Source organism: Notothenia rossii (assembly GCF_949606895.1).
Source record: "Notothenia rossii genome assembly, chromosome: 9".
In the NCBI taxonomy this organism is placed as follows: Eukaryota; Metazoa; Chordata; class Actinopteri; order Perciformes; family Nototheniidae; genus Notothenia; species Notothenia rossii.
This window is the reverse complement of record NC_136907.1, coordinates 81,704,297-81,814,296: the sequence shown is the minus strand read 5'-3', so window position 1 is coordinate 81,814,296 and position 110,000 is coordinate 81,704,297. Positions and strand designations below refer to the sequence as shown.

General features: G+C 43.3%; 3 protein-coding genes across 5 annotated transcripts in view; 1 reads left to right on the top strand and 2 right to left on the bottom strand.

Moving 5' to 3' along the window:
- Positions 1-9,495: 9,495 nt before the first annotated feature.
- On the bottom strand, positions 9,496-41,010 carry pex5lb (peroxisomal biogenesis factor 5-like b). Of its 2 annotated transcripts, none has more exons than XM_079648563.1 (13): positions 40,644-41,010; positions 33,564-33,669; positions 32,069-32,257; positions 30,856-30,958; positions 30,530-30,614; positions 29,910-30,008; positions 27,620-27,733; positions 25,817-25,960; positions 23,742-23,812; positions 16,885-17,070; positions 16,406-16,565; positions 14,835-14,992; positions 9,496-11,449 (listed from the first exon to the last, which is right to left on the bottom strand). In XM_079648563.1, exons 1-13 carry the CDS (start codon positions 40,644-40,646, stop codon positions 11,257-11,259), a joined length of 1,611 nt encoding a protein of 536 aa, XP_079504689.1. In that variant the 5' UTR covers positions 40,647-41,010; the 3' UTR covers positions 9,496-11,256. The 2 variants fall into 2 exon arrangements, with proteins under 2 accessions (XP_079504689.1, XP_079504688.1); XM_079648562.1 differs by having other exon boundaries at positions 25,817-25,963; positions 40,644-41,009.
- Positions 41,011-53,771: 12,761 nt separating this feature from the next.
- On the bottom strand, positions 53,772-94,152 carry mfn1a (mitofusin 1a). Its single transcript, XM_079648993.1, has 16 exons — positions 94,056-94,152; positions 91,524-91,686; positions 83,462-83,586; positions 82,986-83,094; positions 82,586-82,693; positions 77,752-77,905; positions 73,238-73,305; positions 73,000-73,121; positions 72,748-72,874; positions 71,077-71,181; positions 64,433-64,532; positions 63,795-63,991; positions 62,698-62,799; positions 61,223-61,419; positions 60,380-60,514; positions 53,772-54,365 (listed from the first exon to the last, which is right to left on the bottom strand). Exons 1-16 carry the CDS (start codon positions 94,133-94,135, stop codon positions 54,308-54,310), a joined length of 1,950 nt encoding a protein of 649 aa, XP_079505119.1. The 5' UTR covers positions 94,136-94,152; the 3' UTR covers positions 53,772-54,307.
- A 5,105-nt stretch (positions 94,153-99,257) lies between these two features.
- LOC307018667 (erythroferrone) overlaps positions 99,258-110,000 on the top strand; it is a 19,509-nt gene continuing 8,766 nt past the window's right edge. Inside the window, exons 1-4 of one of the 2 annotated variants that reach the window (XM_079649017.1) lie at positions 99,258-99,588; positions 99,744-100,036; positions 103,758-103,868; positions 104,842-104,956. In XM_079649017.1, coding sequence (XP_079505143.1) covers positions 99,881-100,036; positions 103,758-103,868; positions 104,842-104,956 — 382 coding nt within the window. In that variant the 5' untranslated portion in view covers positions 99,258-99,588; positions 99,744-99,880. Of the gene's footprint in view, positions 100,037-103,757; positions 103,869-104,841; positions 104,957-110,000 lie in introns of both variants that reach the window. The other variant, XM_079649016.1, reaches the window with a different exon arrangement.

Here is a 110,000-nt window from a genome sequence, read left to right as displayed (position 1 = left end):
GGAAATCAAAAGGAAGTCACCTTGTGGTAAACCTGAGCGAGAGAAAGAGTTTGAGCTCCGCCCTGTTTCAGAGAGAATCCTTGATGTATTTTGGAACATGATGTGGAGGTTAATGTTAAAGACCAGAATAATCTCTTTAGTAACAGCTGGAAGAAAGGGGGGGGGGGGGGGGGCTACAAGGATCTGTTTGGTGTTTGGAGCAGGACACTTCAGAGACATGTCTTTATATCTGAGACCTATAATATCTGCCTCTAAAGAACGTAACAGGAGAGCTTTGAATCCAATAGCTCCGAGTAGACTTCCGCTCCTGCATTAGTTTGAAAGGAGACACAGCTTCAAGTCCTGCCGTTTAATGTCTAAAATATGACTTCAGATCATTTCTGCACATTCAGAAGTCACAGTCACAGTCTGCAGAGGAAACATTTACACTATCATTTATATCATTACAGGATTTATATTGATACCGTGTCACCGCTCAGGAACTCTTTAAAAAGGTCCTCACAATAAAAGCATAGGTTCCCTTTAAACCCAACATGAGTCAGAGAAGCTTCCGGAGACATCCAGGACTGTGAGCTGTGGAATAAAACATCACATCATATTCAAAGGAACGCTTAGGGGGAGTATTGAGAGAGAGACTCAGATTATACTGTTAGAAACACTCTGATAGTCTGTGTCATCCCTGCTGACTAAATACCACTATTTCTCTCTCTCTCTCTCTCTCTCTCTCTCTCTCTCTCTCGATCACCCTCTCTCTCCTCTCTTGATCGCCCTCTCACTCTTATATTGCCCTCTCACTCTTCTATCACCCTCTCTCTCTTCTCTTGATCGCCCCCTCTCTTTTCTCTTGATCGCCTCCTCTCTCTTCTCTTGATCGCCCCCTCTCTCTTCTCTTGATCGCCCCCTCTCTTTTCTTTTGATCGCCCCCTCTCTCTTCTCTTGATCGCCACCTCTCTCTTCTCTTGATCACCCTCTCTCTCTTCTCTTGATTGCCCCATCTCTCTTCTCTTGATCGCCCCCTCTCTCTTCTCTTGATCGCCCTCTCTCTCTTCTCTTGATCGCCCCCTCTCTCTTCTCTTGATCGCCCCCTCTCTCTTCTCTTGATCACCCTCTCTCTCTTCTCTTGATCGCCCCCTCTCTCTTCTCTTGATCACCCCCTCTCTCTTGATCACCCTCTCTCTCTTCTCTTGATTGCCCCATCTCTCTTCTCTTGATCACCCCCTCTCTCTTCTCTTGATCACCCTCTCTCTCTTCTCTTGATCGCCCCCCTCTCTCTTCCCTTGATCACCCCCTCTCTCTTCATCACCCTCTCTCTCTTCTCTTGATCGCCCCCTCTCTCTTCCCTTGATCGCCCCCTCTCTCTTCTCTTGATCACCCTCTCTCTTCTCTTGATCGCCCCCTCTCTCTTCTCTTGATCGCCCCCTCTCTCTTCTTTTGATCGCCCCCTCTCTCTTCTCTTGATCGCCCCCTCTCTCTTCTCTTGATCACCCTCTCTCTCTTCTCTTGATTGCCCCATCTCTCTTCTCTTGATCGCCCCCTCTCTCTTCTCTTGATCGCCCTCTCTCTCTTCTCTTGATCGCCCCCTCTCTCTTCTCTTGATCGCCCCCTCTCTCTTCTCTTGATCACCCTCTCTCTCTTCTCTTGATCGCCCCCTCTCTCTTCTCTTGATCACCCCCTCTCTCTTGATCACCCTCTCTCTCTTCTCTTGATTGCCCCATCTCTCTTCTCTTGATCACCCCCTCTCTCTTCTCTTGATCACCCTCTCTCTCTTCTCTTGATCGCCCCCCTCTCTCTTCCCTTGATCACCCCCTCTCTCTTCTCTTGATCACCCTCTCTCTCTTCTCTTGATCGCCCCCTCTCTCTTCCCTTGATCGCCCCCTCTCTCTTCTCTTGATCACCCTCTCTCTTCTCTTGATTGCCCCCTCTCTCTTCTCTTGATCGCCCCCTCTCTCTTCTCTTGATCGCTCCCTCTCTCTTCTCTTGATCGCCCCCTCTCTCTTCTCTTGATCGCCCCCTCATCGCTCCCCTCTCTCTTCTCTTGATCGCCCCCTCTCTCTTTTCTTGATCGCCCCCTCTCTCTTCTCTTGATCGCCCCCTCATCGCTCCCCTCTCTCTTCTCTTGATCGCCCCCTCTTGATCTTCCATGGAAACGGCATATGATGACACCCCATAATTGACGTAGAGCTGTTGAGGGCAGGACCGTTACCCTCTATCTGGAGTCTGCTGCTCTGAGCATGTCAGGTGGAGTGATGACATCATCGTGTTCCATTACACAGGTGTTTATATTTGAGCTAACGAGCTCTGTAGAGATCAAAGGCTTCATTGTTCTGAATGAGAGATAAACCTCTTACATGTGAACGTTTTGTGGAAGAACCGTAACAGATATCTGTGATATTTCAAAACGTGAAGCATGTCAAGGACCTTGAGTATCTTAAGTGTGCTTTTTGTGTACTTTCGGGTTAATAATGTGGCCTTTTTGGCAGTTTAACTAAAGGTGTGCGGCTGCTGCCGTGAGGAAATATCTGCCTGAAATTACAATGGGCTTTAATGGAGACATGTTGACTGTTTTTGTCACTTCATGCCCTCAAAAAGCATTTTGTCTCATTATTTTTGCTTAATTATTTGTCATTTTTCAAGCTACGAGATGTTTTCCTACGTTTGTCATGAAAAATTATGTCTCAGGAATGTAGGGTTTGGGAATTATGGCAGTTTAAAAAAAATATGAAGGCAAATTTCAAGATTTCCTACCCTCTAGCTGTGACATCACGCACTCTAGTTAATGTTAAAATCTGAAGAAGGACTCTGTCCCAAGGTCTGAACAATGTTTAATATCTCTAAAAGTAAGAATCAGATTTAGAAGTTGTTTTACACGAATGATGTCAGAAAGCTGTGTAACATTTTAAAGTTGGAATGAGGTTTCTGAGTGAAAGTATGAATGAACAGTTAGCAGTTGAAGTCGCATGAAGATTTGTTGAAGTCTGAAGAATTTCTTCATTGACTTCCATGGTTAAAAATGTGATGAATTATGGGATGTATCTCTGGAATTATGAAAGTTATGAATGAGAAAAGTAATAGCACTCGATTCCCAACCGAGCTGAACGTTTTGATGTTTGAACGGAGTTTCTGCGATGTTCAATGCGGGAGGAGAAGAGCAGCAAAATAACAGGCGGAATAAAATTAAAGAATTTCGTGCGTAGAAGAACAGATAGTTGGAATGGTGTTAACAGCATTCCCACTAAACTATTAAAAACACTCCAATAGAGAACCGCAGTGACGCGTCCTAAAACCCGGAAGTAAACTCCTTCTGGGTCCTTCGACAAAAACGCAATGCAATTTCTCCATAGGGTTTTGGAAAATAGCTGGAAATAAGGTCTGTGGTTGAAACACATTTAAGAGACGGGTCACGTTTTGTTCAGCCGGATGTCTACCCTAATTTTATAATTTTTGAATCATAAATCTAATGTCCAGAAGCTAAATGCTAACGTGATGCTATAAAGGAACTACAGCCGACTCCAGCAGCACGACTTCAACGTCACGCCAACTTCAGATCCATATTCAAACACACAGATTCTAGATGGAAGGAGTTGAAGCGTTTGTTTGAACAGTCTGCAGGAGGCAGGGACTTGCTCTCAAGCTGAACAGAAACTAACTTAGAGGAGTGTTTACATGTTCGGTGTAATGACGTACAACGACCTCCACGACTTCTGTAGTCCTATTCAGCCACTTGGTAACAACCATCGTTTCTCAGACACGTCCACTCTTCAGAAATCACCAGTGGGGTCACTGCTGATGATTTAATGTAGAACAAAACGTGATCCGTCTCTTCAATGTGTCTCAACCACAGACCTTAGATCAGATAGTTTCCTAAACCTTATGGAGAAATTGCATTGCTTTTTGTCGAAGGAACCGGAAGTGGTAAAAATGCTAACTTACTTCCGGGTTTTAGGACGCGTCACTGCGGTTCTCTATAGTCTCTGGGTGTTTCTCAATGTCGAGTAGAGCTGCTGCAGAGCCACTACTTCAAGCACACTACGTCATCGAGTGGCGCCGAAGGACTGTTTAAATGCCCAGCATACATGTGCTACCAAGCAAGCCTCCTCGACATTGAGAAACGGCCTCTGTGTGAATCCCTGCAAACTAAATAACACTATTTTCTAAAAAACTCAGTAAATATTGAGTCTTTTTCACGTGAATGAACAACTTGAGTACATTCTGAGTGTTCCCCCCCATACCCCCTGGCCCCCTGCTGCAGAGAGGCAAGAGACTCAATGGTTCAGTAAGTGAGCTTCAGACCTGAAACAAGCAGAGAGAATATTCATTACAGCAGGAACACCAGACTGGATATCTATCAGGTTTACATGTGATCTTTAATATGTTCAGCTTTCAGTGCAGACGAATCACCTGAGAGCAACGCCAGGAAGGAAGCACGCCAAGAGAGACCTTCACAATAAAACTGAGAGGCGATACAACTAAACAGTTTCTAACCAACTAAACAGTTTCTAACCTTTACAGAAGAAAAGATTTGGTGTCATTGTGACGAGGAAACAAGAGGAAACACAACAAGATGATAAAGGGAACATATTTTACCTTTGTGATGAAGAGAAAACACTTTGTGTCTCTACTTTAAAGAGTCCTCTCCAGCTGATGTTCAGGTGTATATCAGTATGTAGTGTCTCAACTTTAAAGAGTCCTCTCCTGCTGATGTTCAGGTGTATATCAGTATGTAGTGTCTCTACTTTAAAGAGTCCTCTCCTGCTGATGTTCAGGTGTATATCAGTATGTAGTGTCTCTACTTTAAAGAGTCCTCTCCTGCTGATGTTCAGGTGTATATCAGTATGTAGTGTCTCTACTTTAAAGAGTCCTCTCCTGCTGATGTTCAGGTGTATATCAGTATGTAGTGTCTCTACTTTAAAGAGTCCTCTCCTGCTGATGTTCAGGTGTATATCAGTATGTAGTGTCTCTACTTTAAAGAGTCCTCTCCTGCTGATGTTCAGGTGTATATCAGTATGTAGTGTCTCTACTTTAAAGAGTCCTCTCCTGCTGATGTTCAGGTGTATATCAGTATGTAGTGTCTCAACTTTAAAGAGTGCTCTCCTGCTGATGTTCAGGTGTATATCAGTATGTAGTGTCTCAACTTTAAAGAGTGCTCTCCTGCTGGTGTTCAGGTGTATATCAGTATGTAGTGTCTCTACTTTAAAGAGTCCTCTCCTGCTGATGTTCAGGTGTATATCAGTCTGTAGTGTCTCTACTTTAAAGAGTCCTCTCCTGCTGATGTTCAGGTGTATATCAGTATGTAGTGTCTCTACTTTAAAGAGTCCTCTCCTGCTGATGTTCAGGTGTATATCAGTATGTAGTGTCTCTACTTTAAAGAGTCCTCTCCTACTGATGTTCAGGTGTATATCAGTATGTAGTGTCTCTACTTTAAAGAGTCCTCTCCAGCTGATGTTCAGGTGTATATCAGTATGTAGTGTCTCTACTTTAAAGAGTCCTCTCCTGCTGATGTTCAGGTGTATATCAGTATGTAGTGTCTCTACTTTAAAGAGTCCTCTCCTGCTGATGTTCAGGTGTATATCAGTATGTAGTGTCTCTACTTCAAAGAGTCCTCTCCTGCTGATGTTCAGGTGTATATCAGTATGTAGTGTCTCCACTTAAAAGAGTCCTCTCCTGCTGATGTTCAGGTGTATATCAGTATGTAGTGTCTCTACTTTAAAGAGTCCTCTCCTGCTGATGTTCAGGTGTATATCAGTATGTAGTGTCTCAACTTTAAAGAGTGCTCTCCTGCTGATGCTCAGGTGTATATCAGTATGTAGTGTCTCTACTTTAAAGAGTCCTCTCCTGCTGATGTTCAGGTGTATATCAGTATGTAGTGTCTCTACTTTAAAGAGTCCTCTCCTGCTGATGTTCAGGTGTATATCAGTATGTAGTGTCTCTACTTTAAAGAGTCCTCTCAGGTGTATATCAGTATGTAGTGTCTCTACTTTAAAGAGTCCTCTCCTGCTGATGTTCAGGTGTATATCAGTATGTAGTGTCTCTACTTTAAAGAGTCCTCTCCTGCTGATGTTCAGGTGTATATCAGTATGTAGTGTCTCTACTTTAAAGAGTCCTCTCCTGCTGATGTTCAGGTGTATATCAGTATGTAGTGTCTCTACTTTAAAGAATACTCTCCTGCTGATGTTCAGGTGTATATCAGTATGTAGTGTCTCTACTTTAAAGAGTCCTCTCCTGCTGATGTTCAGGTGTATATCAGTATGTAGTGTCTCTACTTTAAAGAGTCCTCTCCTGCTGATGTTCAGGTGTATATCAGTATGTAGTGTCTCAACTTTAAAGAGTGCTCTCCTGCTGATGTTCAGGTGTATATCAGTATGTAGTGTCTCTACTTTAAAGAGTCCTCTCCTGCTGATGTTCAGGTGTATATCAGTATGTAGTGTCTCTACTTTAAAGAGTCCTCTCCTGCTGATGTTCAGGTGTATATCAGTATGTAGTGTCTCTACTTTAAAGAGTCCTCTCCTACTGATGTTCAGGTGTATATCAGTATGTAGTGTCTCTACTTTAAAGAGTCCTCTCCAGCTGATGTTCAGGTGTATATCAGTATGTAGTGTCTCTACTTTAAAGAGTCCTCTCCTGCTGATGTTCAGGTGTATATCAGTATGTAGTGTCTCCACTTAAAAGAGTCCTCTCCTGCTGAGGTTCAGGTGTATATCAGTATGTAGTGTCTCTACTTTAAAGAGTCCTCTCCTGCTGATGTTCAGGTGTATATCAGTATGTAGTGTCTCCACTTAAAAGAGTCCTCTCCTGCTGAGGTTCAGGTGTATATCAGTATGGAGTGTCTCTACTTTAAAGAGTCCTCTCCTGCTGATGTTCAGGTGTATATCAGTATGTAGTGTCTCAACTTTAAAGAGTGCTCTCCTGCTGATGCTCAGGTGTATATCAGTATGTAGTGTCTCTACTTTAAAGAGTCCTCTCCTGCTGATGTTCAGGTGTATATCAGTATGTAGTGTCTCTACTTTAAAGAGTCCTCTCCTGCTGATGTTCAGGTGTATATCAGTATGTAGTGTCTCTACTTTAAAGAGTCCTCTCAGGTGTATATCAGTATGTAGTGTCTCTACTTTAAAGAGTCCTCTCCTGCTGATGTTCAGGTGTATATCAGTATGTAGTGTCTCTACTTTAAAGAGTCCTCTCCTGCTGATGTTCAGGTGTATATCAGTATGTAGTGTCTCTACTTTAAAGAGTACTCTCCTGCTGATGTTCAGGTGTATATCAGTATGTAGTGTCTCTACTTTAAAGAGTCCTCTCCTGCTGATGTTCAGGTGTATATCAGTATGTAGTGTCTCTACTTTAAAGAGTCCTCTCCTGCTGATGTTCAGATGTATATCAGTATGTAGTGTCTGTACTTTAAAGAGTCCTCTCCTGCTGATGTTCAGGTGTATATCAGTATGTAGTGTCTCTACTTTAAAGAGTCCTCTCCTGCTGATGTTCAGGTGTATATCAGTATGTAGTATCTCTACTTTAAAGAGTCCTCTCCTGCTGATGTTCAGGTGTATATCAGTATGTAGTATCTCTACTTTAAAGAGTCCTCTCCTGCTGATGTTCAGGTGTATATCAGTATGTAGTATCTCTTCTTTAAAGAGTCCTCTCCTGCTGATGTTCAGGTGTATATCAGTATGTAGTGTCTCTACTTTAAAGAGTCCTCTCCTGCTGATGTTCAGGTGTATATCAGTATGTAGTGTATCTACTTTAAAGAGTCCTCTCCTGCTGATGTTCAGGTGTATATCAGTATGTAGTGTCTCTACTTTAAAGAGTCTTCTCCTGCTGATGTTCAGGTGTATATCAGTATGTAGTATCTCTTCTTTAAAGAGTCCTCTCCTGCTGATGTTCAGGTGTATATCAGTATGTAGTGTCTCTACTTTAAAGAGTCCTCTCCTGCTAACACCTATAGAACTACAGGAGAGGGGAATAGGAACTCTTTAAAGTCCTACATTCAGTGAGTGCTGATGATCTCTATCATCGATCATCAGCATCTTCATTCACAAAATCAAAAACATTTCATATTCAGAAAATAAAGATTTCGTCCATAGAAACAACAGATTAATAACAATAACAATACATTCGAGCAGTTATTAAAAGTGTGAGACTTTCGGAAACATTCGTCTAACTTTAAAGGGAGGATATTTGAGTGTTGTCGACGAAACAGATATGTTTGGTGTTTTGAGATATTGAAGACGTTTGGCAGCAAAAAGCAGGAAATGTGAAAAACAGACGCGACAAAAACATTGTGCAAACATTTCAAGATAAAAAAACTATTCAATTCAGTTTTGTTTTTGTTATCTAAGAGAAAATATATCTTCGGTTTTTAACAATTAGCTTTGCATAGTAGTTCAAACCTCATTCTTTAAATAAAATATGGAAAAGATAAGAGTGGAGTTTTGTCGAGAAATAACGAAAACTTCTCAATACGTTAAAAATGAAAATCGTATGAAGTGTTTCCATCTCCGGTCCAAACTGTGTGCTATGGTAGTAATCAGGTGATACCACGATATGTCCTGCCTCCTCACGTATTGCAGAGATTGATCCCAGACGCAGGATCCAATAATAACCCAAACTGGTTTATTTCAGCACAATAAAGCAAATTAAACTTCCCACGTATTCAAAAAGTCTCTTTCTCTAAATGCAGGCAGCTTAACTACGTAACTGTTGAGTATTAGCAAAGTGATATTATATTATTCAATATGTTTAAATAACTCATGCTCATTCCCACGGAAATATGTCCAACATCTGCTGACAACAAACCTCAACACTTCCTGCAGATGTTTCACAATAAGAGCCCAAACTAAGAGTGAGGCCAGTGCTGAGTGAGTGCGTTCAAATGAAGATTTCATGACCGATAGTATGCACGGTTTAATACCTGACCTGTAGAACTGGATCTAAAAACAGTTCAGGACTTTAAGGACGAGCGAGAGAGATACAAACAGGAAGCTAAAGGGTTGTGCTGTTTTCAGAGTCCTAAACCCTGACATCACTTCCTGTCCCCTGGTCTGGAGGTCAATGGTTTCTGAATGTGTTTTTGGTTGTTATCCTGAAATAAGGTCTGTGGTTAACACAGGCTGCAGAGACTTTAACATTTTGTTCTACGACATAAAATACGCCAGTAAAAACCCCACTGGAGGATTTAGAGGTTGCTAACAAGTGTCTAAATGAGACGACTAAACGTCATCACGCCCAACATTAGCCGCCTTTAGCTTAGCGGTGGTGACGTGAAGTCATGTGACCGTGCTGTAGTTCCTTTATAGCCCAACATTAGCCTCCTTTAGCTTAGCGGTGGTGACGTGAAGTCATGTGACCGTGCTGTAGTTCCTTTATAGCCCAACATTAGCCTCCTTTAGCTTAGCGGTGGTGACGTGAAGTCATGTGACCGTGCTGTAGTTCCTTTATAGCCCAACATTAGCCTCCTTTAGCTTAGCGGTGGTGACGTGAAGTCATGTGACCGTGCTGTAGTTCCTTTATAGCCCAACATTAGCCTCCTTTAGCTTAGCGGTGGTGACGTGAAGTCATGTGACCGTGCTGTAGTTCCTTTATAGCCCAACATTAGCCTCCTTTAGCTTAGCGGTGGTGACGTGAAGTCATGTGACCGTGCTGTAGTTCCTTTATAGCCCAACATTAGCCTCCTCTAGCTTAGCGGTGGTGACGTGAGGTCATGTGACCGTGCTGTAGTTCCTTTATAGCCCAACATTAGCCTCCTTTAGCTTAGCGGTGGTGACGTGAAGTCATGTGACCGTGCTGTAGTTCCTTTATAGCCCAACATTAGCCTCCTTTAGCTTAGCTGTGGTGACGTGAAGTCATGTGACCGTGCTGTAGTTCCTTTATAGCCCAACATTAGCCTCCTTTAGCTTAGCGGTGGTGACGTGAAGTCATGTGACCGTGCTGTAGTTCCTTTATAGCCCAACATTAGCCTCCTTTAGCTTAGCGGTGGTGAAGTCATGTGACCGTGCTGTAGTTCCTTTATAGCCCAACATTAGCCACCTTTAGCTTAGCGGTGCTGACGTGAAGTCATGTGACCGTGCTGTAGTTCCTCTCTAGCCCAACATTAGCTTCTAACTTCAGAAATCATAAAGTGGTGTTAATATGTGGAGATTATTCTGCCGAACTAAAACATTCCACATCCAGCATGTCTACAGTGCCTCCATCCGTCAGCACGTCAGCGTGGAAACGTCAGCGTGTTTTATTTCCCTTGTAATGTTCATGAAGTCGTGCTGAACCAGGACCTCTGCGTCTCCGTTTCATTTCTGTAATCTGCAGCTCGGCCTGTGGGGCGTTCAGTTGAGCAGGAAGAAATGTCTGTGAATACGTTGATTGAGTTGATCCTAATAAAACACTCACTGCGTATAGTCACTTAACTTTGTTCAGAAGTGTTGGGGAAATGATATTCCTGTGTTATCTCATGTACTGTATGTTCATTGTTATACCTTTAGAAAAAGATGCTCCAAACACTGATGGAAGATCATTTGTTATGATTGTGATTGACTGTTTCAATCTGAAATATGTTTGTTTGCTAAATGAGTAGAATGCCTACACCCTTTCTGAAGAATCTCATTTCTTAGTGATTTGAACAAATGTATTATTGGGGTGCGTTTTGTTTATCAAAATTGGCAAAAAGGGAGGAACTGTTGGGGAGATCCTGACCCTCTGACCCAGTGCATCAGTGTGTCCTCACTGAGCAGCTTGAGCTGCTCTCAGTGTCTCTCTCCTGCCTGTTGGGTCAGCTGATAGAGGCTATAGTGATGTATCTTGGTCTGCAGCATGTTGGTTATTATCTCAGAGCTAAATGCATGGTCTGGGGTAGAGATCTTCAGAAACACAGATCACATGTCTTTTTCTCCGGCCGAAGCTCCAAATAAACCATTAGTGTTTCCATCAGAGTTCCTGCTCTCTTGTGTCTCTCTGAGTCTCCATTGATCCAGAAGTTTGCATCACAGTCATGTCCTTGGTCCCCATCAGACCAGGTGGAAGGCCCCCATCAGGCCAGGTGGAAGTCCCCATCAGACCAGGTGGAAGGCCCCCATCAGACCAGGTGGAAGGCCCCCATCAGACCAGGTGGAAGGCCCCCATCAGACCAGGTGGAAGTCCCCATTAGACCAGGTCGAAGGTCCCATCAGACCAGGTCGAAGGTCCCATCAGACCAGGTGGAAGGTCCAATCAGACCAGGTGGAGGGCCCCCATCAGACCAGGTTGAAGGCCCCCATCAGACCAGGTGGAAGGCCCCCATCAGACCAGGTGGAAGGCCCCCATCAAGAGGTCCAGGTCCCGGGCCTCGGCGGCCTCACTCAGGTCGGGCCGGTCCATGGTGGTGACGGCGATCCTCAGGGCGTCCCAGATGTTGGCGGACATCTGCTGCTGACTGCAGCGCTGATCCGTCCTCTGCTGGCTCAGAGCCAACAGGAAGTTACTGACTGCCTCCCTGCAGGACAGGAAACACACGTCATCAGATGTGGCCGAGTTCAAGGTTCAAGATTCAAGGCTTTTGTGTACAGAGCTACAGTGTAGATATGTCAATGAAAAAAAACACAATAAAACAGATAGAAGAGAATAGAAATATTATAGGAGAGTCTATGTACAAGTAATTGGAATATGATATATTAGATTTGCACTGCGCAGCGTGAGTTGTTCCTCCTATTGGACCGCTACGTACGGCAACCCAAGAGGGACATTTGACACAAAGTATTGTTTGAAGCAACACATTAAGTTGAGGAAACACTCGAGTCAAATGTAATGAAAGTCAGATGGTGTCTTAGACGGGGCAGTGATATCATAAACCTGTTCATGTACGCATTCAAACACTTGTTCTGTTACCAGCTGTATTCACCTTGCAGGTGCAGCTATGTGGCTTTGATCCTGGATCAAGTGTTTAAGTCATGGATGTTTAAAGTTTAACTTCTTCATATGTCTAATATTATAGTTGACTTTTCATTCAGGAAGTATGACGCTGTGCTGTCAGTACGCTTCTCCATGCTTGTGATTGGTCGAATGCTCCAGATACCACCCCTTTCATGTGAACGCTCCTAACTAGATAGGACACGGCTGGCTTGAGCGATCCACTTGATAACCCGCGTCGTAGGACCGTTTAGCGAGAGCGCGTATGTTTTGGATTAGGCCAACCGGCTAACTCAAACATATCCAGGTGAGGTTGAACCAGCTTCGTAGTACAGGCCTCAGATCTGACCATTGAAGTATTATCCTATGGTGCGGTGCGGTGCGGTATGGTGCGGTGCGGTATGGTACGGTACAGTATGGTATGGTACGGTGCAGTATGGTATGGTACGGTACAGTATGGTATGTACAGTATGGTATGGTACGGTACAGTATGGTACGGTATGGTACAGTATGGTATGGTACAGTATGGTATGGTACGGTACAGTATGGTATGGTACAGTTTGGTACGGTACAGTATGGTATGGCATGGTACAGTATGATCTGGTACAGTATGGTACGGTACAGTATGGTGCGGTATGGTACAGTATGGTATGGTACGGTGCAGTATGGTATGGTACGGCACAGTATGGTATGGTACGGTACAGTATGGTATTGTACAGTATGGTACGGTACAGTATGGTATGGTACGGTACAGTATGGTACAGTACGGTATGGTACAGTATGGTATGGTACGGTATGGTACAGTATGGTATGGTACGGTACAGTATGGTACAGTACGGTATGGTACGGTACCGTATGGTATGGTACGGTACAGTATGGTACAGTACGGTATGGTACGGTACAGTATGGTACGGTATGGTACAGTACGGTACAGTATGGTACAGTACGGTATGGTACGGTACCGTATGGTATGGTACGGTACAGTATGGTACAGTACGGTACAGTACGGTACAGTATGGTACAGTACGGTATGGTACGGTACAGTATGGTACGGTATGGTACAGTATGGTACAGTACGGTATGGTACAGTATGGTATGGTACGGTACAGTATGGTACAGTACGGTATGGTACGGTACCGTATGGTATGGTACGGTACAGTATGGTACAGTATGGTATGGTACGGTACAGTATGGTACGGTACGGTACAGTATGGTAAGGTACAGTATGGTACGGCACGGTACAGTATGGTACGGTGCGGTACAGTATGGTGCGGTATGGTACGGTACAGTATGGTACGGCATGGTACGGTACAGTATGGTATGGTACGGTACAGTACGGTATGGTATGGTATGGTATGGTACGGTACAGTACGGTATGGTATGGTACGGTACAGTACGGTACGGTATGGTATGGTACAGTACGGTACAGTATGGTATGGTACGGTACGGTACAGTACGGTAGAGTATGGTATGGTATGGTACGGTATGGTACGGTACAGTATGGTATGGTACAGTATGGTTAAGTACGGTATGGTACGGTACAGTATGGTATGGTACAGTATGGTATGGTACAGTACGGTATGGTACGGTACAGTGTGGTACGGTACAGTACGGTATGGTACGGTACAGTATGGTATGGTACAGTATGGTATGGTACGGTACAGTATGGTACGGTACGGTACAGTGTGGTACGGTACAGTACAGTATGGTATGGTACAGTATGGTATGGTACAGTATGGTATGGTACGGTACAGTATGGTACGGTATGGTACAGTATGGTATGGTACAGTATGGTATGGTACGGTACAGTATGGTATGGTACAGTTTGGTACGGTACAGTATGGTATGGCATGGTACAGTATGATCTGGTACAGTATGGTACGGTACAGTATGGTGCGGTATGGTACAGTATGGTATGGTACGGTGCAGTATGGTATGGTACGGCACAGTATGGTATGGTACGGTACAGTATGGTATTGTACAGTATGGTACGGTACAGTATGGTATGGTACGGTACAGTATGGTACAGTACGGTATGGTACAGTATGGTATGGTACGGTATGGTACAGTATGGTATGGTACGGTACAGTATGGTACAGTACGGTATGGTACGGTACCGTATGGTATGGTACGGTACAGTATGGTACAGTACGGTATGGTACGGTACAGTATGGTACGGTATGGTACAGTACGGTACAGTATGGTACAGTACGGTATGGTACGGTACCGTATGGTATGGTACGGTACAGTATGGTACAGTACGGTACAGTACGGTACAGTATGGTACAGTACGGTATGGTACGGTACAGTACGGTATGGTACAGTATGGTACAGTACGGTATGGTACAGTATGGTATGGTACGGTACAGTATGGTACAGTACGGTATGGTACGGTACCGTATGGTATGGTACGGTACAGTATGGTACAGTATGGTATGGTACGGTACAGTATGGTACGGTACGGTACAGTATGGTAAGGTACAGTATGGTACGGCACGGTACAGTATGGTACGGTGCGGTACAGTATGGTGCGGTATGGTACGGTACAGTATGGTACGGCATGGTACGGTACAGTATGGTATGGTACGGTACAGTACGGTATGGTATGGTATGGTACGGTACAGTACGGTATGGTATGGTACGGTACAGTACGGTACGGTATGGTATGGTACAGTACGGTACAGTATGGTATGGTACGGTACGGTACAGTACGGTAGAGTATGGTATGGTATGGTACGGTATGGTACGGTACAGTATGGTATGGTACAGTATGGTTAAGTACGGTATGGTACGGTACAGTATGGTATGGTACAGTATGGTATGGTACAGTACGGTATGGTACGGTACAGTGTGGTACGGTACAGTACGGTATGGTACGGTACAGTATGGTATGGTACAGTATGGTATGGTACGGTACAGTATGGTACGGTATGATACGGTATGGTACGGTACAGTATGGTATGGTACGGTACCTGTGGGCCCCCAGGTTGATGCAGCTGATCCCCAGGTTGTATCTGGAGCGGATGAATCCAGGCTGCAGCTCCAGGGCGCGGCTGTAGGCCTCCACCGCCTCCTCGCTGCGGTCCCCGTTCGCTAACGTGGCCCCGAGACGGTTCCACAGCAGGTAGTCCTGGGGGGAGGTTCTTCTTTTACACTCAGTGCAGGAACATACATAACCTTAAAGCTCCCCTATCATGCAAAGTGCACTCTTTGATGTCTTCTCTACATCACCATGTGTCCCTGGTGTGTCCCTGGTGTGTCCCCGGTGTGTCAGAAGACTCTCAAAGTGATGTCTTCTCTACATCACCATGTGTCCCCGGGGTGTCCCCGGTGTGTCAGGAGACTCTCAAAGTGATGTCTTCTCTACATCACCATGTGTCCCCGGTGTGTCCCCGGTGTGTCAGGAGACTCTCAAAGTGATGTCTTCTCTACATCACCATGTGTCCCCGGTGTGTCCCTGGTGTGTCAGGAGACTCTCAAAGTGATGTCTTCTCTACATCACCATGTGTCCCCGGTGCGTCCCCGGTGTGTCAGGAGACTCTCAAAGTGATGTCTTCTCTAAATCACCATGTCCCCCCCGTGTGTCCCCGGTGTGTCAGGAGACTCTCAAAGTGATGTCTTCTCTACATCACCATGTGTCCCCGGTGTGTCCCCGGTGTGTCAGGAGACTCTCAAAGTGATGTCTTCTCTACATCACCATGTCCCCCCCGTGTGTCCCCGGTGTGTCAGGAGACTCTCAAAGTGATGTCTTCTCTACATCACCATGTGTCCCCGATGTGTCCCCGGTGTGTCAGGAGACTCTCAAAGTGATGTCTTCTCTACATCACCATGTCCCCCCCGTGTGTCCCCGGTGTGTCAGGAGACTCTCAAAGTGTCAGGAAATATTTGAGAGAGAGAAAGAGTTTGAGCTCCATACTGTTTCAGAAATAGAATTCTCCTGAATAAGCTCCGCCCCCTCTCTTTTTATTATTATAGTAATTTTGTTTAAAGCTTTAGAGCCAGAATCATCTCTTTAGTAACAGCTGGAAGAGAGGGGGGGGGGGCTACAAGGATCTGTTTGGGGTTTGGAGCAGGACACTTCAGAGACATGTCCTTAGTAACAGCTGGAAGAGAGGGGGGGGGCTACAAGGATCTGTTTGGGGTTTGGAGCAGGACACTTCAGAGACATGTCCTTAGTAACAGCTGGAAGAGAAGGGGGTGGCTACAAGGATCTGTTTGGGGTTTGGAGCAGGACACTTCAGAGACATGTCCTTAGTAACAGCTGGAAGAGAGGGGGGGGGCTACAAGGATCTGTTTGGGGTTTGGAGCAGGACACTTCAGAGAGATGTCCTTATATCTGAGACCTGTAATATATGCACCTTTAATGACTACACTATGAACTGTGAGTGTGTGTGGGTGTGTGTGTGTGTGTGTGTGTGTGTGTGTGTGTGTGTGTGTGTGTGTGTGTGTGTGTGTGTGTGTGTGTGTGTGTGTGTGTGTGTGTGTGTGTGTGTGTGTGTGTGTGTGTGTGTGTGTGTGTGTGTGTGTGTGTGTGTATGTGTACCTGGGGTCTGGAGCTCAGAGCTGCTCTGAATGCTAGCTCTGCTCTCTGGAAGTCAGAGCTCAGGTTGTAGAGGACGCCGAGGCCGGTCTGCAGGTCGGGGTCCACGGAGTCAGGGTTCATCAGAGAAGCCTCCTGGAAGAGGAGCAGCACCTCCTGCAGACTGCACACACACACACACACACACACACACACACACACACACACACACACACACACACACACACACACACACACACACACACACACACACACACACACACACACACACACACACACACACACACACACACACACACACACACACACACACACACACACACACACACACACACACACACACACACACACACACACGTTACATCATGTATCTGTATATCCTTTACTTACAGACTCATCTTGCACTATTTGATCTGTTTTACAAGTTTTATGTCCTATATATATTCATGTTGGTCTGTTGGAGGAGCCTCAGGTGTGCGTACCTGGCGGGTGGGGGGGGACCCCTGCGCGGCGTGCCCCCCCCCCGCTGCAGCAGCTGGTGGTATCGGGGGTGGTGAGAGAGCCAGCGCTGCAGGGTGTCGCACGCCCCCCCCCCGACCCCAAGGTTAGTGAAGCTCACCGCCAGAGACATGAGCGCCGGCAGGTTGTTTGGGCGCAGCTCCAGACACCTGGGGGGGGGGGGGTACAAATACATATCCTCCTGTCAACAATGTGTTTATACTGCGGTTATACTCAGTTAGTACTGCAATTTACGTGTGTTTGTACTGTGTTCGTTTCTACTGTGTGTGTTTCTACTGTGTTTCTACTGTGTTTCTACTGTGTTCGTTTCTACTGTGTTTCTACTGTGTTCGTTTCTACTGTGTGTGTTTCTACTGTGTTTGTTTCTACTGTGTGTGTTTCTACTGTGTTTGTTTCTACTGTGTTCGTCTCTACTGTGTTCGTCTCTACTGTGTTCGTCTCTACTGTGTTCGTCTCTACTGTGTTTGTTTCTACTGTGTTCGTCTCTACTGTGTTCGTCTCTACTGTGTTCGTCTCTACTGTGTTTGTTTCTACTGTGTTCGTCTCTACTGTGTTCGTCTCTACTGTGTTCGTCTCTACTGTGTTCGTCTCTACTGTGTTTGTTTCTACTGTGTTCGTCTCTACTGTGTGTGTTTCTACTGTGTGTGTTTCTACTGTGTTCGTCTCTACTGTGTGTGTTTCTACTGTGTGTGTTTCTACTGTGTTCGTCTCTACTGTGTGTGTTTCTACTGTGTGTGTTTCTACTGTGTTCGTCTCTACTGTGTGTGTTTCTACTGTGTGTGTTTCTACTGTGTGTGTTTCTACTGTGTTTGTTTCTACTGTGTTTGTTTCTACTGTGTTTCTACTGTGTTCGTCTCTACTGTGTGTGTTTCTACTGTGTTTGTTTCTACTGTGTTTCTACTGTGTGTGTTTCTACTGTGTGTGTTTATACTGTGTTTGTTTCTACTGTGTGTGTTTCTACTGTGTTTGTTTCTACTGTGTGTGTTTCTACTGTGTTTGTTTCTACTGTGTTTCTACTGTGTGTGTTTCTACTGTGTTTCTACTGTGTTTCTACTGTGTGTGTTTCTACTGTGTGTGTTTCTACTGTGTTTCTACTGTGTTTCTACTGTGTGTGTTTCTACTGTGTTTGTTTCTACTGTGTTTCTACTGTGTTTCTACTGTGTTTGTTTCTACTGTGTTCGTTTCTACTGTGTTTGTTTCTACTGTGTGTGTTTCTACTGTGTTTGCTTCTACTGTGTGTGTTTCTACTGTGTTTGTTTCTACTGTGTTTCTACTGTGTTTCTACTGTGTGTGTTTCTACTCTGTTTGTTTCTACTGTGTTTGTTTCTACTGTGTTTGTTTCTACTGTGTGTGTTTCTACTGTGTTTGTTTCTACTGTGTGTGTTTCTACTGTGTTTGTTTCTACTGTGTTTGTTTCTACTGTGTTTCTACTGTGTTTCTACTGTGTTTATACTGTGTTCGTTTCTACTGTGTTTGTTTCTACTGTGTTTCTACTGTGTTTCTACTGTGTTTGTTTCTACTGTGTGTGTTTCTACTGTGTTTCTACTGTGTTCGTTTCTACTGTGTGTGTTTCTACTGTGTTTCTACTGTGTTTCTACTGTGTTTCTACTGTGTTCGTTTCTACTGTGTTCGTTTCTACTGTGTTTGTTTCTACTGTGTTTCTACTGTGTTTCTACTGTGTTTCTACTGTGTTCGTTTCTACTGTGTGTGTTTCTACTGTGTTTCTACTGTGTTTGTTTCTACTGTGTGTGTTTCTACTGTGTTTGTTTCTACTGTGTTTCTACTGTGTTTCTACTGTGTTCGTCTCTACTGTGTGTGTTTCTACTGTGTTCGTTTTCTACTGTGTGTGTTTCTACTGTGTTCGTTTCTACTGTGTTTGTTTCTACTGTGTGTGTTTCTACTGTGTTTGTTTCTACTGTGTTCGTCTCTACTGTGTGTGTTTCTACTGTGTTCGTCTCTACTGTGTGTGTTTCTACTGTGTTCGTTTTCTACTGTGTGTGTTTCTACTGTGTTCGTTTCTACTGTGTGTGTTTCTACTGTGTTTGTTTCTACTGTGTTTCTACTGTGTTTCTACTGTGTTCGTTTCTACTGTGTTTGTTTCTACTGTGTTCGTTTCTACTGTGTTTCTACTGTGTTTGTACTGTGTTCGTTTCTACTGTGTTTGTTTCTACTGTGTTCGTTTCTACTGTGTTTCTACTGTGTGTGTTTCTACTGTGTTTGTACTGTGTTCGTCTCTACTGTGTTTCTACTGTGTTTGTACTGTGTTCGTTTCTACTGTGTTTGTTTCTACTGTGTTCGTTTCTACTGTGTTTCTACTGTGTTTGTACTGTGTTCGTTTCTACTGTGTTTGTTTCTACTGTGTTCGTTTCTACTGTGTTTCTACTGTGTGTGTTTCTACTGTGTTTATTTCTACTGTGTGTGTTTCTACTGTGTTTTTTTCTACTGTGTTTGTTTCTACTGTGTTTCTACTGTGTTTCTACTGTGTTTGTTTCTACTGTGTTCGCTTCTACTGTGTTTCTATTGTGTTCGTTTCTACTGTGTTTCTACTGTGTTTGTTTCTACTGTGTTTCTACTGTGTTTCTACTGTGTTCATTTCTACTGTGTTTGTTTCTACTGTGTTTGTTTCTACTGTGTTCGTTTCTACTGTGTGTGTTTCTACTGTGTTTCTACTGTGTTTCTACTGTGTTTCTACTGTGTTTCTACTGTGTTCGTTTCTACTGTGTTTGTACTGTGTGTGTTTCTACTGTGTTCATTTCTACTGTGTTTCTACTGTGTTCGTTTCTACTGTGTTTCTACTGTGTTCATTTCTACTGTGTTTCTACTGTTTTCATTTCTACTGTGTTTCTACTGTGTTCATTTCTACTGTGTTTCTACTGTGTTCATTTCTACTGTGTTTCTACTGTGTTCGTTTCTACTGTGTTTCTACTGTGTTCGTTTCTACTGTGTTTCTACTGTGTTTGTTTCTACTGTGTTCGTTTCTACTGTGTTTCTACTGTGTTTGTTTCTACTGTGTTCATTTCTACTGTGTTTCTACTGTGTTCATTTCTACTGTGTTTCTACTGTGTTCATTTCTACTGTGTTTCTACTGTGTTCGTTTCTACTGTGTTTCTACTGTGTTCGTTTCTACTGTGTTTCTACTGTGTTTCTACTGTGTTCATTTCTACTGTGTTTCTACTGTGTTCATTTCTACTGTGTTTCTACTGTGTTCATTTCTACTGTGTTTCTACTGTGTTCATTTCTACTGTGTTTCTACTGTGTTCGTTTCTACTGTGTTTCTACTGTGTTCGTTTCTACTGTGTGTGTTTCTACTGTGTTTGTTTCTACTGTGTGTGTTTCTACTGTGTTTGTTTCTACTGTGTTCGTCTCTACTGTGTTCGTCTCTACTGTGTTCGTCTCTACTGTGTTCGTCTCTACTGTGTTTGTTTCTACTGTGTTCGTCTCTACTGTGTTCGTCTCTACTGTGTTCGTCTCTACTGTGTTTGTTTCTACTGTGTTCGTCTCTACTGTGTTCGTCTCTACTGTGTTCGTCTCTACTGTGTTCGTCTCTACTGTGTTTGTTTCTACTGTGTTCGTCTCTACTGTGTGTGTTTCTACTGTGTGTGTTTCTACTGTGTTCGTCTCTACTGTGTGTGTTTCTACTGTGTGTGTTTCTACTGTGTTCGTCTCTACTGTGTGTGTTTCTACTGTGTGTGTTTCTACTGTGTTCGTCTCTACTGTGTGTGTTTCTACTGTGTGTGTTTCTACTGTGTGTGTTTCTACTGTGTGTGTTTCTACTGTGTTTGTTTCTACTGTGTTTCTACTGTGTTCGTCTCTACTGTGTGTGTTTCTACTGTGTTTGTTTCTACTGTGTTTCTACTGTGTGTGTTTCTACTGTGTTTGTTTCTACTGTGTGTGTTTCTACTGTGTTTGTTTCTACTGTGTTTCTACTGTGTGTGTTTCTACTGTGTTTGTTTCTACTGTGTGTGTTTCTACTGTGTTTGTTTCTACTGTGTTTCTACTGTGTGTGTTTCTACTGTGTTTCTACTGTGTTTCTACTGTGTGTGTTTCTACTGTGTTTGTTTCTACTGTGTTTCTACTGTGTTTCTACTGTGTTTGTTTCTACTGTGTTTGTTTCTACTGTGTTTCTACTGTGTTTATACTGTGTTCGTTTCTACTGTGTTTGTTTCTACTGTGTGTGTTTCTACTGTGTTTGCTTCTACTGTGTGTGTTTCTACTGTGTGTGTTTCTACTGTGTTTCTACTGTGTTTCTACTGTGTGTGTTTCTACTGTGTTTGTTTCTACTGTGTTTGTTTCTACTGTGTTTGTTTCTACTGTGTGTGTTTCTACTGTGTTTGTTTCTACTGTGTGTGTTTCTACTGTGTTTGTTTCTACTGTGTTTGTTTCTACTGTGTTTCTACTGTGTTTCTACTGTGTTTATACTGTGTGTGTTTCTACTGTGTGTGTTTCTACTGTGTTTCTACTGTGTTTCTAATGTGTGTGTTTCTACTGTGTTTGTTTCTACTGTGTTTGTTTCTACTGTGTTTGTTTCTACTGTGTGTGTTTCTACTGTGTTTGTTTCTACTGTGTGTGTTTCTACTGTGTTTGTTTCTACTGTGTTTGTTTCTACTGTGTTTCTACTGTGTTTCTACTGTGTTTATACTGTGTTCGTTTCTACTGTGTTTGTTTCTACTGTGTTTCTACTGTGTTTCTACTGTGTTTCTACTGTGTTTGTTTCTACTGTGTGTGTTTCTACTGTGTTTGTTTCTACTGTGTTTCTACTGTGTTTCTACTGTGTTCGTCTCTACTGTGTGTGTTTCTACTGTGTTCGTTTTCTACTGTGTGTGTTTCTACTGTGTTCGTTTCTACTGTGTTTGTTTCTACTGTGTGTGTTTCTACTGTGTTTGTTTCTACTGTGTTCGTCTCTACTGTGTGTGTTTCTACTGTGTTCGTCTCTACTGTGTGTGTTTCTACTGTGTTCGTTTTCTACTGTGTGTGTTTCTACTGTGTTCGTTTCTACTGTGTGTGTTTCTACTGTGTTTGTTTCTACTGTGTTTCTACTGTGTTTCTACTGTGTTCGTTTCTACTGTGTTCGTTTCTACTGTGTTTCTACTGTGTTTGTACTGTGTTCGTTTCTACTGTGTTTGTTTCTACTGTGTTCGTTTCTACTGTGTTTCTACTGTGTGTGTTTCTACTGTGTTTGTTTCTACTGTGTTCGTTTCTACTGTGTTTCTACTGTGTTCGTTTCTACTGTGTTTGTTTCTACTGTGTTCGTTTCTACTGTGTTTCTACTGTGTGTGTTTCTACTGTGTTTCTACTGTGTTTGTTTCTACTGTGTTCGTTTCTACTGTGTTTCTACTGTGTGTGTTTCTACTGTGTTTGTACTGTGTTCGTCTCTACTGTGTTTCTACTGTGTTTGTACTGTGTTCGTTTCTACTGTGTTTGTTTCTACTGTGTTCGTTTCTACTGTGTTTCTACTGTGTTTGTACTGTGTTCGTTTCTACTGTGTTTGTTTCTACTGTGTTCGTTTCTACTGTGTTTCTACTGTGTTTCTACTGTGTTTGTTTCTACTGTGTTCGATTCTACTGTGTTTATTTCTACTGTGTGTGTTTCTACTGTGTTTTTTTCTACTGTGTTTGTTTCTACTGTGTTTCTACTGTGTTTCTACTGTGTTTATTTCTACTGTGTTCGCTTCTACTGTGTTTCTATTGTGTTCGTTTCTACTGTGTTTCTACTGTGTTTGTTTCTACTGTGTTTCTACTGTGTTTCTACTGTGTTCATTTCTACTGTGTTTGTTTCTACTGTGTTTGTTTCTACTGTGTTCGTTTCTACTGTGTTTCTACTGTGTTTCTACTGTGTTCGTTTCTACTGTGTTTGTACTGTGTGTGTTTCTACTGTGTTCATTTCTACTGTGTTTCTACTGTGTTCGTTTCTACTGTGTTTCTACTGTGTTCATTTCTACTGTGTTTCTACTGTTTTCATTTCTACTGTGTTTCTACTGTGTTCGTTTCTACTGTGTTTCTACTGTGTTTGTTTCTACTGTGTTCATTTCTACTGTGTTTCTACTGTGTTCATTTCTACTGTGTTTCTACTGTGTTCATTTCTACTGTGTTTCTACTGTGTTCATTTCTACTGTGTTTCTACTGTGTTCGTTTCTACTGTGTTTCTACTGTGTTCGTTTCTACTGTGTTTCTACTGTGTTTCTACTGTGTTCATTTCTACTGTGTTTCTACTGTGTTCATTTCTACTGTGTTTCTACTGTGTTCATTTCTACTGTGTTTCTACTGTGTTCATTTCTACTGTGTTTCTACTGTGTTCATTTCTACTGTGTTTCTACTGTGTTCGTTTCTACTGTGTTTCTACTGTGTTTGCTTCTACTGTGTTTGTTTCTACTGTGTTTCTACTGTGTTTCTACTGTGTTCATTTCTACTGTGTTCATTTCTACTGTGTTTCTACTGTGTTTGTTTCTACTGTGTTTCTACTGTGTTCGTTTCTACTGTGTTTCTACTGTTTTTGCTTCTACTGTGTTTGTACTGTGTTTCTACTGTGTTTGTTTCTACAGTGTTCGTACTGTGTTCGTTTCGAGTGTTCGTATCTACTGTATTTCTACTGTGTTTGTACTGCACTCATTTAGCTTTGTACTGCGTGTTCACTGTTTGAGCCTCTCCCACGTTTCGCTCCGTATTTACTCCAGGCTCCGTTCAGGTCTCTTTGCGTTTGTTTTGGAGTGGAAGAGTGTTAAAGAGGAAGCTGAACACAGGAGCATGAGTCTGCTGTGTGACCTGCAGGGGGCGCTGGAGATGCTCAGTGATGTACATGTGAATATAACAACAGGAAGTAGGACCTCTGCAGGGATGCGATGGCCGCCTGCTCGTTCTCGTTTTCAGCCTGAGTCATTCCCAGAACCTGCCAGGCCTGAGGACACAGGAAGGAGAGGACGTTAACTTCCTGTTCATCAACGTAGTCTGATTCCAGATCACAGAGTCCTGCTGTGACCCTGGAGGCGATGAGACCCCCAAGTCTGGAGATAGGAGGGTCTCCAACTCATACAAACTGCTGGATGATAACCTGCAGATGTTGGGGCATTTGTACAGTTAGCAGTTCTGTTGTGGTTTTGGGGTTATTGAGGATGCCGAATCCACTTCTCACATTTTCAGGATCAAAAATAGCAGAATGAAAGCAACCTGTACTCTCAGTGGACTGACTCTGACTTCCATGAGGAGAGTTGCAACCATTGGATATAGAGGGCACAGGACGAACATAATTATCTCTACTGTGGACAATTGACTATCATATGGCCTTTTTCTGGTTAAAACTGATTTTTGATCCTGTAAATGTCGGAAATGTATTCAGCATCCTCAATAACCCCAAAACTGCCCAAATCGACCAAACCATTTTGTAACTATTGCCCCCAGAGGCTATGACGCTAATTAACCCATCTTATGGTAATAGTGTGAATGTCCCGACATCTGCAGGTTAGCATCCAACAGTCTCTGTGAGCTGGAGACCCTCCTCTACACCTCTATCAGAACACTCTGGGGTCTCATCACCTCCAGGGTCCCATCAGGTCTCTGTGAGCTGGAGACCCTCTTCTACACCTCTATCAGAACACTCTGGGGTCTCATCACCTCCAGGGTCCCATCAGGTCTCTGTGAGCTGGAGACCCTCCTCTACACCTCTATCAGAACACTGTGGGGTCTCATCACCTCCAGGGTCCCATCAGGTCTCTGTGAGCTGGAGACCCTCCTCTACACCTCTATCAGAACACTGTGGGGTCTCATCACCTCCAGGGTCCCATCAGGACTCTGTGAGCTGGAGACCCTCCTCTACACCTCTATCAGAACACTGTGGGGTCTCATCACCTCCAGGGTCCCATCAGGACTCTGTGAGCTGGAGAACCTCCTCTACAGCTCTATCAGAACACTGTGGGGTCTCATCACCTTCAGGGTCCCATCAGGACTCTGTGAGCTGGAGACCCTCCTCTACACCTCTATCAGAACACTCTGGGGTCTCATCACCTCCAGGGTCCCATCAGGACTCTGTGAGCTGGAGACCCTCCTCTACACCTCTATCAGAACACTGTGGGGTCTCATCACCTCCAGGGTCCCATCAGGACTCTGTGAGCTGGAGACCCTCCTCTACAGCTCTATCAGAACACTGTGGGGTCTCATCACCTTCAGGGTCCCATCAGGACTCTGTGAGCTGGAGACCCTCCTCTACACCTCTATCAGAACACTGTGGGGTCTCATCACCTCCAGGGTCCCATCAGGACTCTGTGAGCTGGAGACCCTCCTCTACACCTCTATCAGAACACTCTGGGGTCTCATCACCTCCAGGGTCCCATCAGGACTCTGTGAGCTGGAGACCCTCCTCTACACCTCTATCAGAACACTGTGGGGTCTCATCACCTCCAGGGTCCCATCAGGACTCTGTGAGCTGGAGAGCCTCCTCTACACCTCTATCAGAACACTGTGGGGTCTCATCACCTCCAGGGTCCCATCAGGACTCTGTGAGCTGCAAACAGGAAGACAGCTTTCACAAAAACAGAAACAGGAACGCATTCCTGCCGACTGCAATAACTCTGATAGCACATCTCCTCTGGAGGACTCTCTGTACATTTTACATTTACGTTCAATCTAATGTTTAATAATCCATTCCTTGCACAATGAATGTATATATAATATCCTGCTTGTATTTTCTTACAGTAAATGTGTGTTTCCACATGTATATTTTTTACTTTTTTAATGCTATTTTATTTTTATTTGAGACGTTTACATTTTGGATTGTTCATTTCTACTCTTAATTTCTCTAATGTGCCTTCTCTTTTTGTGCTGCTCTAATGCAAACCTTTCCCTCATTGGGATCAATAAGTACTCCTGATCTTATCTCATGAGAAAGCAGCGATGCGTTCAGGTTCACCTCGGAGTCCTGGGGGTCCTGCTGGATGGCCGCCTCCAACAGCAGCACGGCGGCGTTCAGGTCGCCCCCCCGAGCTTTGTCCTGGCCCTCGGTGAAGGCGCTGGGCGTCTCTCTGTACGGGTTGTTGGCCTGGAACACGTACACCTGCTGCAGAGAAACACCTGTGAGGAACAGGTACACCTGCTGTAGAGAAACACCTGTGAGGAACAGGTACACCTGCTGCAGAGAAACACCTGTGAGGAACAGGTACACCTGCTGCAGAGAAACACCTGTGAGGAACAGGTACACCTGCTGCAGAGAAACACCTGTGAGGAACAGGTACACCTGCTGCAGAGGAACACCTGGTGAGGAACAGGTACACCTGCTGCAGAGAAACACCTGTGAGGAACAGGTACACCTGCTGCAGAGAAACACCTGTGAAGAACAGGTAGACCTGCTGCAGAGAAACACCTGTGAGGAACAGGTACACCTGCTGCAGAGGAACACCTGGTGAGGAACAGGTACACCTGCTGCAGAGAAACACCTGTGAGGAACAGGTACACCTGCTGCAGAGAAACACCTGTGAAGAACAGGTACACCTGCTGCAGAGAAACACCTGTGAGGAACAGGTACACCTGCTGCAGAGGAACACCTGGTGAGGAACAGGTACACCTGCTGCAGAGAAACACCTGGTGAGGAACAGGTACACCTGCTGCAGAGAAACACCTGTGAGGAACAGGTACACCTGCTGCAGAGAAACACCTGTGAGGAGCAGGTACACCTGCTGCAGAGAAACACCTGTGAGGAACAGGTACACCTGCTGCAGAGGAACACCTGTGAGGAACAGGTACACCTGCTGCAGAGAAACACCTGGTGAGGAACACGTACACCTGCTGCAGAGAAACACCTGGTGAGGAACACGTACACCTGCTGCAGAGAAACACCTGTGAGGAACAGGTAGACCTGCTGCAGAGAAACACCTGTGAGGAACAGGTACACCTGCTGCAGAGGAACACCTGTGAGGAACAGGTACACCTGCTGCAGAGGAACACCTGTGAGGCACAGCTGCTGCAGAGAAACACCTGTGAGGAACAGGTACACCTGCTGCAGAGAAACACCTGTGAGGAACAGCTGCTGCAGAGAAACACCTGTGAGGAACAGGTACACCTGCTGCAGAGAAACACCTATAAGGAACAGGTACACCTGCTGCAGAGAAACACCTATAAGGAACAGGTACACCTGCTGCAGAGAAACACCTATAAGGAACAGGTACACCTGCTGCAGAGAAACACCTATAAGGAACAGGTACACCTGCTGCAGAGGAACACCTGTGAGGAACAGCTGCTGCAGAGAAACACCTGTGAGGAACACCTGTGAGGAACACCTGTGAGGAACACCTGGTGAGGAACACCTGTGAGGAACACCTGTGAGGAACACCTGTGAGGAACAGCTGCTGCAGAGAAACACCTGGTGAGGAACACCTGGTGAGGAACACCTGGAGAGGAACACCTGGTGAGGAACACCTGTGAGGAACACCTGTGAGGAACACCTGGTGAGAAACAACGAAATCCTCACAGAGAACACTCTGAAGGTCACGATGGTTTATCACTTCATTCGTCCCACAACGGGAAATTTACAACGTTACAGCAAGAAGTGGAAAGCAGGTCAAAGGACTCAATGATTAAGAGTTAGCTAACTTCCACCTGTGATATAAAACACACATTAGAATAGAATGAAAATAAAGACCAACACGTAAAGTAAAATGGTGAGGTGTGGAGACAGCAAAGTGTTGGGACCTCTAGTTTATAGAGTGTTTGAACGTACCCTCTCCACGGGTGGGGCGGTGGGGGGGGGCGGGGCCTCAGACTCCTCCAGCCAGTTCCTGCGAGCGAGCTCCTCCCACTCCGCCTGCATCTTATCCCAGAACTCTGTGTCCGACTGGGGCAGAAGTGCTGCGTTAGTTAGTGCTGCGTTAGTTAATACTGCGTTAGTTAGTGCTGCAATAGTTAGTACTACGTTAGTTAGTACTACGTTAGTTAGTGCTGCGTTAGTTAGTACTGCGTTAGTTAGTGCTGCAATAGTTAGTACTACGTTAGTTAGTACTACGTTAGTTAGTGCTGCGTTAGTTAGTACTGCGTTAGTTAGTGCTGCAATAGTTAGTACTACGTTAGTTAGTACTACGTTAGTTAGTACTGCGTTAGTTAGTACTGCGTTAGTTAGTGCTGCGTTAGTTAATACTGCGTTAGTTAGTGCTGCAATAGTTAGTACTACGTTAGTTAGTACTACGTTAGTTAGTGCTGCGTTAGTTAGTACTGCGTTAGTTAGTGCTGCAATAGTTAGTACTACGTTAGTTAGTACTACGTTAGTTAGTGCTGCGTTAGTTAGTACTGCGTTAGTTAGTGCTGCAATAGTTAGTACTACGTTAGTTAGTACTACGTTAGTTAGTACTGCGTTAGTTAGTACTGCGTTAGTACTGCGTTAGTTAGTACTGCGTTAGTTAGTGCTGCGTTAGTTAGTGCTGCGTTAGTTAGTGCTGCGATAGTTAGTGCTGCGATAGTTAGTACTACGTTAGTTAGTACTACGTTAGTTAGTACTGCGTTAGTTAGTGCTGCGATAGTTAGTACTGTGTTAGTGCTGCGTTAGTTAGTACTGCGTTAGTTAGTACTGCGTTAGTACTGCGTTAGTACTGCGTTAGTTAGTACTGCGTTAGTTAGTGCTGCGTTAGTTAGTGCTGCGTTAGTTAGTGCTGCGTTAGTTAGTGCTGCGATAGTTAGTGCTGCGATAGTTAGTACTACGTTAGTTAGTACTACGTTAGTTAGTACTGCGTTAGTTAGTGCTGCGATAGTTAGTACTACGTTAGTTAGTGCTGCGTTAGTTAGTGCTGCGTTAGTTAGTGCTGCGTTAGTTAGTACTACGTTAGTTAGTACTGCGTTAGTTAGTGCTGCGATAGTTAGTGCTGCGATAGTTAGTACTACGTTAGTTAGTGCTGCGTTAGTTAGTGCTGCGTTAGTTAGTGCTGTGTTAGTTAGTACTACGTTAGTTAGTACTGCGTTAGTTAGTGCTGCGATAGTTAGTGCTGCGATAGTTAGTGCTACGTTAGTTAGTGCTACGTTAGTTAGTGCTGCGTTAGTTAGTGCTGCGTTAGTTAGTACTGCGTTAGTTAGTACTGCGTTAGTTAGTACTGCGTTAGTACTGCGTTAGTACTGCGTTAGTTAGTACTGCGTTAGTACCACGTTAGTTAGTACTGCGTTAGTTAGTATTGTGTTAGTTAGTACTACGATAGTTAGTACTGCGATAGTTAGTACTGCGATAGTTAGTACTGCGTTAGTTAGTACTGCGATAGTTAGTGCTGCGTTAGTTAGTGCTGCGTTAGTTAGTGCTGCATTAGTTAGTGCTGCGTTAGTTAGTACTGCGTTAGTTAGTACTGCGTTAGTACTGCGTTAGTACTGCGTTAGTACTGCGTTAGTTAGTACTGCGTTAGTTAGTGCTGCGTTAGTTAGTGCTGCGTTAGTACTGCGTTAGTTAGTACTGCATTAGTTAGTACTGCGTTAGTGCTGCGTTAGTTAGTACTGCGTTAGTTAGTACTGCGTTAGTACTGCGTTAGTTAGTACTGCATTAGTACTGCGTTAGTTAGTACTGCGTTAGTTAGTACTGCGTTAGTACTGCGTTAGTACTGCGTTAGTTAGTACTGCGTTAGTACTGCGTTAGTTAGTACTGTGTTCATACTGCATTTAAAACTGCAAGAAAATCAAAATGTATTCTGCCTTTTCTCAAGCAGGAAACTGCGTCTTTGAAGTCCACAGGAATGATAATGTTAGATCAACAGATCATGACGCTCACTGATTGGCTGCTTGTTAGTGAAATGCACCCTGGGATTTGTAGTTGATTTCCAGTTTTTTATGTTATATTTTAATAAATGTGTGTTTTAGCTTTTAGTTAAAATATATAATTAACACCATCTGAGGACAGAGAACCGTCACATAGATGTTAAAGCAAAGGGCTTCCATAGAAAGAGGACCTATTGTCACTGTGTGTGTGTGTGTGTGTGTGTGTGTGTGTGTGTGTGTGTGTGTGTGTGTGTGTGTGTGTGTGTGTGTGTGTGTGTGTGTTTTACCTCCACAGCAGCCTTCGCTCTGACAAACTCGTCCTCCAGAGACTCGTCTCCGGTCATCAGGGACCGAGTCCGTCTGTGCTGCCTGGACCCTGCACAGTCCTGCACACACACACACACACACACACACACACACACACACACACACACACACACACACACACACACACACACACACACACACACACACACACACACACACACACACACACACACACACACACACACACACACACACACACACACACACACACACACACACACACACACACACACACACACACACACACACTTCAGTGTGACAGTAGAGACTAACAACAGAAGTTTAAAGGTCTTAGGGTTAGCTGTGTAGCGTCTGTCTGTAGCTGTCAACGAAACGTGAAACGGATAACAAAGACAACATACAAGACTGTGTTCTCTTTATGGATACACACCACACACATTTTAAGTGAGTACACTGCAGTATAAGTACACTGCTGTATAAGTACACTCTTGTATAAGTACACTGCAGTATACGTACACAGTATAAGTACACTGCTGTATAAGTACACTGCAGTATAAGTACACTGCAGTATAAGTACACAGTATAAGTACACTGCAGTATAAGTACACAGTATAAGTACCTGTGTGGCGCTGAAGTCCAGGCCGTCCAGGCTGTGCACGTCAAAGCAGTTTTTTGTCAGCGGGTCAGTTTTAAACTCTGCAGACCTGAAGGACACAGAGAGACAGGGACCAGTCAGAGAGGCACAGCGCCCCCTACAGGCTGCAGTTTGTGTGTGTGTATGTGTGAGTGTGAGTGTGAGTGTGAGTGTGAGTGTGAGTGTGTGTGTATGTGTGTGTGTGTGTGTGTGTGTGTGTGTGTGTGTGTGTGTGTGTGTGTGTGTGTGTGTGTGTGTGTGTGTGTGTGTGTGTGTGTGTGTGTGTGTGTGTGTGTGTGTGTGACACTGACCACAGCAGCTCTCTGGAGGAATGGACTGAGGTGCATCTGTTTCTGCTCCCTCCATCGTCTCCGTCCAGATTCACCTCGTCCCACCCGTTCACAGGAGGAGACACTGCAACAACACATCAACATATCAACACAACATAAACAGAACAACATATCAACACAACAACACAACATCACAACACAACAACATATCAACGCAACAACACCTTGATATTTAATATAATCAGAACTATGAACCCTGACTGAAACACTTTGAGGAAGACATGAAGACATGAAGACATGCAGCTGGAATGACCCAGAGCAGAAGCTCTCTGAGCCAGACGAGAGGAAGGTCTCTGGACAGGAAGTGGGTCCTCATCACACCCCCAGCTCAGAGTACAGCCTTCCTCTCACAGCTGACTGAGTGCAGCTTTTAACTCAATTCATTGAAGACAAACTGAAGCGCTACACTGACGTCATGCGAGTTTGATTTCTTTAAGCTAAAGGCGGTTAATGGGCGTGATGGCGTTCAGTCGTCTCATTTAGACTCTTGTTAGCACAGTGTCTAAAGGCCTCCTGTCCTGCCAAGTGCACTTTCTGATGTCTTCTCACCATGTGTCCCCGGTGTCCCCCCGGTGTCCCCGGTGTGTCCCCCCGGTGTGTCCCCCCGGTGTGTCCCCGGTGTGTCAGGAGACTCACAAAGTGATGTCTCTATATCTGAGACCCATAATATAGCGCTAATAGGAGACCTATAAATCCTCCAGCGGGTATACGAACATCTCTTCAGCTCGTGCTCACCACAGACCTTTCAGCCAGAAACAAATGAATCAATTCTGATTCTATGTCGGGTCACTGACACCCCCCCCCCCCCTGTGTGTCGAGTCAGTTTTTCTCAGACCCCTCCCTCTCTGGTTCCTGCCCCCCCCCTGTGTGTCGGGTCAGTGTTTCTCAGACCCCTCCCTCTCTGGTCCCTGCCCCCCCCCCTGTGTGTCGGGTCAGTGTTTCTCAGACCCCTGCCTCTCTGGTCCCTGCCCCCCCCCCCCTGTGTGTCTGGTCAGTGTTTCTCAGACCCCTCCCTCTCTGGTCCCTGCCCCCCCCCCCCTATGTGTCGGGTCAGTGTTTCTCAGACCCCTCCCTCTCTGGTCCCTGCCCCCCCCCCCCCCCCTATGTGTCGGGTCAGTGTTTCTCAGACCCCTCCCTCTCTGGTCCCTGCCCCCCCTGCGTTTCGGGTCAGTACCTGGATCCAGGGCGACCCTCTCCGGGGTTCTGGGCTCCACCTGGATCAGCTCCGTCTCCTCGGGGTCCGCTCGGCGCCGGGGGCTCCTGGAGACGGCCTTCCTCCTCAGAGGGCTCCTGCGGGGGGGCCGGACCACCACAGGGCCCCCTGGCTCACTGAGGTCCACCAGGTCCAGAGCTGTGGACAGGACTGAGCAGAACCAGCGGGTCAGAATTACTTTATTTATACTGCACTCTTCAAAACAAAGTTATAAAGTGCTTTACATGGATTCAAGGTGTGTGTGTGTGTGTGTGTGTGTGTGTGTGTGTGTGTGTGTGTGTGTGTGTGTGTAGGTGTGTGTAGGTGTGTGTCTGTGTGTGTGTGTGTGTGTGTGTGTGTGTGTGTGTGTGTGTGTAGGTGTGTGTGTGTGTGTGTGTGTAGGTGTGTGTGTGTGTGTGTGTGTAGGTGTGTGTGTGTGTGTGTGTGTGTGTGTGTGTGTGTGTGTGTGTGTGTGTGTGTGTGTGTGTGTGTGTGCGTGTGTGTGTGTGTGTGTGTGTGTGTGTGTGTGTGTGTGTGTGTGTGTGTGTGTTATATAAGGAGAGCTGTAATCAATAGAGTATCATCACAGGTGTATTTAGGTGATGTGTTCCCGGTGTCACAGTGACCTCCAAAACTCCTGCTCCATCTCTCAGATTGAATTTGAAACTCAGAAAAAGCAGCGTGAGGAGGGGGGGGGGGGGGGGGGGGGGGGGGGGGGTGTTAATGAGAGGGAGGAGGTCCTGCTGAGTCAGGCTGACAGATGGGAGGAAGAGAAGGAGGAAGAGGAGGAGGAAGAGGAGGAGGTCACACACCGACAAGGACACCGGAAAAGTTTGGAGGCAAAGACGAAGAAGGAGTTGATCCAGTTGCTCCTATGGTCTGTACACAAGTCCTCTGAGCCTGAAGCCGTCAGCAGCTAAACACTGACACCTGTGGTGGTGACCGGGACTGCTGAAACATTAAGACTGACCTGCACTGTGTCACAAGACTACAGGTGTTTGGGTTCAACATGTAAGAAGTAGAAAGTACAGGTATTTGAGTTCAACATGTAAGAAGTAGAAAGTACAGGTATTTGAGTTCAACATGTGAGAAGTAGAAAGTACAGGTATTTGAGTTCAACATGTAAGAAGTAGAAAGTACAGGTATTTGAGTTCAACATGTAAGAAGTAGAAAGTACAGGTATTTGAGTTCAACATGTAAGAAGTAGAAAGTACAGGTATTTGAGTTCAACATGTAAGAAGTAGAAAGTACAGGTATTTGAGTTCAACATGTAAGAAGTAGAAAGTTCAGGTATTTGAGTTCAAAGTGTAAGAAGTCAAAGTAAAAAGTAGTCAGAAAAATAAGTAGTGGAGTAAAGTACTGATACCAGAAACATGTACTTGAGTACAGTAAGGAAGTATTTGTACTTCCCACCTCTGAATATCATACTCTTCTGAATACATGTACTTTCTACTGAGTATAAGTATGTTGCCCCTACCTGCTGTGTTGGAGGTGGGGGGGCCGTGCTGGGGGGCGTCGCTCCGGGTCTCCGACAGGAAGTCATCGATGGAGGGACTGAGCAGAGGCCGACTCTCCTGCTGCATCTGCACACAAACACTCACTGTACTGTGAAATATACTCGCTGTACTGCAAAGAGGAGATGCAGGTTTGAATCAGGAAAACAGGAAGTGATTCCAACCAATCAACATCCTTTACTGCTTCTTTCCACCATCATGTGACCAACACCTGCAGCGGTTTGAGGCCCAGTTCCAAACCGCCCCCTACACCCTCCCCCCGTCTGTCACACAGAAGTGATCCCCTGCTGAGGGTCCCATCCCGTGGGAACAGCAAACGTGTGAATGAGATTATAACGCGTTATTAAAAACCAGGCAGTTTATAAACAAGAGGTTTTAAAATCAAAAGAGTTTTATTTCAGTCATCTTCTTTCTGTATGTTCCTCATCCCATGTGTGTGAGAGGCTGTTGCTGCAAGGCATTGTGGGAACGCAGGGCAAAGTGACAGTTCGATGTCCGGTCTGAGTGAGGCAGCAGTCGTGTCCTAATCCTAATCCACATGTCACTGGAACATGTTGGGGTTTACCCCGGAGCACGAGACGTTCCAGAAGGAACAGACGTCAAAAGCAGCAGGTCGTCACTGTCAGCTTTTACCTCATTACATATTATTATTTATTTATATATATATAAATACATATATATATTTCATAAAATATTATTTATATTTGTAGTTTTTTGGTTTGCGTTATTCTGTGAGGTGTGTCTCTTTGTTTTGTTTCATTTATATTCTGTAACAAACGGTTCTCCGGTGGGTTAGTGCTGTTTAATGCATTTCCTCGTGTGGACACGTCCAGCAGTTTACTCCACTAGGGGAGAGAGCGGCCCCTCCCACCCTGGACACAAACTGTTCACCCCCTCCCCTCTGGCAGGAGGCTGCGCTCCATCAGGACCAGAACCTCTGTCCACCTGAACAGTTTCTTCCCCTCCGCTACCGGCCTCTTAAACAAGGCCCCCCCCCCACTGACACAACGTAGTCTCTATATGCATCACATTAATGCACACATTTCTTGTTTCATATTTCATAGTTGATATCCAATCATTCATTCATAGCATTCGATTTCACTGTAAATTACTGCTTTATCTTATTGATCTTTAACTATATTTCATTACGGTGTCCTTCAAGATTTTTTGTTTTAAATGAGATTTCTTGTTTTATATTTGATGTCTGCTCTTGCTGTTGCTGCAAGGCGTTGTGGGAACGCAGGGCAAAGTGACAGTTCGATGTCTGCTCCTGCATTTCTACTGCGTTTCCTGCTGCGCCTCGACCACATGTTGTTCCTGCGGTCTCCACTGTCTGCTAGGGCTGTTCCACTTTGGCAACAATCATAATCTCCATTATTTGGGTTAACAATTGATATCACCATTATAAAAAACAATTATTATTATACGCGGGAAGTTACAACGGCTGGGCTGCCATCCACTCGTCCTGCTTCTGCTGCTGTGGAGGCCCGCTTTCACCTATCGTGTGCTGAGGTGCGGAGGAGGATTCGCCGCGGAGGAGCTCCCACGGCTGAAGGCCCGCCATCCACCTGTCTTGGTTCCGCTGTATGAGGCCTGCTCCCACCTGTCGCTGCTGTACGGGGGAGGATCTGCCACGGCTGTTTCTGCTTCTGCTGGTGCGGAGGCCTGATCTGGGGATGCCGAGGAGAAACCGGAGCGCTGTCACACTGCTGCCTCGCCTGCTCCTGTCCCCAGGAACATCGCGGATACTGTGTGCTGGACCGGGGAAATGGCCCATATCGTGATTCTGCTGTACTTATTGAATGTGTTGGACAATGAGAAGATCGCTACTCATCCTGAGAAGTCTACTGGATCCAGGTCTGTTCTACCGCCCGCAGTGGACATCCCCTGTACGGGTTCGGATGGGTTACACAAACCATTACTGGTTGCCTTGTCGCGGACATTCAGTTCAACAAATGTTTGTCTTTCTCACTTGCCTGCTATGATGGTTCTTCAGAACTGTTTTTTTAACTCTAATCTCACTTTTGCGGAGTTTGCTGGTGACTCTAAAACAGTTGACAATGTATGTGTGTTGGTTAAGAGGAAAAGGTGCTTGGTATTTGTATTGTTGTTACTATCAGGGAATGTTCAGCCAAACCCTGGACCGCCCAGTAGCAGCAGTAGTCAGATAGCTACTCCTGCTGGTTTTATTTCTAGGTCTGGGTTGGGATTCATTCACTTAAATGTGCGCAGTCTGTAACCTAAGTTAGATTTTATCTGCATTTGGGCGAGCTCGACTGACGCTGATGTCATTGTCTTATCAGAAACGTGTCTAGATGAATCCATGTTGGCCTCTGACGTCTACTTAATGGTTATAGTGTACATCGCACCGACCGTCCTAAAAAAGGTGGTGGCGTTGCCATTTATGTGAAAAATAAGTTTTGTGTAACCAAGATGGTTTCCAAATCTATTAGTAAACAACTAGAATTTTTTTGTCGTGAATATCGAAGTAGCAAAGGGTCAACAGGTCATGGTGGTGGGCTGCTACAGACCCCCCTCAGCTGGCAAGGACTCTTTATCTTCATTGGCCAAACTTTTATCTCAACTTGACTACAATGAAATAGTGCTGCTTGGAGATTTGAACTGGGACTGGTTAACTGCAGTGTCAGAGGATTTTAAAAACCTGTGTGTCTCTCTGAATGTTACTCAGATTATAGACAGTCCTACTCGCCCTAACATTAAGTCCCTTAATAAATCCTCCCTAATTGATCTCATTCTAACTAATGCTCCCTATAAATACTGATCTGTGGGAGTATTAGTGAATGATCTGAGTGATCACTGTGTTGTATCCACAATTAGGGACACTAAGGTCCAAAAGGTTAAACCTCGTATTATCATTAAGAGAGACATAAAACATTTTGTGGAGCAGGGTTTTGTTCATGACCTGTTTGGGTTTGATTGGGGAAATGGATCTGTGTGCTGACGTAGAAACTGCATGGTCTTATTGTTATCTTGGTTTTATGGAGATCATTGATAGACATGCACCCCTGCGTACATTTAGAGTGAAGGGACGAGACAATCCTTGGTTTTCTGCTGAGCTGTCCAGTCTCCTTCATGAGAGAAACAAGGCCTGGGCAAAGGCTAGGAAATCAGGCTCAGAGGTAGAATGGCTGCGTTTTAGGCAGCTAAGGAATAGCTTCACTTCACATCAAAAGAGCTAAATCAAAGTACTATCTGTCAGTTTCCACAAAGAATCTAAATAATCCTGGAACATTTTGGAAAGCCATTAAATCGTTATCCACCGGTGAGATCCGTAATGAGCTACCTCCGTGCCTCACCACAGCATCTGGCTCTATATCAGACAGGGCCACCATGTTACATTGCTTTAATGAGCATGTTGTGTCCTGTGTCTCTCTGTTTGATTCTGTTTCTAACTCTGCTTCTGTGAACACCCCAATCCGTGACTCTGAACAATGTGGTCTGGAAAACCCTTTCAGTTTTACTCCTTTTACTGTTAATTTTGTTCGTGAAGCTTTAACCAAGTTAGATCCTAAGAAACCGGCTGGCCCGGACAACGTAGAACCTTTCTTTTTAAAGATAGCTGCAGATTTTATTGCTCTTCCTCCCACTACTCTTTTTAACCTCTCCCTCAGCACAAACACAATTCCTAAAGTATGGAAGTCAGCTTATGTCCTGCCTTTGCTAAAAGGAGGGGAGGCAACTATTTTAAATAACTATAGGCCAATCTCTAAATGATCAGTTCTGGCGAAGGTGCTTGAACGCCTAGTGAGTGAACAGGTGAAGGAGTTTTTATGTAAACATGACATCCTGTCTAAACATCAGTCAGGCTTCAGAAAGCAACACAGCACCATCACTGCCACAGTGAAAGAGGTGAATGACATTAAGAGTATCTTAGATAATAAGCAGAGTTGTGCAGCTCTATTTATTGACCTGTCCAAAGCGTTTGATACCGTTGATCATCACATCTTAAAGCAGAGGCTACTCAGTATTGGCATATCCAGCCATGCAGTGGGTGGTTTGTGAACTACCTCTCTGAAAGGTCCCAATGTGTTCACTTTGATGGGCTGTCTTCTGAGTGGTTAAACATTACTAATGGTGTTCCTCAAGGTTCTGTTTTAGGTCCACTTTTATTCTCCATATATATCAACAGCTTAGGTGAAAATGTGGATGAAGCTACTTTACATTTGTATGTGGATGATACCGTGATGTACTGTGCAGGTCCCTCCATTCAGGAGGCTGGTGTTAAATTACAGGCTGTTTTTAACATTATTCAGACTCAGCTCTCTGAACTCAAGCTTCTTTTAAATGTTGATCAAACCAAGGTAATGCTCTTTTCTAAAGCTAAAAAGACACCAGAGCCTGTTTTAGATATTGTTACTACGCAAGGAATAAAACTTGAAGTGGTTACCTGTTACAGATACCTTGGTATCTGGCTTGATGATTGTCTCTCTTTTAAACTTCATGTCAATAACCTGCTTAGAAAGCTGAGGGTTATGCTAGGTTTCTTCTACAGGAACAAGTCCTGTTTCTCTCTTGAGGCCAGGAAAAGGCTCTGTGACCTTTTGACCTGTGCTGGACTATGGTGATCTGATCTATATGAATGCACCTGCCCATTGCCTGGTCAAGTTAGATGCTGCGTATCACAGCGCTCTGAGATGTGTGACAAACTGTAAAGCATTAACCCATCACTGTACCCTGTGTGCAAGGGCTGGTTTGCCTTCACTAACTGTACGGAGGCTCAGTCACTGATACATGTTCATATATAAAGCCATGTTAGGGAAACTTCCATCTTACATCTGCTCCCTGATCTCACGGTGAATTGTAAGTGGCTACTGCCTGAGATCGAATGCTGTGGTTGTATTAAATGTGCCAACTGCTAGGACTGTCTTAGGGAATACAGCTTTTAGATGCGCAGCTCCTCTAACTTGGAACAGTTTGCAAAAGGAATGGAAGTTGAGCAGTTTGGTTCCATTACATGTTTTTAAAGCAAGGATAGATGCTATCCAATCGGAAACTGTTGGTATCTGTAAATGCTACTCGCTATACAAACTGTAGTCAATGTAAATATGCCGTATGATGTCCTCTTTGTTTTTCTGTCATGTTTGTATTCATGTTGGAACCTACTTGCAGCAGGTCATCATTGAAAAAGAGGTCAATGATCTCAACGGGTTTTCACCTGAATAAATAAAGGTTTTGAATTGAATTGAATTCATTTACTTTGAAAACATCCATTATTGGAAAAAAAATGGAACGGTTTGTTTGTAGCAGTTGATTACCCTGAAAGTAAATTCAACTGAAAAATACATTAAAAAAAAATAATAATCCTTTATTTCGATGTTGTTTTCATAATCGTTGCAAGCCAACATCGTAATTGCGATTACATTACGATGAATTGAGCAGCCCGACTGTCTGCACCACAGACCAGTGACAACGCCATCAGGAGGAGCAGAGAGGAACTTCACCTCTCCTGTTGGATGGTCACAGCTGTTCAGAGGAAGGTCTGATGTTTTCTGTGTGTGTGTGTGTGTGTGTGTGTGTGTGTGTGCGCGCGCGTGTGTGTGTGTGTGTGTGTGTGTGTGTGTGTGTGTGTGTGTGTGTGTGTGTGTGTGTGTGTGTGTGTGTGTGTGTGTGTGTGTGTGTGTGTGTGTGTGTGTGTGTGTGTGTGTGTGTGTGCTCTAAAAATAACCTGCTGTTATGCTGAGTACACACTCTTCCATCAGAGTCCCAGCAGAGAAACCAACACTGTCATCATCCTCACACATCCGGCTGCTTGAGCAAGTATACAGTATATATTTATATAAATACATATATCAGTGAAATCAAGAATCTATTGAATCAGTTCTTCTACATCGACAGGCAGAGACGTGCAAAGTGTGTCCTATCATATCTATATCTATATATATATATATCTATATCTATATATATATATAGATATATCTATATCTATATATATATATATATATACAAAAACAGTTTTACAATTTCTAATCATGCACATTTGTTTACCATTTCCATCCCTTCAAAGACATGTTATATTCAGTATAAAATACATATTGTATATTCATTTTATACTGTTTGAATTGCTGCTGTAATTAACAATTCGTTCAAATGTGATGCCGTGTGATGCGTTCATGTGCACTCAGTAAAACGGAGCGCTGGTGAAAACTGTGCCAAGGTTAGCGTGGTGCTGACGGAGGAATATTTCAGATATTTATATCCTCCCAGGATCCTGCAGCTCCACGGCTAATCAATCTTTTATGAGACGCACACGCTCACGCACGCGCACCCGCACGCACGCGCGCACACACACACACACACACACACACACACACACTCAGTTGAGCTGCCTCTCATTATGGATTAATCTGCAGATTATTTGATAGATTAATGGTTTGGTGTTTAAAATGTCAGAGAATATTTTACAAGTTGTTCGCAGTTTGTCAGATCACAGGGTGATGAGTTCAAAGGTCCAAAGATACTAACTTTAATGTTATTTTATTAAGAATATTATATGTATTACATCCTATGATTACATCTCTGTACTACCAGCTGTCAACAGAAATCTAAATAATACCAGGAAATTAAATAAAATAAAACCTGGTTGGGCTGATTTTACTTAACGTTGTTGTCTTAGTTTCTAAAAAGTGACAATTTTTGAATATTATTATAGTTTTCTATCTGTGTTTGTGTTTGTGTTTGTTTCACTTTTAAATCTGCACCACGACACCAAGTCCAACTCCTCGTACATGTCAACCTACCTGGTGATAAACCTGGTTCTGATTCTGGTTCTGATCAATATATCCTTTACGTCTTGTAAACATGTGTTGGTTCTGATCATTATATCCTGACACACTGACTGAACCCCAGCAGACATGTGGATGGGTTTCTAAATTATATAAATGCTGAGCCTGCAGGACCAGGACCCTCTCCGTCCCACAGACAGCAGGACCAGGACCCTCTCCGTCCCACAGACAGCCAATCAGAGCCCAGTATTAATCAAGAAGCATGCAACAATAAAGATAAACGCATATGACTCGACTCACCATGTACTAAGCGCTCCTCCGGAGGCAGACAGAGGAGGACAGAAGCACCGGGTGCATGTCTCGTTGCTCCGCCGCCAGCAGCGCACCTCAGCCCGGCTGCAGAGATCAGCTCTCCCCCATGGACGGCCGGGGGTCTCTCTCACGGTGCCTCACAGCCGGGGAATGAAGCCGATATCCGGACAGCCTCCGGACCGCAGCACGCCGAAGATCCGCAGCTACACCGGGAATCGGTTCTGCTGTGGGCGAGGGGGAGGGGCGGGGCTAAAACACATTCGAGGAGAGCCGAGTAAAGCCGAGGAGAGAGAGGAGAGAGGGGAGGAGAGAGGAGAGAGGAGGAGGAGTCATCCACCGGGGGAAAGCGTTGTTTATCCTTTCCTAAATGTGAATGTTTCCTTTGTTTGAAAGTGTTTCTGAAACAAAGACACACCTTCACTTTCTGACCTTCTCATTTCTTTTTTCTCCTCGTGCGGGATCCATAAAGAATCGACTCTGACCCAACGACTGATACAGACTGACGGACATTAAACAATAAACGCCCTGTTTTGAATAGTGAAATTAAATCATTCAAGTCATGTGATCAATCATTTAATGCAGGGGTGGGGAACCTCCGTCCCCCGGGCCGCATACGGCCCGCGAGACAATTTGATACGGCCCTCGAGGTAACACACGCAAAAAAGAAAACAAATTAAGAAATCTAGAAAGAATTAAACAAGCGAATGCCTGTTTTTCCTGGCCAAGGTCAGGGTCCTTGAACACAACACGAGCCTAACGTGTCATCACGTGGTATATGTCTCGTCCAAGCGGCAAAACTCTGGGGAAGAGCCGGGACGCCAATGCGGAAGTGCCTCAAACTGCAGTTCATCTAGTGGCCAGTAGGAGCAGTCAGCAGAAGGGAGCAATTTCCATAGACCCCAATGTTAAAATGCCCAACTTTAGAGCAGAATTAAACATGTTTACATCATGGTTCAAAAAACCATATTCTCTGTATAGTTAGATCCCCCCTTCATGAATATGGATTGGGGGGGCTCAATTTTTTTCTCAACTCACCCGTTTAATTAATATTAAGCCTTAAAGCTTTTGCATAAATTAGGGCGTGGTCACTTTGATGGACATGTACATGCCTCACGGCTCGTCCACACTACAGCTTCAAAAAAAGCTCGCCGGCGGGCGCGTCTGAAGCTCGACCAACAACCAATCACATGACTCTCCCGCCCCTGACACAGAAGCAGCGGTTTGATTGGCTAGAGCTTATACTGGCATATGATTTGATTGGCTGACGCTTCCACCGAAAGCTTCAGAAGCTTCAAAAGTTGAACATTGCTCAACTTTTGCTGAAACGCCAGGAAAGCTCCGCTCTGCTACCCACAATTCAGTTCGGCGAAAAGCGAGGCAACGTGACGTCACCCCATTCAAAGTGAATGGGCAGACGCGTTGGAAAGCGTTTTTGAAGCTGTCGAAGCTCTAGTGTGGACGGGCCGTCACTGTCACAGCCACTTGTCCACTCTGCTAGGCTAGCTTCGGTTCATGTTCATTTACAAACTCTTCAACTACAACAGTAGTTATATTTAAAAACATGTTAGAAGGCCTCACAAAATACTTTAATGTAAATTAAAATCGAAATGTGAAGGAATGTGTGTACAACAAAATACATCCTTACGAAATACGAAACCGGAAACAGACGTAGGCAAGATCCTCAGCTCGATTTAGCCGCAAAGCACGCTGGGATTTGGTGTTTATGCGATGTGAAATCCGAAAACATATTTTAAAAATAAAATAATACATTATTCCCAGTGTGCTTGCTTTTCTCTTTGGAGGTCATCACATAGCAACATTGTAATACACGGTTCGGCTGCATTACATATTACATATCTGCCATAGTTCTCTATTTATAGAGTCCTGATGAGAAGACCTTTGGACAAACAGGAAGAACTGCCGCCAACACTGAAAACGTGACGTGGATCATAAATATATCAGCAATGAAACAACATCTTACATTTCTTTTCACACAATACGTCTCTTTGCAGGATCAAAAGGGCGACTGTGGCTGTGAGGTAGTGTGGTCGTCTTTCAACCAGAAGGTTGTGGGTTCGATCCCAGCCCATGCAGTCAACATGTCGATGTATCCTTGGGCAAGATACTTAACCCTGAGTTGCTCCCGATGGCATGGCCAACGGTGTGTGAATGTTAGGTCCTAGAGTAAGGTACACTGCTCTGTATGAATGGGTTCGAATGGGTGAATGACATGTAGTATGTAAAGCGCTTTGAGTTTGATTTTGTCTTAAAGACTGGATAAAGCGCTATATAAGTACAGTCCATTTACCATTTACCATCAACACTAATTCGGCTGACTTTTATAATTTATCCAATTGGTAGATAGGCTGTATTTACACCATAAACGTGCACAGCTGATAGAAAGGGACACCTGGTGGTTAAAGCGCGTTATTGCATTTTTATTATTTGTATTATTAGATATTAATAGGATCCCTATAAAGTATATTCATGACTCGTTATTCTCTACTAATAGTTAAATAAAGACTGTATATAATGACTATTTTGAACATCCCTTTCAAGATTTCAAGATTTTCTAAGGTTTATTGACATATCATAGACACAACTACGGTGTATTTGTATTTGTATTTATTTATAGAAGGACCATGCATACAACAACATTAATCTCAGCAAAGAGAAGAGATGCACTATGCCAGATTATAGCTAATAGCTCATTTCCATCTGTGGTCCTCAGGCAGGTTCATAACAATCAATAAACACTTAATAACATTACATGATTTCTATCAATCAAACCATTTCAAACCTGATTTAAGCACAGCTCAATACATTAATACATACTTGAAATACACTTACATGATCTGCTTAAACCAGTGCTTAAACAGAGCAATGTTAACTATGTTGAAGCACTTATTTTAACTGATATTATACATATGTATTATACTCTTATAAGATGTATGTAGATAGTATAAGAAATGTGCACAATATGACAGTTTAATGGTGGAGGTATTCACACATATTGATACAGTAGATGTCTTGTAATGCACTGTTGAGGAACCTGCGACCCAAGTTTTTCATTCATTGCATAACTACACCAGTTGTGTATAAACGGATGCTGTGGTTCCACAGCAACGTTACATTCATAATCAAACGAGACAATCTGCAAGAGAATTAGCTATTTTTTATTATTCTTAATGCTTGTCATTTACACGTTAATAAAATAAAAATAAGTAGGCTACCGATACATTGTGAACAATCAGAATCAGAATCAGAATACCTTTATTAGTCCCACAGAGGGGACATTTGCATCGTTACAGCATTAAAGAGCCACAGACAGCTTAATGTTACATATGTTAAAAAAGTAATAAGTTATGATATAATAAAAAATATAATAAAAAAAAAAAACTTTTCAAAATACAAATCCTGTAAAAGTTCTTAGGATTTAGCAGCCAGGTATATATTACACAGTTATTAATGGCATATGTATATAATGTATATATTGCACATATAGCACATATTGCACATAGTTTGATGGTATTTAACAGCAGCAAGTTACACAATTTACAAAATGCAAAACAAATAAAATAAAATTGTGGCGATGTTCAGCTTAATAAGCCTTGTTCAACATAATTTCTTTAGCTAATACTACAGTGGGCTGCAGGTGAACCAAGTCCGCGTTTCGCTGCATTCCTTGATCTCCAGTTATAACGCCGGCTGGAGCTAGCCCCCTGCGGCTCCGTTAGCTCCGGCGGCCACCACTGGGATAATTTGGTCCCCTTTTAACATTTGCTCCTGTTTAGCATTATGGGCGTCATAGCCATAGACTATACAATTCTTACCCAAGGCTGTTACATAAACTAAACTGTGTATATATATATCAAGTACAGTAACTACAACTAGCTAACGTTGTAGCCTAGCAGAGTGGACAAGTTGCTGTTAGCTGACGGTCAGGCACGTACCTGTCCATCAAAGTGACCACGCCCTAATTTATGCAAAAACGTTAAGACCTGATATAAATAAAAGGGCCGCGTTATAAAACAATTCACTCGAGAATTCATGAGGATGAAGGTGGAGTCTAACTATATCCCGAATAATTTGTATTGCATCCAGGGGTAGAAACATGTTTATTTCTGCTGTAAAGTTGGCCATTTTAACATGGGGGTCTATGGAAATTGATCCTTTCTGCAGTCAGCGCTTATCGGCCAATAGATGAACTGCAGTTTGTGGCACTTTCTTATTGGCCTCCCCAACCCAGTCACACAAAAAAACGTGTAATAACTACGTTAGTCCACAACTTAGGACGTAGTATTTCTACAAAAACGCCTCTGAAATTGTAAGATCCCTACATTTGTTTTCACCATTCATTCCAACGGCTGGCGTCTATGTCACGTGATCTTCACATTTCTCCCTGCAGCGAAAAAAAACATGGCCGACCTTCGTTTTATTCTCGGTGGAAAAAGCCTATTTTAAAGTTAGTTTGGCCATTAAAATGCGTTTTGATGTCATTTGATGCGAGAAATATGAGTTGTTATTTCAGATGATGTGTGCAGTGGATGCACATGATCTTTAGTTTGCTAGTTATTACGAAGATTACTTCAGGTAATTGTGTCTATACAACGTTTTCATTGTTACCAAGGTGGTTGCTAGGGACGCTGCTATCGATATTATTTCTGTTATGTTGTGTAACTGTTTAATGGTGTTATCTTTATTGCTACCCCCTTCCCCGTCAATGTATAGTGTTGGTCCACAGCGCAAACGTATTAGTTTAACAAAATCCACATCTAAAATTGTGGCATAGATACGTTATTTTCCCCTGTGGAATTCCAGTCTCACATCTCACATCACATCACATCGTCATTAACAAATACCGGAAACAGACCGAAAACACTTTATTCCGAGTGTGCTTGCTTTTCTCTTTGAAAGTCATCACATAACAGCATTGTAATACACGGTTCGGCTGCTTTACATATCACATATCTGCCGTAGTTCTCTATTTATAGAGTCCTGATGAGAAGACTTCTAGAGAAAGAGGAGGAACTGCCGCCAACACTGAAAACGTGACGTGGATCATAAATATATCAGCAATTAAACAACATCTTACATTTCTTTTCACACAACACATCTCCTCGAAGTATCAAAACTAATTCGGCTGACTTTTATATTTGACTTTTATAGTGTTGGTCCACAGCGCAAACGTATTAGTTTAACAAAATCCACATCTAAAATTGTGGCATAGATACGTTATTTTCCCCATTTTTATTTGTTCACACACAAAATCAATAGTTATACTGATTGTCCCCAGGACCGTCTCCAGCTTAGAATTCCCCAGATTACTGGAAATATCATGATGGAGTTTTTTCACTTCAGTCAAAATATTCATGTGTATGCTGTTTTTGACACAAAGATGCATTACATCTACAGACAGAGCATACAATGAGAGCACATGATACACTTTTGGTGTTTGTTTCATTTCTTCGGTAATGTTACAGAATGTTTCAGAAAATGAAGATTCCAGGACCACTTTAAATGTTTTGTTTACAATCGTTTCCCAATGACCAGGAATAGTACTGCCAGAACGAACGATATCCAAAATGTCTTCCAGTTTACAAACTTCAGCCGTTCTGTTTACACGGGGATCACTATTCACTCTGTTTTCGATCGTCCTCATCACCACACTTATTAAAAGGGTATTGACTACATTCTGATCAATATATACCGAGCGTTTTGCATAGTAGTTCCCCATTTTTATTTTACTTGAAAGAAAAGTCAAAGTATCGAAAAAAAAATAAAAGAAATCCCCGGGCTGGTTATTAGTCTTCTTCTTCTCCATACAACTCGGTAAGGATATTGTGGAGTCTCTCCTTGAGGCGTCTGCAGTTTTTGAGATTGTGCAGAAAAGCCTCCGAAGCGCGTCGGATCCTCATCCTCGCAGATGCCTTTATCAATAAGACTCTGGTCGATCTCAGTAGTGAAGTCGCTGAGCCAGAGTCTTTTCATTAACGCGTTATAATTGTTTCTGAATAAAAAATCGGGCATGTCATTCAGACAATCGTGTTGCCTCTGGCCGGGGTGACTAACTCGGCATCCATTGTATATTTCTTCTCTGGACCGATGCATCACCCCCTCCAGAATATCAACCAACTCCGATTTCACTGTGTCCATAAACAGAGACGTCTTGGCCCCAGAAGTAACATCAGCAGCAGTAGTAGTAGTACTGCAAGATTCGGGTGTCCAGAATGGTGGTGATGATGGTAGTCCAGGAGTTTGTTCCTGGCTGCAACTCGCGGGGGGTGGGACTTGGTTTTTCTCAGATCCATGGCTAGTTTTCAACGGTCGTCTTAGTGGGGTCCTTAGTTTTAGATGATTTGCTGAGTGGAGGGTGGGACTTATTGCGTTGAATGGGGGGAGTCATCTGTAGAATTGAAAGTTTTTTAAAAGTTCTTTAAGCTTTGTAGGTTTTTCATCTATCATTTCCCACCAAGCAGCAAGAGGTCAAATGTAAGAATAAGTTATAGTTTGTCATGATTTTACGGACAAAGTCAAAATATTAAGATATTCCAGGGGAACCAACTCGAATATAATGTTGCGCCAGCCTTTGAGAGATGGGACCTGATCCTTAGTCCACTGTAATCAAATATTTTTCCTAGCAGCAAAAGTAAGGACATTATATAATCTTCTGTTCGCAGCAGTAGGTAGTGATTTGACGGGTAGACCTACAATCAAAGACAGCGGGTCCATATCTAAATGTCGATGAAATATCTTCTCCATTTCAACTAATATGTCAGACCAATATTTCTGAAGTTTGCAGCATGACCAGAAGCAATGGGTCAGGGTTCCTATTTCTGTTCTACATTTCAGACGCATGGGGGAGAGGGAGGGGTTAAAACAGTGCCTGCGATTAGGGGATACATGTATCCTGTGTATAATTCTCAGCTGTATTGCTTTTGCTCTGGCACATATGGATATCTTTTTGGCATAATTCCAGACATCTTCCCATGTCTCCTCATCGATAGTCACTGACAATTCCCTCTCCCAAGCCCCTTTGACTCTTTGCGTATTATTAGGAGTCATGCCTCGCATTACTTCATAAAACAAATTGAGAGACAATCTCCCTGGTTGACGGTACAGGAATTTCTCAATGACAGATACCTCCCTGTGATCTATAAGGGTTGTATTCTTGGTGATATAATGCCTGATCTGCAAAAAACGAAAGAAGTCTCTGGAGCTGATACTTTGTCCTCAATTGATCAAATGACATGAGACAACTGTCATTGAACAAGTCCCCCAATTTAGTTAAGCCTTTGTTACGTCACTGCTGAAAGCTAGGGTCCATTTCTCCGGGCAAAAAGTCTAGGTTGTTGGTTATCGGGGTGAAAATGGAAGTCAATTGGAGCCTCCCTTCCATACGGCGAGATGACCGCCATGCTTTCAAAGCATTGATTGTGATTGGGTTGGTACATCTTTCTTTTTTGTTTTTAAAACTCCCAAAATACAGTAAGTCCTGAACAGCACATTTTGATAATGAGGATTCAATATCCAACCATGTAGAAGAGACATCATTCTTTATCCATTGAGATATTGCTGTCAGGTGAGCACAGAGCTGATACACTTTCATATTTGGCAGGTCTAAGCCACCCATAGAGCCAGGCAGCTGCAGTACAGACATTTGTTCCATATGAAAGAGCTAAGCCAGCTGTTCAGATCCTTAAGCACCCTGTTTGAAAAATACATTCATTTTAATCAGAGCTATTCGCCCAAGCCAGGAGAAGCACCAATCCATCTATAGATCAAAGGCCTGAATAACGTTCAAAAGACGTCTTACGTTGTTTGTAGAATCACAGCCTTTTATAAAACCAGTTTGCTCCTCTCTAATTAGTTTATGCAAAAGGTCCTCCAAACGAGCTGCTAGAATCTTAGAAAGCAATTTCCGGTCTACATTCAAGAGTGCTATTGGCCTGTAGGAGGCGCAAGATTCTGGGCATTTCCCCTTTTTTAATATAAGAGATATGTTTGCTTCTCTCAAATGAATGATGAAGCATTTCGAGTAATGGTTCTAGAAGCAGGCTGCTAAATTCTTTATAACATTCACAGGTTAGTCCATCTGGTCCTGGTGACTTTCCACTCTGGAGATTTTTAATGGCATTGATAAGTTCCTCTTTTGTGATTGGGCCATTAAGGAGACTTCTTTGTTCCTCTGATATTGTTGGAAGACTAATCTTAGCAAACAAGTCCTCCATTAAAGGAGGCGCGTCACTTGTCTACTCTGAACAATACAAATCCGTCTAAAATGTTTTGAAGCAGTCATTTATTATGGCTTGTGAGATCAACGATCTCTTTTTCAAGGGAGACCTGCACATACAAACAACAGAAAACAAAAAGGACATCATACAACATTCACAATGACAGGTATCAAATAACATTTCATCTATCCGAGCTTTAAAAAGATGCAGGGGAACCAAAATGCTCAGTTTCAGTTCTTTTTGCAGAGTGTTCCAAGCTGGAACAGTCCTGGGATCTCAGGCAATAGCTACTTCACTCTCTGTGAGATCAGAGAGCAGATATAAGGTGGTAGTTTACCCAGCATGGCTTTATAAATGAACGTGTACCAGTGACTGAGCCTCCGTACAGTGAGTGAAGGCAGACCTGCCCTGGCAGACAGGGTACAGTGATGGGTTAATACTTTACAGTTTGTCACAAATCTCAGCTTTCTAAGCAGATTATTGACCTGAAAGTGAGACAATCATCAAGCCAGATACCAAGGTATTTGCAACAGGTAACCACTTCAATTACTTTTCCATACGTAGTAACAATATCTAAAGTGGTCTCCGGTGTCTTTTTGGCATTACTTTGGTTCTATCAACATTTAAAAGAAGCTTTAGTTCAGCGAGCTGAGTCTGAATAATGTTAAAAACAGCCTGTAATTTAACACCAGCCTCCTGAATGGAGGGACCTGCACAGTACATCACGGGATCATCCGCATACAAATGTAAAGTAGCTTCATCCACATTTTCACCAAAGCTGTTGATGTAGATGGAGAATAAAAGTGGACCTAAAACAGAACCTTGAGGAACACCATTAGTAATGTTTAACCACTCAGAAGACAGCCCATCAAAGTGAACACATTGGGACCATTCAGAGAGGTAGTTCACAAACCATTCAGAGAGGTAGTTCACAAACCATTCAGAGAGGTAGTTCACAAACCTTTCAGAGAGGTAGTTCACAAACCATTCAGAGAGGTAGTTCACAAACCTTTCAGAGAGGTAGTTCACAAACCATTCAGAGAGGTAGTTCACAAACCTTTCAGAGAGGTAGTTCACAAACCTTTCAGAGAGGTAGTACACAAACCATTCAGAGAGGTAGTACACAAACCTTTCAGAGAGGTAGTTCACAAACCTTTCAGAGAGGTAGTTCACAAACCATTCAGAGAGGTAGTTCACAAACCACCCCACTGCATGGCTGGATATGCCCATACTGGCCAGCCTCTGCTTCAAGATATGATGATCGACGGTATCGAAAGCTTTGGAAAGATCAATCCAGTCTGTCTGCGATGTCCACGGGGTAAATCCTCTTCAGCACAGCACAGCAGCACACGACAGGTGGAGGTAGGCCTCTGCTACAGCAGAAACAGGACAGGTGGAGGTAGGCCTCTGCTACAGCAGAAACAGGACAGGTGGAGGTAGGCCTCTGCTACAGCAGAAACAGGACAGGTGGAGGTAGGCCTCTGCTACAGCAGAAACAGGACAGGTGGAATGCAGGCCCCAGCTCGAACGTGGAGCCGCTCCGTCTCTCTGTGATGTCTCCGGAGCAAAAACCTCCTCAGCGCAGCAGCACAGTACAGGTGGACGCAGGCCTCTGCTACAGCCGTACAAGACAGGTAGAAGCAGGCCCCAGCCCGAACGTGGAGAACGTTCAGGCCACTCCGCAATGCCCTCTGTGCAAATCCTCCTTTCCAAGCCGGTGGAAGAGAGGCAGCCCTGCCCCTCACTTTCCATGCTCCGTGAGGTGGATGATTAATGCTCTGATCGACTGATCGCAATCCTGCTCTGATCAACTGTCTCTCACCTGTCTGTCTCTCACCTGTCTCTCTCTCACCTGTCTCTCTCTCACCTGTCTGTCTCTCACCTGTCTCTCTCTCACCTGTCTGTCTCTCACCTGTCTGTCTCTCACCTGTCTGTCTCTCACCTGTCCTTCTCTCACCTGTTTCTCTCTCACCTGTCTCTCTCTCACCTGTCTGTCCCTCACCTGTCTCTCTCTCACCTGTCTGTCTCTCACCTGTCTGTCTCTCACCTGTCTCTCTCTCACCTGTCCTTCTCTCACCCGTCTCTCTCTCACCTGTCTCTCTCTCACCTGTCTGTCTCTCACCTGTCTCTCTCTCACCTGTCTGTCTCTCACCTGTCTCTCTCTCACCTGTCTGTCTCTCACCTGTCTCCAGACCTGCTGCTTCAGCCCAGCATCTCTGTGTCCACCATATACGGGGTGTCCTTGGCCCAGCAGCAGGGGTTCCAGGTGTTCAGAGGCTCCACCTTCAGCATCAGCTGCTCCATCCAGCCTCAGTACCCAGGAGGCTCCTTCCTACTCAGCTCCTCCACTCACACCTACACCCAGCCAGCTGTCAATCACAGCGCCCACTTCCTGTTCCCGGCTGCAGAGCCCGCCCACCAGGGAAACTACAGCTGTGTTTATCATGTGGTGGTTCGCTCTCGTAGCTTCTCCTCTGAGAGCCGTCTGCTATTTGTCACTGTCTCAGGTAAGCTCAGTGTTCACCTGTCTGCCTCTCACCTGTCTGTCTCTCACCTGTCTGTCTGTCTCTGTCTCAGGTAAGCTCAGTGCTCACCTGTCTGCCTCTCACCTGTCTGTCTCTCACCTGTCTGTCTGTCTCTGTCTCAGTTAAGCTCAGTGTTCACCTGTCTGTCTGTCTCTGTCTCAGTTAAGCTCAGTGTTCACCTGTCTGTCTCTCACCTGTCTGTCTGTCTCTGTCTCAGGTGAGCTCAGTGTTCACCTGTCTGTCTGTCACTGTTTCAGGTAAGCTCAGTGTTTACCTGTCTGTCACTGTCGCAGGTAAGCTCATTGTTCACCTGTCTGTCTCTCACCTGTCTGTCTGTCTCTGTCTCAGGTAAGCTCAGTGCTCACCTGTCTGCCTCTCACCTGTCTGTCTCTCACCTGTCTGTCTGTCTCTGTCTCAGGTGAGCTCAGTGTTCACAGGAAGAGGATCATGTCTGTGTCTCACTGAGAGCTTTTGAAAGAGGTCCCACTGGGAAACATCTGAAAGCCTAGAGAGTGCAGTTAGTGGGACTGCTGGCCTCATGCTGTGATGTCTGATGTTCCCTCAGATCCCTCACCTCTGATCCTCCGAGCTGTCGTCCTGCTGCTGCTACTGCAGAGCTTCAAACCAAAGAAAAACAATCTGACTTTTTCTAAAACGTAAAAAATTCGGACTTTTTCTCGAAAGAATCTGACTTTTTTCAAAATCTCAAAATCCGGAGCAAAATCTAAATGTTTTCTTTGTGAAAATCATTTTTTCTTTTTAATAACAATCAACACATTCTGAGAAATGTCTTAAACCCACAGAATTCGGACTTTTTCTCAAAATTCTGTCTTTCTCTCGAAATCTCAAAAATGATGTCTTTTGAGTTCTGTTGTATTTGTGATGGAGTTTTTGCTTAATTGTCTGTTTTTGCTTGTTTTTAGGAAGATTTGAGTTTTGTAATTAAAGGGTCCTTATTTCTGTTTAATTTAGGAATTGATCTGATTTCATGAGAAAGGATTTTGATATATATATTTTTTTAAATACTAAATGTTCTTGACAAATGTACTGAAATCTTAGATGATATTTTCTTATTTTTCATATTTTAATATTTTGGCTTATTTGATAATAATTGAGCTCATTGAACTTAAGGATTTTTTGTATTTTGGTTTAACTCAAACATTTTTGATCAATTTGGTTTTTAAAGATTTTTATTTTTTTTACAAAATTCTTAAAAAAAATGTGATTACGTTTTTGTTTGTTTTATAAGAATTTAACAAAACTCTGTCCCTAAAACATTTGCTGAATGTATTCATATTAAGGTTTTTGCTCATTTTATAACCATTTAGCTTATTTTTTGCTTATTTGAAAAGAGTTTTTCTCCGTTTTGAACTAAAGGAATAGTTATTTTTCCTAATGAATTTAAACATTTGTCTGAATTGATAAGAAAGTGTTATTTGAGAGGAAGGGTCTGATATATATGAATATGTAAATAATCAATCAAATCAAACAATCAAATAAACGGTGAAACTCTCTGCATGCTTCAGTTTCTTCTGCTCAGCGCTTTCCTTCAGAGGACATCAGCTCTTCAGAACAGATCTGAGAACAGCAAGTCTTTCCCACAACCTGGTTTTACTGGAGATATGACTGTGTGAGTCATGAGGAGGGTGTTATTATTAATCTGTATCTAGAGCGTCTGACGGATCACCACACATTAAAGAGGCCCTGTCTATTAGTGGTGTTATTATTAATCTGTATCTACAGCGTCTGACTGATCACCACACATTAAAGAGGCCCTGTCTATTAGTGGTGTTATTATTAATCTGTATCTACAGCGTCTGACTGTTCACCACACATTAAAGAGGCCCTGTCTATTAGTGGTGTTATTATTAATCTGTATCTACAGCGTCTGACTGTTCACCACACATTAAAGAGGCCCTGTCTATTAGTGGTGTTATTATTAATCTGTATCTACAGCGTCTGTGGGATCACCAGACATTAAAGAGGCCCTGTCTATTAGTGGTGTTATTATTAATCTGTATCTACAGCGTCTGACTGATCACCACACATTAAAGAGGCCCTGTCTATTAGTGGTGTTATTATTAATCTGTATCTACAGCGTCTGACGGATCACCACACATTAAAGAGGCCCTGTCTATTAGTGGTGTTATTATTAATCTGTATCTACAGCGTCTGACGGATCACCACACATTAAAGAGGCCCTGTCTATTAGCGTAGTATTTAATGCAGCCGAACCGTGTATTACAATGCCGTTATGTGATGACTTCCAAAGAGAAAAAGAGCAAGCACACGCAGAATCATTCGATTTTTTTAGAAAACATTTAGTTTTTATTATCGTATGTGCTACGACTCCCGAGTTGCATCACCACTAAAACATCCAATCACGGAGCTTGTTGACTAAACACAAGGTTTTTCAAGCAAAGACGACTGGCAGCGTCTCCCCAACGATAGCTGAGGATTATGGGTAGTGTAGTTTCTTCGGCTATCTGAAACTCAGAAAAATCTATTTGTTTTCAGAATCGAAGGGCAAAACACAAAAGTATTGTACACAATTTAAACCAATCAATGTTGTGTAATTAACAAAGACTAACTGGCTTTTCTGAGTTGATGAGTAGTGCAGATATAGACATTTAGATAATAGATATCAATAGGAAAACATAACGAAGCCATGTCAAGAAGCTGACAAAAGATATCCTGAAATAACCCTTTACCTGGCTGCTAAGCTAACAGCAAGTCCTGAGATACGCACACCGATTGAAACTGACCTAGGACCAGATATTGTGTTTTTTATAGCACTTATTTTCTTCAGAGGTAGAGTTTATGACTGGTACTACATTGTGGTGGATAATGTCCTTAAAGGATCATTTAGCAGTATTCTTCTTCCTCAGCTTCCCTACAGGTACTGAGCGGAGAAGACCTCCAGCTGAGTCTCCAGCTCCGTCGCTTTGTTCCTGAAACACAAATGAAACATACTTTTAATTTATTTTAAATGAGTTATCGTGTATCATAATAGCAGCTGCGCTCGTGAAGTGAATAAGGTGAAAACACAGGACGGATTCATTCCTGCGTAACGTTGGCCCTGCACGAAATAAATAACTATTCAAATCTGCCGTCTGTGATTGGTTGTACCTCGTCACATGACAAACCATGCACACTTCCTTGAGTAAACAATCCGGCCCTTATACAGGTGCTGTCACACTCCTAGGGTTATGTCACGTTTGTAATTTTGTATGTTTGGGTTTTGCTGTCATGTTTTCCCCATGGGTTATTGTCTGGTCCCTCTCTCTGTGTTGTGTCCTCCTGTCGTTAGTTTCCCTGGTGTGTCTAGTTGTCTGATTGTGTTCGCCTGTTGCCCTTGTGTTTCTCCTCCCCTGCCCGGCTGTTTCTCGTCTTGTGATTACCCCTCCCTGTATTTAGTCTTGTCTCTTCCTGTGTTCGGTGTTGGTGCTTCTTTTGTTTGTGACCGAGTTCACCGTAGAGTGTTTTGTTTGTTCCAAGTTATGTGTTAGATAAGAGCCCTTGCAATAAAGGTATTATCAAGTGTTATCTGCGTTTGGGTCCTACCTGCTTCACTCTGCGTATCAGGTGCATCTCAATACATTTAAATATCGTGGAGAGTTAATTTATTTCATCAATTCAAAAAGTGAAACTCATATATTATATGGATTCATTACGCACAAAGTCAAATGTTTCAAGGCTTTATTTGCTTTAATCTTGACGACTTACAGCTAATGAAAACAGCCTGTCCTCTGACAAAAAACGAGCATATAGGCCGATTGCTCGCGCCCTTATTACGACCCAGAGACACGTTTTAAAGTGTTCGTTGTTTCTTACACGACCACTAGAGCACCTCTAGTGGTCGTGTACGAAACAACATGCTCCCGGTCCGTTCATTGCAAACGCTCCGGAGGGACGTTCATTCACAAATAACCATCTCTGGAAAATCCTAAATTATAGAATAGTTTGTTCATTAAAATGCTTTTTGATTTGATTTCTGGCGAGAAGTGTATATTGTACTTTTAGAATCCACGTCTAGTCGATGTGTAGGATCTATAGTTTGATAGATATTACGAAGATGATCTGAGGTCTCATCAGGATAACGTGTATGCAGCTTCCATGTAAAGTTAGCGTGGGTGAAAACAGTTGTTCCGGTCTCGAAGTTTTCATAATAAAACCGGATATATTCCCCTCACTGTCAGATGAGTACTCAGTGATATCTGCATTACTCATCCACTAAGAAACACCAGTTTATCCTTAATTACACAATATTGATTGGTTTAAATTGTGTACAATGCTTTTGTGATTTTAACCTTCGATTCAGAGAAACAAATAGTTTTTTCGGAGTTAAGACACCCCCCCCCCCCCCCCCCCCCCCGAACGTGTTTCGCAACATGTTCTATGGCACGTGTCTTTATAAGACCTTTTCGTATTTCCCACAATTAGAAGTTGGCAGTATTAAACTGTGTAGACCCTGGAGGTTTAGGGGATATGAAACACAGTGGTGTTATCAAATGTAAAACATATCATTAATAAATGGGTGAATTAATATACCCACATGCCAGCTAAGGTCAGAAGAGCTTTATTTAACAGCTGGTCTATGTCTGTGACCCCTCCTGTTGATAAGCCTGGAACATGCACTTGTCAAGGTTCAGAGGCACATTTTGCAAATATGGCAGTAGCCATCGATCATCTTAAGATAAGATACTTTATTGATCCACTTAACACTCAGAATAAAGTATTATTTTATCTAAAAAAATGTTTTCCCGATTTCATGTCACATGAACACCATATCCCAACATGCATTGCGGCTAAAACAATGGATGTTTTATCAAAACCTCTGAAAAAAGAAATGTGTCTCTCATAATCAAAAGAGAAAAACCTATGGGAAAAACACAAACGCATTGGACACAATTCAAACCAATAAAAGTTGTGTAATTAAAAAGGATACACTGATGTTTCTTAGTGGATGGGTACTGCAGATATCTCTGTGTAATCATCTGATCATTGGTTTTATTATGAAAACCTCCAGAAATACTGTTTTCAACCCGTAACTTCAAATGGAGGCTGCCGCGTCCCTCAGATCATCTTCGTAATATCTATCAAACTATAGATCCCATCGACTGGACGTGGATTCTGAAAGTACAATCTACACTTCTCGCTTGAAATCTAATCAAAAAGCGTTTTAATGGACAAACTATCCTACAATTTAGGATTTTCCAGAGAGGGTTATTTGTGAATAAACGACCATCTGTAACGTTTGCATTCAACGGGAGCACTAGAGGGCGAACACTTTAAAACGTGATTATAGGTCGTATTAAGCGCCTGAACAAACGACATATTTGGTCGTATGAGTTGGAGCACTTGTTGGATGAAAACCCCCAAATCAGTATCTCAGAAAATTTGAATATTGTGAAAATATTGTAGACTCACGGTGTCACACTCTAATCAGCTGAGGTTTCCTGAGCCTTTAAATGGTCTCTCAATCTGGTTCAAAGGCTTCACAATCATGGGGAAGACTGCTGACTTGACAGTTGTCCAGAAGTCAGTCATTGACGCCCTCCACAAGGAGGGTAAGCCTCAAAAGGCCATGGCTAAAGAAGCTCTCTGTTCACAGAGTGCTGTATACAAGCATATTCATAGCTTGAGTGGTAGGAAGAGGTGCAAAGCAACAGAGATGACCGCAGACCTGAGAGGATTGGCAAGCAAAGGCCATTCAAACATTTGGGGGATCTTCACTGGAGTCAGTGCACCAGGAGCCACCGCGCACAGACGTGTCCAGGACATGGGCTAACTGAGCCTTCCTCGTGTCAAGCCACTCCTGAACCAGAGACAACGTTAGAAGCGTCTTACCTGGGCTAAGGAGAAAAAGAGATGGTCTCTTGCTCAGTGGTCCAAAGCCCTCTTTTCAGATGCAAGTACAGTTTGCATTTCATTTGGAAATCAAGGTCCCAGAGTCTGGAGGAAGAGAGGCACTCAATCCAAGTAGCTTGAAGTCCAGTCCAAGTCTCCACAGTCAGTGATGGTTTGGGGAGCCATGTCATCTGCTGCTGTTGGTCTGCTGTGTTCTCTCAAGTCCAAAGTCAACGCAGGCATCTACCAGGACATCTCAGAGCACTTCATGCTTCCTTCTTCTGACAAGCTTTATGGAGATGCTGATTTCATTTTCCAGCAGGACTTGGCACCTGCCCACACTGCCAACAGTACTAAGACCTGGTTTAGTGACCATGGAATTACTGCTCTTGATTGGCCAGCAAACTGGCCTGACCTGAACCCCGTAGAGAATCTATGGGGTAATGTCAAGGGGAAGATGAGAGACAGGAGAGCCATCAACGCAGACGAGCTGGAGGCCGCTATCAAAGCACCCTGGGCTTCCTTCACCCCTCAGCAGAGCCACAGGCTGATGGCCTCCATGCCACGCCGCATTCATGCAGTCATTCATGCAAAAGGAGGCCCAACCAAGCACTGAGTGCATACACATGAACATACTTTTCAGAAGGCCGACAATTCTGTATTAAAAATCATTTCTTTATTGGTCTTAACCCATAAGAACCCGGACCCATTTCTACTTTTGGGAAAATTAAGGGGAACATTATTTGTGGCGCATTTCCACTGCAGCGGGTAGCCCCGTTTAAGCGTCCTTAATTGTCCTCAAGCGGCCAGGCCAGTTTTTGGTGGCCTTTCCATATAGCGTAGCACCGGCTAGCGGGTACTTTTTCCCTCTTTTTCCGGCCCCATAAAATCGTGGTTCTATCAGGCCAGGGCCAGGGCTGAACGAGTGACGTCAACACTCGACTGCTGATTGGTCAGAGAGAATCGTCACAAGATCGCACTCGAGATCATCCCTAGTGTCGCATATATATCTAGAAGCAAGCTTGCAGCATTTTTATACACAGCATTTTTGTAAACGGAGGATCTACAAAAATTGCAACGTCAAAGAAAAGCACACCGTGGTCGACCGAGGAGGTGACGGCGTTCCTACATCTCATTGGGAATGATCAAATCCAGCGGGAGCTCGACGGAACAACTCGAAATGTGAAAGTGTTCCAGGATGTCTCTGCACAGATGCCCCGCCCACACTGCGTTGCTACTCCAGGTCCTAAACTGTAATGGAAATGCGACACGGCCTCGGACGGGCAGCGAGGCAGCCCGAGGCCTGAGCGAGGACGCTTAGGGACGCTTAAACGGGCTTACCCCGCTGCAGTGGAAATGTGCCATTAGACTAAACAGACCACCTAGAACACATTTCTGACAAGAACCCCCCCCCAGTGTCACATATCTGAAATGTGACACATATGTCCCATTTGGCTTTAATGGTAAAATAACTCTTATTTATAACGTCATTAATGAGGATGATTTTTTGGCTTAAATTAGTTTGAACATTCTTTGAATTGAAGAATAAAGAATATATTAACTCAATATAATTGAATCAGCTAAATGAACTGAGCAGATCATAATCATATTTCTAATTGAGCATATATGTCACTCCGGGTTTGCTGTGAACGTTTAGGGTTAAAGTCCCGATGTGACAGCAGTGTCACAGCGATGTTGGTCTCATTTGTTTCAACAGCTTCAATGTAATAAAGGACATTTAATGTAAGCATTTTAATTCTTAAATGGATTGAATTTTACCTTTAGCAACAACAAACAAGCTTTTGAAATGTAGCTCGTTCTGTCACGTGTGTTAGTCTGGGACATGGACATCTTGGACATGTTGTTATGGGAACACAAAGTCACATGACCTGGACCATGACCCACCAGACTGTTCAGGGTGTGTCACTGAGGGACACCAGTGGGCTATTTATTTATTTTATCACGTAGAACAAAACGTTGAAGTCTCTTCAGTTTGTGTTAACCACAGACCTTATTTCAGGATACAAACAAAAACACAGAGAACCAGTGACCTCCAAACCAGGAAGTGATCAAATGCTGACTCAGATCAGGGTCTAAGACTCATAACGCTGACTCAGGGTTCAGGACTCATAATGCTGACTCAGGGTTCAGGACTCATAATGCTGACTCAGGGTTCAGGACTCATAATGCTGACTCATGGTTCAGGACTCATAATGCTGACTCAGGGTTCAGGACTCATAATGCTGACTCAGGGTTCAGGACTCATAATGCTGACTCAGGGTTCAGGACTCATAATGCTGACTCAGGGTTCAGGACTCATAACGCTGACTCAGGTCAGGTTTCAGGACTCATAATGCTGACTCAGGGTTCAGGACTCATGATGCTGACTCAGGGTTCAGGACTCATAATGCTGACTCAGGGTTCAGGACTCATAATGCTGACTCAGGGTTCAGGACTCATAACGCTGACTCAGGGTTCAGGACTCATAACGCTGACTCAGGGTTCAGGACTCATAATGCTGACTCAGGGTTCAGGACTCATAATGCTGACTCAGGGTTCAGGACTCATAATGCTGACTCAGGGTTCAGGACTCATAATGCTGACTCAGGTGAGGTTTCAGGACTCATCATGCTGACTCAGGGTTCAGGACTCATAATGCTGACTCAGGGTTCAGGACTCATAATGCTGACTCAGGGTTCAGGACTCATAACGCTGACTCAAGGTTCAGGACTCATAATGCTGACTCAGGGTTCAGGACTCATAACGCTGACTCAAGGTTCAGGACTCATAATGCTGACTCAGGGTTCAGGACTCATAACGCTGACTCAGGGTTCAGGACTCATAATGCTGACTCAGGGTTCAGGACTCATAATGCTGACTCAGGGTTCAGGACTCATAACGCTGACTCAGGTCAGGGTTCAGGACTCATAACGCTGACTCAGGGTTCAGGACTCATAATGCTGACTCAGGGTTCAGGACTCATAATGCTGACTCAGGGTTCAGGACTCATAATGCTGACTCAGGGTTCAGGACTCATAATGCTGACTCATGGTGTTAGGTGTGGTTCCTGCAGATTAGCTCGGAGGTGCTACATGAGTTAGCGTTCCCCTCTGACCTGAAGGCCTTGGACTTCCTCTGGATGTTCTCCAGCCTCTGGGTCCTAAAGCTCAGCGTCCGGATGTTCCCCTCCAGCTCGGCCTCGCTCAGATCCACGCGCTGCGTCAGCCGGCTGAAGCTGCCCGACAGCTCCCTGAAACACGGGTCATCAGACTTCACTAAGTCATTCAATATATCTTACATAAAAACAATCCTGCAACACACCAACAATGCCAGGAATTGATTCAGCATCTTTAACAACATCCATAACTGTCCCAATCAGCAATTTTTTAAACTTTGTCTGTATATTCTATAATGCTATCTTATGCTAATAGTGTGAATGTCCCGACATGCAGGTTAGCATCCAGCAGTTTGTATGAGCTGGAGAACCTCCTCTACACCTCTATCTGAACACTCTGGGGTCTCATCACCTCCAGGGTCCCATCAGGACTCTGTGAGCTGGAGAACCTCCTCTACACCTCTATCTGAACACTCTGGGGTCTCATCACCTCCAGGGTCCCATCAGGACTCTGTGAGCTGGAGAGCCTCCTCTACACCTCTATCAGAACACTCTGGGGTCTCATCACCTCCAGGGTCCCATCAGGACTCTGTGAGCTTATAGACTTGATCTAACTCTCTATAACACATCTCCTCTGGAGGAGAACTCTCTGCTTCTCTTGGAAACTGGACTTAAATCACTCTGTACATTTTACATTTATATCCAATCTAATATTTAATAATCCATTCCTTGCACACTTAATGTATATCCTGCTTATATTTTGTTACTGTAATTTGTATTTCCACATGTATATTAGTTACTTTTGTAATGCTGTTGTGTTTGTGTGGAGGTGCGGGGTCTCACTTGAACACCTGCTGGCTGCAGGCGGCGCTGCAGGCGGGGGCCACGGCCCTCAGGCGCCGCCCGCTGAACTCCACAAACTGGGCCTTCAGAGCTCGCTCCCTGCTGGAGTCCGTCCACAAGAACCTCTCATAGAGGAAGAGCAGGCCGTACAGAGAGAAGGAGACGGAGAGCAGGCGCCAGCCCACAGAGCGCCACACCTGGCAGAGACAGGTACAAGTACTCACATCTGGTGCTTAGTTAGAGAACAAGTAATCACATCTGGGCTTAGTTAGAGAACAAGTACTCACATCTGGTGATTAGTTAGAGAACAAGTACTCACATCTGGAGCTTAGTTAGAGAACAAGTACTCACATCTGGTGATTAGTTAGAGAACAAGTACTCACATCTGGAGCTTAGTTAGAGAACAAGTACTCACATCTGGTGCTTAGTTAGAGAACAAGTACTCACATCTGGTGCTTAGTTAGAGAACAAGTACTCACATCTGGGCTTAGTTAGAGAACAAGTACTCACATCTGGTGATTAGTTAGAGAACAAGTACTCACATCTGGAGCTTAGTTAGAGAACAAGTACTCACATCTGGTGCTTAGTTAGAGAACAAGTACTCACATCTGGTGCTTAGTTAGAGAACAAGTACTCACATCTGGGCTTAGTTAGAGAACAAGTACTCACATCTGGTGATTAGTTAGAGAACAAGTACTCACATCTGGAGCTTAGTTAGAGAACAAGTACTCACATCTGGTGCTTAGTTAGAGAACAAGTACTCACATCTGGTGCTTAGTTAGAGAACAAGTACTCACATCTGGTGCTTAGTTAGAGAACAAGTACTCACATCTGGTGCTTAGTTAGAGAACAAGTACTCACATCTGGTGATTAGTTAGAGAACAAGTACTCACATCTGGAGCTTAGTTAGAGAACAAGTACTCACATCTGGTGCTTAGTTAGAGAACAAGTACTCACATCTGGAGCTTAGTTAGAGAACAAGTACTCACATCTGGGCTTAGTTAGAGAACAAGTACTCACATCTGGTGCTTAGTTAGAGAACAAGTACTCACATCTGGAGCTTAGTTAGAGAACAAGTACTCACATCTGGGCTTAGTTAGAGAACAAGTACTCACATCTGGAGCTTAGTTAGAGAACAAGTACTCACATCTGGTGATTAGTTAGAGTACAAGTACTCACATCTGGTGATTAGTTAGAGTACAAGTACTCAGGTCTTGTACTTGAGTAAAAGTAGAAGTAGTTAGCATCGGAGAATGATTGTAACTCTGGACTATTCTGTACATTTTATTCTATATTAACTGTTTGTTGGGCACGTGAAAATAAAGAAATAAACACCATGAAAAATGTCAGAACAATTATCAGAAATTAATAAATAATAAAATGACTTAAATTGAGTTTTTGTTTCCCTGCAGACATTTGAATGCCTGGACTTATTAATAATAATGAATAATAATCAGTAATAATGAGATGCGCACCACGCCGCCGATCACCAGCACCGTCATGGAGGCCCGCGACGTGACGGACAGCAGCCCCGTCGCCATGGAAACCCTCATCGCATCCTTTAGGGTGGAGCCGTCCTGCATCAGATCCAGAAATCAATGAATGGGTATTTCTAGATGTTTGTCATATTTTATTCACCTGGTCCAGAGGTTTACTAAATACATCTAAGTCTTTATGCAAGTTCTATAAAACATCAATGAAATTCAAGACTTTAATTTATTTTAAATCTAAAAAATGTGCTACTTTTTAAGAAATTAATAAAAGGAAATAAAAAAAACATTGACACAAATGATGGAGAACAACAGAAATGAATGATAATGGATCTAATGGTATTTGAGTAACCCTGCAGACTGTTATATATTTCTCTCACCTGTCCTAACAACGCTTCGGTCCAGAGATTTAAAAAAAGAAGTCGAAACCTTCATGCAAGTTCTATAACAAATAAATGAAATTAAGGACTAAAGTATTTACAAAGAAAAAAAATAGAAATCAAACTATTTGCAGGAATTGATAAAAGGAATCTCAAAAAAAGACTTTGACACAAATGATGGTGAACAACAAAAATGAAAGATGAATAAATAATATCTGTTGGGAAAATCCTGAATGTCCTCTTCCAACATGAGAGCAACATGCTAACACAGGTATCAACTGTAGCTGTGAACATGACAGGATGTGTGATGACCTAGAAGAGCATCAGGACTGTTTGAGGCATATGATAGCTATGTGATTAACATGATGATTCAGCCTCTATGGAGAGAGACATGTGACAAGCATGCTCATTTCTGACGTGGAGCTAATCTGAAGTAAACATTGAATACTGCTTTCTATTCCTCCATCTTGTGACTGAGGAACTCCCTCTCTTGGATATCAGCATGTGAAGGACACTGTTCAGGAACTAGCTGATGCTCTGTATGTGATGACTCCTTCCATTCTGGAGAGGATCACAGATACATGGATCCTGAGACTGAAGATCAAGCCGGGGACCAGGGAGAGTTCTCTAACAATAAAAGCAGTAATAATAATGATTATTATGAATATTAATAATATGAATAAACATGTGGGGTGTTTGCACCTCGCTCAGCGCCCGCCTGGCGCCGGCCGCTCCGATGAACCGGGTGACGAGCGCCGTCCAGCCCAGAGAGAAGCGGAAGTCCAGGTTCTCCTGGAAGTCAGCGCAGAGGGCGGCGAGGCCCAGGTCAAAGGTCAGCTCGAAGGAGAGCGGGGTGGCGGACAGCTGATCGGGGGCCGACAGCAGAGGACGAACACCATCTGCAAACACATCATCACATGTTAGATTAAATGAAAATAAATGAAAATAATAATTAAATCAAATTGAATTGAATTAAACTTCCTGAGGAAATATCATGTGACCACAGTGTACCGGTCATGTGACTCTGAGGTCATGTGACTCTGAGGTCATGTGACTTAGCGTACCGGTCATGTGACTGTGAGGTCATGTGACTCTGAGGTCATGTGACTCTGAGGTCATGTGACTCTGAGGTCATGTGACTTAGCGTACCGGTCATGTGACTGTGAGGTCATGTGACTCTGAGGTCATGTGACTTAGCGTACCGGTCATGTGACTGTGAGGTCATGTGACTCTGAGGTCATGTGACTCTGAGGTCATGTGACTCTGAGGTCATGTGACTTAGCGTACCGGTCATGTGACTCTGAGGTCATGTGACTCTGAGGTCATGTGACTGAGCGTACCGGCCATGTGACTCTGAGCCTCTCTGATGTCCTGCAGGATGCTGATGCAGCGCTGAGAGAGACACGCCTCCATCCTCTGCTCCACGTGCTGCAGCAGCTTCTGAACACACACACCGTGCACACAACAACACACACACCGTGCACACAACAACACACACACCGTGCACACAACAACACACACACCGTGCACACAACAACACACACACCGTGCACAAAACAACACACACACACACACACACACACACACACACACACACACACACACACACACACACACACACACACATACACACACACACACACACACACACACACACACACACACACACACACACACACACACACACACACACACACACACACACACATGAACAGAAAACACATGACATCACATTTAGCTGAGGCTTTTATCCAAAGCCACTTACAATAAGTGCATTCGACCAACAAAGTACAAACTTGAAGAAAACAGAATCATAAGTACATCAGGTTTCAAAGAGCCAAACAAAGAGCTGCTCAACTGGCTTTAGATAAGCCAGCCCTTTATTAGTATATCCTCCTGGGACCCAGCCCATTGAAGATGTGCACTGTAGTGGACATTTTGTTAACATGCATCACCTTTGACTCTTTTGAGCTACTCTATTAATCCCTGATGTACAGAGGACATCCTGGTCTTTCCAGTGACATGTCATTGGTTAAAATTGCATGCTGGGAAGTTCCTCTTTCTTTTCATCCAAAATGGCTGGCATACCAAAAACAACATGTTATAGAAGCAGGAGGAGAAGTCAAATAATGTTTAATAATTGTAGTTTTTACCATGAAAATCATATATGTTCTTTTTATTAACATGTGAGGAACTATATCATTAGTTCTGAAAGCAATTAAATAATTCAAGTTTTCAAATAACAGCCCTTTTATAAATGTCCATTCTAGTGGACGTCAGGACCGTCTTCATGGACTTTATGACTCTATATTGTTGCAGGAGACGGAACTGAAGCAGACATTTTCTGAACCAGATAGTTCAGGGAGATGCAGATGTAGAGCTCTCAGATGATGAGAGAGATGAGGATTTCACACCTGGGATAGAAGAGGGTCAAGAGGAAGGGGGGGAAAGATGCAGGAGGCTCCATGAGCGCACAGATACAGACAGAGAGACAGATAGGGACGAGCTGGAGAGACATGTCCCTCTGTGGGCCAAGAGTAGCACGTATGTCTTCTTGTTGTTTTTATTTGAAGTGGAGCCATGAGAAATGAGAGTTGCCTCAGACAGCTTTGTTTCTATGAGCAGGTCAAATGGAGACCACATCCATACAACTAGTCAAGATGACCCTACAGCCCGTGCCGACTGGAGTCAATGAGGTACTTTCCCACTACATTGACTACAAAGTCTCTGAAGATCTGGAAAGATTCACCAAAAACCAGAACTAGTTTTTTATTGACCAAATAAACAGCAATGTTCAGATCAATCACTTATTCATGTTTTAGATAAAGCTGAATGTATTATTGTATTAATATCACTCTATAACCATAATACGTTACATCGTTTATCTGTTCATTTTGGCCGTCTTTTCAAACTAATATGTTCCCGACGTCCTCTACAGTGGACAGACTGTAACATTTTAAAATGAAATAAAATAAAAAAAGTCTAAATTGCAAGATGTTTTTTTTAACCCTAAACAGGTAGGAAATCACAAAAAAAAGGAAATTGGAAGACACTTTTTTTCCTCGGGTCCCAGGAGGATATAAGTGCTTTGTTAGTAATTATATCTCTGGAAGTGGAGTCCAAAGAGATGAGTTTTCAGTCTGAAGAAGATGTGTAAGCTTTCTGCTGTCCTGATTTCAATGGGGAGCTCATTCCACCATTTTGGATCCAGGATAGCAAACCCACGTGTTTCTGCTGATGGGAACTTGGGTCCCCCTCGCAGTGCGGGTGCAGCGAGCTGTTTGGCTGATGCAGAGTGGAGTGCACGTGCTGGGGTGTGCGGTTTAACCATGTCCTGGATGTAGGAAGGGCCAGATCCATTCACAGCATGGTACGCAAGTACCAGAGTCTTGAAGTGGATTCTAGCAGTTACTGGAAGCCAGTGAAGGGAGCGGAGGAGCGGCGTGGTGTGGGAACATTTAGGAAGGTTGAAGACCAGACGAGCCGCTGCATTCTGGGTGAGCTGCAGAGGTCGGAGGGCACATGCAGGTAGACCAGCCAGGAGGGAGTTGCAGTAGTCTAGGCGTGAGATGACGAGAGCCTGGACCAGAACCTGCGTCTCTTTCTGGGTCAGCTGGGGACGTATCCTCCTGATGTTGTAAAGAGTGTATCTACAGTAGCGGGTTGTAGCAGCGATGTTTGCAGTGAAGGACAGTTTGTTATCTAGGGTCACACCCAGATTCCTTGCAGTCTGAGTCGGGGAAACAACAGAGGTGCCGATGTTGATTGTTAGGTCAAGAGTGGGACAATCTTTTCCCGGAAGGAAAAGCAGTTCAGTCTTATCAAGGTTGAGCTTGAGGTGATGAGCAGACATCCACTGAGAGATGTCTGCTAGGCAAGCAGAGATGCGTGCGACGACCTGGGTCTCTGAGCGGGGGAAAGGACAGAATTAGTTGGGTGTCGTCAGCGTAGCAGTGGTATGAAAAACCATGCGGGCTAATGACAGATCCGAGCGAGTTTGTGTACAAGGAGAAGAGGAGGGGACCGAGAACAGAGCCCTGAGGGACCCCTGTAGTTAATTGACAAGGGTCGGACTCGGACCCTCTCCAAGTTACCCTGTAGGTCTTTGAGGTATGAGGTGAGGAGGGAAAGTGCAGAGCCTGAAACTCCAAGTTCTTGGAGAGTGTGAAGGAGGATCTGATGGTTCTCCGTGTCGAATGCAGCAGACAGGTCCAGAAGGATGATGACAGAGGAGAGGGAGGCTGCTTTAGCCGTGTGCAGTTCATCAGAGACAGCAAGGAGAGCAGTTTCTGTTGAGTGACCTGCCTTGAAACCAGACTGGTGCGGATCCAGAAGGTTGTTCTGATGGAGATAACAGGAGAGTTGTTTAAAGACAGTTCAAGTGTTTTAGACAGGAACGGGAGGAGAGAGACAGGCCTGTAGTTTCTAACATCAGACGGGTTGAGAGTGGGTTTCTTTAGGAGAGGGTTTACTCTTGCCTCCTTGAGACTGTTTGGAAAGTGACCAGAAGTTAGAGAAGTGTTGATGAAATGAGAAACGGTAGAATATCAGGAGCGATAGTCTGAAGGAGGTTTGAGGGGATAGGGTCCAGAGAACAGCTGGTAGGACGGGCAGAGGTAATGAGGGTAAGACCCTCACTTGCAGAGAGAGGGGAGAAGGAGGTCAGTGTGTGGGTGAAGGGAGGGTCTGGTGACCCAGAGGTGAGTAAAGGTGAGTCAGAAAAAGAAGAGCGAATATCATCAACCTTTTTTTCAAAGTGGTTAACAACGTCGCTTGACAGAAGGGAGGAGGGGGGAGGGGCTTTGGGGGGGTCCAAGAGGGAGGAGAGGGAAGGGGCTTTGGGGAGGTCCAAGAGGGAGGAGGGGGAAGGGGCTTTGGGGGGGGGGGGGGGTCCAAGAGGGTGTAGAAGATGGAAAATAGTTTTTTGGGATTGGAATAGGAAGATTGGATCTTATCTTGAAAGAAAGTGCTTTTTTGCCTGAGAGATGGAACACAAACAACATGCACACATTAACACACACACACCGTGCACACAACAACACACACACCACTGGCTGTTTATATATTATAAAATGTTACTATTGCAATTATTGTTTTAAACTTTTATTATTATTATTGTTTTTGTCTTTTTTTAAATGCATTTACTGTTATTATTATTCATGCTCTAAAACTAGAAATCCTATTTGTTTCTGCAGAGAGACACTGGCCATGTTAACCTGACAATGACCCCACAGTGTGTGTGTGTGTGTGTGTGTGTGTGTGTGTGTGTGTGTGTGTGTGTGTGTGTGTGTGTGTGTGTGTGTGTGTGTGTGTGTGTGTGTGTGTGTGTGTGTGTGTGTGTGTGTGTGTGTGTGTGTGTGTGTGTGATTGGATTGGATTGGAAGTTAAGGAGCTTAATGTGTCATCACATCAATTACATTAAGTCTGTGTGTGTGTGTGTGTGTGTGTGTGTGTGTGTTAGCTTGTGTGTGTGTGTGTGTGTGTGTGTGTGAGTGTGTCTTTATGTGTGTGTGTGTGTGTGTGTGAGTGTGTGAGTGTGTGTGAGTCTTTATGTGTGTGTGTGTGTGAGTGTGTGTGTGTGTGTGTATGAGAGTCTGTGTGTGTTAATGTGTGTGTGTGTGTGTGTGTGTGTGTGTGTGTGTGTGTGTGTGTGTGTGTGTGTGTGTGTGTGTGTTAATGTATATTTAGAGCTGTGTTAAGGCAACAGCTCTTGGATTTGCGTACTGAATATTGAATTGAAAGAAAAACCTAATTTGGATTACTTTTATTTTGTTTATTTAATTTATTCTATTTCAACATTCTGTTCAAACAGTTTATCTTTTTTTAGGTCTTTGTAAATGAAACTTTTTGAGCTAATTTCACCGACTACGACTCTGTTTACGGACGGAGAGAGAATGCGTCACAGTGCTGTTTACAGAACGTTTTTAACAAATGATCCCAAAGCAAAGTGGTGAGGACATGTCCCCAGTGTCCCCAGTGTAAAGGATAGTATGTTTGTCTCTATCGTACAAATTTATGTTGAATCTGATTTAATCCACAGATTAAATCAGGGGGGTCCAAACTGTTTTCACAGAGGGCCACGTACAAGTGCGGGCCGGGCCGCTGACTAGAGGTTTATCGCCTCATAAGTTCAGTTATCAGTTAGCAAAATCAATCAGATGTAGGTCAATGATGTTTGAGAGTGTTGGCACCTCATCCCTTACAAGAGAAGCCTCAGAGTGATTACAATAAGGAGAATTAGGACGGGTTCATTTCAAGCTTGTTATGGAAATACAACCTAGTCTCACGATTTCCCCATTTTTTTTCGTGTCACACAGAACGATTTTAAAAGCAATGTAAAGAATAACAAATTAGAAGGAAAAAACGATTTAAAAAAAATACAGATTTCAGTATTCTGAGGATCTGAGGAAGGCAAACAAACTCAGAAATTATACGATTTTAAATAAAAACAATAATCGTGGCTTGATATTGAGTAAGAACATGTTAGGGTAATGTTGTGAATCGAGTGGCCTGTGTTCGTCGTCCATAACATACGCCTGCCCATACCATAACCCCACCACCACCATGGGCCACTCGATTCACAACATTACCCTAACCCTAACCCTAACCCTAACCCAGTTTTCTCCGACCCCTTAGCATTATTTCAACCCCTCTTTCCCGTTTTCCTCCTCCTTCCTACCCCTTAGTTTGTATCTATTGCAATCAGCTCTCTTTGTGTGTTTAAATTATTCTTTTAAACTAAATAGCAACAGTGGTTTTATCTTTTAACAAATTCAATGTGAAACATGTGCCCGTGCTCTCCCCTGTCAGCACTAGATGGTGACAGGTGACCTCTATTTCTTCACCTAACCCTAACCCTAACCCTCACACCAGATACTGACTGGTTTTCGGACCCCCCCAGACCCCCCCAATAAAGCAAAACTGCACGTTTCAGAGTGGCCTTTTATTGTGGCCAGCCTAAGGCACACCTGTGCAATAATCATGCTGTCTAATCAGCATCTTGATATGCCACACCTGTGAGGTGGGATGGATTATCTCGGCAAAGGAGAAGTGCTCACTATCACACATTTTTTCAGATTTGTGAACAATATTTGAGAGAAATGGTTATTTTGTGTATTTAGAAAATGTTTTAGATCTTTGAGTTCATCTCATGAACAATGGGAGCAAAAACAAAAGTGTTGCGTTTATATTTTTGTTCAGTGTAAATTGCTTTTAAAATCGTTCTGTGTGACACGAAAAAAAGGGGAAAATGGTGTTGGTGAACACGAATCAATAGATTACATGTCGTGACTCTAACACGAAATCCCGTGAGACTGGGTTGGGAAATAAGTATTTCTTCTTATCAACTAAGATTTGTTAGAACATGTTTCCAACTTGAATTGACTGAATTGATTTGTAAAGCGGTCGTATTAACACATGAATACTACTGTGTTATATGTTTACATTTAAGAAGTACAATATAAGACAAGGACACGTTTCATTTGTTGGCCATATTCCATTATACTTTTTTAATTTGCTGAGGGCTGCATTTGGCCCCCGGGCCGTAGTTTGGACAACCCTGGATTAAATGTATCAGTAGGGCCGTCAGTCCCAGGCTTTATCACACCTTTAATACAAAAGACTGGCCACCTTCTGCTCTCTTGCACTCCACAGACATGCACCCTATCATACGGATCATGTTGCCTGTCCCTCTTGTTTCCTGCTCCTCTGTACAAAGTCTGTGTAACTTGGTCAGATCCTGGTCCTATCTACTCGTGCAGGACTCTGGCCTTTCAGCAGGAAATGAGAGTCTGTTAAATGCTATAACTCTTTATTAAAACACAACTTTGGTTTAAGCTTGTGTTCTTTTCTTAGCACAAGGTGATACAGTGTGTTTCCACCACAGTCCTCTTGTGTCTTAGTGTTTGTCCTGATGTTGTAAATGGAGCTGCTGAGATGCGTCCTTTGATCTGACAGTAGTATGGGATGGCTGCTGAACACTCACAGTTTTGTAGAGCTGCAGAGTTTGCTGTGTTGGGCTGAAGTCGGCTCTGAACTCGTCCACCAGAACAGGAAGTGATCGGATCTGATTGGACAGCGCCGACTCCACCTGAAAAAAACACCAAGTATCCATCAGAACAAACTTCAAGGTCACCTTGTATGCAAAATCCACCTCTTCATGTCTCTTCTACATCAGCATGTGTCCCCTGAGACTCTCTCTCTACACAGAGGGGACACATGTCTCTTCTACATCAGCATGTGTCCCCTCTGTGTAAAGACACTCTCTCTTTACACAGAGGGGACACATGTCTCTTCTACATCAGCATGTGTCCCCTCTGTGTAAAGACACTCTCTCTTTACACAGAGGGGACACATGTCTCTTCTACATCAACATGTGTCCCCTCTGTGTAAAGACACTCTCTCTTTACACAGAGGGGACACATGTCTCTTCTACATCAACATGTGTCCCCTCTGACTCTCTCTCTACACAGAGGGGACACATGTCTCTTCTACATCAGCATGTGTCCCCTCTGTGTAAAGACACTCTCTCTTTACACAGAGGGGACACATGTCTCTTCTACATTGTAAGAAATTAAAAATCAATGTTGATATGCCGTAATCTAAATTAAATATAGGGTTTTAATTTAAAGCAGTTTTATTCTGAAAAAACGGAAGTTCAAACTGACTATTAACTTAACACTTTTATTCTGAAAATTCTTCATTTCCGGTTAGCATTAGCATGTGGCTAAAATTTGAAACCGTGAATTGAAGGGGAAATGAGATGTGATGTTGTACACTAAACACACTGGGATTAGCACTCATTTATTGACGCTGAAATAACGTTTATCAGGGAATGTTTAAATAACCACAGACATCAGAATGATGTAATTTAGCAACAGAAAAAGGCAGGAATTGCAATGGACCCGCCCCCGTCAACGCCGGCCAATAGGAAAAGACCACAAATGACAACAGGAAGGGCAAGCCAAGAATCAATCTCCTTTTCCAGACCTCGGCTGACCGAACACATGGGGAGAGCGCCTCCAGCTTGCAATTTCATTGTACACCACCGCATCTTTTGTGTAATTAAATGCTGTTTACTCAAGTACAAGACCTGAGTACTTCTACTTTTACTCAAGTACAAGACCTGAGTACTTCTACCTTCACTCAAGTACAAGATCAGAGTACTTCTACTTTTACTTGAGTACAAGATCTGAGTACTTCTACTTTTACTCAAGTACATGATCAGAGTACTTCTACTTTTACTCAAGTACAAGATCTGAGTACTTCTACTTTTACTCAAGGACAAGATCTGAGTACTTCTACTTTTACTCAAGAACAAGATCTGAGTACTTCTACTTTTACTCAAGTACAAGATCTGAGTACTTCTACTTTTACTCAAGTACAAGATCTGAGTACTTCTACTTTTACTCAAGGACAAGATCTGAGTACTTCTACTTTTACTCAAGAACAAGATCTGAGTACTTCTACTTTTACTCAAGTACAAGATCTGAGTACTTCTACTTTTACTCAAGTACAAGATCTGAGTACTTCTACTTTTACTCAAGGACAAGATCTGAGTACTTCTACTTTTACTCAAGAACAAGATCTGAGTACTTTTACTTTTACTCGAGTACCAGACCTGAGTACCTCTAGTGGTCACAGAGTGCTCCCTCACCTTGGCAGCGACCTCCTCCGTCAGAGTTCTGATCTTCTCTCTCACGCTGTCGCTCAGACGGTTGATTTGTCCTCGAACGAAATCCAGACGATCTCTCTGCTCCTCGCGCTCCTCCAGACACAAGATCCTGCCAGAGGTCAGAGGTCAGAGGTCAGAGGTCAGAGGTCAGGAAGTGTGTATTCAGTGAGTGTGTATGAGCAGCTATAATCAGTGTGTAATAGTAAATATAAGACAGGAAGTGTGTTCACTAACTTCCTGTCAGCGGAGGCGATGTTGATGTCATCCATCACAGATTTGATGGTCTCTGTGATCTGTGACGCCCGAACTGTGTGCTGCTCGAACTTCGTCTTCACCGCGGACTGAGAGATGAATTCCTGCAGGTCAGAGGTCACAGGTCACAGCTCAGAGGTCAGAGGTCACAGGTCAGAGGTCACAGGTCACTTATGTCTGCTATCCTGTAGATTTCTACCACTAAAGTACTTGTATTTACCTCGAAGGTCCGCTCAAACATCTGGAACTCTCTCAGCCTGTCGTGGAAACCTTCAGCCAGAGCGCCGCCTGCAGGAAGCACACGGTACTTCATATTTAGTATTTATTATAAAGGTACTACACATAACTTACATTAAAAAAAGTATCTGTCTCGCAATATAAACCTGTCTCCCCCCTCTCACCTGTCTCACCTGTCTCACCTGTCTCACCTGTCTCACCTGTCTCCTCCTCCTGTCTCACCTGTCTCCTCCTCCTGTCTCACCTGTCTCTACTCCTGTCTCACCTGTCTCTCCTGTCTCTCCTCCTGTCTCACCTGTCTCTCCTCCTGTCTCTCCTCCTGTCTCACCTGTCTCCTCCTCCTGTCTCACCTGTCTCTCCTCCTGTCTCTCCTCCTGTCTCACCTGTCTCTCCTCCTGTCTCACCTTCTGTCTCTCCTCCTGTCTCTCCTCCTGTCTCTCCTCCTGTCTCTCCTCCTGTCTCTCCTCCTGTCTCACCTGTCTCTCCTCCTGTCTCTCCTCCCGTCTCACCTCCTGTCTCTCCTCCTGTCTCACCTGTCTCTCCTCCTGTCTCTCCTCCTGTCTCACCTGTCTCTCCTCCTGTCTCACCTCCTGTCTCTCCTCCTGTCTCTCCTCCTGTCTCTCCTGTCTCTCCTCCTGTCTCTCCTCCTGTCTCTCCTCCTGTCTCTCCACCTGTCTCTCCTCCTGTCTCTCCTCCTGTCTCTCCTCCTGTCTCTCCTCCTGTCTCACCTGTCTCTCCTCCTGTCTCTCCTCCTCTCTCACCTGTCTCTCCTCCTGTCTCACCTGTCTCTCCTCCTGTCTCTCCTCCTGTCTCACCTGTCTCTCCTCCTGTCTCTCCTCCTGTCTCTCCTCCTGTCTCTCCTCCTGTCTTTCCTGTCTCTCCTCCTGTCTCTCCTCCTGTCTCTCCTCCTGTCTGTCCTGTCTCTCCTCCTGTCTCTCCTCCTGTCTCACCTGTCTCTCCTCCTGTCTCTCCTCCTGTCTCTCCTCCTGTCTCTCCTCCCGTCTCTCCTCCTGTCTCTCCTCCTATCTCACCTATCTCTCCTCCTGTCTCTCCTCCTGTCTCTCCTCCTGTCTCTCCTCCTGTCTCTCCTCCTGTCTCTCCTCCCCCCGTCTCACCTGACTCTCCTCCTGTCTCTCCTCCTGTCTCTCCTCCTGTCTCACCTGTCTCTCCTCCTGTCTCTCCTCCTGTCTCTCCTCCTGTCTCACCTGTCTCTCCTCCTGTCTCACCTCCTGTTTCACCTGTCTCTCCTCCCGTCTCACCTGTCTCTCCTCCTGTCTCACCTGTCTCTCCTCCTGTCTCTCCTCCTGTCTCACCTGTCTCTCCTCCTGTCTCTCCTCCTGTCTCTCCTCCTGTCTCACCTGTCTCTCCTCCTGTCTCTCCTCCTGTCTCACCTGTCTCTCCTCCTGTCTCTCCTCCTGTCTCAGCTGTCTCTCCTCCTGTCTCTCCTCCTGTCTCTCCTCCTGTCTCTCCACCTGTCTCTCCTCCTGTCTCTCCTGTCTCTCCTCCTGTCTCTCCTCCTGTCTCTCCTCCCGTCTCTCCTCCTGTCTCTCCTCCTGTCTCACCTCCTGTCTCTCCTCCTGTCTCTCCTCCTGTCTCTCCTCCCGTCTCTCCTCCTGTCTCTCCTCCTGTCTCACCTGTCTCTCCTCCTGTCTCTCCTCCTGTCTCTCCTGTCTCTCCTCATGTCTCTCCTCCTGTCTCTCCTCCCCCCGTCTCACCTGTCTCTCCTCATGTCTCACCTGTCTCTCCTCCTGTCTCTCCTCCTGTCTCTCCTCCTGTCTCACCTGTCTCTCCTCCTGTCTCACCTCCTGTTTCACCTGTCTCTCCTCCCGTCTCACCTGTCTCTCCTCCTGTCTCACCTGTCTCTCCTCCTGTCTCTCCTCCTGTCTCACCTGTCTCTCCTCCTGTCTCTCCTCCTGTCTCTCCTCCTGTCTCTCCTCCTGTCTCTCCTCCTGTCTCACCTGTCTCTCCTCCTGTCTCTCCTCCTGTCTCACCTGTCTCTCCTCCTGTCTCTCCTCCTGTCTCACCTGTCTCTCCTCCTGTCTCACCTCCTGTCTCACCTGTCTCTCTTCCCGTCTCACCTGTCTCTCCTCCTGTCTCACCTGTCTCTCCTCCTGTCTCTCCTCCTGTCTCACCTGTCTCTCTTCCCGTCTCACCTGTCTCTCCTCCTGTCTCACCTGTCTCTCCTCCTGTCTCTCCTCCTGTCTCACCTGTCTCTCCTCCTGTCTCTCCTCCTGTCTCTCCTGTCTCTCCTCCTGTCTCTCCTCCTGTCTCTCCTCCTGTCTCACCTGTCTCTCCTCCTGTCTCTCCTCCTGTCTCTCCTCCTGTCTCTCCTCCCGTCTCACCTCCTGTCTCTCCTCCTGTCTCTCCTCCTGTCTCTCCTCCTGTCTCTCCTCCTGTCTCTCCTCCTGTCTCTCCTCCTGTCTCTCCTCCTGTCTCACCTGTCTCTCCTCCTGTCTCTCCTCCTGTCTCTCCTCCTGTCTCTCCTCCTGTCTCTCCTCACCTGTCTCTCCTCCTATCTCTCCTCCTGTCTCTCCTCCTGTCTCTCCTCCTGTCTCTCCTCCTGTCTCTCCTCCTGTCTCACCTGTCTCTCCTCCTGTCTCACCTCCTGTCTCACCTGTCTCTCCTCCTGTCTCACCTGTCTCTCCTCCCGTCTCACCTGTCTCTCCTCCTGTCTGACCTGTCTCTCCTCCTGTCTCTCCTCCTGTCTCACCTGTCTCTCCTCCTGTCTCTCCTCCTGTCTCACCTGTCTCTCCTCCTGTCTCTCCTCCTGTCTCACCTGTCTCTCCTCCTGTCTCACCTGTCTCTCCTCCTGTCTCTCCTCCTGTCTCACCTGTCTCTCCTCCTGTCTCACCTCCTGTCTCTCCTCCTGTCTCACCTGTCTCTCCTCATGTCTCTCCTCCTGTCTCTCCTCCTGTCTCTCCTCCTGTCTCTCCTCCTGTCTCACCTGTCTCTCCTCCTGTCTCTCCTCCTGTCTCACCTGTCTCTCCTCCTGTCTCTCCTCCTGTCTCACCTGTCTCTCCTCCTGTCTCACCTGTCTCTCCTCCTGTCTCTCCTGTCTCTCCTCCTGTCTCTCCTCCTGTCTCTCCTCCTGTCTCTCCTCCTGTCTCACCTGTCTCTCCTCCTATCTCTCCTCCTGTCTCTCCTCCTGTCTCTCCTCCTGTCTCTCCTCCTGTCTCTCCTCCCCCCGTCTCACCTGTCTCTCCTCCTGTCTCACCTGTCTCTCCTCCTGTCTCACCTCCTGTCTCACCTGTCTCTCCTCCTGTCTCTCCTCCTGTCTCTCCTCCTGTCTCACCTGTCTCTCCTCCTGTCTCTCCTCCTGTCTCACCTGTCTCTCCTCCTGTCTCTCCTCCTGTCTCACCTGTCTCTCCTCCTGTCTCACCTGTCTCTCCTCCTGTCTCTCCTCCTGTCTCACCTGTCTCTCCTCCTGTCTCACCTCCTGTCTCTCCTCCTGTCTCACCTGTCTCTCCTCCTGTCTCTCCTCCTGTCTCTCCTCCTGTCTCTCCTCCTGTCTCACCTGTCTCTCCTCCTGTCTCTCCTCCTGTCTCACCTGTCTCTCCTCCTGTCTCTCCTCCTGTCTCACCTGTCTCTCCTCCTGTCTCTCCTCCTGTCTCACCTGTCTCTCCTCCTGTCTCACCTGTCTCTCCTCCTGTCTCTCCTCCTGTCTCACCTGTCTCTCCTCCTGTCTCTCCTCCTGTCTCACCTGCCTCTCCTCCTGTCTCTCCTCATGTCTCTCCTCCTGTCTCTCCTCCTGTCTCACTTGTCTCTCCTCCTGTCTCTCCTCCTGTCTCACCTGTCTCTCCTCCTGTCTCTCCTCCTGTCTCACCTGTCTCTCCTCCTGTCTCACCTGTCTCTCCTCCTGTCTCACCTGTCTCTCCTCCTGTCTCACCTGTCTCTCCTCCTGTCTCTCCTCCTGTCTCACCTGTCTCTCCTCCTGTCTCACCTGTCTCTCCTCCTGTCTCTCCTCCTGTCTCACCTGTCTCTCCTCCTGTCTCACCTGTCTCTCCTCCTGTCTCTCCTCCTGTCTCACCTCCTGTCTCTCCTCATGTCTCTCCTCATGTCTCTCCTCCTGTCTCTCCTCCTGTCTCACCTGTCTCTCCTCCTGTCTCTCCTCCTGTCTCACCTGTCTCTCCTCCCCCCTCTTACCTGTCTCCCCTCTCCCGAGCCTCTCCCCTCCCCCCTCCCCCCTCTTACCTGTCTCGCCTGTCTCCCCTCCCCTCTCCCCTCCCCCCTCTTACCTGTCTCACCTGTCTCACCTGTCTCCCCTCTCCCCTCCCCTCTCCCCTCCCCCTCTTACCTGTCTCACCTGTCTCACCTGTCTCCCCTCTCCCCTCCCCTCTCCCCTCCCCCCTCTTACCTGTCTCACCTGTCTCACCTGTCTCCCCTTTCCCCTCCCCTCTCCCTCTTACCTGTCTCGCATGTCTCTCCCCTGTCTCCCCTCCCCTCTCCCTCCCCTCTCTCACCTGTCTCTCACCTGTCTCTCCCACCCCCCACTCTCACCTGTCTCAGGCATGCCCTGTGCTCGCTGCATCCTGGATGTCAGGACCTCTTTAGCGGAGATGAAGAAGATCCTCCCCGGAGCTTCTTCCTCTCCGACCACCTTCAGCTCCCCCGACAGGAAGCTCACCCCCCGGTCCAGGTGCTGCTTCCTCACCTGAGAGGTTTCATTTAGTCCATTAAACAATCTGCAGGATGCATTATGCCTACAAGTACCAGGATGCATTATGCCTACAAGTACCAGGATGCATTACAACTACATGTACAAGGATGCATTATGCCTACAAGTACCAGGATGCATTACAACTACATGTACAAGGATGCATTATGCCTACAAGTACCAGGATGCATTATGCCTACAAGTACAAGGATGCATTATGCCTACAAGTACCAGGATGCATTACGACTACATGTACAAGGATGCATTAAGACTACATGTACAAGGATGCATTATGCCTACAAGTACAAGGATGCATTATGCCTACAAGTACAAGGATGCATTATGCCTACAAGTAACAGGATGCATTATGCCTACATGTAACAGGATGCATTATGCCTACATGTACAAGGATGCATTATGCCTACATGTAACAGGATGCATTACAACTACAAGTACCAGGATGCATTATGCCTACAAGTAACAGGATGCATTACGCCTACATGTAACAGGATGCATTATGCCTACATGTACAAGGATGCATTACAACTACAAGTACCAGGATGCATTATGCCTACAAGTAACAGGATGCATTACGCCTACATGTAACAGGATGCATTATGCCTACAAGTACAAGGATGCATTACAACTACAAGTACCAGGATGCATTATGCCTACATGTACAAGGATGCATTATGCCTACATGTACAAGGATGCATTATGCCTACATGTACAAGGATGCATTATGCCTACAAGTACCAGGATGCATTACGACTACATGTACAAGGATGCATTATGCCTACATGTACAAGGATGCATTATGCCTACAAGTACAAGGATGCATTATGCCTACAAGTACAAGGATGCATTATGCCTACAAGTAACAGGATGCATTATGCCTACATGTAACAGGATGCATTATGCCTACATGTACAAGGATGCATTATGCCTACATGTAACAGGATGCATTATGCCTACATGTACAAGGATGCATTACAACTACAAGTACCAGGATGCATTATGCCTACAAGTAACAGGATGCATTACGCCTACATGTAACAGGATGCATTATGCCTACATGTACAAGGATGCATTACAACTACAAGTACCAGGATGCATTATGCCTACAAGTAACAGGATGCATTACGCCTACATGTAACAGGATGCATTATGCCTACATGTACAAGGATGCATTACAACTACAAGTACCAGGATGCATTATGCCTACATGTACAAGGATGCATTATGCCTACAAGTACCAGGATGCATTACAACTACAAGTACCAGGATGCATTATGCCTACATGTACCAGGATGCATTATGCCTACATGTACAAGGATGCATTATGCCTACATGTACAAGGATGCATTATGCCTACAAGTACCAGGATGCATTATGCCTACATGTACAAGGATGCATTATGCCTACATGTACAAGGATGCATTATGCCTACAAGTACCAGGATGCATTATGCCTACATGTAACAGGATGCATTACGCCTACATGTAACAGGATGCATTATGCCTACAAGTACAAGGATGCATTACAACTACAAGTACCAGGATGCATTATGCCTACATGTACAAGGATGCATTATGCCTACATGTACAAGGATGCATTATGCCTACATGTACAAGGATGCATTATGCCTACAAGTACCAGGATGCATTACGACTACATGTACAAGGATGCATTATGCCTACATGTACAAGGATGCATTATGCCTACAAGTACAAGGATGCATTATGCCTACAAGTACAAGGATGCATTATGCCTACAAGTAACAGGATGCATTATGCCTACATGTAACAGGATGCATTATGCCTACATGTACAAGGATGCATTATGCCTACATGTAACAGGATGCATTATGCCTACATGTACAAGGATGCATTACAACTACAAGTACCAGGATGCATTATGCCTACAAGTAACATGATGCATTACGCCTACATGTAACAGGATGCATTATGCCTACATGTACAAGGATGCATTACAACTACAAGTACCAGGATGCATTATGCCTACAAGTAACAGGATGCATTACGCCTACATGTAACAGGATGCATTATGCCTACATGTACAAGGATGCATTACAACTACAAGTACCAGGATGCATTATGCCTACATGTACAAGGATGCATTATGCCTACATGTACAAGGATGCATTATGCCTACAAGTACCAGGATGCATTATGCCTACATGTACAAGGATGCATTATGCCTACATGTACAAGGATGCATTATGCCTACATGTACCAGGATGCATTATGCCTACATGTAACAGGATGCATTATGCCTACATGTAACAGGATGCATTATGCCTACATGTAACAGGATGCATTACAACTACAAGTACCAGGATGCATTATGCCTACAAGTAACAGGATGCATTATGCCTACATGTACAAGGATGCATTATGCCTACATGTACAAGGATGCATTATGCCTACATGTAACAGGATGCATTATGCCTACATGTACAAGGATGCATTATGCCTACAAGTAACAGGATGCATTATGCCTACATGTACAAGGATGCATTATGCCTACATGTAACAGGATGCATTACAACTACAAGTACCAGGATGCATTATGCCTACAAGTAACAGGATGCATTATGCCTACATGTACAAGGATGCATTATGCCTACATGTAACAGGATGCATTATGCCTACAAGTAACAGGATGCATTATGCCTACATGTACAAGGATGCATTATGCCTACATGTAACAGGATGCATTATGCCTACATGTAACAGGATGCATTATGCCTACATGTAACATGATGCATTATGCCTACATGTACAAGGATGCATTATGCCTACATGTAACAGGATGCATTACGCCTACATGTACAAGGATGCATTATGCCTACATGTAACAGGATGCATTATGCCTACATGTAACAGGATGCATTATGCCTACATGTAACATGATGCATTATGCCTACAAGTAACAGGATGCATTATGCCTACATGTACAAGGATGCATTATGCCTACATGTAACAGGATGCATTATGCCTACATGTAACATGATGCATTATGCCTACATGTACAAGGATGCATTACAACTACAAGTACCAGGATGCATTATGCCTACAAGTACCAGGATGCATTATGCCTACAAGTACCAGGATGCATTATGCCTACATGTACAAGGATGCATTATGCCTACAAGTACCAGGATGCATTATGCCTACAAGTACAAGGATGCATTATGCCTACATGTACAAGGATGCATTATGCCTACATGTAACAGGATGCATTATGCCTACATGTACAAGGATGCATTACAACTACAAGTACCAGGATGCATTATGCCTACAAGTACCAGGATGCATTATGCCTACAAGTACCAGGATGCATTATGCCTACATGTACAAGGATGCATTATGCCTACAAGTACCAGGATGCATTATGCCTACAAGTAACAGGATGCATTATGCCTACAAGTACCAGGATGCATTATGCCTACAAGTAACAGGATGCATTATGCCTACAAGTACCAGGATGCATTATGCCTACAAGTACCAGGATGCATTACAACTACAAGTACCAGGATGCATTATGCCTACAAGTAACAGGATGCATTATGCCTACATGTACAAGGATGCATTATGCCTACATGTACAAGGATGCATTATGCCTACATGTAACAGGATGCATTATGCCTGAATGTAACAAGATTCATTATGCCTACATGTACCAGGATGCATTACAACTACATGTAACAGGATGCATTACAACTACAAGTACCAGGATGCATTACAACTACAAGTACCAGGATGCATTACGACTACATGTAACAGGATGCATTACGACTACATGTAACAGGATGCATTACAACTACAAGTACCAGGATGCATTACGACTACATGTAACAGGATGCATTACAACTACAAGTACCAGGATGCATTACGACTACATGTAACAGGATGCAGTATGCCTACAAGTACCAGGATGCATTACAACTACAAGTACCAGGATGCATTACAACTACAAGTAACAGGATGCATTACGACTACATGTAACAGGATGCATTATGCCTACATGTACCAGGATGCATTACAACTACAAGTACCAGGATGCATTACGACTACATGTAACAGGATGCATTATGCCTACATGTACCAGGATGCATTACAACTACAAGTACCAGGATGCATTACGACTACATGTAACAGGATGCAGTATGCCTACATGTACCAGGATGCATTACAACTACAAGTACCAGGATGCATTACAACTACAAGTACCAGGATGCATTACAACTACAAGTACCAGGATGCATTACAACTACAAGTACCAGGATGCATTACAACTACAAGTACCAGGATGCATTACAACTACATGTACCAGGATGCATTATGCCTGCATGTACCAGGATGCATTACAACTACAAGTACCAGGATGCATTACAACTACATGTACCAGGATGCATTATGCCTACATGTACCAGGATGCATTATGCATACATGTACCAGGATGCAGTACACCTATATGTACCAGGATGCATTACACACACACACACACACACACACACACACACACACACACACACACACACACACACACACACACACACACACACACACACACACACACACACACACACACACACACACACACACACACACACACACACACACACACACACACACACACACACACACACACCTCCTGGATGAACTCCGGCTCGCTCACTGAGGCGTCCCAGCGGTTGTGGAGGATGAAGATGTTCGGTTTGGAGATTCTCTCGCTGACTTTATGGAAGAAAAGTTTCTCCTGCAGACAAAATATTAATATTATAAAAATATATAAAAATAAATTCATATAAATATAATAGAAAAGACAAATGTCATCAATAACATAAATATAATCAATGATATGTAGACTAAGGAGCAATATATGATGTATTGAGGATATACATATTTTATAAATATTATTTTAGTATTCTGTGGGAAACGGTATTTGGATCGCTCTGTTCACACAAACTGAAAGATTGACCATAAAGTTGACGTTGATGATACATCTGGATTATTATCTGTGATTATCTGTGAGTGTGTGATGATCTCACCGTGTTCATGAGCGTGGACTCAGCGTTTCCCACCAACACGAAGACGTCAGCGTCCAAACAGAACTTATCGATCCAGCTGTCCAGCTCCAGGGTCACATCAGTGCCCGGGCTGCAAGATACCATCATCATTATTATTCATTGTATTATTATTATTGTTGTTATTATTATTATTATTATAATTACTATTTTCAACATAATAATAATAATTAATATTATTAACAAAATCATTATTATTATTATTACATTTCATTTAGCTGACGCTTTTATCCAAAGCGACTTACAATTACCGATTACAGGGACATGTCCTGTGTGTGTGTGTGTGTGTGTGTGTGTGTGTGTGTGTGTGTGTGTGTGTGTGTGTGTGTGTGTGTGTGTATGTGTGTGTGTGTGTGTGCGCGTGTGTGTGTGTGTGTGTGTGTGTGTGTGTGTGTGTGTGTGTGTGTGTGTGTGTGTGTGTGTGTGTGTGTGTGTTTGACCTGTCCATCAGCACCAGGTCGTCTCTCAGCAGAGCGCAGCGGCTCTTGGGCCACATGACCTTCACCAGACTGCCTGAGTCCAGAGAGGGATCCATGTGGAGAGCGTGGGCCAGCTGGTTCACCGTCTGAGGATCACATGTTTTAACATGTTACTACAGAACCACATGTTATCATTACAGAACCACATGTTATTACAGAACCACATGGTATTACAGAACCACATGTTATTACAGTACCACATGTTATCATAACAGTACTACATCTTATTACATTACCACATGGTATTACAGTACCACATGTTATTACACAACCACATGTTATTACTGTACCACATGTTATTACAGAACCACATGTTATTATTACAGTACCACATGTTATTACAGTACCACATGTTATTACAGAATCACATGTTATTATTACAGTACCACATGTTATTACAGTACCACATGTTATTACACAACCACATGTTATTACAGTACCACATGTTATTATTACAGTACCACATGTTATTACAGTACCAAATGTTATTACAGTACCACATAGAACCACATGTTATTACAGTACCACATGTTATTACAGTACCACATGTTATTAGAGAACCACATGTTATTACAGAACCACATGTCATTACAGAACCACATGTTATTACAGAACCACATGTTATTACAGTACCACATGTCATTACAGAACCACATGTTATTACAAAACCAAATGTTACTACAGTACCAAATGTACAGAACCACATGTCATTACAGAACCACATGTTATTACAGAACCACATGTCATTACAGAACCAAATGTTATTAAAATACCTCATAGAACCACATGTTATTACAGTACCACATAGAACCACATGTTATTACAGTACCACATGTTATTACAGTACCACATGTTATTAAAGTACCACATGTTATTACAGTACCACATGTTATTAAAGTACCACATGTTATTACAGTACCACATAGAACCACATGTTATTAAAGTACCACATGTTATTACAGTACCACTTGTTATTACAGTACCACATGTTATTAAAGTACCACATGTTATTACAGTACCACATGTTATTAAAGTACCACATGTTATTACAGTACCACATGTTATTAAAGTACCACATGTTATTACAGTACCAAATGTTATTATTACAGTACCACATGTCATTACAGTACCACATAGAACCACATGTTATTAAAGTACCACATGTTATTATTAAAGAACAACATGTCATTACAGAACCAAATATTATTACAGAAACACATGTTATTACAGTACCACATAGAACCACATGTTATTACAGTACCACATAGAACCACATGTTATTACAGTACCAAATGTTATTATTAAAGAACAACATGTCATTACAGAACCAAATATTATAACAGTACCACATGTTATTAAAGTACCACATGTTATTACAGTACCACATGTTATTAAAGTACCACATGTTATTACAGTACCAAATGTTATTATTACAGTACCACATGTCATTACAGTACCACATAGAACCACATGTTATTAAAGTACCACATGTTATTACAGTACCACTTGTTATTACAGTACCACATGTTATTAAAGTACCACATGTTATTACAGTACCACATGTTATTAAAGTACCACATGTTATTACAGTACCACATGTTATTAAAGTACCACATGTTATTACAGTACCAAATGTTATTATTACAGTACCACATGTCATTACAGTACCACATAGAACCACATGTTATTAAAGTACCACATGTTATTATTAAAGAACAACATGTCATTACAGAACCAAATATTATTACAGAAACACATGTTATTACAGTACCACATAGAACCACATGTTATTACAGTACCACATAGAACCACATGTTATTACAGTACCACATAGAACCACCTGTTATTACAGTACCACAAGTTATTATTACAGTACCACATGTCATTAGAGTACCACATGTTATTACAGAACCACATAGAACCACATGTTATTACAGTACCACATGTTATTACAGAACCACATAGAACCACATGTTATTACAGTACCATATGTTATTACAGTACCACAAGTTATTATTACAGTACCACATGTCATTACATAACCACATGCTTTTATTACAGAACCACATGTTATTATTACAGAACCACATGTTATTATTACAGTACCACATGTTATCAGAGTACCACATGTTATTATTACAGTACCACATGTTATTATTACAGTACCACATGTTATTATTACAGAACCACATGTTATTATTACAGAACCACATGTTAATACAGAACCACATGTTATTATTAGAGTACCACATGTTATCAGAGTACCACATTTTATTACAGTACCACATGTTATTACAGAACCACATGTTATCAGAGTACCACATGTCATTACAGAACCACATGCTTTTATTACAGAACCACATGTTATTATTACAGAACCACATGTTATTATTACAGTACCACATGTTATCAGAGTACCACATGTTATTATTACAGTACCACATGTTATTATTACAGTACCACATGTTATTATTACAGAACCACATGTTAATACAGAACCACATGTTATTATTAGAGTACCACATGTTATCAGAGTACCACATTTTATTACAGAACCACATGGTATTACAGAACCACATGGTATTACAGTTCCACATGGTATTACAGAACCACATGGTATTACAGAACCACATGTTAATACAGAATCACATTTTATTATAACAGTACTACATCTTATTACAGAACCACATGGTATTACAGAACCACATGTTATTATTACAGTACCACATGTTATTATAACAGTACCACATCTTATTACAGAACCACATGGTATTACAGAACCACATGGTATTACAGAACCACATGTTAATACAGAATCACATTTTATTATAACAGTACTACATCTTATTACAGAACCACATGGTATTACAGAACCACATGGTATTACAGAACCACATGTTATTATTACAGTACCACATGTTATTATAACAGTACCACATGTTATAACAGTACCACATGTTATTACAGAACCACATGTTATTACAGAACCACATGTTATTACAGAACCACATGTTATTATTACAGTACCACATGTTATTATTACAAAACAAAATGTTAATATAGAACCACATGTTATTATAACAGTACCACATGTTATTATAACAGTACCACATGTTATTACAGAACCACATGTTATTATAACAGTACCACATGTTATTACAGAACCACATGTTATTACAGAACCACATGTTATTACAGAACCACATGTTATTACAGTACCAAATGTTATTACAGTACCACATGTTATTATTACAGTACCACATGTTATTATAACAGTACCACATGTTATTACAGAACCACATGTTATTATAACAGTACCACATGTTATTACAGAACCACATGTTATTACAGAACCACATGTTATTACAGTACCAAATGTTATTACAGTACCACATGTTATTATTACAGAACCACATGTTATTACAGTACCACATGTTATTACAGAACCACATGTGATTACAGAATCACATGTTATCATAACAGTACCACATGGTATTACAGAACCACATGGTATTACAGAACCACATGTAATTATAGAACTACATGTTATTATAACAGTACCACATGGTATTACAGAACCACATGGTATTACAGAACCACATGTTATTATTACAGTACCACATGTTATTATAACAGTACCACATGTTATTACAGAACCACATGTTATTATAACAGTACCACATGTTATTACAGAACCACATGTTATTACAGAACCACATGTTATTACAGAACCACATGTTATTACAGTACCAAATGTTATTACAGTACCACATGTTATTATTACAGAACCACATGTTATTACAGTACCACATGTTATTACAGAACCACATGTGATTACAGAATCACATGTTATCATAACAGTACCACATGGTATTACAGAACCACATGGTATTACAGAACCACATGTAATTATAGAACTACATGTTATTATAACAGTACCACATGGTATTACAGAACCACATGGTATTACAGAACCACATGTTATTATTACAGTACCACATGCTATTACAGAACCACATGTTATTACAGAACCACATGGTATTACAGAACCACATGTTATTATTACAGAACCACATGTTATTACAGAACCACATGTTATTACAGAACCACATGTTATTACAGTACCACATGTTATTAGAGTACCACATGTTATTACAGAACCACATGTTATTAGAGTACCACATGTTATTACAGAACCACATGTTATTACAGAACCACATGTTATTACAGAACCACATGTTATTACAGAACCACATGTTATTACAGAACCACATGTTAATGCAGAACCACATGTTATTATTAAAGAACCACATGTTATTACAGAACCACATGTTATTACAGAACCACATGTTAATGCAGAACCACATGTTATTATTACAGAACCACATGTTATTACAGAACCACATGTTATTAAAGAACCACATGTTAATGCAGAACCACATGTTATTATTACAGTACCACATGTTATTACAGAACCACATGTTAATACAGAACCACATGTTATTATTAAAGAACCACATGTTATTATTACAGTACCACATGTTATTACAGAACCACATGTTATTACAGAACCACATGTTAATGCAGAACCACATGTTATTATTAAAGAACCACATGTTATTATTACAGTACCACATGTTATTAGAGTACCACATGTTATTACAGAACCACATGTTATTACAGAACCATATTTTATTATTACAGAACCACATGTTAATGCAGAACCACATGTTATTATTACAGTACCACATGTTATTACAGAACCACATGTTATTACAGAACCACATGTTATTACAGAACCACATGTTAATACAGAACCACATGTTATTATTACAGTACCACATGTTATTACAGAACCACATGTTATTATTACAGAACCACATGGTATTACAGAACCACATGTTATTATTACAGTACCACATGTTATTATTACAGTACCACATGTTATTACAGAACCACATGCTATTATTACAGTACCAAATGTTATTACAGTACCACATAGAACCACATGTTATTACAGTACCACATGTTATTACAGTACCACATGTCATTACAGAACCACATGTTATTATGGAACCACATGTTATTACAGTACCACATGTCATTACAGAACCACATGTTATTATATAACCACATGTTATTACAGAACCACATGTTATTACAGTACCACATGTCATTACAGAACCACATGTTATTACAAAACCAAATGTTACTACAGTACCAAATGTACAGAACCACATGTCATTACAGAACCACATGTTATTACAGAACCACATGTCATTACAGAACCAAATGTTATTAAAATACCTCATAGAACCACATGTTATTACAGTACCACATAGAACCACATGTTATTACAGTACCACATGTTATTAAAGTACCACATGTTATTACAGTACCACATGTTATTAAAGTACCACATGTTATTACAGTACCACATAGAACCACATGTTATTAAAGTACCACATGTTATTACAGTACCACTTGTTATTACAGTACCACATGTTATTAAAGTACCACATGTTATTACAGTACCACATGTTATTAAAGTACCACATGTTATTACAGTACCACATGTTATTAAAGTACCACATGTTATTACAGTACCAAATGTTATTATTACAGTACCACATGTCATTACAGAACCACATGTTATTATTACAGAACCACATGGTATTACAGAACCACATGTTATTATTACAGTACCACATGTTATTATTACAGTACCACATGTTATTACAGAACCACATGCTATTATTACAGTACCAAATGTTATTACAGTACCACATAGAACCACATGTTATTACAGTACCACATGTCATTACAGAACCACATGTTATTATGGAACCACATGTTATTACAGTACCACATGTCATTACAGAACCACATGTTATTATATAACCACATGTTATTACTGTACCAAATGTTATTACAGTACCACATAGAACCACTTGTTATTACAGTATCACATGTCATTACAGAACCACATGTCATTACAGAACCACATATTATGACAGTACCACATGTCATTACAGAACCACATGTTATTATATAACTACATTTTATTACAGAACCACATATTATTAAAGAACCAAATGTTATTACAGTACCACATGTACAGAACCACATGTTATTATATAACCACATGTTATTACTGTACCAAATGTTATTACAGTACCACATAGAACCACTTGTTATTACAGTATCACATGTCATTACAGTACCACAAGTTATTACAGTACCACATGTTATTACAGTACCACATGTTATTACAGAACCACATGTTATTACAGTACCACATGTCATTACAGAACCACATGTTATTACAGAACCACATGTTATTACAGTACCACATGTTATTACAATACCACATGTTATTACAGTACCACATGTACAGAACCACTTGTTATTACAGAACCACATGTACAGAACCACATGTTATTACAGAACCACATGTTATTACAGTACCACATGTTATTACAGTACCACATGTTATTACAGTACCACATGTTATTACAGTACCACATGTTATTACAGAACCACATGTTATTACAGAACCACATGTTATTATTACAGAACCACATGGTATTACAGAACCACATGTTATTATTACAGTACCACATGTTATTACAGAACCACATGTTATTACAGTACCACATGTTATTACAGTACCACATGTTATTACAGAACCACATGTTATTACAGAACCACATGTTATTATTACAGAACCACATGGTATTACAGAACCACATGTTATTATTACAGTACCACATGTTATTACAGAACCACATGCTATTATTACAATACCACATGCTATTATTACAGTACCAAATGTTATTACAGTACCACATAGAACCACATGTTATTACAGTACCACATGTTATTACAGTACCACATGTCATTACAGAACCACATGTTATTATGGAACCACATGTTATTACAGTACCACATGTCATTACAGAACCACATGTTATTATATAACCACATGTTATTACTGTACCAAATGTTATTACAGTACCACATGTTATTATATAACTACATTTTATTACAGAACCACATATTATTAAAGAACCAAATGTTATTACAGTACCACATGTACAGAACCACATGTTATTACAGAACCACATGTTAATACAGAACCAAATGTCATTACAAAACCACATGTTATTACAGAACCACATGTTATTACTGAACCACATGTTATTACAGTACTACATGTTATTACAGAACCACATGTTATTACAGAACCACATGTTATTACAGAACCACATGTTATAATGTTATTACAGAACCACATGTTATTACAGAACCACATGTTATTACAGTACCAAATGTCATTACAAAACCACATGTTATTACAGAACCACATGTTATTACAGAACCACATGTTATTACAGAACCACATGTTATTACAGAACCACATGTTATAATGTTAATACAGAACCACATGTTATTATTACAGAACCACATGTTATTATAGAACCACTCGTTAGTATTACAGAACCACATGTTATAAACATGGTATTACATAACCACATGTTATAAACATGTTAATACAGAACCACATGTTATTATTACAGAACCACATGTTACTGTCATTTTAAAAACGAAAGGGAAATTACCACATGTTATTAAAGGGATATTATGACATGTTATTAAAGGGACAGTACGACATGTTATTAAAGGGACAGTAGGACATGTTATTAAAGGGACAGTACGACATGTTATTAAAGGGACAGCACGACATGTTATTAAAGGGACAGCACAACATCTTATTAAAGGGACAGCACGACATGTTATTAAAGGGACAGCACGACATGTTATTAAAGGGACAGCACAACATCTTATTAAAGGGACAGCACGACATGTTATTAAAGGGACAGTACGACGTGTTATTAAAGGGACAGTACGACGTGTTATTAAAGGGACAGCACGACATGTTATTAAAGGGACAGCAGGACATGTTATTAAAGGGACAGTACAACATGTTATTAAAGGGACAGTGTGAAATCATTTGTCGTACCGTGATGCTTCTCCTCTCATTGGACGCCTCGGTGGTGAGGTAGGCCTCTTCGCCCTCGCTGCCCTCCACCCTCAGGAAGCAGTTGGTGGTGTGTCCGATGCCGCTGGGCAGGACGCGATCCCTCAGCATGGCGTTGATCACCGTGCTCTTCCCGTTACTCGTCCTGCAGCACAGAGACATTTATTATTATTTATCACAGCTCACTGATATTCAGAGAGTACAAGTACACACATCCTGTACTCAAGCAGAAGTACAGATATTCGTGTTTAAAAATACTCTGGTAAAAGTAGAAGTACTGACTAAACTTCTTCACTCAAGTAAAAGTAAAGAAGTATGGGCTTTGAAATGTGCTTAAGTAAAAAGTACCCATAACTAGCAGCTGTTTTAAAGAGTACCTGACCTCCCTTTATATTAATACAACAATAATGTCATTGTTAGCAAGTGAATGTTTCCATGACAACGTTTTCATTGGTCCCTCTTCTTTAGAGAAGACCAGGAAATTATGCAATGGTATAATCAGGGTTAACAGACTGTAGATTCTTAAAAAAAAACGCTTAAAAACGCATCTTTTTAGAATAGCCGACTAGATTTTTAAATACCCCACATTATGCCATGCCGGCATCACAGCTTTTATTATGTCGTTTTAATTGTTTTCAAAACATTTTTAATTGTTTTTAATTGTTTTTATTGTTTTTGTTGTTTTGTTTCACCGTTTTTAGTTTTGTAGCACTTTGAGTTTTGTTTACGCAAATGAAAAGTGCGCTTATAAATAAAATATATTATTATTAATACCAGTGTAATATGCGTGTAATGTAGAAAATAGCAATTAAATAATTGTTCAGAATATTTACGTGTGATTTCCCCTTTAACCCTCTGAGACCCACGGGGCCGTATACCATCTCAAATATCACATGGTGTTCAAAGCGTCATAACGTCTCAGCTGTTTGAACCAGAGACATGCCGTGTTTTCCTCTTAAACTACAGAAACGGCAATAAACAGCTCTATTAAGTTTTTAATTGAGAGGCGTTTACTTATTTCGGTGAAACGAATGTGCGTAACGTTTTAAAAGATGGGGATAGTCCTTGATTCTGGCGCATTGCTTATCGTTTGTTTGTATTGAGCTATTCTCATCCACAATCTTTGTTTGTGATGTAAGAGTCACGTTTCTGAATCGGACACTCTGATTGGCAGTCAAAGCCAATTGGAGTCTGATTCAGAGGGTTGCCTGTCAGTTCTGTTGGTATGTGTACTGAAACGAGAGCCGGTATAATTCCACGCGCGAAAACAAAATAAAAGTTGGAATAGGTTCTTTTAGTGTCTTAAAAGCAGACTGAGCTATGGCAAGGAAGTTTACTACAGCTGAGGCTTTGGAGCTGATTTTTCAAGGTGACGACGTCGATGAAAACTCAGACGAATCTGCTCAGCATGCCATGTGTGATTGTGGAAAGGAACTGCCATGATATATATAATGTGTAGTCTTCAAAATTGGCAGGACAAAAAAATGACAATTCCTGGCAAAAAAAACATCCATAGACGCTGCCCAAAAGAATGGGCTTAACTAATGAACAGAGTAAGCTAGAGTCTTCTAATGAGTTCTGATACAATGATAATGTGTGCAAATGTCTGTGTTCAATGTTTCTTTCAACGTTATGGTTAGCAGCTCTTTTTAATGACATAAGTTAAAAAAAAAAATGTATGAGCAAATATCCCCTATTATAGTGTAAGTCTCTAATGAGTGGCATATGTCATTAGCTGAGGTTGTGCTGATTTCTGGGATGTGTAAAACTTGATTATACTGTGTAAAGAAATGACAATTTATAAGGCAAAACACAAAAATATACAAAAAACGGAAATGTCCTATGTGGGTCTCAGAGGGTTAAGGGTTGGTACCTTGCAGCGTTAACAGTTATGAGTTATTACATCAGAAACAGACGTGGATCAGCTGGTGTGTTTGAGGAAGTTTGTGAAAGAGAGATAACGGTTATCAGGGCGTCGGTTGGATGAGAATCAGAGTTTCTGAGGAGGCCAGAGGATTCTGGGAACCTGAAGAGGACACTGCACATATTGTAGTTTTCCAATGTATTCGTCTTATTCTTATTGAACTGGGTTTTCGTGTATTTACATTTCTTGCCAAACTTCTTTTCTCTGATTTGTTTTTGCTCTTGTAATAGTTTTACAGTAGTTTTATTATATATACTATTATAAAACTACTGTACTCTTGCGGTGTTGATGTTTGAACACCAGAGCAGCTCGTGTTAACCTCAGACCTCATTTCAGGATAACCAAAAACACATTCAGAGAACCATTGACCTCCAGACCAGGGGACAGGAAGTGGGGAAATGCTGACTCATGTCACGCTGTACGACTCATACTGCTGTGTTCTTTCCTGGATAACCTCAATAAAGTGTCTTTCTCTTCCTGTATTTGGTTCCACCGGCTGCGCTGACCTGTGATGGTCCTACCTAACAATAACAATAACAATAACAATAACAATAACAATAACAATAACAATAACAATAACGAAGACCCACCTGCCAAAGAAGGCCACCTTCATGTGTCTCCGCAGCAGAACCTCTCTGATGGTCCACAGTTTGGTGGCACAGCTCTGCATCTCCAGGCTCTGCTGGTCCACGGCCACTGGGCCCAGGTCCTGCCCCCGACAGCACTCTGGACCACAACCAGAACCAGTCACACACCAGAAGCAGAACCACAACCAGTCACACAGCACACACCAGACCCACAACACACACCAGAGCCAGGACCAGTCACACACCAGACCCACAACACACGCCAGAACCAGGACCAGTTACACACCAGACCCACAACACACACCAGAACCAGGACCAGTCACACACCAGAAGCAGAACCACAACCAGTCACACAGCACACACCAGACCCACAACACACACCAGAGCCAGGACCAGTCACACACCAGACCCACAACACACGCCAGAACCAGGACCAGTCACACAGCAGACCCACAACACACACCAGACCCAAAACACACACCAGAACCAGGACCAGTCACACACCAGAATCAGAACCACAACCAGTCACACAGCACACACCAGACCCACAGCAGACACCAGAACCAGGACCAGTCACACACCAGAACCAGGACCAGTGACACACCAGACCCACAACACACATCAGACCCAAAACACACACCAGGACCAGGACCAGGACCAGGACCAGTGTTTTGGTTTTTTATTGTTTTTGTTATCAATTTGATGTCATTGTAAGGGCCTCTTATGCCTGAGTGTGTATATGTGTGTGTGTGTGTGTGTGTGTGTGTGTGTGTGTGTGTGTGTGTGTGTGTGTGTGTTACCATCCACGAAGGTGGAGCCATCCTTCACGAAGTCGAGCAGCTGATCGAAGATGGAGGTGATCGAACGCTTGGCCACCACGAAGCGCCGAAGAGGGGAGGGGTCAACGGAGTCCATGACGCCTGACACACACACACACACACACACACACACACACACACACACATACACACACACACACACACACACACACACACACACACACACACACACACACACACACACACACACACACAAACACACATACATTAAAACACAAGTTCACACACACAAAAAAGGACCCTTTGAGACAAGAACACATACAAAAACATACTCACACTCTCACACACACACACACACACACACACACACACACACACACACACACACACACACACACACACACACACACACACACACACACACACACACACACACACAAACACTGTACCGTCCTCAGAGGTCCGTATTGTTTAAGGTTCTCTGTCCGTCAGCTCCCATCATGCTCTCTGTTCAACACGCCGACCACATCACACTCACCTGATCCTCAAAGCTCAGCTTTGTGTGTGTGTGTGTGTGTGTGTGTGTGTGTGTGTGTGTGTGTGTGTGTGTGTGTGTGTGTGTGTGTGTGTGATCCTCTTAGTAGGACTTAGAGCTGCTTCACCTGCTCTTTGTGTCTCAGGTGTGTTTCAGTCAGAATATTATGTTCCTTATTTTCACTTTAATATCACAGCGCGGTCATTATTAGGATGTTAGAATAATAATAATAAAACAATTATAAATTATTTATAAATGAATAATAACAAGGAAAAAATGATATGATGATATAAAAAGTAACAAAATAATAATAAAGGAAGACATCAATAATACAAAATCTGCACAATTAATGAATTCAAAAAAAGTTTCACATAAATTTAAGAAATGATGTATTTATTTATTTATTAAGGTAAAAACAAAAAACCTGTATTTAATTTGACTTAATACATGTTATATGTAATCATTTAAAACAAATAGTAAAACTATATTATTAATAATTAAACAAAAACATCTTTAGGCAGATTTCACTCATTCATAATTTACTTTATATATTATATTGTTTGTAGCCTTTATTTAACCTGGTGAAATCCCATTGAGATCAAATTATGTATTTTTAAGGGACACCTGCGGCACGTCGGTCACACAACAAGGACATCATACAACATAGTTACAGGGTACAATTTACAAACCTGTCGACGCTGACAGGTACCAAGAGTATAGCATTGCATCTAGCCGAGCTTTAAAACGATGCAGGGGAACCAAAATGCTCAGTTTCAGTTCTTTTTGCAGAGTTTTCCAAGCTAGAACAGTCCTAGGATCTCAGGCAATAACTACTTCACTCTCTGTGAGATCAGAGAGCAGATATAAGGTGGTAGTTTACCCAACATGGCTTTATAAATGAACGTGTACCAGTGACTGAGCCTCCGTACAGTGAGTGAAGGCAGACCTGCCCTGACAGACAGGGTACAGTGATGGGTTAATGCTTTACAGTTTGTCACACATCTCAGTGCGCTGTGATACGCAGCATCTAACTTGACCAGGTAATGGGCAGGTGCATTCATATAGATCAGATCACCATAGTCCAGCACAGGTCAAAAGGTCACAGAGCCTTTTCCTGGCCTCAAGCGAGAAACAGGACTTGTTCCTGTAGAAGAAACCTAGCCTAACCCTCAGCTTTCTAAGCAGGTTATTGACATGAAGTTTAAAAGTGAGACAATCATCCAGCCAGATACCAAGGTATTTGTAACAGGTAACCACTTTGAGTACTTTTGAGTACTTTGAGTCCTTACGTAGTAACAATATTCAAAGTGGTTTCCGGTGTCTTTTTGGATTTTGAAGATAGCATTACTTTGGTTTGATCAACATTTAAAAGAAGCTTGAGTTCAGAGAGCTGAGTCTGAATAATGTTAAAAACAGCCTGTGATTTAACACCAGCCTCCTGAATGGAGGGACCTGCACAGTACATCACGGTATCATCCACATACAAATGTAAAGTAGCTTCATCCACATTTTCACCTAAGCTGTTGATATAGATGGAGAATAAAAGTGGACCTAAAACAGAACCTTGAGGAACACCATTAGTAATGTTTAACCACTCAGAAGACAGCCCATCAAAGTGAACACATTGGGACCTTTCAGAGAGGTAGTTCACAAACCACCCCACTGCATGCTGGATATGCCAATACTGAGTAGCCTCTGCTTTAAGATGTGATGATCGACGGTATCAAACGCTTTGGACAGGTCAATAAATAGAGCTGCACAACTCTGCTTATTATCTAAGATACTCTTAATGTCATTCACCTCTTTCATTGTGGCAGTGATGGTGCTGTGTTTCTTTCTGAAGCCTGACTGATGTTTAGACAGGATGTCATGTTTACATAAAAACTCCTTTACCTGTTCACTCACTAGGCGTTCAAGAACCTTAGCCAGAACTGATAACTTAGAGATTGGCCTATAATTATTTAATAAGGTGGCCTCCCCTCCTTTTAGCAAAGGCAGGACATACGCTGACTTCCATACTTTTGGAATTGTATTTGTGCTGAGGGAGAGGTTAAAAAGAGTAGTGAGAGGTGGAGCAATAAAATCTGCAGCTATCTTTAAAAAGAAAGGTTCTACGTTGTCCGGGCCAGCCGGTTTCTTAGGATCTAACTTGGTTAAAGCTTCATGAACAACATCAACAGTAAAAGGAGTAAAACTGAAAGGGTTTTCCAGACCACCTTGTTCAGAGTCACAGACTGGGGTGTTCACAGAAGCAGAGTTAGAAACAGAATCAAACAGAGAGCCACAGGACACAACATGCTCATTAAAGCAATGTAACATGGAGGCCCTGTCCGATATAGAGCCAGATGCTGTGGTGAGGCACGGAGGTAGCTCATTACGGATCTCACCGGTGGATAACGATTTAATGGCTTTCCAACATTTTCTAGGATTATTCAGGTTCTTTGTAGAAACTGACAGATAGTACTTTGATTTAGCACTTTTGATGTGAAGTGAAGCTATTCCTTAGCTGCCTGAAACGCAGCCATTCTACCTCTGAGCCGGATTTCCTAGCCTTTGCCCAGTCACTCTAAATGTACGCAGGGGTGCATGTCTATCAATCATTTCAATAAAACCAACATGAAAATAAGACCATGCAGTTTCTACATCAGCACACAGATCAATTCTTTCCCAATCAAAGCCGAACACATCATGGACAAAACAATGCTCCACAACATGTTCTCTCTTTATGATCAATTTCTTCTGATTGTAATAAAAAGCTGGTATACCTTATAATATAAATATATATATATATATATATATATATATATATATATATTATAAGGTATATTTCCATACACTTTATAATATATAATTTATAACAGCTGCAGTGTGTCCTTCTGTCCAGCAGGGGGAGCTGATGATCATCTGTTATTTAACATTCAATTAACATTTGATTAAAGTTTTCTAAACAGTATTTATTTATTATCACTATGCTTAAATATTAATTAATTCATGTTTACATCAAATGTAAGAGATATTATTTAATATTTTATTCATAATATTTGAACATAGATTCAAATTTTAATGAGTTTTCCTTCATATTTTAACAACAGCAGTTTTAATGTGTTTATTATTTTATTATTTATACTTTTAATTATTTATCATTTTTTTTATTATTATAATATTTTATTTCATTCGTGGGTTTTTGTTTGTGTAAAAAAGGAGGAGCTACAACTTAGCGACAACATGACGACATCAACGAGTGATGTAATATTACAGCCCTGTGTGTGTGTGTGTGTGTGTGTGTGTGTGTGTGTGTGTGTGTGTGTATGTGTGCGTGTGTGTGTGTGTGTGTGTGTGTGTGTGTGTGTGTGTGTGTGTGTGTGTGTCTATCAGCTCCAGTCAGATTCAGAGGACACAGTCGATGATGTTTAATTCAAACTAACTTTCATCATCCTGTCAGACCACACCCCCCTTATCTGAGAGGGAGTGTGTGTGTGAAGGGGTGTGTGTGTGTGTGTGTGTGTGTGTGTGTGTGTGTGTGTGTGTGTGTGTGTGTGTGTGTGTGTGTGTGTGTGTGTGTGTGTGTGTGTGTGTGTGTGTGGTGTGTGTGTGTTTGGCTAGTTTTGTCATAACAGTTGTTGCTGTAACAATAGTACATAATGTTTTTCTTTTATTGAGGTTTGTTGAGTGTCTGAAGAGCGACGTGTGTTTTAAATAACTGTAGTGTTATTACAGTATATTAATTATATTAATGAATGTTGACCTTCATTTCCATCTCTCTGAAATGAATGGAAACACTCTTTGTTTCTGCTAAACTCTGCTTTAAACTGCTCAGCTCAGACTCATGAGTCCTAACCCCTACCAATAGATTATAATTAGCATTATGAGCCCTAAACCGTGACATGTGTTTCACATGTATCTCCTTGTTTGCTAATGAAGCCTCGTCTTCACCTGCAGCTGTGCACACATGCTTCAAACAGAAGAAAACCTGTGCAGAGTTCAGAGGAAAGTGTTTCTGTGCAGAGAGACCGAGTCCCTGTCAGCAGCTTTAGGACCCTGCAGACACCTTGAGAGAGGAAATAAAACCAGAGGGAGACGAGGACACGTTCAGAGACAGAGGAGCAAGGAGAGGACGATAACACTTGAGGAGACAAGAAACTTCATCTGAGAGCATTTTTCCTGCATCACAGAAGCTCCATTTGCATCATCAACAAGGACAGATACTAAGACATCGAACAAGGTAACAGACATTTCATATAACCCCACGGTCACTGAGAGAAAACCTGACCCTCAGACAGACCTCAGATCTGGGATTAAACTCTGTATTTAAGGTGAGGGTCGACTGAAGGGAGATCCAGTCTGACTTTATTAAACCCTGAGACTCTGTACCTCCAGAGAAGAAGAAGAAGTTCTATGTTTGAGGAGACAGGCAACTTCATCTGAGAGGAGCAGACTCTACGCCTGAAGTGCATGATGGGAACTCCTTGATTCTGCATCAGAAGAGACTCATCCAGACCCCCTCCCCTGCAGACATGCCTCCCCAGGGACGGAGCTCCACGGCTGGGTTAGGAGGGCTGCTGCTACTGGGAGCGATGGTGGTGATGATGATGATGGTGGTGGAGGCGAGCGAGGAGGAGAGCGAGGAGCTGCTGGAGGACGAGGAGGAGGACAGCAGCACCGAGGTCCAGGTGAGAGGCCGTCTGACGACTCAAAAGAACAACAGATGATTATGGCTCATAATAACACGTTATTATAAGAAGCTAGTTTAGGGACCCAGTCCAGTGGAGAGTGCTAAAGGTGTATATCAGTATGTAATGTCTCTACTTTAAAGAGTCCTCTCCTGCTGATGTTCAGGTGTATATCAGTATGTAGTTTCTCTACTTTAAAGAGTCCTCTCCTGCTGATATTCAGGTGTATATCAGTATGTAGTGTCTCTACTTTAAAGAGTTCTCTCCTGCTGATGTTCAGGTGTATATCAGTATGTAATGTCTCTACTTTAAAGAGTCCTCTCCTGCTGATGTTCAGGTGTATATCAGTATGTAATGTCTCTACTTTAAAGAGTCCTCTCCTGCTGGTGTTCAGGTTTATATCAGTATGTAATGTCTCTACTTTAAAGAGTCCTCTCCTGCTGATATTCAGGTGTATATCAGTATGTAGTGTCTCTACTTTAAAGAGTTCTCTCCTGCTGATGTTCAGGTGTATATCAGTATGTAGTGTCTCTACTTTAAAGAGTCCTCTTCTGCTGATGTTCAGGTGTATATCAGTATGTAGTGTCTCTACTTTAAAGAGTCCTCTCCTGCTGATGTTCAGGTGTATATCAGTATGTAGTGTCTCTACTTTAAAGAGTCCTCTCCTGCTAATGCTCAGTTGTATATCAGTATGTAGTGTCTCTACTTTAAAGAGTCCTCTCCTGCTGGTGTTCAGGTGTATATCAGTATGTAGTGTCTCTACTTTAAAGAGTCCTCTCCTGCTGATGTTCAGGTGTATATCAGTATGTAGTGTCTCTACTTTAAAGAGTCCTCTGCTGCTGATGTTCAGGTGTATATCAGTATGCAGTGTTTCTACTTTAAAGAGTCCTCTCCTGCTGATGTTCAGGTGTATATCAGTATGTAGTGTCTCTACTTTAAAGAGTACAGGAAGTAAACAAAGGAGTCCAATGGAGGAAGCAACGGAAATGTCGGACATATTGCCGGATAAAACAACTTACATATGAAAAGCAGGTTGACTGCTTGTTGTGGCTTTAGACGGGATATGGTGTTCAACACACAGCAAACGTTTAATCGCAATGTCTACGTTATATTGTCTGGATCTATCAGGACTAGTCCAGTCGTGCTACTGAAAGATTTTCTGATCAAATGCTTGAAAAGAAGATATTCAGTTGCATTCCTCCGCCAGCCGTCTCCATCGAGCTGTCATCGCTCCGTCATTCCACCCAATTACACAATTGTGCTAAATTGTCATAATTAGCATCTGAATTCTTGAGTTATGGCCCAAAAAGTCCCGGAGACCTTCGTGCCCCAAATTCCAAATGTGGGTTTCTTCTAAATAACAGATGATAATAATAATGCATTACATTTACATAGCGCTTTTCCTGGATCTCAAAGCGCCTACAAGCAAGTAGAGCTAAATAACTACAACAGTCAGACGGGCTAACCTAGGTGGAGTAAGGGCGAGGCGTTAGTGGATTAGGAGTTGAAGGCAAGAGTGAAAAGGTGAGTTTTGAGGGATTTCTTGAATCATGTGAGAGTGTTGGCAGATCTGACGTGGCTGGGCAGGGAGTTCCATAGTGAGGGGGGGGGGGGGGGGGGGGCTGCAGCGAAGGCCCTGTCCCCCCCAGGTCCGGGGCTTTGTCCTGATAGGCTGCAGTAGGTCAGGTTAGAGGATATGTAACAAGTCAAGCAGTGGTGTCGTGTTTGTTGGACGCGGGGGATAGCCGCCCACCCACTTTTTTGGAGTCCCCACTTTTTTGAAGCATGATCTTTTTTTTTAATAGTCTAATAAATATAAAATCATTGTCAGTGTTATCAGTTGCAAATGTGTATTTGTTATAATCATGATGGAAACATCATTCATTTCACAGTAATTATAATAAAAACGTAGCTCAAGTTTTTATGCAACTTGATTTGAAGCGTGTGTGTGTGTGAGGGACAGCACCGTGTGTGTGTGTGTGTCGGGTGACCAGGTGCACACACAGCGTTTTTATCATTTGTCCCGCATCCCACAAATTGAGATTATGCCCCGCATTTGAGTGACAGCTGCGCAGAAAGGCCGCCACCGCCCTTTATTATTATATTTTTTAAAGAGCATCATGTAAGTTGCGCTGACAGGCGCCAGAGGTCCACAGTGTACCCCCCCCCCCCCCCCCCCCCCGTTGACTGTTCACTCTCCCCCCCTGCCCCGTCCACCCGGTAAAAAAATCCCCACTACACCAATGAAGTCAAGGGATGATGTATTTCTGTGTTGGTCCCTGAATACAGCATCTCCCTGGTCCGCTAAGCTAAAGGAGGCTAATGTTGGGCGATAAAGGAACTACGGCACGGTCACATGACTTCACGTCACCACCGCTAAGCTAAAGGAAGCTAATGTTGGGCGATAAAGGAACTACAGCACGATCACATGACTTCACGTCACCACCGCTAAGCTAAAGGAGGCTAATGTTGGGCTATAAAGGAACTACAGCACGGTCACATGACTTAACGTCACCACCGCTAAGCTAAAGGAAGCTAATGTTGGGCGATAAAGGAACTACAGCACGATCACATGACTTCACGTCACCACCGCTAAGCTAAAGGAGGCTAATGTTGGGCTATAAAGGAACTACAGCACGGTCACATGACTTAACGTCACCACCGCTAAGCTAAAGGAGGCTAATGTTGGGCTATAAAGGAACTACAGCACGATCACATGACTTCACGTCACCACCGCTAAGCTAAAGGAGGCTAATGTTGGGCTATAAAGGAACTACAGCACGGTCACATGACTTCACGTCACCACCGCTAAGCTAAAGGTGGCTAATGTTGGGCTATAAAGGAACTACGGCACGGTCACATGACTTAACGTCACCACCGCTAAGCTAAAGGTGGCTAATGTTGGGCGATAAAGGAATTACAGCACGGTCACATGACTTCACGTCACCACCGCTAAGCTAAAGGTGGCTAATGTTGGGCTATAAAGGAACTACGGCACGGTCACATGACTTAACGTCACCACCGCTAAGCTAAAGGTGGCTAATGTTGGGCTATAAAGGAATTACAGCACGATCACATGACTTCACGTCACCACCGCTAAGCTAAAGGTGGCTAATGTTGGGCTATAAAGGAACTACGGCACGGTCACATGACTTAACGTCACCACCGCTAAGCTAAAGGTGGCTAATGTTGGGCTATAAAGGAATTACAGCACGATCACATGACTTCACGTCACCACCGCTAAGCTAAAAGAGGCTAATGTTGGGCTATAAAGGAACTACAGCGCGGTCACATGACTTAACGTCACCACCGCTAAGCTAAAGGTGGCTAATGTTGGGCTATAAAGGAATTACAGCACGATCACATGACTTCACGTCACCACCGCTAAGCTAAAAGAGGCTAATGTTGGGCTATAAAGGAACTACAGCGCGGTCACATGACTTCACGTCACCACCGCTAAGCTAAAAGAGGCTAATGTTGGGCTATAAAGGAACTACAGCACGGTCACATGACTTCACCTCACCACCGCTAAGCTAAAGGTGGCTAATGTTGGGCTATAGAGGAACTACAGCACGGTCACATGACTTCACGTCACCATCAGTATTGAAATGCTGACTCATGTCTTGGTTTAGCACTCATTCCTGCATCTCTCTTTTGGTTAATCATTAATGTGAAATACATATTTAATCAAACGAACCTTGTTTTCTTTAACCTCCTGCAGGAATCCTTCGATCTGTCCCGAGTGTCTCCTCTGAGCTCCTGGCTGATCTTCAGGAGAAACTCCAACAAGGGGGACAACCGGCGGAGCAAAGCGTCCCGGAGGACCTCCAAGGTGAGACACAGAACCCAGAGACAATTACAGTAGCTGGAGATTGATGCAGAGAGAAAGAAAAAGCATTGACTCAAAGTCTCACAAGGGGCAGCTCTTAAACACTGTTTCTGCAAAGTAACAGTTTTTGTTTGGTGCATTTGAATGTGAAGCAGAACTCATGGGACTAGGGCTGATGAAACACCTAAACTATAACATTTTAATTGTACATGTAGATTCAATTTAGACAAGAGCTGGATATATTTCAGTGGTCTGCAGATTACTCCTGAGATGATTTGGATGAAAAAGGCTTCTGTTTCATTAGTGAGCAATAATTATTACACAAAAGACAGAAAGATGTATTGATTTCTTTAAATCAAAACCTTCATGTCCTCAAAACAAAACAAATGTATCTAAATATATGTTTTGTATATATTGCTACTTGGTTTATTTGACCACTGTATACATATCTGTTATTTGCTGATACTTATTGTGTTTTTGTGTTTGATTCAAAACGTGTGCATGCGTCTTTACATAATAAGTTTTTGTACCTTATCTGCACTATAGTCTTGCTTTTATAATACCGTACAGTTTCAAGTTTCAAGGCTTTATTGTCATGTGCACTGTAGCTGCTGTGAAGATATGGAAATGAAAATCTGAGGGCTCATTTCCCCGTTGAGGGACAATGCAGGAATTCTGATTCTCCTGCCCCGATAAACATGAACCTGTTGTCCTCTTGCAAACTAATAATTTATACAAATAGTTCGGCTATCACCGCAATACACCGTATTTAATGTCGTCTTAATGTCCATTATTTAATTTCATATTATGTTCTTGTACACATCATATTCTATTTACATATCACTATATAGACGTCTTGCACAATTTTTTATTTGTAATTTTGTATTTTATTATATATGTTGCATTGTTGGAAAAGCTCAGGTCAGAAGAGTTTCATTGCCATTTCTACACTGTACTGAATCTTCTGTCCGTGCAGCACGGTCTCCCCGGCCCTCCAGGACCCCCGGGCCCCCAGGGGCCTCCGGGGCCCCCCGCCCCTCTCCTGCCCCGACAGCAGGAGCTCATCCAGGAGCTGCAGCTGAAACTGAGAGGTGAGCGCTAACAGTCTGTGCTAAGCTAGGTTAACAATCTCTGTGTTGCCTCAAGAGGGAGCTTCTCTCCTACACAGTCCCCCAAACGTCCCCCAAATGTCCCTCCATTGGACCATTTTTTTCACTAGCGCTCTAACACATTGTACGTGATAGGCTAAGGGTGCGGGACATCTCTAAGTGGTTGACCAATCACAACAGAGCCGTCCAGCTAACCAATCAGAGCAGACTGGGCTCTGGTTTCAGACAGAGGGTGAAAAGAGGTGCTGCAGCACAGGCAGTATGACAATCTCAGAATTCAGACTTTTCAGAAAATCAAAGAATTCAGTCTTTTTTCTGAAAATCAAAAAATTCAGACTTTTTTCCGAAAATATACATTTTGACTTTTTTCTGAAAATAGGAAATGTTTACTTTTTTCAGAAAATCCCAAATCCTGATACAAGTCATTGAAAAGTCATACATCTTTTTTTCAAATGTTAAGACCTTAAAAGGTTCTATTCCTCTCTCTGTGGTGTTCCTCTCCAGTAGTGTGTTCTCGAGGTCAGTGCATGTAAATGGTCTGAAAGGCTAAAATCCCTGTGTTCCTCCAGAGGTTTGGGAAAGAAGATGCGGTTCCACTTTACAACAAGACTACCCTTATAACGGGTTTACGAATAGTGTTATGATATATGTTAGGAGGCAGGAGGACGTATGTTATGAGGCAGGAGGACGTATGTTATGAGGCAGGAGGACATATGTTATGCAGCAGGAGGACATATGTTATGCAGCAGGAGGACATATGTTATGAGGCAGGAGGACGTATGTTATGAGGCAGGAGGACGTATGTTATGAGGCAGGAGGACATATGTTATGAGGCAGGAGGACATATGTTATGAGGCAGGAGGACATATGTTATGCGGCAGGAGGACATATGTTATGAGGCAGGAGGACGTATGTTATGAGGCAGGAGGACGTATGTTATGAGGCAGGAGGACATATGTTATGCAGCAGGAGGACGTATGTTATGAGGCAGGAGGACGTATGTTATGAGGCAGGAGGACATATGTTATGAGGCAGGAGGACGTATGTTATGAGGCAGGAGGACATATGTTATGAGGCAGGAGGACATATGTTATGCAGCAGGAGGACGTATGTTATGAGGCAGGAGGACATATGTTATGAGGCAGGAGGACATATGTTATGAGGCAGGAGGACATATGTTATGAGGCAGGAGGACGTATGTTATGAGGCAGGAGGACATATGTTATGCAGCAGGAGGACACATGTTATGAGGCAGGAGGACATATGTTATGCAGCAGGAGGACGTATGTTATGTGGCAGGAGGACGTATGTTATGAGGCAGGAGGACGTATGTTATGAGGCAGGAGGACATATGTTATGCAGCAGGAGGACATATGTTATGAGGCAGGAGGACGTATGTTATGAGGCAGGAGGACATATGTTATGCAGCAGGAGGACGTATGTTATGAGGCAGGAGGACGTATGTTATGAGGCAGGAGGACATATGTTATGCAGCAGGAGGACATATGTTATGAGGCAGGAGGACATATGTTATGAGGCAGGAGGACATATGTTATGCAGCAGGAAGACATATGTTATGCAGCAGGAGGACATATGTTATGAGGCAGGAGGACATATGTTATGCAGCAGGAGGACGTATGTTATGAGGCAGGAGGACGTATGTTATGAGGCAGGAGGACATATGTTATGCAGCAGGAGGACATATGTTATGAGGCAGGAGGACGTATGTTATGAGGCAGGAGGACATATGTTATGCAGCAGGAGGACGTATGTTATGAGGCAGGAGGACGTATGTTATGAGGCAGGAGGACGTATGTTATGAGGCAGGAGGACGTATGTTATGTGGCAGGAGGACGTATGTTATGAGGCAGGAGGACGTATGTTATGTGGCAGGAGGACGTATGTTATGAGGCAGGAGGACGTATGTTATGAGGCAGGAGGACGTATGTTATGTGGCAGGAGGACGTATGTTATGAGGCAGGAGGACGTATGTTATGAGGCAGGAGGACGTATGTTATGTGGCAGGAGGACGTATGTTATGAGGCAGGAGGACGTATGTTATGCAGCAGGAGGACATATGTTATGAGGCAGGAGGACGTATGTTATGAGGCAGGAGGACGTATGTTATGAGGCAGGAGGACGTATGTTATGAGGCAGGAGGACGTATGTTATGAGGCAGGAGGACGTATGTTATGAGGCAGGAGGACGTATGTTATGAGGCAGGAGGACGTATGTTATGAGGCAGGAGGACGTATGTTATGAGGCAGGAGGACGTATGTTATGAGGCAGGAGGACGTATGTTATGAGGCAGGAGGACGTATGTTATGAGGCAGGAGGACGTATGTTATGAGGCAGGAGGACATATGTTATGAGGCAGGAGGACATATGTTATGAGGCAGGAGGACATATGTTATGAGGCAGGAGGACGTATGTTATGCGGCAGGAGGACGTATGTTATGAGGCAGGAGGATGTATGTTATGAGGCAGGAGGACGTATGTTATGCGGCAGGAGGACGTATGTTATGCGGCAGGAGGACATATGTTATGAGGCAGGAGGACATATGTTATGAGGCAGGAGGACATATGTTATGAGGCAGGAGGACGTATGTTATGCGGCAGGAGGACGTATGTTATGAGGCAGGAGGATGTATGTTATGAGGCAGGAGGACGTATGTTATGCGGCAGGAGGACGTATGTTATGCGGCAGGAGGACGTATGTTATGAGGCAGGAGGACATATGTTATGAGGCAGGAGGACGTATGTTATGCGGCAGGAGGACGTATGTTATGAGGCAGGAGGACATATGTTATGAGGCAGGAGGACGTATGTTATGCGGCAGGAGGACGTATGTTATGTGGCAGGAGGACGTATGTTATGCGGCAGGAGGACGTATGTTATGAGGCAGGAGGACGTATGTTATGTGGCAGGAGGACGTATGTTATGCGGCAGGAGGACGTATGTTATGAGGCAGGAGGACGTATGTTATGAGGCAGGAGGACGTATGTTATGAGGCAGGAGGACATATGTTATGAGGCAGGAGGACGTATGTTATGTGGCAGGAGGACGTATGTTATGCAGCAGGAGGACATATGTTAGGAGGCAGGAGGACGTATGTTATATGGCAGGAGGACGTATGTTATGCGGCAGGAGGACGTATGTTATGAGGCAGGAGGACGTATGTTATGAGGCAGGAGGACGTATGTTATGTGGCAGGAGGACGTATGTTATGAGGCAGGAGGACGTATGTTATGAGGCAGGAGGACGTATGTTATGTGGCAGGAGGACGTATGTTATGAGGCAGGAGGACGTATGTTATGAGGCAGGAGGACGTATGTTATGAGGCAGGAGGACATATGTTATGAGGCAGGAGGACATATGTTATGTGTTAGGAGGACATATGTTATGAGGCAGGAGGACGTATGTTATGTGGCAGGAGGACGTATGTTATGAGGCAGGAGGACGTATGTTATGTGGCAGGAGGACGTATGTTATGAGGCAGGAGGACATATGTTATGAGGCAGGAGGACATATGTTATGTGGTAGGAGGACATATGTTATGAGGCAGGAGGACGTATGTTATGTGGCAGGAGGACGTATGTTATGAGGCAGGAGGACGTATGTTATGCGGCAGGAGGACGTATGTTATGAGGCAGGAGGACGTATGTTATGAGGCAGGAGGACGTATGTTATGCAGCAGGAGGACGTATGTTATGAGGCAGGAGGACATATGTTATGAGGCAGGAGGACGTATGTTATGCGGCAGGAGGACGTATGTTATGAGGCAGGAGGACATATGTTATGAGGCAGGAGGACGTATGTTATGAGGCAGGAGGACGTATGTTATGTGGCAGGAGGACATATGTTATGAGGCAGGAGGACGTATGTTATGAGGCAGGAGGACGTATGTTATGAGGCAGGAGGACGTATGTTATGAGGCAGGAGGACGTATGTTATGAGGCAGGAGGACGTATGTTATGCAGCAGGAGGACGTATGTTATGAGGCAGGAGGACGTATGTTATGCAGCAGGAGGACGTATGTTATGAGGCAGGAGGACGTATGTTATGCGGCAGGAGGACGTATGTTATGAGGCAGGAGGAAGTATGTTATGAGGCAGGAGGACGTATGTTATGAGGCAGGAGGACGTATGTTATGCGGCAGGAGGACGTATGTTATGAGGCAGGAGGACGTATGTTATGAGGCAGGAGGACGTATGTTATGAGGCAGGAGGACGTATGTTATGCGGCAGGAGGACGTATGTTATGAGGCAGGAGGACGTATGTTATGAGGCAGGAGGACGTATGTTATGAGGCAGGAGGACGTATGTTATGAGGCAGGAGGACGTATGTTATGAGGCAGGAGGACGTATGTTATGAGGCAGGAGGACGTATGTTATGAGGCAGGAGGACATATGTTATGCAGCAGGAGGACGTATGTTATGCAGCAGGAGGACGTATGTTAGGAGATGGGACCGTTTGTAGTGAAGTGGATTCTGCTCGGCTGCATGCAAACAGGATTATTATCTGTACAATCATTTGAATTAGCCATGTCAGCGGGCTAAGTAAGAATATACCACTTTCAGGTGCAGAATAAAATCTCCCTCTTTCGTGTTAAGGAACCTAAATTGTGATTAGAAGAAGCGTAGTCCTGCTGGAGAGAGAGACAGATGAAACTGAAGGAGTTTCCACAGAACAACACCATGAGTGTTTTCAGAGAAGATGGAAAAAATGATGAAATCTAACAACATGTTTAGTTTAGCTCTCAGGCTGAGACTGACGCTTCACTTTCACTCACTGCGTCTGTATGTAGGTTATATAAACACTGCTGTGTGTGTGTGTGTGTGTGTGTGTGTGTGTGTGTGTGTGTGTGTGTGTGTGTGTGTGTGTGTGTGTGTGTGTGTGTGTGTGTGTGTGTGTGTGTGTGTGTGTGTGTGTGTGTGTGTGTGTGTGTGTGTGTGGAGGCAGCCTGTCTGAGTCCTTAATAGGGGTAATTTTGTGGAGCGTGGATGTGACTTGGCTCTGCTGTAGA

What these genes read in the sequence shown, in the direction of transcription:
- pex5lb (XM_079648562.1), bottom strand. An exon ending in TGGACTTCAGCGCCACACAG is followed by an intron (nt 30,009 to 30,529) that starts GTACTTATACTG and finishes GTGTGTGTGCAG; the next exon opens with GACTGTGCAGGGTCCAGGCA. An exon ending in GGTCCCCCCCCACCCGCCAG is followed by an intron (nt 16,566 to 16,884) that starts GTACGCACACCT and finishes GTGTGTGTGCAG; the next exon opens with TCTGCAGGAGGTGCTGCTCC.
- mfn1a (XM_079648993.1), bottom strand. Translation starts at nt 94,135, where the DNA reads ATGCAGAGCTGTGCCACCAAACTGTGGACCATCAGAGAGGTTCTGCTG. An exon ending in AAGGTGGCCTTCTTTGGCAG is followed by an intron (nt 91,687 to 94,055) that starts GTGGGTCTTCGT and finishes TCTGTGCTGCAG; the next exon opens with GACGAGTAACGGGAAGAGCA. An exon ending in ATGAGAGGAGAAGCATCACG is followed by an intron (nt 83,587 to 91,523) that starts GTACGACAAATG and finishes TGTGATCCTCAG; the next exon opens with ACGGTGAACCAGCTGGCCCA.